The 141,189-nt window shown below is 43.9% G+C and overlaps 11 protein-coding genes across 16 annotated transcripts; 4 read left to right on the plus strand and 7 right to left on the minus strand.

The window, feature by feature from the left end:
- Positions 1–16,644: 16,644 nt before the first annotated feature.
- On the plus strand, positions 16,645–23,966 carry LOC131288816 (glucose-6-phosphate isomerase). Its single transcript, XM_058317993.1, has 5 exons — positions 16,645–16,742; positions 16,837–17,019; positions 17,991–18,813; positions 18,891–19,136; positions 22,910–23,966. The coding sequence occupies exons 2-5, from the start codon at positions 16,889–16,891 to the stop codon at positions 23,387–23,389; spliced, it is 1,680 nt and encodes a 559-aa protein (XP_058173976.1). The 5' UTR covers positions 16,645–16,742; positions 16,837–16,888; the 3' UTR covers positions 23,390–23,966.
- Positions 23,967–26,813: 2,847 nt separating this feature from the next.
- LOC131289305 (rho GDP-dissociation inhibitor 1) lies at positions 26,814–33,195 on the minus strand. Of its 5 annotated transcripts, none has more exons than XM_058318535.1 (6): positions 32,755–33,195; positions 32,389–32,666; positions 29,646–29,920; positions 29,454–29,563; positions 28,905–29,019; positions 26,814–28,221 (listed from the first exon to the last, which is right to left on the minus strand). In XM_058318535.1, the coding sequence occupies exons 3-6, from the start codon at positions 29,824–29,826 to the stop codon at positions 28,025–28,027; spliced, it is 603 nt and encodes a 200-aa protein (XP_058174518.1). In that variant the 5' UTR covers positions 29,827–29,920; positions 32,389–32,666; positions 32,755–33,195; the 3' UTR covers positions 26,814–28,024. The 5 variants fall into 5 exon arrangements, with proteins under 5 accessions (XP_058174518.1, XP_058174517.1, XP_058174516.1 ...); XM_058318534.1 differs by having other exon boundaries at positions 32,389–32,691; XM_058318533.1 differs by having other exon boundaries at positions 32,729–33,195.
- A 1,891-nt stretch (positions 33,196–35,086) lies between these two features.
- On the plus strand, positions 35,087–37,790 carry LOC131289571 (general transcription and DNA repair factor IIH helicase subunit XPB). Its single transcript, XM_058318857.1, has 3 exons — positions 35,087–35,520; positions 35,586–35,995; positions 36,061–37,790. The coding sequence occupies exons 1-3, from the start codon at positions 35,135–35,137 to the stop codon at positions 37,719–37,721; spliced, it is 2,457 nt and encodes an 818-aa protein (XP_058174840.1). The 5' UTR covers positions 35,087–35,134; the 3' UTR covers positions 37,722–37,790.
- A 106-nt stretch (positions 37,791–37,896) lies between these two features.
- LOC131285795 (chromosome transmission fidelity protein 8 homolog) lies at positions 37,897–38,429 on the plus strand. The gene is made up of 2 exons (XM_058314649.1): positions 37,897–38,023; positions 38,088–38,429. The coding sequence occupies exons 1-2, from the start codon at positions 37,973–37,975 to the stop codon at positions 38,427–38,429; spliced, it is 393 nt and encodes a 130-aa protein (XP_058170632.1). The 5' UTR covers positions 37,897–37,972.
- A 1,405-nt stretch (positions 38,430–39,834) lies between these two features.
- Positions 39,835–71,257, minus strand: LOC131288935 (diacylglycerol lipase-beta-like). Of its 2 annotated transcripts, none has more exons than XM_058318118.1 (12): positions 71,147–71,257; positions 69,664–70,371; positions 63,046–63,242; positions 47,799–47,896; positions 47,505–47,717; positions 46,453–46,565; positions 45,132–45,684; positions 44,926–45,049; positions 42,058–42,561; positions 41,521–41,679; positions 41,331–41,443; positions 39,835–41,262 (listed from the first exon to the last, which is right to left on the minus strand). In XM_058318118.1, the coding sequence occupies exons 4-12, from the start codon at positions 47,891–47,893 to the stop codon at positions 41,076–41,078; spliced, it is 2,061 nt and encodes a 686-aa protein (XP_058174101.1). In that variant the 5' UTR covers positions 47,894–47,896; positions 63,046–63,242; positions 69,664–70,371; positions 71,147–71,257; the 3' UTR covers positions 39,835–41,075. The 2 variants fall into 2 exon arrangements, with proteins under 2 accessions (XP_058174101.1, XP_058174100.1); XM_058318117.1 differs by having other exon boundaries at positions 69,664–70,496; positions 71,147–71,255.
- Positions 71,258–71,779: 522 nt separating this feature from the next.
- On the minus strand, positions 71,780–73,698 carry LOC131287158 (uncharacterized protein F21D5.5). The gene is made up of 3 exons (XM_058316182.1): positions 73,515–73,698; positions 72,023–73,454; positions 71,780–71,963 (listed from the first exon to the last, which is right to left on the minus strand). The coding sequence occupies exons 1-3, from the start codon at positions 73,651–73,653 to the stop codon at positions 71,840–71,842; spliced, it is 1,695 nt and encodes a 564-aa protein (XP_058172165.1). The 5' UTR covers positions 73,654–73,698; the 3' UTR covers positions 71,780–71,839.
- Positions 73,699–75,390: 1,692 nt separating this feature from the next.
- On the minus strand, positions 75,391–85,734 carry LOC131289407 (synaptojanin-1). The gene is made up of 7 exons (XM_058318656.1): positions 85,339–85,734; positions 81,318–81,600; positions 78,016–79,443; positions 77,744–77,926; positions 77,559–77,670; positions 75,793–77,356; positions 75,391–75,678 (listed from the first exon to the last, which is right to left on the minus strand). Exons 2-7 carry the CDS (start codon positions 81,442–81,444, stop codon positions 75,391–75,393), a joined length of 3,702 nt encoding a protein of 1,233 aa, XP_058174639.1. The 5' UTR covers positions 81,445–81,600; positions 85,339–85,734.
- Positions 85,735–88,744: 3,010 nt separating this feature from the next.
- Positions 88,745–91,828, minus strand: LOC131285796 (uncharacterized). The gene is made up of 2 exons (XM_058314650.1): positions 90,993–91,828; positions 88,745–89,879 (listed from the first exon to the last, which is right to left on the minus strand). Exons 1-2 carry the CDS (start codon positions 91,826–91,828, stop codon positions 88,745–88,747), a joined length of 1,971 nt encoding a protein of 656 aa, XP_058170633.1.
- A 1,516-nt stretch (positions 91,829–93,344) lies between these two features.
- On the plus strand, positions 93,345–94,068 carry LOC131287476 (protein aveugle). Its single transcript, XM_058316526.1, has 3 exons — positions 93,345–93,434; positions 93,509–93,622; positions 93,689–94,068. The coding sequence occupies exons 1-3, from the start codon at positions 93,399–93,401 to the stop codon at positions 93,869–93,871; spliced, it is 333 nt and encodes a 110-aa protein (XP_058172509.1). The 5' UTR covers positions 93,345–93,398; the 3' UTR covers positions 93,872–94,068.
- On the minus strand, positions 94,036–101,809 carry LOC131285797 (histone-lysine N-methyltransferase SETD1A-like). Its single transcript, XM_058314651.1, has 2 exons — positions 100,902–101,809; positions 94,036–95,538 (listed from the first exon to the last, which is right to left on the minus strand). Exons 1-2 carry the CDS (start codon positions 101,807–101,809, stop codon positions 94,197–94,199), a joined length of 2,250 nt encoding a protein of 749 aa, XP_058170634.1. The 3' UTR covers positions 94,036–94,196.
- Positions 101,810–109,553: 7,744 nt separating this feature from the next.
- LOC131288102 (calbindin-32) lies at positions 109,554–128,371 on the minus strand. Its single transcript, XM_058317212.1, has 13 exons — positions 128,230–128,371; positions 124,576–124,661; positions 124,136–124,144; positions 121,966–122,055; positions 119,613–119,699; positions 119,425–119,481; positions 117,952–118,035; positions 117,731–117,786; positions 117,038–117,083; positions 113,890–113,910; positions 109,915–109,971; positions 109,762–109,833; positions 109,554–109,697 (listed from the first exon to the last, which is right to left on the minus strand). Exons 1-13 carry the CDS (start codon positions 128,369–128,371, stop codon positions 109,554–109,556), a joined length of 951 nt encoding a protein of 316 aa, XP_058173195.1.
- Between the last annotated feature and the right edge of the window lie 12,818 nt (positions 128,372–141,189).

Below are 141,189 nucleotides of genomic sequence, written 5' to 3' on the forward strand. Positions count from 1 at the left end.
CAAAAACAAATTATTAGACTACTTAAAACAAAATTCCGAATTAGGTACCCTCGCAAAGTTGATTGCACAGCATATTTTCTCGAAAAAAAATGTAGATTTTCGCAACGATTCTGTTCAAACAAAATACCGATCTATCATAGAAAACAAGATTGCCACAAAGAAAAGTAAAGGCCCCGAATGTTACGAAGTATATGCAGAGTTTTTCAATGGAAATATGGAATTTAAAAGACTTTTTGAAGTCGAATATAAACTACAACTCATTTGGGATGATATAAAAGAGAAAGGCATTAAACTTGAAAAGGCTAAACCAACAGAGTCTCAGCGCAGAGAGGACGAGAACAATCCAAAACGAATATGCAATTCGGATTCAGCTGATCTCACAAAAAAGTTAGCCCAACATATTTACTTCGAGAAAGATATTGATTTTCAGATTCCTGTATTCCATAAATACCGATATGTCATAGAACAGTTTATTGCCACAGACAATAAAAATCCCAAAGGTGGTTACGTAGTCGATGCAAAAACTTTCGATAAAGTAGATTGTAACGATTTCAAAATGTTGTTTGATATAGAGTATCAAAAACTGCTTAACACTCTAAAGGTTTGGGAAGATGTTCAAAACAAAGGCATACGTCTCAAGAAAGAAAATAAAAAAAACAAAAGTGGCAAAAAAGAATTATCAATCCAAATAGAAGACGATCACATCGAATTACCAAAACAAATAGAAGATCGTCAAATCGAGAAGTTTTTTAAATCATTTATGATAGTATGCAATACTAAACACGAGGAAGACCAAGTCGTTGCCAGTATTCGTGAAAGCGAAGTGTTACCCGAAGACATAAAAGATCCACTCTCTTTGACGTTAACATTCAACAAACTTGGGATGTGGATATTGGAGAGGATGAAAGACAAACGCAAGAAGCCTATAGAAAGACAGGATATAGATGAATTGTTCAAGTATATTGAATTATTGTCTCAGTTCTCGCAATGGAAAGGCATGTCAAACTCTAATTGTAACAAATTGCTTAATTTGGGACTTCAATGCAAACAGGAAGTCTGGAAAGATTTTAAATTATACAAAAATCTCATTTCGATGCGTTCAAAAGTGGAAGATAATGAAAATGTGGAATTCAAAGTGGATGTTGATGAGTACAATTACCCCTCGTGGGTTGTACCTCAAATTATAAATTCGATCGATTCCAAACCGGATTTTTTATTGTTGAAAGACACAGAGTTTAAACCAAGGCAGAAACAAATAATGGAAGCCTTTGGTGCAATGGAAAGCCCACGTATTTTGGTGATTGAATGCAAAAGTTTGCCCAATATTAAAGAGTATATAGAAGGGCGGGTTGAGGACATGTCATTAAAAACAATCAAAAAGATTATACTTATCGGCAAAACTGATGAAGCAACAGAGATTGAAAGGGATCTTCTTGTCCGAGATCTGACGGACGAAAGCAAAAAACAAGTCATCGATCAAACCAAGCGTTTCTTTGGAACCGAAACATCAACCAGTGAGCTTTTCTATGATGAAGATAAACTTAATTTTGTTTTAGATGTCCTACAACTTCCCAGTAGGACAGGAAGAAAATGTAATAAGTTGAAGGAAAGTTATGAGAAAATTAAAAAAATATTCATTCACAGAAAATGGGAGCGATGTGATAAAAAGGAATTACGCGAAACTTGGAGTTCGAGTTTTTGGGATGCTAGAAAAGAAGGTACAACTCTTACGAAACTATTTGCTGACAGTGTAGCTGAGGATAAAATCAGTTACGAAACAGTTTTTGATCTTAAAAACTTGGACTACGAAAATATTTCCCCCTTTGAATGGCACAATGATTACAAACTTCCACCCGGCGTTGTCGGAAACACTCAGGACCAAGTACAGTCCAATTTATGTGATAATGATGATTATGATGATGATGATGATGATGATGATGATGATGATGATGATGATGATGATGATGATGATAAAGTTGATTGTAAAGTGCATGTAATTTTCAACGAAGCCGGATCTGGGAAATCATTCTACCTGACTTGGTTAGCTACGTATCTGCAGGATAGGAGTCCGTCTTGGTGGATTACTAAGTTTAATCTAAACGAATATTGCATGGTATTCGATCAATTGCAAAAACGGGATGAATGTGAAACTATGGATGAACTGAACTCGATCAGATTTCTTTTTCAGCTTTTCTACTTAGCTTGGTTTGTCGATAACATGTTTCAGATGGATTCAAATGAGAAATCCAACAATGCTCAGGCAATTGCGGAAGCACTTGATTTTTCGAACGGTTGTTTGAAGCTGGACAAAAACAAAACAAAAACCGTATCATCTGAGGAATTAATATTACTTCGAATATTTGAACATAAATTCAACAGTCAACAAATCGTTATTTTGATGGATGGGTTTGACGAAATCGCGCCACATTACAAGACGGTGGTGCTTAAATTATTATCCACGCTTAAAACCTTTGATGGAATATGCAAGGTGTACCTTTCTAGTCGTCCGTATGGTTTGAGAGACGAAGTAGAAACTGCTTTGGAAGATTGTGCATGCTACCGTTTAGTGGAATTCGGCCCAAAAGATATGTGGTTTTTTCCGTATCTATATCTTTTAAAGCACTTTGATGAACACAATTCAACAGACGATAAAAAAAAATTAATGACATTAGTTGTTGTTTTTTTTTTTTTAGCTAACATGCTGGGAGACCTTATTTCAATCCCTCTGTTTTTATCGATAGGAATGGACCTGTTGATGCCTATGGTGAAAAAGTATATAAATGTAGAAGAAGAAACAATTGCCAAACAAATCATAGAAGATTGTGAAAATATTTTTGAACCTCTCAGCATGGTGGAAAGTTTTGTTGAAAAGAAGCTTGACATCTTAAACATTGATAAAACCGGTTCAACTATTGCTAGTTCGAAAACGGTCATGGCAATCGATTATGCAAAACAAAAACTAAAAACGGTCATAGAAACCCACTCACTCTTGGCTTTGTACACAATTATTTCCGAAGATGATATAAAGGAATTATTGACGAATGAAACGCAAAACACTGCACTCCGTTACATGGAAAATGTTAAGAATGGTTCAGAAAAATTGGGTCTAATTGAAGGAGTTGTAAGCAACACACCGATCTTCAATCACCGGATATTTGCAGAATATTTTTCTGCCTTGTGGTTTTATAAGAATCAAAATGTTACCGGTGTTAAAGACTTCCTGAAACGTGAAATTTATGAAACCAATTGTGAAGTAGAAATAAGACAATTTTTAGACAGAATGATTTGTAGGAAAAGTTCACTTCATATGGCAATTCTTGATGGTTCAAAAAGTAAAATCGAGAGCATTGTAACTGAAAACCCAAACTCCATCACTGAAACTGACGATTGGGGAAGAACTCCGTTGCAATTGTCATTTCTACTTCCTTCATCTGAAAGCCGTAGACAAATTATTAAATTCTTATTGCATTGGTTTGATGAAAATAACGCGAATATACAAGACACATATTTTGAATGGTTTTTATTAGATTATGCATATCGCACTGAAAAACCAATGTTTCCATCTTTCGAGAATGACGATCCTGATTGGCACTGGATACTGACATTATTAAACAAAGGAGCTTCCATCGATACTCCTGAAATGTTATCTAGATTTTCTAAACAACAACGTCTCAATGCGGTCTACGAAGTGTTGATCTTTGAATTTTGTACAGACAGAATTTACACAGCTAAGTTTGAAATGTTTTTCACGAAATTAGTAAAGAATTTAGGATCAGAAAAAATACTTAATTTAAAGATATCGATGGATGCAATACGTGACATTAACAAAATGCAAAGTGATTCGAAGTTCTTTAAAAAACTGAAAGAAATAATAGGAAAAATGGAGGAAGACTTATTTAGTGATGTACCAATTTTAGAGTTTTGCGTCATGATTGATTCTGTAATCATTGAAAATTCAAGTGATTTGAAACTCAAACAAACTAATGAATGCCATTTCAAGTTAGCATTACAATTTCGTTCGATTAATGTTCTTCAGTATTTGATCACAGATCATCGACAGTATTTAAAATTGATAAAAGACAATTTTGAACGAGAGTTGTGGGAATTGCTTGCATACTTGCAAAATGATGAAAAGGAGTTCAAATCTCTTTTCCACGAATATTGCACGAGGCATAACATCATTTGCCGCGAAGACACTCCACGTCAATCTGAGAAATGGAAGAGAGGATTTTCATCGCAACACGATCTTATGAGAAAATTTCCTACAATGTTTGAAATAAGAGAAGATATCGGTATTGATAGTGGAACAGAGTTCTTGATTGCACGAGCATTGCACCTTGATAATGCATCCGCAGTCGAATATTTATTGTACAAAACAAAAACAAATCTAGACAATCGTTTTATTAGGAAAATTTACCCAAACTGTAAAATTAAATGGCGTTGCCTAAGGTCCTATCATTTTCTTCTCGATAACTGCATAGATCTTACTGGCACTGATGAAAAAGGTAGAAATTTGTTACAATTTGCGGTAGGTTGCGGTGATTTAAATTTGGTAAAATGTCTCATGGAACATTACAGTTTTCAACCGAATGAAATAAATACAAGGGAAAACAATTGGAACGCTTTCTTCTACTGCGCATCAAGTTGCGGAAGGGGTGATCAAAACGTACGGGATAATGATAACAACAAAAATATCTTCGTTCATATGCTGGAGAAAGATCCTATGGATTGTTTTAGTCAACTAGATGCGAAAGGACAGAGTGTTTTTTATTATGCAGCTAAGAACAACAACAAGATTTTTGATTACATCATTCAAAGGAGATTTGAGAAGCCATTGAAAGTTTTGAACTTAGGTCAGATTACTGATTTGATAAAATTACTAAAAGCATCAGGCTTCAATGCAAAGGAAATATTAAAACTTCTTCCAAACACACATTTATATGATGAGACGGGATGTACATTGATTTGTGACACTCTGAAATCAATCGAGGAACTTCAATACCACGATGAAAATGATAGGAATCTTTTACATATCGCCATAACGAAAGGTTGGTTTGTTTTGGGAAAATGTCTCATTGAACATTATGGTTTAGATGCGAAGGAAATCAATGAAAAAGAGGATAACTGGAACGCTTTCTTCTACTGCGTTGCCAACAATGAAAATGCTTCAAACAAACGGAAAATATTCACTTATTTGATGGAGAAAGACCCTTTCGACTGCTTCGGTCAACTGGATTCGGAGGGAAAGAGCGTCTTTTGGTATACGACGGTTAATAATGAAGTAATTGGTAAGGATATTTTCAAACGAGAGTGTAAATTGCAGGAACATCTTCCTGTTGAAGAGCGAATCCCTGTGTTGATGGACAAGTTGAAAAATTCTCGCCTCAATAGCTACGACAAGATTCTTAAATTTGTGCAAAATAATTTGGTTGATGAAAAGTCGGTAAAGATCATTTGCGATTACTTGAAAACAACTGCAGAACTGGACTACAGATCCGAAGAAACGGGCATGAATCTTCTGCATATCGCTTGCTGGATGGGTTGGTTAATTTTGGCGAAATGTCTCATTGAACATTATGGTTTCGATGCAAAGGAAATCAATGAAAAAGAAAAGAACTGGAACGCTTTCTTCTACTGCGTGTGCAGCAGGGAAAATGCTGCAAACAAACGGGAAATGTTCACTTATTTGATGGAGAAAGACCCTTTCGACTGCTTCCGTCAACTGGATTCGAATGGAAAGAGCGTCTTATGGTATGCAACGGTTATCAATAAAAAAATTGGTAAGGATATTTTCAAACGGGAGTGTACATTGCAGGAACATCTTCCTATCGAACAGCGAATCCCTGTGTTGATGGACAAATTAAAAGATTCTTACTGCATTTACGGTAATTGGTTTTTGTTTAGGCCAAATAATATGTTTGCTGCAAAGTTGGTAACGATCATGTTCAATTACTTTAAAACAACTGGAGAACTGCACTACAGAGACGAAGAAACGGGTAAGAATCTTCTGCATTTTGCTTGCTTGAAGGGTTGGTTGACTTTGGCGAAATGTCTCGTTGAAGATTATGGTTTTGATGCAAAGGAAATCAACGAAAAAAAAAAGAACTGGAACGCTTTCTTCTACTGCGTTGACAACAGTAAAAATGCTGCAAACAAACTGAAAATGTTCACTTATTTGATGGAGAAAGACCCTTTCGACTGCTTCGGTCAACTGGATTCGGAGGGAAAGAGCGTCTTTTGGTATGCGATTCGTTATAATGTTGAAATTGGTAAGGATATTTTCAAACGAGAGTGTAAATTGCAGGAACATCTTCCTATCGAAGAGCGAATCCCTGTGTTGATAGACAAGTTAAAAAATTCTGACCTCAATAGCGCCGGCATGATTTTTCCATTTGAGCAAAATCATTTGGTTGATGAAAAGTCGGTAAAGATCATATGCGATTACTTGAAAACAACTGGAGAACTGGACTACAGAGGCGAAGAAACGGGTCAGAATCTTCTGCATATCGCTTGTGAGGAGGGTTGGTTAACTTTGGCGAAATGTCTCATTGAACATTATGGTTTTGATGCGAAGGAAATCAATGAAAAAGAAAAAAACTGGAACGCTTTCTTCTACTGCGTGTGCAGCAATAAAAATGCTTCGAAAAAACTGGAAATATTCACTTATTTGATGGAGAAAAATCCTTTCGATTGCTTCGGTCAACTGGATTCGAAGGGAAAGAGCGTCTTTTGGTATGCGAGAGATAATAATGAAGAAATTAGTAAGATTTTTTTCAAACGAGAGTGTAAATTGCGGGAACATCTTCCTATCGAAGAGCGAATCCCTGTGTTGATGGACAAGTTAAAAAATTCTGACCTCAATAGCGCCGGCATGATTTTTCCATTTGAGCAAAATCATTTGGTTGATGAAAAGGCGGTAAAGATCATTTGCGATTACTTGAAAACAACTGGAGAACTGGACTACAGAGACGTCAAAACGGGTCAGAATCTTCTGTATATCGCTTGCTGTTTGGGTTGGTTAACTTTGTCGAAATGTCTCATTGAACATTATGGTTTTGATGCGAAGGAAATCAATGAAAAAGAAAACAACTGGAACGCTTTCTTCTACTGCGTGTGCAACAGTGAAAATGCTGCCAACAAACTAGAAATATTCACTTATTTGATGGAGAAAGATCCTTTCGATTGCTTCGGTCAACTGGATTCGCGGGGAATGAGCGTCTTTTGGTATGCGACGGCTAATAATGATGAAATTGCTGTTTATATTTTCAAACGAGAGTGTAAATTTCAGGAACATCTTCCCATCGTACAGCGAATCCCTGTTTTGATGGACAAGTTAAAAAATTCACGCCTCAATAGCTACGGTAAGATTCTTCACTTTGAGCAAAATAGTTTAGTTGATGAAAAGTCGGTAAAGATCATTTGCGATTACTTGAAAACAACTGGAGAACTGGACTACAGAGACGAAGAAACGGGTCAGAATCTTCTGCATATCGCTTGTGAGGAGGGTTGGTTAACTTTGGCGAAATGTCTCATTGAACATTATGGTTTTGATGCGAAGGAAATCAATGTAAAAGAAAACAACTGGAACGCTTTCTTCTACTGCGTGTGCAACAGTGAAAATGCTGCCAACAAACTAGAAATATTCACTTATTTGATGGAGAAAGATCCTTTCGATTGCTTCGGTCAACTGGATTCGCGGGGAATGAGCGTCTTTTGGTATGCGACGGCTAATAATGATGAAATTGCTGTTTATATTTTCAAACGAGAGTGTAAATTTCAGGAACATCTTCCCATCGTACAGCGAATCCCTGTTTTGATGGACAAGTTAAAAAATTCACGCCTCAATAGCTACGGTAAGATTCTTCACTTTGAGCAAAATAGTTTAGTTGATGAAAAGTCGGTAAAGATCATTTGCGATTACTTGAAAACAACTGGAGAACTGGACTACAGAGACGTCAAAACGGGTCAGAATCTTCTGCATATCGCTTGCATGGAGGGTTGGTTGACTTTGTCGAAATGTCTCATTGAACATTATGGTTTTGATGCGAAGGAAATCAATGAAAAAGAAAACAACTGGAACGCTTTCTTCTACTGCGTGTGCAACAGTAAAAATGCTGCCAACAAACTAGAAATATTCACTTATTTGATGGAGAAAGATCCTTTCGATTGCTTCGGTCAACTGGATTCGCGGGGAATGAGCGTCTTTTGGTATGCGACGGCTAATAATGATGAAATTGCTGTTTATATTTTCAAACGAGAGTGTAAATTTCAGGAACATCTTCCCATCGTACAGCGAATCCCTGTTTTGATGGACAAGTTAAAAAATTCTCGCCTCAATAGCTACGCCAAGATTCTTAAATTTGAGCAAAATCATTTGGTTGATGAAAAGTCGGTAAAGATCATTTGCGATTACTTGAAAACAACTGGAGAACTGGACTACAGAGACGTCAAAACGGGCAGTAATCTTCTGCATATCGCTTGCTGGGAAGGTTGGTTAACTTTGGCGAAATGTCTCATTGAAGATTATAGTTTTGATGCGAAAGAAATCAATGAAATAGAAAGCAACTGGAACGCTTTCTTCTACTCCGTGTGCAACAGTAAAAGTGCTGCCAACAAACTAGAAATATTTACTTATTTGATGGAGAAAGACCCTTTCGATTGCTTCGGTCAACTGGATTCGAAGGGAAGAAGCGTCTTTTGGTATGTGACGGATAATAATGATGAAATTGCTGTGGATATTTTCAAACGAGAGTGTAAATTTCAGGAACATCTTCCCATCGTACAGCGAATCCCTGTTTTGATGGACAAGTTAAAAAATTCTGACCTCAATAGCTACGACAGGATTCTTAAATTTGAGCAAAATCATTTAGTTGATGAAAAGTCGGTAAAGATCATTTGCGATTACTTGAAAACAACTGGTGAACTGAACTACAGAAACGTTTACTGGGGCTGGAATCTTCTGCATATCGCTTGCATGGAGGGTTGGTTAACTTTGGCGAAATGTCTCATTGAACATTATAGTTTTGATGCGAAGGAAATCAATGAAATAGAAAGCAACTGGAACGCTTTCTTCTATTGCGTGTGCAACAGTAAAAATGCTGCCAACAAACTAGAAATATTTACTTATTTGATGGAGAAAGACCCTTTCGATTGCTTCGGTCAATTGGATTCGGAGAGAAAGAGCGTCTTTTGGTATGCGACGGATAATATTGATGAAATTGCTGTGGATATTTTCAAACGAGAGTGTAAATTTCAGGAACATCTTCCTATCGAAGAGCGAATCCCTGTGTTGATGGACAAGTTAAAAGATGACCTCAATAGCTGCGGCAAGATTCGTAAATTTGAGCAAAATCATTTGGTTGATGAAAAGTCATTAAGGATCATTTGCGATTACTTGAAAACAACTAGAGAACTGAACCACCGAGACGAAGAAACGGGTAGGAATCTTCTGCATATCGCTTGCATGGAAGGTTGGTTAACTTTGGCGAAATGTCTCATTGAACATTATGGTTTCGATGCGAAGGAAATCAATGAAAAAGAATACAACTGGAACGCTTTCTTCTACTGCGTGTGCAACAGTGAAAATGCAGCAAACGAACTGGAAATATTCACTTATTTGATGGAGAAAGATCCTTTCGACTGCTTCGGTCAACTGGATTCGGAGGAAAAGAGCGTCTTTTGGTATGTGACGGCTTATAATGAAAAAATTGGTGAGGATATTTTCAAACGAGAGTGTAAATTGCAGGAACATCTTCCTATCGAAGAGCGAATCCCTGTGTTGATGGACAAGCTGAAAAATTCTCGCCTCAATAGCAACGGAAAGATTCTTCAATTTGAGCAAAATCATTTGGTTGATGAAAAGTCGGTAAAGATCATTTGCGATTACTTGAAAAAAACTGACGAACTGGACTACAGAGACGTTTACTGGGGCTGGAATCTTCTTCATATCGCTTGCAGAGAGGGTTGGTTAACTTTGGCGAAATGTCTCATTGAATATTATGGTTTCGATGCGAAGGAAATCAATGAAAAAAATAACAACTGGAACGCTTTCTTTTACAGCGTGTACAACAGTAAAAATGCTTCAAACAAACTGGAAATATTCACTTATTTGATGGAGAAAGATGCTTTCGACTGCTTCGGTCAACTGGATTCGAAGGGAAAGAGCGTCTTTTGGTATGCGACGGCTTATAATGAAAAAATTGGTGAGGATATTTTCAAACGAGAGTGTAAATTGCAGGAACATCTTCCTATCGAAGAGCGAATCCCTGTGTTGATGGCAAAGTTAAAAAATGGTAACCTCTATAGCTACGGCAAGATTCGTAAATTTGAGCAACATCATTTGGTTGATGAAAAGTCGGTAAAGATCATTTGCGATTTCTTGAAAACAACTGGAGAACTGAACTACAGAGAAAAAGAAACGGGTCAGAATCTTCTGCAAAGCGCTTGCAGAGAAGGTTGGTTAACTTTGGCGAAATGTCTCATTGAATATTATGATTTTGGTGCAAAGGAAATCAATGAAAAAGAAAACAATTGGAACGCTTTCTTCTATTGCGTGTGCAACAGTGAAAATGCTGCAAACAAACTGGAAATATTCACTTATTTGATGGAGAAAGATCCTTTCGACTGCTTCGGTCAACTGGATTCGAAGGGAAACAGCGTCTTTTGGTATGCGACGGATAATAATAAAGAAATTGGTGTGGATATTTTCAAACGAGAGTGTAAATTGCATGAACATCTTCCTACCGAAGAGCGAATCCCTGTGTTGATGGACAAGTTAAAAAATGGTTACCTCAATAGCTACGGCAAGATTCTTAAATTTGAGCAAAATCATTTGGTTGATGAAAAGTCGGTAAAGATCATTTGCGATTACTTGAAAACAACTGGAGAACTGCACTACAGAGACGTTTACTTGGACAGGAATCTTCTGCATATCGCTTGTGAGGAGGGTTGGTTAACTTTGGTGAAATGTCTCATTGAACATTATGGTTTTAATGCGAAGCAAATCAATGAAAACAATAACAACTGGAACGCTTTCTTTTACAGCGTGTACAACAGTAAAAATGCTTCAAACAAACTGGAAATATTCACTTATTTGATGGAGAAAAACCCTTTCGATTGCTTCGGTCAACTGGATTCGAAGGGAAAGAGCGTCTTTTGGTATGCGACGGTTAATAATGAAGAAATTGGTGTGGATATTTTCAAACGAGAGTATAAATTGCAGGAACATCTTCCTATCGAAGAGCGAATCCCTATGTTGATGGCAAAGTTAAAAAATGCTTACCTCAATAGCTACAGCAAGATTCTTAAATTTGAGCAAAATAATTTGTTTGATGAAAAGTCGGTTAAGATCATTTGCGATTACTTGAAAACAACTGGACAACTGGACTACAGAGACGAAAAATTGGGAAGGAATCTTCTGCATATCGCTTGCATGGAGGGTTGGTTAACTTTGGCGAAATGTCTCATTGAACATTATGCTTTTAATGTTAAGGAAATCAATCAAAAAGAAAAGAACTGGAACGCTTTCTTCTACTGCGTGTGCAACAGTGAAAATGCTGCAAACAAACTGGAAATATTCACTTATTTGATGGAGAAAGACCCTTTTGATTGCTTCGGTCAAGTGGATTCCGAAAATCATAATGTGTTTCATTATGGGTTGTTGAATAATGTTCACGTTGCAGAGTATATTATACGCAAGGAGTTGCCTGCAAATAATTCTGTTTCGGCTAAAGAATGGGCGTCGATGTTTTCAAAACGCTTGAGAGAATCAAACCTAACGAGGACGACTATTGATAGGTTTTTAACAGATTGGAGGCAATATTCTACTTTGGACGCAAAACATGAAATTTTTGTCGAAATTAAATCAAATTTGGGAATAATGGATTGACGCGGAATTAACAACAAGCCCAAACGATGTGAATTATCTTAACGAATTTGGTTCATCAATCTAGATAAATATATGCGGCCGCAAAGTTAGATGTTTTCAATTCAATCTTTTTGTTAGTTGTAAAATAGAAATCTTGTAAATTTGATAAAACATTAAGTAAAACGTCCGTGTTAAAAAAAACTAATCATAGTCAAAATTGTACAAAAGCAATGTTAATGTAAGGATAAGAAACTTGTTGGGCAATAAACTCGCATTTATGTACTACCTCCAGTAAACAACATGCATGATAGTAAATAAAATAAAAAAATATCCGAAAGGTGTGTAGATTTGTGGTGAGTTCTTTCGTTCACAGGAATTCGGTAAACCTCTTCAAGATTCAAAATGTGTACATCGAAATATCCATTTTTCTTATCCGTGCTAAGGACGGTAAAGTGTGGTTCTAGTTTATCAACCCTTCTATCGGTACCTTCGCTTTAGGTGGGCAGAGTAAGTATCATTGTAAAGTACTGGTCCAGTGTCTTATTTACCTATTTACCTTTTGAACGTATAGTTTTCTTTCTACTAGGAGTAATTAAATCAAAAGTTGTCAGCTTGATCACGTTAATCATCTATTAATTCGTATTAACTCGACGTGGTGGACCTTCTCGTAGTACTCCTTGGCGCTGTGATGGTGGCCGATCTCACGCCACGCGTTCTCCATCTGCTGGTCGGACGTGCCCGGTCCAATCCGATACATCTGGACCATGCGAAACCAATCACGAAACAGCGTTTGACGCAACCCAACGACGGAATTCCGTCCACCCACGTCCATGTACAACTTTTCCGCCTCATCGAACTCGCCGAAAAATAGGCCGATCTCGGCTCATGTTGGAGCGCTTCTAGCTGGATTGTCCTGAGGCGCTTAATCAGCTGAATGCCCGGATAGTTGCTGCATCGCACGAATACCGCTTCGGCCTTCTCTCGGTCCAGCTTCTCCAGCGATTCCATCGCCAGCAGTCTCCACAGCCGCGGGTGTGGGTTATCCTCATGAAACGTGCGCAAGCAAGTCCTCCACCCTTGATGATGTCGTCCAGCAGTTGAGGACTCACTTCCACAGGAGTTGAGTGCCATAGAGTCTTCTCTATGATGCCAACAGCAGCGGGTTGTCCTTCGTCCAGCAGACGATCGACACGTCCTTTCGTTCGATGTGGCCGCTCGATTGCTCCAGTTCGTTGCTTGTTGTGTCATCACAAAGAGCCAACATCGATCATGGCCGCTCGGGTCAAGAACCAGTTGATCGCCAGCTTGTAGCTGCGCGTCTAAAGAAAGTATCGGTTACGCAGCACCAGGCGAGGAAGAGTATACTCGTGGATGAGGCCACGGCTCTCCCGGCCGATCAAAAGCAAAATTTCCGTCAATGCCAGGCAACAGATTGGATCCTGGCTCGTGTCCACTTTGGAAGGGATTTCGTGGGCCGTTTTCGAGTAGAGAGCGTGTAGCACTTCCAGGGCGGGCGTATCGTCGATGTGGTACCTACGATCGCGTCTCGTCTTGAGGTTCGCGTGCAACGTTCAGGCCCTCTGGACATGAAGGGAAAGAACTAACAATGTTACTTCTTAGTTTTTCGGATTTCTCAATGTAAAAAGGTGTGTTACTTTTACGGTGCTCATTTGACAAATACAGTTTTGCTTTTATTCTGCGTTATTATTAATTTTACATCGTAATTACGAAGTGTTAAAGTTAATGCAAGAAGTTGTACAGACAGTAGGTATTTACAATGTTGAATGATTAATGTCTATCTTTTCTTTTATTGTTGTACCTCGATTTTGCTAATCAGCTAGCGTAAACGAAGCATTTCAGGATGAATTGGAAAACTATGTGATAAGAAGAACCGAAAAATGGAGAAACACCGGAGGTGATCAAATCACTAATGTGTTTGTTCGTTTTGAAAATGTCTTTCCTTAAGCTAACTTTTGGTCACTATCATATTCGGTTCTATTAGATCCAACGATTGGATGTTTTTGGTATTTCACTGAAGTAATGTTAGTTCTGACGCTCCTCGATTAAATTAAGCACACAGAAAAGAAACTCGATGTGTCTTACAATGCACCTTAAACAAGCCTGTTCGTGCCACACAGATGCCAATAAATTAGTAAACAATCAAGAATCTACAAGTTTGAAATGCTAGAATGTTACTACCAATCTGCATACACTAGTGGATGTCCTCATGATTCCCTAACAATGCAAACAGTAAATCATTCTTCTACCAGCAGAACTACAGCCATATTAAAACAAATACTTTCTTCGTTCCGTCTACTTCTTACGTCTCGACGGCGTGGGTTCGAATCGCAACCGAGACCGGACCCTCCCCTGTACGAGAGGACTGACTATCCACGTACAACAGGGAAACAAGTCTCGTAAGCCCTTAACGAGCAAGCATGACTAACAAGGTCGCTACGTCAAGAAGAAGAAGAAGAAGATCGGTGCAACGGCTGATAGGCGTAATTGAAACCAAATTAAAAAATACTGCTCAATATTTTCAACGAAGGTGCACTGACCTCGGCACTATTCAAAGCTTGATTTTAATCGATAATTAGCAGAAAAGGGCGATTAAACCAACCAACCAGCCGTTCTCAGTCAAAGTTTCTTTATTTTCAAAAACAAAATGAAATGAAGAAATACTGTCTGGGATTATCCTGAAACGACTAAGTAAGTGACCAGATGATGGATCGGCGTGCCTGATGGGACCCCAATCGTATGCTTGCTGAACATGAGCGACCGTTATTGCCGGTTTTAATCGTTACCAGAACCAATTTCCGTGCGACAATCACCACGTGGTTGTGGTCCGGCGTGGACGCAGAATGCTTCCGGTGGTACTGGTGGTGGTGGTGGGTGGTGCCCATTATTCGCATTTCGCAGCAACGCACCAACGAAAGACTGTGTTCCAAGTGCTTCTATGACCACGCTACGGCATAACTTGAGAAGGATTTATGCGTACGCAATTGAATTAATATACCCAAAACTGGATGTTCAGCTCCACGTTCCGTGAAATAAAATGTATCGGAAGACAGAGGAAAGCTGGAAAGAGTACAAGCAGCTCCAATCCGACATTATCGTACAGAACGTTGGCGCAATCACCGTTCGTGGCAAGCCATCATAGCACTCTCGTGTTGAAATCTAGAGCCTTCCAAAAGCCAATCAAAATGGCACCGAACAGAGTCGAATAAATTAACAACAGAAAGCAAATCACACCGGCTAGTCGGGGGTGGAAAAAAGTGTTTCACGCCATTTTACCATTTCGGCGGCAAATCGCGGACGTATAGTAATTAATAAAACTCTCTCCTAGACTTCCCATCATGGGGACTGGCGTTAGTCATAAGCGAACGGTCAACGAGCCGGCGAGAATCTTATGCTTATAAAGGATTAGTGGAGCTTTCTTCGAGCCATTACGGGCGTTGTGTGACTAAATTTCGCCCCTCTATCGCCCGACATGTCGGAGGGCTAGCGATTCTGGCGCAAATGGACGATCAAGTTCTGGTCGCGCCATATCTTTACCGTTGTTGGCACCGATAAGAAATCACGATTGTAAACATTCTTGCGCCTGACGGTGGTCAGACATGCAAGTTTAGCAATAAAAGAAAGCTTTTCAGTAATCACGCTCCAGACACGAACGTGCCATCTGCCAGGTTTAGTGGGTGAATATTTGACAATTTTCTAATTTTCCATTCTTTAAAATAGAAATGAAGACATTAGTGAGGGTTGGGATTGCAGACTTAAAAATGGAATACCAGGGAATAAAAAGAAAATCCAGCAAAAAAACACATCGAGAAAGTCATTTCTAAACTCTGTTTCTTAACCTCTTTCGCCCGGGCCTAAATCGGGCAGTATTCAGTGAGCATCTGCTCCTAAAACACGTTCTTATGTATTTGTAATTTTTTATTAATTTATTTGACACTAATCGATGCAATTGAACTAAATTTTTGCTTATTTTTGGAAAATTATTGCCGATCACAATCAAATCTGCAATTGCTTAATAACGCCCCACAAGACCATCGGAAATTTTTTTTTCTTCGATCCTGGACCAACAACAGTAAAAAAATGTAAAAAAAAAACAGTGTGACAATTTTTTGATCCATTTTCTCGTCTTGGCAGGACTGTGAAGGAGTTGTGCGGAGAGAAAAAAATTCAATTGAAAATCATTCAAAAAGTTTATGGTAGTGAAGTTTTTTGGTGCATTTCATTTTTTATCTCGTTCATCATACAAAAATTAGACTCTTTGAAAATGTTTTTTAAAAATAACTACTTAATTAGCACTAAAATAACTTTAATAAAGGATAATACTGTTTCCATCAAGACTACCACGTTGGTTGTTTTTTTTTTTCTAAACCGAAAAACAGCTGTGATTTTGAAACTGGTTTCAATTGACCATAGTTGGACGCTTAAAAGAAAGTATAAACAGGAGCCGGCAATTGTCGTTCTCTCTCCCTTCTTTATCGACGCCTCGCAGCCTTTTCACTCACACTCATGGGGGGTAAAGAGGTATCGATGTTTTTCATTTGACATTGAGTTTAGTTGCCGTTTTGCCACCCATCGGAATTCTAAGTCGAAGGTTTGCCTCGATTTTAATCCGATATCCTCGCGATCCAGTCCATTCCGTTCGTCAGCGGTCAGATTCGTGTAAGTGCTCCCCACAAGCATCGTCGTCGTCGTTGGAGCCTCCAGCTAAGCTCGCGTGTCCTTTGCCAATCGGCGGGTCAGTTCAACTTTGACCGCCGAGCCCTCAGCACAACTGGTGCGCGATAGCAGAGTTGTTTGCCCCTCGACTGTTGAATATATTTACCGACCATTTCAAGCGTTCCTTGTGCCGTAGTGCAAAGTAGTAACCGCGTCCAATACGTACGATACTAGTCACTGATTACCCAATCCTGCACCAACCGTGTAATTTCGTGTGCTGTTTTTGTGTCTTTTAGCATCGTCAACTCGCGTCGGTATTCTGTGAAGTAGAAAGTGAAAGTAGTCAAAATGTCGGGCAAAGTGCTCCTGTCGAAGGATCCCGTCTACCAGCAGATTAAGGAGTACTACAATGGCCACGGTTCGTCGATTAACATCAAGAAGCTGTTCGACGAGGACGACATTCGCTTCGATAAGTTCCAGTAAGTCCAAATCATTCAATCGGAGGTTTGATTTCGCGCGCCACCGTTTCGTTCGTCCACTGTTTGACCTCCACGATCTTTTTTAAATCACTAGAAGCAAAAAAAAAACTGTAGATTGTTGCAAACGCCAACAACAACACATGCGATGCAGGCAAAAGAAACAACAACATGTGTTGTATCCCCCCAGAGGACAACGAAAGACGTTTGATTGCAAAGAAGTACTCGATAGTTTTATTTTTTGCAAAAAAAAAACCAAATGGAAAAATGTGATGTAATAGAATAATGTTTCATAAGAAATTCTTGCCCATCGAGCACGCGTCATTAAATGATGCAACGGGTGTAAAATTTGCTAAGATATTTCTTGAACCCTTCTTTGGTAGTATTTTTAAAAATAAATAATGTTTTTCACCAGAGAACTGAGAACTGGGAACATTCCACTAACAGCACACACTGTTGTAGTGCATTTTCAATATTTTTTTATATACAGTAGATATCAATTTACATTTTATCAAGAACACGCACCTGATAGCTATCTGTACAAACATGATAAAAAATACGTGCTGCAGGTACTAAAAAAAATTAAGGGAACATTCAGTTAATGTTAGATAAAAATAGGTTTGCCGGATTTTTAAATATATTTCTTGTTCTCAAAGATCGAAAAAAAGCTGTAGCCAATATTTATTTTTAAACCCCGTTTTATTACTTTTTCTTACTATGCCACCTTGTAACTGTAAGCATCAGGCTGGTTATAAGAAGCATAAAAAAATGAAAGTGAAGGTATGCCGGTGTGAAGTTCAACTTTAGTGCGAGGTCAACGTTAAGATACGACCCACCAAGCGTGAACAAACACTTGCAGCATCACGCACGTGACATAACGATTTGGCGCGTCACGCGATTCGTTTGTGCGCGCTTCAAAGACACGTGTAACTGAATATGTGTTTAAAATGATTGCCTGTTGAATCATTGCACAGCTTGAAGCTGACGACCCCAGCCGACGGTGATATCCTGCTCGATTACTCCAAGAACCGTGTGACGGACGATGCCTGGAATCTGCTGCTCGAGCTGGCGGAGTCGCGGGATGTGGTGAAGATGCGCAACGACATGTTTGGCGGCGAGCGCATCAACGTGACGGAGAACCGGGCGGTGCTGCACGTGGCACTGCGTAACCGCTCGAACAAGCCGATCCTGGTCGACGGTAAGGACGTGATGCCGGAGGTGAACGCCGTGCTGGAGCACATGAAGGAGTTCACCGAGCAGATCCACAATGGCACGTGGCGCGGGTACACGAACAAGAAGATCAGCGATGTGGTCAATATCGGTATCGGTGGCTCCGATCTCGGTCCGCTAATGGTGAGCGAGGCACTGAAGCCGTACAACCAGGGCATCCGGTCGCACTTCGTCTCGAACGTGGACGGTACGCACATCGCGGAAACGCTCAAGAAGCTCGACCCGGAGACGACGCTCTTCATCATCGCGTCGAAAACGTTCACCACGCAGGAGACGATCACTAATGCGACCGCCGCCAAGCGCTGGTTCCTCGAGCGCTGCAGCGAGAAGGACCAGGTCGCGAAGCACTTCGTCGCCCTGTCCACCAACAAGGAGAAGGTGGCCGCGTTCGGTATCGACACCAAGAACATGTTCGAGTTCTGGGACTGGGTCGGTGGACGCTACTCGCTCTGGTCCGCCATCGGCCTCTCGATCTCGCTCGCCATCGGTTTCGATAACTTCGAGAAGCTGCTCGATGGAGCCCACTACATGGACAACCACTTCATGACGGCTCCGTTGAACGAAAATGTAAGAACAGGGAAGCAAAACTCCCACGACAAACGGAATAAAATGGTTTTCTTTGCTCTCCATTGACCTTTCCACAGGCTCCGGTCATTCTAGCGCTGATGGGTATCTGGTACTCGAACTTCTACGGCGCGGAAACGCATGCCCTTCTGCCGTACGACCAGTATCTGCACCGGTTCGCTGCCTACTTCCAGCAGGGTGATATGGAGAGTAACGGCAAGGGTGTCACGAAGTCGGGCGAGAAGGTGGACTTCGCTACCGGACCGATCGTCTGGGGCGAGCCCGGCACTAACGGCCAGCATGCATTCTATCAGCTGATCCATCAGGTAGGTTGTAGTGATAACGAGAGTAACGGTTCAGTAGCGTGAGTCAATTTAGGGTAGGTGAGCATTTTTACTGAGTCAAGTCATAAATGAGCAAAAATACATCATGTTGGTGATTTACATCAATTCACTCATTGCGAAGAATTGACTCACTCACTCACTCTAACTCAGTTTGCTCTTTACTAGTATGATTCACAAATGTTTCTGTTCTTGTGTTTTAAAAATCTAAAGTAGTGAAATGAATTTAATTGCATTTTCTAGATAAAAGCCACAATTTTGGACTTTTCAATTCGATTTGGTTGACGAAAAAATCGCATAGGATTGCACGATTTTGCACTTTTGCAGTGCACTGAAACCAGCCTACTGCTTGTTAGTGATGGTAGATTTACTGAAAAATCGAATTTGGTATCTTGTAATTCTCTGAAACGTGTGCCTTGAAGCAAAATTGATAAGGCACTCTTCATACAAGCAAACAGTGGATCGCTTAAGTACACTTTCAAGCCGTTGATAAAATCGAAGGTTCCGGGAACTACTATTAAAGTATATTCAAGACAAATAGTTAATCAAGATAATGCTATACTATTATCTTTATACTTATTTTAGGTTTGATACAAAACTTAAAATCAATAAAAGCGTCTACTTAAGGTCTTTGAAGCGGCGAGATTGATGATAATTCATGGCGATAATTCTTTGAAGATGCAAGATTTATGATACCTCATGACGTTCCAAGGAAAAAGGAGCAAATGCTTTACTATGAGCATTATAACGAACCTGGTTTCAACTGTTAGAAAACCGAAAAATGAACCAAAATCAGTAAAGTAAACCGAATCTTAAACTTGTATAACATTCAATTTCAAATTTTCCTGCTACAAGCAGTTTCAAAGTCCCAAGCAAAACCGTCATCTTGGCAAGTCACCTGAGAACAGGTTATAAATAGTGTAGAAATAACGCAAGTGTTCATAAAAGCTAAGAAAAAATTACCATAAATTACTGCGGAACGATTCAACATAAGTCCTGATAACATTTTTGATTGATTAATCACGTTGATTAAAGGCGAGTTAATTTCTCCTCAAACCATCGCTATCAAAACCACGTGGATTGCTTTAATAGGTTAATTGAAAGTAATACTTCCTTCAAATCATTTTTCCATCACCCACGGGCCCCCAATTTTCTTCGGAGTCATACGGTGTGACTTTTACATTTTTCACGTCCCTTTTCGACCGAAAGTAGCGCCGGAGAAAAAGAAAGCAAGAACAATGCGGCGTTCGTACTGCTGTTGAAAACGCAAATTGGCTCCGAAACCATTAACCCGTGGAGAATTGATGACCGGCCAACGAGGTCGGAAAACGCACGAACGCGATCTTTCCAACCGCCCGCGCCCCAATCAACAGATTGTCGGACGTTGCCTCCCCTTACCGCTGCTTTCTGGAAAACAACTCACTCGCGTACACTTTATAGTGCTAAATTTTTGGACCACAAAAGTCACCCCCAGGGGGTGGCACGTCATCCCTTCCCTCTTGACCACCTCCTGCCGCCGATGGTCGTAATTTATCGTTTCCTTCCTTCCGGCGGCCAAGCATGGGTGACCCTTCCGGTGGTCGGTTTCCTGCGGTCATTGTTTGCGTCGCGTGCTGATATGGCGGGCTCGAGGCTGCTCAATCAAGGTTCATCAGGTCAGGGGGCAATCAGGTTGAAATCAATATAGGACCCCGATAAGGAGCCAACACCTTGCAGAATCGTAGTAATAAAAAGGATCGCTGTTGTTCTTCGCCATCCGAGCGACACAAACGGTTCACACCGGCCCTCCGTTTGGAAAAATACACAACGGAAGTTTCCCACGGATAGGACATCGAAAGGGCACCGAAAGCGGGCACACCCTTGGACATAATTCTCCATTCTTTATGAAACGTTTGTTGGTTTATCGCCGGGTCATATCTATTTACTAATTTGAGTCCATTCCGGAGATGATGTGTTAATGAGCGACGAACGGAAATACCCGGACATTGGTTGCCCATTCCGAAATTGTACCGATTTTTTACTACGCAAAAGATTCTCTAGGGTAGTTCTGGAAATTACCGTGTTTTTGTGTGTCTACAACATCATGCTTGTATTAAATCATCCCATCACGACACAATTTTTGGAGCAACTGTTTTGAAATAATTGCCGTAGATAGTTAACAGATTAATTTACTCATTTTCTTGGATTTGAGAAAATATATTTTCCATGTTCTTGCTACTTCCTCGACCAATACTCTGTTCTCATCAACAAGCAGTTTGTAAACAGTTCGTTTCTACTTATGCAGAACTAAGAAAATACACAGTGGCCTGGCATGGAAAATAAGTTTAAATATGCTCGAATGTTAAACTTGCTGCAGAAATATGCCTCAAACAAGATGATCAAAATTTATATTAAAACGTGTACTCAAAATTATTGAAATCAAACATGGACATGGTTATACCTTGTGACATCAGAACAAGCGAGGGAAAATTGATGACAATTTTAAGTGGTATGTACCACTCAACCTTCTAAGGAGATTACGTTAACCGTTAGCATTAATAGTACTTTTTCCCTCGACTTTCACCTGCCTTTAATTCGGCCCAGTTTTCGAAAGATTTAAGACTGAACCTATGTCGGCGTCAGTAAGAATTTTGGTAACGCCACAAGGTCCAGGAGAAATACGTCGTCGCACATGTGTTAGCTATAAACACCAACGAACATGCCAACCAAGCATCACCGGCCCGCCGATTGACCTATTTACGGTTCTCCGGGGAGATAAAAGGGAATAATTCTTTCGAACAGGGAAGAAAAAATATACATTTTTTCCTGTTTTAACGCCAGTCGAACATTGGCCAACACAGACCAAATCTGGTGGTGAATTAACATGACCGTGAGTAAAACCCAACCAGTTCGGGGGGAAAGAAAAGCCCGCCCGTACTTTAACCTCATCGATTACACACCATCGAAGTGTGAAGTGGACTGAGGATTACAAAAGTCCGGTCCGACGACGCCAATCGCCTCGGCAAGGATTAGTGATTTGAATACGATTTTTACGGCACGACTTTATGCGTTCTATTACAAGGTTTATTAGTGGGTCCTTATTGTAGCTACATCGCCAAGATGTCGTTGGGCTTGAGGTGCTGGATACGGCGGCTGACCCTAATTGTAAGTCCGACATCTCCCTCGCCGCCGGCGCGTAATAGTTGTGCGTGTAGGCATGAGGGAGTTGAGTATGGAAATTGAAGGCGATCGATCGGCACTCGAACTGGTGCTTTGTGGCGTCCAAACACCCGAAAACGTAAAGCTCCATGGGCGAGCCGAGCGTGTCCAGAGATTTTCACGGTAGGCAGCAATATAAGAAGGTGAAATAGGTTCGCCTCGGTTGCGAAAGACGCAATGGGTCATTGGACCGACCAAAAATCACTGTTCTAACATAACCAAAGTCGAGTTGATTCCAAACGAATGCTCAATTTGGATTTGGTTTCATCAACTACATGAAGATACAATCTGTATCAGTAAAGGATCGATAACTTATTGAACGATTCACGCAATCCCTGAATTAGTCTGGTCTGGATCATAACTTGATAAGGTGTATTTTAAAGGACCCCGAGCAAAGGTGTATTGGCCGCAAAACGAAATACCGTGCGTGAGAATTTCTATGAACGCACCTTCATTTTTTTAAGTCTCAACTTACTTTTGATGAAAGAAGTTTGTCTTTCACGTTTCCGAAAAATATTAATTTCATCTCAATTCTTTTCCCTCCCACTCGCTGCTTACAGGGTACCCGATTGATTCCGTGCGACTTCATCGCTCCGGTCCAGACGCACAACCCGGTCGAGGATGGCGCGATGCACACGATCCTGCTCGCCAACTATCTGGCCCAAACGGAAGCGCTCATGATGGGCAAATCGGCCGAGCAGGCGCGTGCCGAGCTGGAAAAGGCCGGACTGGCCGGGAACGCGCTCGAGCAGCTGCTGCCGCACAAGGTGTTCACCGGCAACCGCCCAACCAACTCGATCCTGGTGAAGAAGGTGACACCGTTCGTGCTGGGCGCGCTCATCGCGATGTACGAGCACAAGATCTTCACGCAGGGCGTCATCTGGGACGTGAACTCGTTCGATCAGTGGGGCGTCGAGCTCGGTAAGCAGCTGGCGAAGGCGATCGAGGTCGATCTGGTCGATCCGAACAAGACCACCTCGCACGATTCCTCCACCAACGGGTTGATTAACTTCATCAAGATCCACAAGGACCAGCAGTAGATCCGGCGACGCCGGGCCGGGTAGGCACCTGGGAGCGTACTATTTATCATCAGTAACTTATTCAACAGGAGAAAATAACAAGAAAGGAAATCTAACATTCGTAGGCACTGCACCTCTTCCTCTTTCCATCTCGTCCGCCCCTCGTAGGAATGGCATACTCCATTTCCGGGGTGAACTTTTTCTACCACTTTCGGTAAGAATGTTGCCTTTCACCATTCACACCATCAACACCTTCGCCCTCGAGCTTCACCACCACGATCTTGGCACGTCTCTAGGCACGACTATGAAAAAAGGAAACAAGGAAGAACTAAGCTTACTCCACCAGGTTGTTCTTCTATTTCTGCCCCGGGAATCTCTCTTAGGTTTTGGCGAAACATGAAAAGTCGCTTGCACTTGTTGGAGGATAATGTATCGCGAGGGTAGACCGAGAAGGGGGCAAGTGCTGTAGCGCGCGTATGCGGTGCAATAATTAAATGCTAATATAATATACTAGCTTACTGATACTGTGGCACATTGAGCAACAAGCTAAACAGATTATTATGAGAATAAAATGTTAAAAAACAAAATAAAGTAAAGTAATTTGTGTAATGAATTATTATTATTCTTTCTGTTATCTATCCTAAATCTTTAAGTCGTAGAATACGGAACGTTCTTGATTTTGTATGTTTGCTACTAATTGACCTTTTTACGTTTATTATTGCTCTCCAAGGCTCCAAGGCTCCTCACTCCTACGGCTGACCCGGTGGCAAGGGAACCTCCACCCCAGGAAGTACCATTGTTTGTTCAGCACGAATGGCGTGGAACCGGGAGTATACATTACAGGAATATTTATGATCCCGTTCGGTCGCGATTGCTCTCTTAAGTAAATGGATTTGGGACATAAGGTCACTACGTCCCTCCGGCTCGACCCTGGAAGGACCCTCAGTTTTGAAAGAACAATCCGTGCAACGGTCAGCTACCAAAAAGCGTGTTCGAGCGAAACGGTATTTGATTTTCAGATAGCGAAACTGCGCTCACCAAACACAGCAGCGATTTGACAGTGACGAATAGTGTGCCGATGGAGTCAGTTTAAAGGTAGGCCTCTTTGTTTCCACGCCAATTTTGTGCTAGAACAAACGAAGAGTTCTGGTTGTGCAATGCACTAATTGAATCATTCTGTTAATCATCATCGAAAACCGCCATATGGCACTACTTCATGGAGATTAAAAAAAAGGACGAGCTATATAATTCATTAAAAAGAACTAAGTAAAATTTGTTTTATAGATATTAGATCAATTAAAATGGATTAAATTAATGGTTCTGTATGTTCAAAACACTACTCACTCGGAACAATGTAGTCATACTATTCTTACATACTTTTTAAAGTCGACCCCCTTATTGAACGCTTTATCTTTAAATTTTAGGATGCTAATTATCCTAGACCCGAGAACGTACAAAGAATTGATGTATTCTCGTCCCACACATAATGTGTTGTTGAGGCTTCGAATGAGATAACGAGCTGCGGATTAGTCCGCTTCAGGTATGCAATGTCCAAGCCACAGTGAAGGCCGTCACAAATGTGAAGACGTCGCAACGCTGGGAATAACTTGATGAATTTCGGTACGTTTACGAGCTATGGATGAAAGTAGTAACATGATAAAAAGTAATAACACAGGATGCTTGATCATTTAGTTGATAGTTTGTTTGCAGCTTACCGTTATAAGATTCCCTAGGCGAGAAAAGTTACGGTTGGAGATCTGACGCAAGCAATTGATGCCATTTTCGGTATAAAATTTTGCTTTATGCAACGTAAGAGTCCGTAAGCGCGCGACTCGATACAGCGTTATGATCCAATCCGGGTTGTGTGGTGCTGCGTCGAGATTCATTTGGTTTTTGGCGGTGGATTGGAGGAACAATTCCGGGATGAGTGGTAGTGACAGTTCGAGTTTTCCGAATAGTGTAGACTGGTTACGCACAATATATGCCCCGGCCTGTGGAAAGTGGTTCGGCAGATGCTGAAGATAGGACTGTATAAAAGTGTTAAAGTTATAGGGCCCAGAAAACCGGACGCTCAGCGAGTGTAACTGGTCGATATAATCTTGTAAAAAAAGCAGATGTTCTTCGGAACGCATTTCAAATCGCAGTTCACAAAGATTTGGCACACTGAAACGAACGTGTCCAATGTTGAAAACATCCAGATGCAGCATGCGCAGTCTGTCCATTTGTAGCTGTAATGGGGCACTGGTCCCATGCGCCGTCACATCGATTCTCGTTTCGTATAGGTAGAACGTTTCGACAGCATCGAGGTTGATCAACCGCTTCTCCAGTATGCCAACAAGTCTCGGATCCTCAATTCGATCAACGATAAGTCGGACGCACTTAGGAGCAGGAACCACAGCAAGCCATGCACGAAGGTGTTCCATTATATCATCGAGACATCTTTTATCGAAAGCACCCTTCAAACGAACCGCTACGTTGGAGTACTTCCGACGTAGCGAAGGTTTTGAATACAGCATCCGATTGTCCATAACCTCCAGGAACACCTTCCGGTCGATGAAACGTTCGGAGAATAACACCGAGTTCCATCGTCGGCAAACGGTCGTTAGTCTGCGACGTGATTTGAAATCTAAATGGTCGAAGATGTGCTCCATAATCTGTGGAGTTGATAATGTTGATAAATTTTTTTACAAATTGCTTTACCAGGACGAGAAAATAGTCTTACCTCATTAGGCAAATCATTGAAGTGCGCCATTCTCAGCCGTTGATCTGCTCCGAACCGAATTTCGATGTATAATGACAGCGTGTTCTCGAAAATAGAACGCCCTAGGATAGCACGCATTACTATGGTAACGAAATTAAACCCCGGCTAAATCGGTTGCTTCGTTCTTCAATCGCACTCAGTTTATGTCAAAGCCAAACGGAATATTCATTCCAAGTGAAACATAGACACTGCATTTAATACTACCTATTGTTGATAACCTTTTCACTATTTCTTTCCGATTTAATATTGTTCGATCGTTCGCACCAGCAAACTATCTTTCCAAGGGAAACTCCAGTGCAAAGCGAAACACCCAAACTCGTCTGTATGTGTTTTTCCACAAGCACCTGTGTTTTTTGGTTTTTATTTCATTCATATAGATGACGGCATGTCCACTCCCCCGACCACGACGGCCGGGTGGCAGCTGTGTGGGAGCAACAATCAATGCAAGCAAACGTACAACCGCAAATGTCCGCCCGACGGCTGATCATCTTCACATCACCTCGTCTTTCGTTCCTACCTTTCGATCGTTCGCTTCGAAGCATATGCATCATGGATAGTTTTTCGCGCGAAAAATGGCTTTTTACGTTCCGTGTGGAAACGGGAAGGCTAAAATAAACCGGGCCGGATTATACCAGCAACCCCCACACCCGTCTTTTTTAATACTATACTGGACACCGAGATGAATATGTTGAACCAAATTGCAGTGACTTTATATTTCTTTCCAACCTATTTCTGTTTGCTTAACCGTCGTTACATATCTTCGCATGTTTACTTTTTAAAATAAAAATTGAAACCAAATGTCTCACAAAATCCATCAGAGGGTAGAAAGAATTGCGAATGCTAATGTGAAAATACTATTTCGATGGCGCATACAAAAATTCCCGCCTTTATCCGTAAATCCGAATAATATACTGTTCCATGTGAGTTTGTAGTGATTTTTGTTTTTGATTCCTCGTACAATACAAATGACAACGCGTGGAACCTCGACGAGGTCCAGCTTATTATGGCGCCCGCTACAACTTAAATCAAAATGCGACCCAAATGGCAAATACTGTGCGGACGCGCAAGGCAACGATACGATCCTACAAATGCAAACCTGATTAATAAACCGCGTGTGTTTTTTGTTGGAGAAAAAAAAAACAAACACAAACATTTTATCGCATTGGGAAGAAAACAAAATACCATTTCGGCGTTTCTTATCCTTTGGTCCGCCAGTGGAACACTGATCTCGAACGTACCCTCCGTATTGCTCGCTCGAAGTAAGTTAGTCTCGTTTCTCGTTATGATCCTCCACCAGGCTTCTTCCTGTGTTTTGTGTGACCATTTAAAAGTATGCTCTTAGAAGGTGATTTGTGGCCACATTGCGACATTATTATCATTAGCTTAAAAATCATTAAGTTTCATCATCCTTTCCCACATTATCTTGCAATTTACAAACAACATTGCGGTTTTGTGTATGATCTCTCTTCGTGTGGTTTCTTGCAAATCTTGCGCTCCTCCAGTGTGTTTTTTTTCTTTATTACTCGCTAGTTGCAGCATCCATTTCGATATAACCTTATTTTCCAGTGTTGAGCTACATTTACGCACTTTAATATAACTTGTTTGTTTGTTCATTGAATCCTTTCCGGCTCTTAAATTGCCTTCCACTTTCTCGTTCTCTCTCTTTCTCTCCCTCTGTCATTCTATATAAAGCGAGCAGAAGAATATGTTTGTTTGTTGCCACCTTTCCCGCCGAACTATTCGCACACTTTTTCACTTCATTACGCGGGACCGTGCATGGGGCATTGGGCGTTGGAGGGGGCTTCAGGTTGCACCAAAACTCGGAGCCTTTCGCGGATTGAGGGGACAGAGGGCTGAGTTGGAAGGGAAGGAAGGGGGCGCAGTGGGATTGCATTTTACTGCCAGTCTTTTTTGATTTCGAAGCTCCAGTCCCACTTCAGGTGCTCGTTCTTGTCGTCGTCGGTGAAGAGGGACGCGACGGAGTAGGTGCCGCGGGCCATCATACCAGACGGTGCCTCCTCGAACGGGGTGGTGTAGCTCTGGATTTCCTTCTTGGGCGGGTAGGAGCCGACCATCTGCACCATTTTGTCCACTTGAAGAAGAAAAGATTAAATTTAGTATGCTGGTATTACGGGCTCCAAAAATTCTACTTTGCACAAGGAGAACGGGGCTGGCTAACGAGTGCAGGATGTTGCTGCTAATGTGAAACCAACAAAAAAAGGGTGCGCCAATTTTAGTAACTAAACGAACAACTATATTATATCTTAACATACATTCCAAGATAAATGATAAGCAATTAGTTAACGGAGCAATTATTTACATAACTATATTCCGTTAGATCTCCTGAACACAAGGGCTAAATATTTAATGCTTTATGTGAACCTGTTATGAAAAATTAACTTCGACTTGAACAGATTCAAAGAAATGGTTTATAGCAGCTACGCAATCGAACACGAACCAACAATAATTTAAATCTACTACGCAACCGCTTCGTTTTTCCTTACCATGTATGGCTACACCAAAGGGGTAAAACGAGCCACCGCCACCACAGCAAAGTTGGGAAAATATAACGCAAAATCAGTATCAAACTTATTATCACGAATCGTTCGATGAACAAGTAGCAATTAAAAATAAGGCAAATCAATTTCATTCGATTGAAACGTTTGTGAAGCAAAACCAGTATGTTTGCTTTTCGTTCCTTCAGACCGCAGCACTCGGAGTATGTATGTAAAGTTAAACAAATGCACATCGAAAATATGATTCACACAATCTTACCGGGAACTCCCATTCGGTAGGTCTTCTGCACGTACTTCAATCCGTGCACAATTTCACGTTGAACGATGAAATCAATGCGGAGCTTGTACTGGATGCCTTCCTTGATGACGAACACCTTCAACATAAAAAGAAAATTACGATAAATATTAACTTATTGATAAACCTATCGAGAAGTGTTTTGCTATTTGCTACTCTTAAATCACTCTGAACTATTACTTTCATCAAATTATTGTAGAAAAAACTGATGTATTGCAAAAACATAAACGAAACCCAATTTGCTTTCAAACGATTCATTCAACACTGTGCGAATCCAGGTTCTTATTCATCAAACCCCTATTTACTGCGACCCGGAATGCATGTTTTTTCTCAAGAATCTAGAATAAGAACCTACAGTATTACAAACTTTTTACAAGAAAATAGCAATGGCAATAAATATTGCTCGTAGCGGTATCAACTTTAAGTTACTAGAAGTTAGAAAAAGAAAAACCCTTCACAATTGTATACACAATTTTAAACAAACCCAGTTGTTTCATTTTGAGGAAAACTTACGTTCTTTTTAAGCTTCGATAAATCTCCGGTCAGATCGAGTTCCATCGGGTCGCGGCCGGCGACGAGGAGGGCTAGCTTTTTCACGATAACTTTTCGCGTATCGGATGCATCTGAAAAGAGGGCAGACGTATGACACACATGGGGCCTTGACACAGATAAGAAATGAAAGCTACCACCCCGTGCCGTACTTACCGAAAATGATCTTTTCGGCCTGCGCTTCGCCGAGCAGCGCCTCTTTGTACTTCCGCAAGCTTTCGTCCTCCGCATCAGCGGCCATAATTTCCTCGATCGTCTTCTGCGGCGGTGGCTGATAATTGGTGTCGTGTTCCTGCTCCTGCTCTACCTCGGCCGGGTTCACTTCCTTGTCCGACATTGTTTTTCTTTTTCGTTTGGTTGCTGTTCTGGGGGTTTAGGTGGGCGTTAGGTTAGGTTATTGATCCGGCGGGCACAGAACGTGACAGCTGATTCTGTGGAAAGGGGAACGAAACGAATCAAATAAATCGGTCTGTGGCTTCAAACGACTGGCAGAGCGGGAATCCATACTGGAATCGAATCGAGACCGAAAGGATCCGATTTGCGAAACTAAACACGTTCAAAACAAAGTCAGCACTGTTCCGAAAGCGGGCGGGCTGCCCATATACGAATGCTAATGTCGCGTCTGCTTCCCTGGAGGTAAAACAGTATTTGATTTAATGCATCATTTGATGCGGGTGATGCATTGCTACGTACGAACTCTCGGGACTGTGATTATGGAAAAAGTGTGTGGTTTAGAAGGAACAACATTCGACAAATTACACACTGTGCTTATCGCAGGGCGGAAGGTTTTTTTTTCGCGACGTCCCTTATCAATAGAACTGCGATAAACGCGGAGGAAATAACGAGCAACCCTTGCGCGACTAATGTACCACACACAACCACAATTTCTTCGCATCATCGACGGCTCTATTTTTGTTACGTTTGCTTCATTTGCTGGGTGAGCAATCCAGCGAACCATTTTTCGGGTAGGAAGATGATAAGGGCCTACTAGACTAGCGAGCGATGCGATACGTACAGGGCAAATACGAAAATGAAGATAATTTCGATATGGGCGATCATAGCAGTCTTAGCTTGCCGGAACATATTAATCCCAGGAAAGGTATGTTGTTGTCCAGCCAAACTAAATTCCACCGTAGAACGAAAAACTGACACATCCGACTGGGATCATATTAAAAGTAATCAATAAAATTGATCCGATTCGAGCGACACTTGGACACGATGGTGTGTTCCGTGATGGATGGATGGAACATGGTTGTCCGACGTAGTTTTATTTTCGTTTCCCTTTTGCGCTCAGCAAGCGGCGGGGGGATGCTGTTCAACGGGGTGGAAAGCATTACTCCCCGGACGGGTTGTGCTTCGTGGTGGATCATCTATTCCGACGCCCGGTGTTACTCTCTCGCGCGTCCTTGATGACGCATTCCTTCCCGCATCGCGCGTCGGGTTTGATATCTTCTCGTGTTCATCAAACATGATGAAGACATATTTTATTCAGTGGTGCGGTTTGCAGCGCAACGGGGTGGCGGCTCCATGTTTCGGTTCGTTTAACTGGAGCAATGCGTTCGAAAAGCGCCAGACAGCGGGCGGTAGTGCGAGAAGTTAACTAAAACAAAAAATACACGCCCGGCGTGGAACATATTAAAATGTTCGTACGATTAGTCATCTCACGCGTGCGTACGATCGGCGCGTGGACCTCTGTGAGGATGCGGGAAAAACGTGCACTTTTCATTGCACCCGTGTGTAGATTGATCTAAATGGGTTGCCTCTTACAGCAGTTTGACCACAGGTACGGCCTACAAAGGGTTTATTCAAATGCAGCTTCCTTGCATTCTAATTATTTCCATAGTTTCCTTTGTTTTGTCTTTCATCTGAGAGAAATTCCAATTGTTTTTCCAACTCGCCTTCCGCGGGGCAAATCATCTTTTCATCTGGGTTTTGTATGGAAGATTTTCCACGTAAAACTTCTTTCGCTGGAAGAGACTGTACAGAAACATCAGTGATGGTCAGCAGCGACTTTTTTTTCTTCAATCATTGCTTACGTTTTTTACGCTCTAGTTCGAGTAAATAAAAGGCAACCGGGAGCCGCCCGCGGAGAAATAAACATCCCTCGCAGACCTCCCCCATTTTCCAGGGTTCCTTTTTCCCGGTTCTTTTTTCCCACCGCCAACCGGCGGATCACGGAAGATGTGTTTCGGTTGTAAGAGTGTTGCGATGGCAACAAACATCCAAAAAGCCAACCTGGTGTAGTGGGCACAATGTTCGTGCCGTGCCGCACCGTTTTGGGGTGGAAAAACGGAAACTTCCACCCGAAATTCGCGCGGCTTAAAACGCAGAAGGTCAGCCGCCAGTCACCCGACGATGACCAACGTTGGGTCTCCTCGGCTGGTGTGGGAGTGCAACGTTGGTGGTGGTAGTGGCGATGGTGGAAGGCAAATCCAGGAGGGAAGTAAAGGAAACCCGAGCATGTACGAATCTAATTTTAGGATAATGATGATGACGGCTGCTTTTGGTCTGGTACCACTTTGTGGCCACACCGGTGGAAAGTGGTTAGGCCGTGTGGATGGGGCATAAAGCAACAAAAAGAACATACTCCTCGCCAAAGGTACACCACACCAGCCAGCACCCATGATACAGTGGACGAAGCAGGCGGTGGAAAATATGTTTCCAAGCTTATTTTCCCGAGCAATTTCGGGATGTTTGACTGACTCGGAACATCTGTGGTGGGGGTGGGGGAGTGGATGGCAATTGGCTTTGGAATGTTCCGCCATCAGCCGGGTTTCTTCGCGTCTACCATTTTTATCTAGCAATCGCTCTTCCTTCGGTAACGATATTTTCGAAAAGTTTCGTGACTGTGTATGTTCCTATCGGACGGTGGTATATTGTTGATTCATCACCTACCTACCTATCGCTTTTCCTCTTCCTAGCGCCTTCGATCTCCAGTTACTTCTTTTCCTTCCCGCACACAAGACAGTCTTAATCCCGGCGGCGCGATAAGAACGATCCGGAATATTCACAAATCAGCCGTTTTTTCGTTTCCTCGTTCCCTTCTCCTTCCGTGGGTTGATTAATTCCCGGCAACCGGTTTTACTTCCTCGTATTTTGGCCGAACTATATCCGCTAATAGGTTCCGCTCCGGTAGGCACTATCTTGACGAACACCGCGTGCCGTTTTCGATCCTAGCTGAAATTTGACACTGTGAATCACGCTTCTTTTCGTCGCCAAAAAAATATTGCACACTGCACCTCTAGGAGAGGCGAACAACACACACAGACAAAAGCGTGCACTCTCGATGCAGCGATAAAAGTGCACTTTTTATGTTGCCTTTTCTTTTCAATGACCGCGAGTACGGTGATAACACGAAACTAACTGGAACGGAGAATTATGACGCACCGGGAGGAAAACTCTTGCAAGTTCCTTCCCTTTCGCTAGTTCTACCACACCACGAACAAAAGAAAACAATCGATACAGCACGCCGCTACCGAACGCGTAAAACTGATTCCCCACGACGATGCGATGCCACAAAATGATGTGGTTTCTTCGGTCTCTGCACTGACAACGGCCGGCAGGCGTGGAAGACGACACACGAAAACAATCGGTTGGACAGAAAACGACTTGAACTTTGATGAAGGAAATTAAAATTGAACGATAAACAATCCGCGACAGTGTCCCGAAAACCGTACGACGATTTCGTGCGTGCGTGAAATATCAGCGAAAAATATGGACTGCTTTTGCAACCCAAGGCTCGGGCATTAGTAGGTTGTTGCAAAGCGCTTTTTTTGACAACTTTAACGGATGTCGTTGCATTAAGAACCTTTGTTGAAACGTAAAGTATTGTTTTTGCGTATTTTTGTTCAATTTTAAACATATTTTACGTAATTTAAACAACTGTGTGAATATAGAAGGGATAATAAACCGAGAAGATTTATGATTTTTAACCTTCAGGTCTACGACCAAAAATACCTACGTTAACATACGACCGCCTACCCGGGTAGGCCATACGTTTTGTATGGGGGTTTGCATTTTGCTGTGCTTCAAAGCTAATATCTTTTGTTCTAGATGCCGTAGTGAGTTGAAATTTTCAGTAATGATACTTAAGAATGTTTCCTAACAAATCCCATGCAAATTATAATATTAAAAATTCGATAAGTAAGTAATTTTTTCATTCAAATATATTTTATCCCATAGATCTACAATCGCCAACTCTGTAAACCATACATTTTCAATAAGTTATTGTGTTTGTTTATACTTCTTAAGTTTCTGGTGAAGTAACTTCTTGGTGCCTTCAACATTTTTGCTTATAAATTGAAGCTTCAAAGATGTAGAAATATTTTTCTATTAAATTTTACGTTTTGGAAATGTTCATGTTCCTCAGTAAATTCAGTGGCATATCTGGAGGAAATTCTTCATTATACATTGTTACATCTGATATTTAAGCCTTAACATTTTAAAACTTAGCTCATATACATAAATTTGATCGTTTTGTTTCAAACGATAACAGTTTCTTTTGTATTTAATTCAACCCGTTGCATCATAATTTTCTTGCAATTAAAAATTATTATTTTGTGTAGCAAATGATGAAAGTTCACCTAGAATGCTTTCGATGCCGCTGTGTGGTTCAAAATGTAGCATAATTTGCATATTTGTAGATCGTCTTTGAGTTTATCTCATTACTAATTGTTCGAGGAGTTCGAGGAGTAAAACAGTCTTTCATAGTGTGTCTTAGATAAATTTGGATTGTTTTCAATATAAATATAAAAAGAAAAACCCGAGGGGCACCTCCTTTCACCTGCTGGTGGTTTGTCTTGGTACAGAAAAATATAAACTCTCGTACAAAACGTATGACTTACCCGGGTAGGCGGTCGTAGATTTAAGGGGTATAAATTGAAATATGGTGTAAAAAAATACTTAGAATAAAAATAAAAAGTCGGTTTTCGGCAGAATGATAGAGAACATGTTGCTTGAGGCATTCCAGGAATTTTGAGTCGATATAACTGTTCAATTCGAAGTAATTGCAAAATAAAAGGGGAAAACTTACCCAGGTAGGCGGTTGTAGATCTGAAGGTTAATTAAACTGCAGGTGCAATCAATCACAAGATTTATAGATCTTGATAATCAACTGTCATCGGGCAAACGAAATCGTATTTTATAAAGAAACCATTTTATTCTAACGAAGTTTATGATTACCAGTAATATGAGGCACATGTTTTCAAACAATTTTTCAATCAAAATGTAAAAATTTAATGATAAAAAACATGATTATTGGTTCCTTTGCACGCTGGTACTGCCATCTGCTGGAAAATTAAAACAGAAACAAAAGGCGCCAAAACAGTGCAACACAAGATAACCAACAACCAGTTCGTGTTGTTCCTGGTGATTGTTTGTTTTCAGGGATCAAATCAGCACAAACATCTCCCAACAAGCTTCTGGAACATGCCAATATACGTGAGAAAGTAAGTAGAAACGGAAAATACGTTTGGGGATTGTTTAAAAAGTTATTTTCCCGAAGAAAGCGATCCACTGCGCCGGGTGGGGAGGGATTCTGTCAAAATGCTGCTGTCAAATCGGGTGTTTATTTGTTGACTAATTCGTTTCACAAGAGAAAGCGCAAGTGTACATACTTTGCCGAACAGAAATTGCATTAAAATACTATGGGTCCGCCGAAAAAGTCCTCCAAAAAGGACAAGAGCGGTTCCAGCTCGGGCGGGGCAAGTGGTTTCGTCGAAAACAAGTGGAACAAAAAGCGCCGGGCTGAGGATGAAGCGTACTCCGCGTTCGCCGACGATGACGACAGCAATCTCGGCGAGAGTGATTTTGTACCGGATGCGGCCACGAAGAACGCGGAAAAGAACGATGACGCCATTCAGGAGGACGAGTATGGGGCGAAAGATTACCGGTCACAGATGGAGCTGAAACCGGACAACGCTTCCCGACCGCTGTGGGTGGCCCCGAATGGGCACATTTTCCTCGAATCCTTTTCACCCGTCTACAAGCATGCACACGATTTTCTGATCGCCATCTCGGAACCGGTTTGTCGGTGAGAAAACGAGACGACCCAGGGGTCTATAGGCAGTAGGAATAATCTTTGCAACTAATTTGCAGGCCCGAACATATTCACGAGTACAAACTGACCGCCTACAGTTTGTACGCTGCCGTATCCGTCGGTTTGCAAACGCACGACATAGTGGAGTATCTGAAACGACTGAGCAAAACCACCATTCCGGAGGGCATCGTCGAGTTCATCCGACTTTGTACGCTCTCGTACGGTAAGGTGAAGCTGGTCCTCAAGCACAACAAGTACTTTGTGGAAAGCCCACATCCGGAGGTGCTACAGAAGCTGCTGAAAGATCCGGTCATTCAATCGTGCCGATTGCGTCGCACCGAAGAAGAAGGTGGCGATGGGTTTATAAAGCAAACGCTCGAGAAGGGAAAGGGAATAACTGCGTTCGGGCAGACAAAGTTACTTCCGGGTCAAACAACATTACCTCCTGGGACAACATCCACGGAGACAGGTTGGTAGGGGAGTTTCTTGGATAGTGAATTATTTATTTATTTATGTTCCCACTTCTCGCTCTAGATAAAACAACAGCCGAGGGTCAAGAAACGACCACCGAGGTCGTGGCAGTGCCGGAAGATATCACCAACTTTTACGACAAGATGGACAACGAGGAGGAGGAAGAGGAGGCCAACCTGAACACGGTATCGTTCGAGGTGAACCAGGAAAAGATCGAAGTACTGCAGAAGCGCTGCATCGAGATCGAGTTTCCGCTGCTGGCCGAGTACGACTTCCGGAATGATACGATCAATGCGGATATCAACATCGATCTGAAACCGGCGGCCGTTCTGCGCCCCTACCAGGAGAAGAGTCTGCGCAAGATGTTCGGCAACGGGCGGGCCCGGTCGGGCGTGATCGTGCTGCCGTGCGGTGCGGGAAAATCGCTCGTCGGCGTCACGGCGTGCTGTACGGTGCGCAAACGGGCCCTGGTGCTGTGCAACAGTGGCGTTTCGGTGGAGCAGTGGAAGCAGCAGTTTAAGATGTGGTCGACGGCGGACGATAGTATGATCTGTCGGTTCACGTCCGAGGCGAAGGATAAACCGATGGGCTGTGGTATTCTCGTGACGACCTACTCGATGATAACGCACACGCAGAAGCGCTCGTGGGAGGCGGAACAGACGATGCGCTGGCTGCAGGAGCAAGAGTGGGGCATCATGGTGCTGGACGAGGTGCACACGATCCCGGCAAAGATGTTCCGGCGTGTGCTAACGATCGTTCAGTCGCACTGCAAGCTGGGCCTCACGGCAACGTTGCTCCGTGAGGACGACAAAATTGCCGACTTAAATTTCCTCATCGGACCGAAGCTGTACGAAGCGAACTGGCTCGAGCTGCAGAAGCGCGGTTACATTGCGCGCGTCCAGTGCGCCGAGGTGTGGTGCCCGATGGCGCCCGAGTTCTACCGGGAGTATCTGATCGCAAAGACCTCGAAAAAGATGCTACTGTACGTGATGAACCCGGCCAAGTTCCGCGCCTGCCAGTATCTCATCCGCTACCACGAGAAGCGTGGCGACAAGACGATCGTGTTCAGCGACAACGTGTTCGCCCTGAAGCACTACGCGATCAAGATGAACAAACCGTACATCTACGGGCCGACGTCGCAGAACGAGCGTATCCAGATCCTGCAGAACTTCAAGTTCAATCCGAAGGTGAACACGATCTTCGTGTCGAAGGTGGCCGACACCAGCTTCGATCTGCCCGAAGCGAACGTGTTGATCCAGATCTCGTCGCACGGTGGCTCCCGGCGACAGGAGGCCCAGCGTTTGGGCCGTATCTTGCGCGCCAAGAAGGGCGCGATCGCCGAAGAGTACAATGCGTTCTTCTACACGCTCGTCTCGCAGGACACGCTCGAGATGGGCTACTCGCGCAAACGGCAGCGGTTCCTGGTGAACCAAGGCTACAGCTACAAGGTGATCACGCACCTGGCCGGCATGGACAGCGATCCGGATCTGTTCTACAAGACGCGCGAGGAGCAGGGCCAGTTGCTGCAGCAGGTTCTCTCCGCGTCGGATATGGACTGCGAGGACGAGCGGATGCCGGGCGATGGAAGTGGAGTGCCGAGGCCGGGCGGTTCCAAACGCACCGGCGGACTCAGTTCGATGGCCGGGGCGGATGATGCGATCTACTACGAGGCGCGGAAGAAGTCTGGCAACCAGCATCCGCTGTTCAAAAAGTTCCGTTGCTAGGATTCGGGGGTTCGATTGGTTTATTATTGTATTATGAATTCAATTGAATAAAATACATTTCTTAAAGTATACTCAAGTGTTTCGTTTATGATGTCTAGAAGAACTGTTTATAAAATTTGCCATATCTTCCAGCCATAAACAATTTCACAATTTTGTCTTCCTTTTTCAGTGCATCGCACGATGGCGGCAAGTTAGAAGAATGGTGTATCGTTGAGCTACAAGGAGACTTGGAGGTTCGAGGCGAGCGAATAATGGCCGGACAGTTCATCGGGGATCTACTGTACAACAAGTACGGCCAGCCGGTAAGTAGAACCCCTCTTTACACCTGCCACAAAATTAAACACTTGATACCTTTCCTCTCGCTAGATTCTCATCATCGGCCACCATATTCTGCAGGGCCGTTTGCAGAAGATCGACAAACCGCTGCTGGTGGTGGAAAAGCAGGACATCAGGGGCAGCGACGGTGACGACGAAACGATGCTGGACATCAGCCAGATGGTGACGACGACGCAAGGTGACGATGAGCACGAGCTGGACTCGACGGCCCATTCGGTGACTTCGAACCGTACCGTCCTTGATTCGACGGTGGCCATCGAGCACAAGGTGGTGCCGAAGGTGGAGTACCGGGTGCGCGCGGTGGTTCGGAACAAGGTACTTTTTAAGGCGCGCCCCAAACCCATCATCGCCAATGTGCCTAAAACGTTGTGACCTGTGCAGGTTTATGTTTAAGTATAATAAATTATTAATTTCTGGTTTACAACAAAAATTGTTTTTCTTTTGAAAACAAAATGGCGCAGAGAAAATTTTATCAATAAGTTTTTTTTTAAGTTGACTTAAAGTTGTAAAACTCACATATAATCTATGAACTACGTTAATTACATAATAACAGATTTACCCCACCAGGGGACCTTGCCTCACTTTTCCTACTAACATAGCATGGATCATTACAAACTGACCTTAAATTGCACTCAAATGACAAATTGGATAAGCACAATGGTCAGGGAAGCAATTAAAATGTGAAAATGGATCAAATGGATAACAAACACGTAATAAACAATGCGTACAGGTCGAGTGAAAAATGCAAATTCATCACTTTGTAAAGCCATCACCCAGGTATGGGTGGTGCAGTTTATCTTCCCGACAGCCGGCTGCCCGGTGCATCGAATTGTAAATTGCAGCGCGTAAAGATCGCAATGAAGTTGTGATTCACTTCCGACCCCTTTTTTGTTAGGTGCACATTAGTGTGGCGAAGCTTTTCCCGACTGTCGGCCGCGATGGACACATGGTGAGTAAAATCTGGCACTTTTTCACGTCGGCAGGAAATGGTACATTCGTCACCGTCGGCCGGTTGATGGATCGGAAGTGCTCATTGCTCCGATCGCCGTGGGTTGATTTCGATCGATCGGGTCGTATAAAACGGTCCTCTTTCGGTGGGATAGTAACAGAAGCGAACTTCCAACCGTAACAATACATCGAAAAGCTACAGCGAATTGTAAAGATGAACAAACTGCTCGCAACAACCTTCCTGGTGGCCATGCTTCTAGTGGTAAGAGGCCGTTCACGTTAAGTCTCTTCGAGTCTTAAAAAAAAATTTCTTTTCCGTTTCAGAGCATCACTTTGGCCGACCATCACAAGCCAGACGAGAAGCTTGTTCCGATCGACAACGTGGCTTCCGAGCTGAAGATGCCTGGACTGGAATCCATTCTGGACGGTCTACGTGTACGTCGTGCGGCCCAAGGACAGGGCAACGGAGGACGCCGTGGACAATCGGGCGATGGACAGGGGAACCAGCGGGGTGGGCAAAGCGGACAGAGTGGCGGTGGCCAGAGCGGACAGAATAGCGGTGGAAACTAGATTCTCCCCGGTTCCCCCCGATGGAGAGTTGTTTGATGGAGTATGAATCAGATCGGAAATAACACATTCTTACGCAGCATATGATTGGTGAAAAATGAGGAAATTTGTTCAAACATTATCAAGTGATTGATTACTTCTTTAACAAACAATTCCGCATCCGAAAACCTACATTCTCGCATGTTTCGTATGAAAAGTGAAATCGTACAACACCACTTAAAATAATCGGATACCTCTTTTCCAAATAAGCTACGGATGTACATATTGTAACAATATATTTATTTAAAAAAAAACACAGGACGGGCTCACCAGTAGTTATTACTATACATGTATAATATACCTAATATATCAACCGCGTCTGTTGGCCGCGTCCGCCAACCATTCGTTTCGAAATGTCCAAATCTATTTAGATAAACCTAAACAAAAACACAGCTCCGGGGGGGCGAGGGCGGGGTCCGAATGTGGAGAACGTAAACTTTACAAGTTAATAAATATCGCTTCGTTTTGTTCGCTGTTCATGCTTCGTTTTTTAATGATTTTTTGGAGACTTAAAGACAAAACCTACGCACATTTATTTTGTTTTTTTCTTTCTCCCATTCCCCGCCCCAAATCGTTCCTCTATGTTTCTGTATCACAACCGAATAAACTTGTCAGAAGGGGTTTCTTTTTGTCTCGTGTTTAGTGACTATTCTTCGTTTTTTGTTTCGAAAGCATCAGACGATTTAAAATCTTGTCTTTTAATAGTAATATTTTTTTTACTTTGTTCATCTTCATTTGGAGCGTTTCCTTACACACTATCGTTTCGTCATGTGTGAGGGAGGTTTGTCGGAATTTTCCACATTAAAATACCTGTCCACATTGTCGTACATCGTTCGTTCATCGCGTACCACGAGTGCGGGTGTTCCTTCCTCTACCCTATTGCTGTTATTTGCCGAAATCTTTCTAACCTACCGCACACGAGGGACACATAATGGACAATACACAATGGAATAGTTAATTTTCTTACACTAACTACGACGGGAGGGATGGAATGTTAATTTGGCCGCTCTGTATATTCTTGTGGAATGGGCTTTTTGTCATATCGCTCTTTCCGAAGCTACGGGACGAGGGAATGGAATAGTAATATCATCTTAGGTATAGAGTAGATTTTAAACAGGGGTTCGTTAGGTACTAACCTAGCGAAAACCAAGTAGGTGGACAGGATGGAATGATATCCGGTGGGAGAGAGAGAGATAGTGAGAAGGTTATGATATGATGCCGCGGTTTCGTGGGTTTTTCCTCAACTGTTTTCATCTCCCTTGCGCTACTTTTTACATCCCACAAAAAAACCCACCGGGCACGCGCGCTTGGCTTTAGGCAAGATACATTTCACATAAGGCACTGTTCACACCCGCTCCGGTACCCCAACGTGGGCGGGGGGGTTGGTGGTTGGGCAGGCGATCCGTGGCGATAGTTGTCTTTCGGGTTTGGTGGTGAAAGTTTTCCCCCCTTATTTTTGCATCACTAGATTTCCTGCAGCGACAGTATGGAACCGTTGTGCGTCTTCTGATCCTCCAGGATGGTTGTGAGCGTCTTGAAAACGTTGTCCGGCAGGTGGTCGAGCAGCATCCGGGGCATCACCTTTAGCTCGGTGAAGTCCTCGGCCGTTGCCCATCGCATCTCGTACGTTGGACCGCCACTGTTCGATTTCCTGTGAAATGGAAATTACGTCAGTTCTTTTCACCGATCTTTCACGCACCCATCCTCAAGGACACTCACTTTTCGAGCTCCGTTTTCTTCCGTCGCACGATGTGCAGGATTCGGCCGCCTGTGTAGAGGCGGGTTTTGGCAAAACGTCTCTGCGAAATTTCACTCGACAGCAGGGCACCCTCCTAGAAACGGAACAATGGAGGAAAAACGCTAATAAAACACACGTGTCTGCAGTATTTCAAAGCACAAGGGAACTTACCGCCGTGGCAACTGTCTGGATTGGCCGCTCGCTTGACAGGAGCGGGCTTTCGGAGGCCTTTTTCGCCGTGATTTCCGTCACGTCGTGCCAGGTTGTTTCGAGGTCGCGCGATGGTACCCCGAACAGGGCGTACCCGAAGCCGTTTAGCATAATGCGCCACTGGAAGAGAATGGAAACAGTAAGTAATCCAATTTTTCACAAAGGAATCAAATTATGATGTTTCAAAAGAGAGAAATTTTCAAAAGTAAAATGGATATTTTCCACATTCATTAAACACTAGAATCCAAAAGCGGTCAAATTGGTCTCCCTTGTAAAACTTCTTTTTCGTGTTTCTGAAATCTGCTGGATATTTTTTTAAACAACAACAAAAAGACTTAAAAGCAAAACCACATGGTTCTGATCAGTAAAAGACTACAGTTTTGTACACTTTATTTATTCCTTTTTCCACCAAAAGATAGTCGACAAACGGACGATCAGAAACATCTTCTAAAATAATGACGTTGTAGGCAACATAAACTCTCTCAGTAAAAATCTCACCTTCGGCAGCTTACACGCCCTGATCGTTTCGATCACACTCGTGCGTAGGTTTTCGATCGAGTCCACCCCGAGCCGCATCACGAAATCATCCCCAACGCCGATGGTGAAGGCGAAGCTCTCGGTACAACGTGCCGCCTCCCGACTCAACAGCCCGGCCGGCGTGGCGAACGCGTACACGCGCAGATCCGGAAACCGGGGCCGCAGTTTTGCCGCCAGCAGGATGGACACGCCCGCCCCGAGACTGTGGCCGGTGAGGACGAGCGTGTAGTCGGGGAAGGTGGCACAGATGCGCTCGAGGATGTTGCCCTCCCGCAGCCGCTTCAGCAGGCAGTCAACACCGGCGAGCATGCCGCGATGGGCGGACGAGTCCGGTGGTATGCCGGGTGCCTCGAACCGTTCCGCGTTTGCCACCAGATCGGTAAACACGTCGCGCATCGAGAGGCTGCCCCGGATCGCGATCACGATACTTTTGGTGCTGTGGTCCGCCAGGATGCAGAATGGTAACTGAAACAGGGTGTAAAACAAACAAAGCGAGTTAGACTCAACCAATTCAAGGGGAACACTTAAAGATTGTGGAATTTCTAATTAACGGCGTCGTAAAAATTGGTTCCGGATGCATATAAAATCCCTGCACTTTTCCCACTGGACAGCCCAGAGGTTACCTGGATGTTCAAACGGTCTCCCAATGAATCTCAACTGGTTGCTTCTCTGCTCTGGAGCTTTAACAGGATGCATATTGTCCCTAGCCACTGCCGATAGTGAGTATTGTACTATCTTTAAGCGAAAGTTCAAGTCCAACAGTGCCTTCTTATACAACGCCTAGGTGTCATAGTAGTTTCGAAACGGTACACAAACAACTCCTACACCTGCTTTGCCCGCCACACGAAAGATGGCCTCGAGTATCATCTAACCTACAACGTGTGCTATTCCGGTGTGGCCACCACCGTCACCACGACCGGTGGCATACAGTGTCTCTACTACGAGTGCTCGATTGCCAGCTACGAGCTGATGAGTGCCGACGGGAGGCTGCGATGCTTCCGCTACGGCTACGAACCACCGTCCGTCCATCAACCGCTGTTCGATCGGGTGGCAGCCTTTCACCGGGAGTGGCCAATCGCGCGACACAGCGAATTCGACCGGAAGAGAAGCACGCGGGTTAAGCGTGACTTCAGTTGGGTGTCGTTTTTGGAAAAGTTCTCCTTCATGGGCCGTCACCAGAGTACGGTGAACAATCAGAACGAGGCGTACTTCCACTACAACTTCTTGAACAACAAACCATCGGCAGGGGGAAGCTCTGCCGGAGCGGCTTCTTCGGGACCTCCCGCACCTCCTCCTGCCCCACCAGTTGCACCGTTACCAAGTGAACCATAGCCTTGTGTGCTTATTTAACTGATTAAGCTGCCTTCTTTGATTTAATTTTACTTAATATTTAATCCTGGGCTACAAAGTAAAATCCTTTTAAAACGCTTTATTGTTAAAAGAAGTCACTATTTGTATAGAGACAAGTTTCAAGAATTGAATGATAACAAATTTATGTAAATAAATTAAATTGTTTTCTTCTTTTTTAATTTCAATTTTAATGAATGTAAATTCTAGCAAAAACCCATTCATAGATTTTTCTAAAACATATTTTAAAAATACATTTCCTGGTTACACTACAGAAAATAAAATACTATAACAATTGTTTGCTCTAATTTCCTCAAGCGTCGAAACTGTGAAAGGGTTAATAACCATTTGATGGAACATTCCAAGAAATCAATTATCTAAGAGTCACGGCATGTCATGTTTTGATAGGAAACAAACGTGCCGTATTGGTTCCTGCCAAAAACGCGCGAGAAATAATCTATAATTATTACAATGCGACAGAGCACATTAGCCTCGAACTGTCACCTAAACAACATTAGTAATCTAAATGGGAAGACACCGGGCCGGGAACGGGCAATTTGCAAACCCACGGCCGGCGCCCGTCAGTCAATTCTGTCGCCCGAAACGTAGAACGCAATATTCTTCGTCGTTGCGTAGCGAGGCCGGGTGATAAGGAATAATATCGCCCGAAAAAATGGTGCACTCGTAACTGGCCCAAGTTCGGAACCGGTTCACCGTGTAGGCGGCGGTGGTGGCTTATCACAGCGAGAAAGTGAACTTGGATAGTTTCAAGCATACACCATATATTGGCAGACACGACAGAGGCCGATAGAAAGTGTATATAAAACCACCGACCGGCGGAGGTCGCGCCGAAGACTCGTGTGTCTCGTTGCGCGGGAAAGTTAAAGTTTTGCGTCAAAATGAAACCAGCCGTTGGATTGCTGCCAGTGTCGATCGTTCTGGCCGTGGTGGGTATGCTGGTTGTGTCGTGCCAACCGCTCCAGTGTGACGATCCGGATGCAAACGCGGAGGAAACGTACGGCAAGTTGCAGGTGATTCCACCTGCCGACGATGAAACCGTGGATGAAGGTGACATTTCCCAGTAGTAAAGAACAATGCTAGTCTTCTAAATCTTTCACTCAAACCCTCTTTTTTTTCTTGTAGCTCCCATCGCGCTGGCAGATGAACCGGTTAAACTGACTCCTTCCAAGACGCAGCACGACATAGTAAAGTCACGGAATTCGAAGTTTCTAGGCGTGGAAAGAAGCTCGGAGGAGCACTAACGTCGCACATCGCAGCGTTTTCTGTATCCAGAATGTTTCCTATTCCTTTCAAGAGTTCAGTACATCCGAATGGTTCGTTTTCCGAGCATCCGAACACTGTTATTGTGTTGTCCATTTTCTTTTGCCACAACCTTCCGAAAACATGTTCCCTTTTCCCCTGGCCGAACTGCTCTCGGTGGGGATTTCCACCAAACCTCCCAGCAACCGGTGTGTGGCATACCTCAAATACATGATTTTTGAACGACGCGTGCAGGACGTCCTCACTTCGCAGGCGGGACGTGTACCGTACGCCAGCCAGATGACACAGGCAGCAGTTGTCGTCGATGATAATCTGCGGCTTTCGTCTGCAACGAAGGTGGGGAGGGAAATTACGGTTAGAAAATGTTGCTTATTGAAGGTCGACACTTGGGTGGGTCACCCACTTACCGGAAGCAGGCACAGCACGTCATCTTCGGTACAAGCCGGTACGGGCCGGTGCAGCAGTTCAGGTAGCACACCATCGGCCACCCGTAGGCGGCCAGTGCGAACCGCAGAAAGTGTCGGGCGTTCTTGATCGTCATCCAGGCCGGGGAGGTGGCGAAAACGCGCGTTATGTCGGTCGAGTAGCGCGGCCCATCGTCGTTCAGCATCCGAATGCGACGCATCTCGCGCGTTTCGCGCTTCTGCCGGACCCGGAGCAACACGCAGCCGGCCACGATGTCCGACGGCACCAGGTCGGTGCCCCGGAACAGTGCGCTCAGCAGGCTGGCCACCTGAGTGAACGCTTCGTGGCCGAACTCGTCCCGCCGCAGGCAGCAGAACGCCCACCGGAACCGGCGGAACCACAGCTTCGACACCTTCCGGTGGATGGCGGACTCCGTCGGGCCGTTGTCGTTCGTGTCCCGGCCGTTCTTGTACTTGGCCGAGCCGAGCGGGTCGAACACGATCGCCAGCCCGAAGATTATCAGCGCAAACACTACCCAGTTGAATAGTACGATTGCTGCAAAACGGGAAAAAGATGGGAGGAAAAGCATTTCGTTTCAGTTTTCCAACTCACTAATGACGCACTTGTCGCCTAATGGACACGTGTCGGCCCCCGCTTAACACCGAGAAAGTCGGTTCCATTTGCCTTATACACAGACATTTTATTACTTTTCCCCACTGCAAACCACTTTGAACAACCGATAAAGTTTTGCTGACTCTGTTATTGCTCATTGCTCAACCCAGGTTGTGCTTCCGAGAAGCCTTCACAAATAAAACAAATCCCCTCGGTCCACGAAAAGCCCACGAATAAAACTAACATATCATTAGACGGTTTTAATGGACTACATCATTGCTAAACCGGAGCTGCCTGCCTTGTTGAGTTGAATTATGGTCAACGATTAAAGTGTGGAGTTGCGGTGAGGTGTAAACTAAAAGCTAGTAGCTCGAAGCGGGAGGGGATTTTCCATGCGACCAGGTTACGCCCGGTTGTAATGGAACATCATGATTCGCCGGAATTAAGTGTGCTCCGTTCACAACGCATGAATCACCGGATGTGTCTTGTGAGAGAAGGAGTCTTTAATGGAGGGAGAGATTGAAGTTTTACTTTCCACACCTTGTGGCCATATATTGTACAAGTGTTTTAAAATCTCCTAATTTACTTTGAAATTGATACAACCATCCCCACCCATAAAGCTAATCGACTTTCCCAAGTAATTTTGTGCGAATAATCTAAAGCAAACAGCAACCTGTCCATAATTACCGTTCCCTTTCAGCAGGAGCTTACCTTCGATCACAGTTCTCGATACTTTATCGTTGCTGCGGCACTGGAACGTCCCACAGAACGCCCACATCGTGCCGAGTACGTTCAGTCCCGTCTCCGGGAGGATTAAAAGTATTCTGTGAAGTGAAGCAAAGAAGTACCATGAAATTGCGTCATTAATCAATAATAAAAAACAAGTTCCATAGGAAATGTTTCAACAACCAGTTATTTCTAGATGAATCTTGAAGTGAATTTTAAAGTTTTGTTATGCACTAAAATTCTTGGAGATTAGCCATTAAAAGATTTACGCTTACAGTTTTAAAAAGGGAAATAAAAATTAGAAAATTACAATATTTTTGCGTATAATAACTACTTTGTATATCGTTACTCTGTTATTTACAATTTGTAAAATTCGCTTCAGTTCCAACGAAAATTTTATTTTATTCCGGTTTTAAATGTTTGCCGTAGCAAAAAATTGTTTGCTATTGTTTTATCCCTAGTGAGCAACAGCTAAATTAAATATTTTTTTACAAATATTATTTGTGGAAAAGAGTTCCATCTGATGGGCTTTAGAAATTGATATTTTTCGAAGGTGTTATACAAGCTAAGCTGTATACAAGGTGCTATACAATTTCGACATTCAAACCTTTCGTATAAATTGATTTACAATTTCTTTGGCGAGAATCAATCGTTTTGAAAACTGCCCAAACCTTTTCCGACTCTTGCTTGGATTAAACCTTATCATTTTTTATTTACAACAAAAATCTTCATCAGGCAAATAATCAATTATTTCCTCCCACAACGTGGAGAAGTTTTCCATTCCGTAAGGATTGCTCTAGTGTTTTCCAAACTATCCTGCACTGACGTCAGTTATCAATTAAAAGGACGAACTGGAACTGGATCGACCTTAGCAAAACTTTAATTACATTAAAATAATGTTAGCCTTAGGTGCAAACTTTATCTTCCGCCTTCCGGCGGAAGCCACCCACGGACGCTAGGTAACAGATCCCAACCTTAGTTGTCTATTTTAGACCGTCTATCCAGCCCGATCCGATCCGATTCTCGATAATACTCACTTTATCACCAGCAATGGCGCCACCAGGCGGCGCTTGTGCACCTCGGTGATGCTACCTTGGGCGCTGCGGTTGACTAAGAGGACGAGTAGTACTATATTTACACTAATTAACACTATGGTCCCGACGAGATAGATCCGCACCGGGAGCCCATCCTCACCGCACTCCTCGGTCACGTTCCAGTAGGTGGACGTTACGCATGATATCAGTCCGAGCCTGTTTCGCGGGGGAGGAAGAGAGAGAGATGAGGAGAAGTTGATGGACCCAACACCAACACGGCCGCACGTCACCACTTACCACACGATCCGGAAGCAGATCTCGAACACGCACGGAAACACAAGGTCGTCCGACGCGGCTAACCATTTCCGGCCAAACAGACGCAATGCCGGCATGACCTGGAGTGCGGGAGAGAAAAAGAGGAAATAGAGGAAAAAGAAAGTGAGAACAAATGTTGAAATCTCTGCCCGGTGGTTTGCTGGAATTGTTTTCATCATTCTCAAGCGGAAGGGAAAAGCGCACCGGAGCCGGGTTTGTGTTTGAACAGATGGAAACCCCACGGCCGATCCCCCTACACTTCCCAACCGTTCTAGATGCAGCTGTTGAGGGACTGACCTCGGCCCCCGGGGGGTGAGGTAAGGGGGAGAATGCAGTTTCGAAACCTCGACGCAACGCAATCGGCGTCGGAAGTACTAATTGATCACGCAGAAGCGCTCGGGGCTTTGCTCTGTTTAATCTGCCCACTTCCCCGGCGGATAAAGTACGGCCATAACTCCGTCCATCACCCAATCCGAACGGGGGTGCCCATTTTTCTCCCAAGCCCCGATGAATATTCATGCCGGACTTGGGAAATTTCGCTCGAGCATTGTTTGTGTTCTGGAAGTGGAAGCTCGCGCCGGGCGAAGAAAATGCGAGCTGGAAATATAAGACTCCCCGGCCCCCTAGGGGGAGGGGCAGCGGATGCGAAGATGTGTGCCGCTCTGCCGGGGTGTAATTGAATGCGTATCTGGTCGCATTCAGATCGGGTTTGGTGCTTCTAGAGTCCGACGACGCCAACGACGCCGTACACCATTTTTGACGAACTTCTCTCCACGAGCGATTCGCTCGGTTTTGCTTTAATTAAAAGCGTCTTCCACTTACCGGGGAGTGGAGGCAGTTTGTGCTGGGTTCGCTCTGTGGGTGTGTGTGTGGTTGCATAATTGGAATTTATGGCGTAACGTGCCCTCTCCCCCCGGCATATCTCTTTTCGAATTGGTTTGGTTTTTGTTTATGCCAGAAGGCCGGGGTAGTAGTGGGTGTTCACATAAGGAAATCAAACAACCGAACATGAACCGCAACAATAACAAACAGAAAATCCTCCCCATCATCGGATCGATCGTAGCGATGAGATAGACACTAATTAATCTAATCGTGCGCAAATATCAATGAAACCGCCATAGCTAAGGAGGAGGGAAGGAGTGTGGAAGGCGAGAATGGAAAAGGGTGAGGAAGGTCGCGGAAGTGTACTCTACCGAGGGCGTAGGTGGGTGGGTGGTTCTATCTCTGTGAACTTCAAAGCAAAGTCGATCTTAATCATCGAAGAAAATTGAAGAAAACCCTAGTTTTTTTTGGTTTTTTTTTTATAATTATGAGCTCTCCTCTAATCCTGTTTACGAAGAAAATTTTCTCTTAGTATTTCCCAGATTTTATTGTCAGAATCAAAAATCTAAATCAAAATCAGTTCGTTAATCAAATTGCAACTTATTTACATCCATCTCTTGATTGATCATTTTTAATATTATTTGGCAACTCTTCTAAATAATTCGCTGTCGTGCCTCGTTCAAGCTGAAGATAGGTTAGTTGCATTGTTTTTCTACTAACTATATTCATTTTCAAGGAGTTTGTAAGAGAAGATAAAATTATACTAATAGGAAACAGTTTTTCTTTTTTTCCCATTTTTGTAATGAAAATCCTAGATGCAAGATGGGTTTTGCACGTGAAAATAAGAAAATTAAAAGTTTAAGTTAATTTTCGATTAAACTTGGCATAGAAGAAGCAGAAAGTTTCGAGTATTATACGAATTTTATGAATCCAGTTCGAGCAGCAGTAAGAAAGGATATTAAATAATAAAGAGGAGTATTAAAATTGTGTCTCTCTCTTGTGTGAAAAATAAACTTCTTTACATTGACCGGCAATGGAAATAAAAACGAAGCTTTTCCCGGAAAGGTCGGGGGGAGGGGGAAAAGAAAGGGCTGCATTGTAAGTAGGATCAAGTTGTGCATTCCAAACAAGTAACACCGTTCGAAGCGGATTAGAAAACTGTCAGCTTGCGAAACGCATCGCCATACTGAGGCACTCTCCTGGAAGGACACGTTGACCCTTGGAGAAAATGGGAAAGGGGGTTTTGGGAGGAAGGAGGAAGATAAATCAAACCATGAACCAGCGAGTAGAGAGCAAAAGCAAGTGACACTTGGAGCATCGAGCGACCCTCTGGAGGGATAGCATGAATGAATGAACGAAGGAATGTGAAGAAGGGAAAGCATTTCGGGCCATAATTTACGCCCGCCTTCGCGCGCGAGGATGTTGTTCGTGTGTGTGTGTGTGTGTGGGTGGGTTGTCTCGGAGGCGGCAAGTGTCACGGTCAAAAGCTCCGGCGTCCAGCGCGTCACTACTTGACCGACCAACCGGGCGACGGTGGCCCTTGGGTCGGGGACACAACGCAGGGAGTGACACTGAAAGTCGCTGTACAAACGAACAAGACATTCCAAGTAAGAGAAAGAGATGGGGGACAACAGCATAAAGGGAGGGAGAGAGAGACAGCGAACCGGTTGAAAGGGCGTTGGTCAAAAAGGTCGTCGTCGTCGTCGTTGTTGTAAAGTAGGAATAAAAAAAAGGCCGTCGGATGGCAAACACTTGAGAGCGCCCGATTGATTGGAGGGTGAGGACGTTGGGTGTGGGTGTGGGAGGGTTGGTGAGGTGGTGGTGGAAATGCAAAATCAAAACGGCATGCTGCCGACGCCGGCGATACGGTTCACCTTAACCTTTGCATTGCGAGCCGCGTGGCCACTTCATCTCTTGCCGGGTCGGATTTTCGTTAACCCTTGGATGTAAAAGGGGCATATGAAAGTGAACGATCGAAGGTCGATTCCTCATAACTTAGGGAAGAAATGAGGAAGTGAGGAAAGCAAATAAGCGAAATAACCAATTTAATGCACATAATTTGTGCCGACAGCGGAAACATTCCAGCATCCACGCGAGGGTTAAGATGAAGTCAATTGTGTCGTCCCATTTATTGCTCTTTTCCATTTCCTCCCCGGCCACTTTTCACTCGAGCACTAAATCATACCACCTTCCGCCTTCCACCTTCCACCATTCCACCATCCTTTCCGGGCACGTGGGCAAGGATAGCCACCGCAGCATACACTAGCTGCTGGGCCACTTCTGCTGAAGCCGACGTTGATCGAACTGCTCGATTATTGCGCTGCCTGTCGCTGCGGATGCCAAGGACAAGGTGGATTACAATGGAGTGACCCGCGCGACCGGTACGAGAACGAACGGCTAGTTATTAATTTCGCGAGCACCAAGATTATTGGTCTCCTTTGGCCCTTTGACACCTCCGCTGAGCTTGCAGTTTTGATGCCTCGACCGTGGCCCCGCGTCAGCCTGGGGGCCAAGTGGCGACGACAATGTACCTTATTATTTTCCTCGAGATATCCAATTTCCCCCCCCCCCCCCCCCCCCCTGATCGAACGTTCGATAGGAGAGGTCGACGGGGGAACACGTGTCGAAGACGTTTTACTTAGCACGTGCAAGTTTTACGGCTACATTTTCGAGGCTTTCTTACAAACGGGAGCTAATTAGGTCCTAACTAGCAATTGTTTTTAGAAACAAAACGTTAATCAAATCTCGATCGAAGCACAAAAGTACAATACGAAAAGGTGGAAGCTTTACGTAACGCTTCAATGTCTTGATTTAATCCGTAAAAATGTTTTTATTGGTGAACAAAAATCAGTGCGTCCTATATACAATCGACGATATTCTACTAGTAAAAAACGCCTTTTATCAAAATACAAGCCTGCCTCCTATAAATACAACTCATTAAACTGATTTTCTTATTCCCTACTACTTTAAAATTCCACACAAAATGAAAACAACACTATGAAAAAGTGGAAAATAGCCTGTCGTGTAGCGAACTTATTGACGATCCATCCAATAGTCTGTGCGGCTGATATCGTCGCGGTTCATATCTTGATTACTTTTTGTATGGGTTTTTGACAATTCGACTCGAGAAATTCATCGTTTCTTCAGAAAGTCCTCAAATTTCCATTCCAAGAAGTAAGAGTTTTTAGTATGGAAGTCAATACTTTCTTGATAAAGATTTTTTAAAGAGATCTACACGAATGTGAAGTCTTGAAAAAATCTTTATCAAAGATACAGAATTAACTACAACATACCAATTGGTCATTCATGTTTGTAACCAAAGATGTAAACATTATTGCTTCAAACTACAAATGCGGTCGGAGAGGAAAGTCAATTTTCTTATGCCGATGGACTATTGCAGCATTCCTCCTTTTCATCGCATCAGTCTGTCTAGCCGCCGATCGTCAAAAGTCGTCCTTCAACGTCAATTAACGGCCGCAGACAGGACCTTCGCGAGTCCTTTTGCGTGGAGTGTGCAATTAAAAAGCCTACCCCAATAAAAAGGTTGTTGAGAGGGTTTTTTTCCTTTTGGAAAAGTACCCGAGCGTGGTGGGGTGGGGAGAGGAGATGCCCTCCAACCTGACACCCACCCTTCCTCCCTGTTGGCGCTGGGCGTGGATGAAAGAAAGATAATTATTACATTATATCGGCCGATCGGATCTGCAGCATGCCACAAGGTGCCCATAAATCATTCATTTGCATCGAGCGCACTCGATCACTCGACGAAGCCTGAACGGTCGGAATGGTCAAGTGGACGAGTGTATATTTCCATAAGTTGGTTTTTTAACCTTTTCTCCAAGCACCAACCACACTCCTTGTGGTTTAAATTGGAAGAAAAATCGTGGAAAGAAAACATTTCGGAGGGTAATGGAAGGTAATGGATGTTTTGGTTGCGTAATATGATCCACGCCCAGGCGGGACTGTAGTTTTAATGGCACGCCTAGGATGTCTCGGCAGGTACGCCCTGATAACATTTGTTTTAACAAGAAAAAAAAAGAAACAAAATATAACAAGAAACAAAAAAGGAGTAGAAAGTAATGATGCTTAATCAGTAAAGGAAAAAATGAAGTGGACAAAAATTCGACAAAAAACAAGAAAATGATTGTTCAAGTAGCATGTTCAACTATAAAAATGAGTAGATAATGTTTTCAAATCTGTACGAACATAAAAAAAATGTCATTAGGTTTAATTTCTACTGATGCAAAATAATGTTTTTATAACTCGTTGGCAGATCTCTAAAAACAAGAACAAAAGACTAAAAAGACATAATGTATGTTAAACAAAAAAAAATCGCTGGCATGTTTAACTATAAAAAGAGCAGATAATGTTTTCAAATCTGTATGAACAACAACAACAAAATGTAATAAAATTTAATTTCTACCGATGCAAAATAATGATTTTATATCTCGTTGGCAGATCTCTAAAAACAAGGTAAGAGACTAAAAAGGCATCATGTAAACAAGAAAATAAATCGCTGGCTAGCATCATCATGTAACATGTATTTATTTTTTCAACGATGTTATCACCATCACCACCATTGCCTTCTATACCTCATGTTTAGTAGTGCAAAAAAGATGAAAATCCATCCCTAATGCTTACAGGAAGCGACCCTCGGCGTTTGGATTAGAACGATTCCAACAAATTGCCCTGGCCGCATCTCGTACCAGGTCGTACCGTAATCTGCCAACGTTAACTACAAGCAGGTCAAAACATGAAGTGCCTCTCGGGGCGGAGAAAAAGTGGAATAATTAAAGCTTATCCTGTGCCTTTTATTCTCCCCTCCGGCCGGTCGGTTGCGGCCCACGAAGGTTTCGCCACTTTGCATTGACCCGGGTGACATGGCGATGCAATGCCTGCGTACCGAGAAAAGCCAAGGGCAAGCATGTGCGAAGATGTATGGTGGCGGGACGGACATTAGGCTCGTTGAAATTATCCAATTAAAATGCCAGCGGTTTACGGCGAGCTCGGGTTTTGGGTTGATGAAAAAATAAATAAATAAACAAAACGGAATCTGCTCAGGTGTTGCTCCATCCATGCAGACAGATCTTTCGCTCGGCGGAAGATAAGTCGAAGCAAAAAGCCCTCTCCGTTGCTTATCCGTCAATTCATCGACCGCCGGTTGTGATGGTAGACGTTGACGCCATTAATGAATCACGGATGCTGAAGTCGGAAAAGCACGCCCCTCCCAAACCTTCATTGGAAGAAAATGGAATAATCTGAACCGACAACCTTCCATCCAAATAAAATCTGGAAGGCTCGAGGAAGTGTTTTTGTTTGCAAATCTTTTTGCTACCATTTGAAACTAGGCTGGAGACGAAGCCGAATAAAGATAACGTTCGTCATCAGACTGACTATCGAACAGAGAAAGTCCAATAACATAGCACCAAAAAAGGATTGCCGTTTGATCTTGAAAAATAACTCTTTCGAATTTCAAATGAGTTAAATCGTATTTTCTATCCGTAAAATGCTTGCTCGCGGCTATTGAACGAAACTTCAATCGAAAACTGGGAAAAAGCACACGATTTAGCCCGCATAGAAAAAAAGTTTTTCTCGTCCCGAGACTTGGATTCGATAGAATTTGAGAAGGGCCATTCAACAAACCCCTCAGGAAGCGTCGGGATGCATCGCTTTTCTTCGAACGCAATTTCTAGCCCCTCGTAGGCGCTCGGCTCAAACTCGAAACCGTTTGCTTCTGGCGCGATCCAGAAGGAACGAAGTACGAAAAAAACCCCTCACCCGGATCCAGGCTATTCCAGGATTGGAATCACCTGCGCAACGATGAATATTCAATCGACGTCCGTGGCGAAGGGGTGACGAATGCTTGAACGAGCTGTATCGATGCCCTGCAATCGTGTAGGACGTACGGGGATCCGGGGAGCTAATGGTTAAGATAAGCTTTGCACAAAACCCACACCGCCCCCGGTGAATGTCCACCCACCCACCCGGAGCAAGCGAATGGAAAATTTCACTTGGCACGAGGCAAGAATTTCGGAAGCGGAGCGGAAGTTGGTCGGATTCCTCCCCAACGGGTCGAAGGAGAAATGGGTGTGCAGCAGTAAATCACGGCATGACGTACGGAAGACATTCAGAGCGAGCTTCGAAATGCTCGGCATACGTCGAAACGAGTCTACGATTAAATGGTAATGTGATCCTGTTGCGTTGGAGTTTTGCAACAGCACGAAAGCTGATACCGACGAATTAAACTTGAATGTTTGTTTTACGGAAAGAAACGTAAGGTTTTCCCCCCCAGGACTCATATTTAATTCAAAATAAGATGAGAAAAATACACCGACATGCCAAGTTAACAAAACAGGAATTGCAAGAGTAAAAAAAAAATTAAGTAAAGACAATTCCATATTACATATTTTAAGATAAAATAAGGAAAATGAATAATAAACAAATTTAGTAGATAAAAGAACAAAATAAAAGTCCAACGAACAGGTAAGAAAAGTCATATTAAGAACAAAATAACAGAGAGTTTAAACTAAAAGATGTTTGATCGTGGACTTAGGTCAAACATATAAAAGCAGTATGAATTGGAATTTAAAGAAAAAAAGAACAGACATGACATTCTCATAAATTTGAAAAAAGAATAAATAGAGACAAACAAAACTAGGTTAGCGCGGAATAAACGAAACTAAAGAGAACCAAACTGGAGACGAACGGCGACTTCTATCGTGAAGTGAACAACAAATATTTCATGCAGTCAACGGGAGAACTTGCCCTCGTCAGAATGGAGCCGCTGACGGAACCGTAAACAGGAAAGGAGCGTCAGGCGAGGGCGGGGGGGGGGGGGGCAAAAGTTTTGCATACGTGATTTCGACTTTTGGGCCATCTGTCCCGCCGCTATCCTCCCCGCACAACATTGTCTCGTTTGACGTCAATCGGCCAGAAACCGGAGGAAGAAGCCCGGAGTCACCGCTTTTCCGCGCGCGTACAAACACAGAGGGAAGCGTCTGGACATCGTGGGGTTTGGGAATCCCGGCCGGCGGTGCAAGGGCTGGTGTACCCAGGGTGAAACCTGTAAGTCATCATGCATTAGTTCCACCAGATTCGCATCTGCACATTATCCAACTACGTCGACCCCACCCTTCGTCCCACCGGTTCGGCTGGCACTGGTAGGAAGCGACCGTGCGACATGCACGGTAAACACTCCTCAGTCCGCTGGACGAGGTTTGTGGCTCCGGGCGTCACGATTTCTTGTCGACACTTTTTGCCATTTGTCGTTTAGCGGGTCTTACTCCCGGCGTGCTGAAGACGATAGACAATTTGTTTCAGCGCGCGATACCCCAAAGGTACCCCGCAGGAGACAAATGACTCTCTTTCACCTGTTCACCAGGATTGCTTGATTTTTTGTCCTCCTTGCTGCTGCTGCTGCTGCTGCTGGCTTACGGTGAAGACCAAATCGAGCGGGGGCCCTCTCGGAGGGGTCGGAAGGTAGGGCAGAGTTTTGGAGTGGTACCACAATATCGCGGCTTTAGGACGTATCGCGACGCAGAGAGAGAGATTGTACACCGCGTAAACGTGATTGCAAAAGACGTCAAACAAGTTACGAGAGCTCATTGGGTCAGGGCACACCACACACACACACAAAGACAAAATCTGCGCCCGGGGTCGAGGGGAAGGGAAACCTACTTTTTCCGAGGATACCGCACCGAGAGAGGCCGGACGATGGACAGGTTGGCGACAGGTACAGGTTGTACAAACGTTGCGAATTCTAGCGTTAAGCCAACGCTCTTCTAGGTTAGGTAAGGCAAGGGTTAGTCATCGATACGCCCGTCGGGTGATCTCCAGCGGTGGCCGGGCCCCACCGTACAATTCGGATCTGCTACCGTTTGGAGTTGCAACTCGTCTCATCCGAGGACGCCATCTGTAGCCGGACCACGTGAAGTGATCTTATGGTTCGATCGCACTCTCCTACTCTTGAGGTTAAATAAATGAACACCATGGCGGAAAGAGAGAAAGAAAAATAAAACAAGATGGTCGACAAGGTCAGGCGCAGGTTTTGTACTCGGTAGTTTGAGGAATCGAGAGGGAGAAGCGGTAGGTAAGGCGAGGGGCGATTACCGACCGACATCAATTGAAGACGGCGAAGACGCGCAGTACTTATGGAAGAGCACATAAGGATCTACGATCGCACAAGTGGTCGTCGTGTGATTCCAAGGTACAGTGCAGTGGGCCGATTCGCTGAAACTTCCAGCATGCGGCCAACTCTACGTCTCGGAGACTCCCCTCCTTTGACATCCGAGTTCTTGTGTGTTTCATTGCGGTCAAACTCCGCATTCATTCATTCGTTTGGCATTGATTTGTCTGTGTCTGAGGATCGGTCTGATCAAAGATGGATATGGTTCAGCAATGCACAACGATGTACAAGTTAGTACCCAACTACATCAAAAAAATATGGAACTTCTAGGACTACATTCAAACTACTACAAACATTACTTCAAGAGCTCTGTTTTATGGCCTCTTATTCGTGGACCTCACGATGAAGATTAGCTTGTTTTATTACGCAGGCTTGTAAGGTAAATTAAATTAATTAATTTAAGATCCACTCTTTTACGATCTGAACTCAATTTAATACCTAACCTGAAAAGGTTGGAAGATCGCACCAACTTGAGGCTTTAAATTTTATTTCGTCTGATTGGAGACGTGTCAGTATCAAACGGGTTCGCGCTAGAGTTCTCCGTTTGGGGCTGAAATCCCAAATCAGAATGGCAACTTCCAGCATAGTTTGATTGAATCCAATCAGGCCAAACAAAAACCAACCACGGCCAATGGCGTTCAGAAGGCTCTGCTCGAAGCCGCGCGACAGCGTACCAACGACAGCGCCAGAAGCAGAAGTGTCCATATTTACTTTGGCAAATATCGTTTCAACACCATCCGCCAATGCTCCACCATGCCCGGAATCCATCCCCCGCCCGATTGAACACTCTGGTCAAGGTCATGCCCGCAGTGACGCCTATCCGACCACGTCAGGGCTGCGCGGTGTTGTTAATTTTTCCGCTCATCTTTTCGTTTCACATTCTGGGTGGTGGTATATTTTTACAGCCGATTTTTACGGTTTATTTTCCCCATCCCTCCTCGAATGGAGTTATTTTCAGCCGACGGTCTATGGGCATCTCGGAGGCCTGGTCTCAGTTTGCGAACACTCGCAACATCAGCTGCACGCTGTCAAGTGTCATTATTTAGTCAAGTGCGGCAACGCGACATTCCCCCCCTGTCGAGGGGTGATTAGATGGCCACAAATTGGTCGTCACGCAATGGAGCACCAGATTTAGTACCGGTAGCATATAGCCAAACTACGGGATACCCCGGAAGAGAGCTAGAGCGCACCGTGACGTGTCGAGTTCACTGTCCGGGGTAATCCTCCCTATGGGAGTCGGAACAGTCCACACCACAGAACTCACCACCGGAAGAACGACCGCCACCGGTGTGGAGGCAGGTTTATCGATTGAAAATCAGAATACCACACACGCAGGGTTTAATATATTCGTTACGCGTTATAAAGCCAAGTTTTGCAAACCCTTGAAGTGGTATTGGTGCTGTCAAACGTCGGTTAATCATGCATTCAATCGACTTCGAACTTCCCTATCAATTAGGTTGGCACAACACGCGGTCTCTGCGGCGCTCCGATCACCACCATGGTACCAACGTCCATCAGTGAGGCGTTCGACGGTGAGGAGGAACAACAGTGGGGGGGTATGGGGTGCGAAAATGGATGATTTGATTTCCCTTTCCGTACGCCGCACGCAACCTGCCGTGCCCGCGCGAAACGTCATATGGGTTTCGTTCGTGTGGCTGCTTCCGGTAGAGCCAAGGGAGGATCAGAGACCTCGCCGGTTTGGAAACGGTCGAACCAAGGTCGACCGGAGTGGCAAAGAACTACTACACCGGCGTTTATTTAGTACCTTCTGAAGAGACGCCAACGATACTAATACTAAACCGTTAAACCTAACGTTAATACTAATTCCTTATCGTTCTGCCCTCAGACGCCTTTAAGGCTAGAAAGACAGCTCTTCAACTCAAAACTGACCTGTCGCACACGGTGTTCCGCTGACGACACATCGGACATTGGAAGCTCGTTCAACTAACGGCGTTAGTGGGTAGGTGTCGATGGGAATAGGGTAACAGAAATAGAACGCCACGCCACGCCGTTGCCTCCATTTTTATCGTTAGATACCACGAGGATGAGCTTTGCGGCGACTGTGACTTTTGTCGAGAAATCAATTCGACGGCGAGTGTGTCGTGTGTGTTAACGTTAACGGTAGCAGCTTGATACGCTCACGTACCGCGCATAACTCACAGTATGGTACAGAATAATTGGCCTCGTGATGCGAATTTAATTTGTAGCGGTTTCCTCCGCTCGCTTTGTGTAGTCCGGTCGATATTGTGACTTTATTAGCACGCCAGTTGTCAGCTTGAAATTGACACAAAGGGATCATCGTCACACCGCATCCAAAAAGATATAGGAAAATTAATTTTGTTATTTATTCAGACACAAAATGGACGCCTATTGGGGTAGCTAAACATATTCCGCTATATTCCATGTAATCGATGGAACCAAACTTGCCATATGCGTGATAATATTTGCACCATCGTTTAATTGTGGAATAATAATTTCAGAATTCGATAATGTACATACGGAATTCAATACCAGAATTTTAAGTATGTTCTTGAACGCATAAAAAAAAACAGTGCGGCCCATAGTCAAATGATATATTTTATAAGATGACGATTTGTGACATACCTCGGTCTGTACTCAGAACTGATTGCAGAAACAACTGACATTTTTGAGGAAAGGAATCTGGTCACCATATGAAGGTTAAGGTCTATTATAAACTTCATCCAGCTACAATACAACCCTCGATCAATCATTGATCCGCGTTTCGCAATGCTGTGTAGAAGCAACAAATGCCCTGTGGATAAATTTTTAGCATCGTTAAAGACTGTGAGAAACATCTCACAAGTCGAGAGAAAAACCAAATGGTACAAATTTGTCTAAATCTTTAAATCACTGAATGGTGCAAACATTATCACGCATACATTTCGAAAAAGGTGTTGTTTTTTAGTTACTTTGCTCAGACCTCTTTTCCTGAAAGATTTCTACGATTTGGCAAAACAAAAATGTTACTACGATTCGATGGGAACTCCGCATAAACGCTTGTAGCAAAACACGTAAAAACAAACTCTAAACAAACAAACAACGAGTAAAGTCGTTGCGTAGGGCATTCTTGAATTTCTCGAAATTTCTACACGAGCCGTCCATTTGTTGTTGCAGCTGTGTCAATCACGATTGAGTGGGATCTCTCTCTCTTAGCACGTACACGGGAAGGAAGCTAACAAATGGCACAGTTAGAGCTTCTCGAACATCTGCGGCCAAATCAAAGCCATTGACGTATTTTGCTCAGTCAGCTAAATTTGAAGCAGGAAAATAAACAAACAACAAAATTGACAAAACACATCGAAACAACCGCCAAGGCCATTCTTACAATTTGAAAATAAACTCCAAAATGGTTGAAGCAAATACTACATCTAATAATGTACCTAAGGTATTTGGGGGGCACGAGTTGCTATCGGCCACACATCGGCCACACACTGTACGTACACCGGGCAAATAGGAACTAGCGGAAACTGTGGGCTACTTGAACTTGTCACGCAATCGCCACCGACTCCGGGCACGGCCTTATCAAACGCACGTAATAACAATGCCAGCCACCGATAGAGCCGCGAATAGACTGAACTGACCCGGCCGGATAACGAGGCTCCACCGCCGGATAAAGCCTCCCGAAAGGGCTGAAGAACCTGGCGCAAAGATAAGATACCGATCGGGCGTGGGGAGAGGGGGGGGGGGGGGGGGCTCCGTAACACGGGCCCCTTCGTCTCTGAATGCCACTCTTCCAGCGTCCGACACACGAGGACGCTAATGGAATGAAATTGACGCCTTTGCCGGAGCTGAATTCCTTGAGTTCTGGGAACCGAATCGCACGCGGTCGAAGCGCATCCGGTCCGAGCGCCCTCCTTCTCCAGCCGGGAGACGGGAGCCCAATCAGTGAACCCTCAAAGGAGGAAATCGTAATGAAATCAATTGACATGGGAAATTGCAGTGTGCGTTCTGTCGATTACGGCGGCGATGGCAATTTAGGGCCGCCACAGCATGTGCACCGATGCATCCCGCACGATATCGGCACATCTCGCGACGACGGCAAGGGGTTTTCTGATGAAGCCATAAAACGCCACCAAATGGCCGTTCGCGGTATGGCGTAGACAATCAGGCAAAACTATAAACGTCACTGGCGCACACGCGGGCTAGAATGTGGCAATTTTATGACGGAACACACTTGCAAGCGTCGTTGGCCGAGTGACCGAGAACCGAGGAAAGGTTCGTGCCAGGAGAGTCCACATAAATTCGCTAGTTTTAATTAGCATTCGAACGTCAATTTGCATGCTAGAAAGTGGCAAACGTTGTTTCCTTCTGCAGATGACACTAACTTGTATGAAGATTTTTCCTCATACTTTGTTTTCATATTTTGCCTCAAAAGTTGGTTCAATACTTAGCAGAAATCTTCTATCAGACACATGTAAAGTATAGTATAGTAAAATGGAGGGTGATTGTTTTTCATTCATCTGAATATTCTTGTCATTGCATACTTCTATTCTGGTATTTTCTTCTCAATTAAGTTCTATGATAAACCAAACAATATTTCAAACCAAAATAAATAGAATCCTCACATTAGAAGAGAAATCTCAATTGATTTTTTTTTCATTTTCACTGAATAACCTTTCGGTAAACATGTTATCCTTTCGATCCCATCGGCCCAAATATAGACACACAAGACAGTTTTGATTCTAAAGATAACAAAAATTAAATATCTGACGAGTGAAATTACGACGCCTATCTTCCCCATGCTCGCTTAGCAACATGCAAATGTTTGAAAAAGAACTTTGTAGAAATACTCCTAGGAAAAAACTTGTTTCCCAATCAGGTTATGCTGAGACCTGACAGACAAAAATTCGCCAATCGGTATCGAATGTGGTGGATAGGCAAAAATCTTTACAACCACGCACACATATTGCTGGCCTCGAACTAAGGCCTTCCTACCGCTTCCTACTGAACCCTAGCTATCATCGAAAATTTCCGGTTTTTTTTTTCTCAACCAAGAGGAAGCGAAAGAAAGAATGGAATATGTTTGTATGACAGTGAAAAAAGCATATCCAAAACAGCAAAGGTTTTGGGTCGTTGAAATATGTTTTAGAATTTCTTAATCCAATCTCACTCCTCCCCAAGCAAACAGAAAACTTGTACAACGAGGCTTAACATCGCGCTTCCAGGTAAGTTCTCGAGACCTTAGTCACAAAACCGGGGATTTTGGAATCATTCAAGAGGGTTTGAGGGTGCCCTTACAGCGAATGTCAATGAAGAACCTGTTCTGATGGAGTAAAGTAATTTGATTTCCCATTATTCCTTCCCATTGTCCACGTCCACCTCCGGGTCGAGGGAGGTGTAGTTGACTAACACACTCGACCCGTAAATGATATGTTCGCTTCGAAACAGCCGAGTCGCACGAGAACCGTGGCTAATTTGCCTAATGGCACGTCTCAATGCGCCAGCGTTGGATGTTTTTTGGTGCAAAACAAATCCACCAGTTTTTACGTAAAACGCTACCACAGGGCGGCACAGCATAAACGATCGAGGGCAGAGGGCCCAACGCCACCAGCATAGCCTTCGCCCACAGCGGTAACGGCCGCCTGTCGCTAAAAATTAGTTCTAACTCTCACAAATTATCCGCAATGAGGCATGCCCATAAAAGACATCGGTGTGCAGTTTCCCTGCTTGGCCGTCGCGTGTCCTTCTCTTCGCGAGACCGATCGAATCGCGTGGATAAGACGCATAGTGTGTTGTCAGACCTCCGGAGCGGTAATGTGTTTATTGGTGCGCCACCACCTTTCGACCCTTCCAACCGGGCGACGCACGAGAGCAGGAAGTCGATAATGGTGGGTGAACTATGACTTATCGCTGGAAATGATAAGTTACGGTGCGCGGGGACGTGTAAACCTGTACTCGATATCCTAACCAGCCGACCAGTGGAATAATTATCCTCACGGCACCTCCATTGAACCAAACCCTCGTTGCCGCCGGGTGGTAGTGGAGATTATGGGTTATGGAGAAGGTTATTAATAATTCTACAGGCCTCCCAGTTAAAAGACAACCTATTTGTCGGCGTCCGATAATCAGTCTTCTTTGCTCAGAATTTAACCAACCCGCCAAGAGTACCACACAATCATCCGGAGTTCCTAGGATCGGCCATGTAGAACTCGCAGAAGAAAACCGTTTTCCTTGCGCGCTGTGGCCGGAAATTAGCAAACCTACCCTGCCGTTTATCGCTGGCAATAGACCAGACTCGTCAAAGGAATGCCACCGCTGCGTAGCACCGGAAGTCGCGTCGTGAAGTAGTATTTGAGCACGTCGAACAGCACATCGCACACATGGCGTTTGTTCGCTAACCGCCGCCGTCCTTCCGCACTGATCGTTCAACCGATCGATGGGAAACTGTCCTCATCGGAGTCCTGGGGGAGAAGAAAAGGGGGGGAAAGTTTAATAGGTTGAAAGGAATAAGTTTTTGGAGCATTTTACTCGAATCGGATTAAATAATACGCGGAGTAGGTCAGCATCAAAAGGTCTTTATCAGAAGGGCTGGGGTAGAATATATGACATTTTTTAGTACAATTAGTTTATTTAAAATAGATGAACTTAAAGAATATATGTCCTTAGTATTGTATATCATCAACGTGTTTGCACCTTGTGAATTTCATCTTGTGTTAATTTTAGTTTTCACATTTAAATTTTACAGATAGCACAAGACCAAACAAGCTGAGTTTGCTATTATTATGCTCTATCATATTCAACGACGATACCTTTTACAGTCTTCAATATTATTTTAATATTTTAAAGTGAAAGAAGATATGGCAGAGAGCCAAACAGTGAATAATTGGATTCAATTTGCTAAATGGACTACGATAAATGATAATTGCTAAATCATCAACTACTTTTTAAAACGAAAAACCAAATGTTTCGTACAAACTAAACAGATGAAGAAGGGCTGTTCTCTATAATATTTCAAAAAAATAATTCTACCGTAAGATAACGTATCCTTGAAATGCCATCAACTTATCGAATGTATTGAAAAAGACCATCCATAAATTAAAACCCTAGTGGAAAGAGCTGTCAGTGGGAAAACACGCGAGTGGCCGGAACGAAAACAAACACAAGCGCTGGAAAACGTCATATGTACGAAAATATATTCCATTCCATCGTGGCACATCCATTTTCCGCCATAAATAACCATTTCCCTTCGAGGAGAACAGCCACCATATTCAAATGATTCCTTCGCTACGCATTTACATCGATCGAAACACAATCAATATGTAGCTTTTCTTCACCACACCACTCCTCTGGCGGGGGAGGGGGCGGAAAGGGCATGGACCAACATGCGTCTCTTGGAGAAGAAGAAAAAAAAGCGAACGAAAGCAAAAAATGCATCAGCCGAAAAAGGGATTTGTATTTGTAGTGACGGCGTTCGGTAGCAATGAGCAAAAAACGCGAAAACCGGACCAACCCCGCCGCGTCTGGGGCCACCTCTCAATCGACATTCCAATTCACAAAACGCGAATGTCTCGGACATTTACCACCCCCCGAGAGCACCCCAGGGGTTTGGTTGGTAGTGGGCGAGGTGGGGGAGGCTTCGGAATTCATGTAGCAGTTTTCCATTTGCGATACACCAAAGCAAACGACGAACGTTTTTGCATTACAGTTTTTAGCTAAGTTTTGTGGGTGTTTTGTTTCTTGTTGGTTTTTCTTCACTTTTCTCGCCCAACAGCCAACAGTTCGCGGCTCATGGTGTGCGTGGTTGGACGCTGGCGAGTGTGATGTGGCCTTCTGTGGCATGTGCAGCGCACCGTGGACGAACGAAAAGCAGGGGAAAAACGAGTCCATCAACCTCCGTGCGGCGGCGACCGATGCATTTGGTTGGTGCATTTCTTTGCCGCAGGACAAGAAGGCAAGCGGGGTGTTGGCAGGGAGTGGGCAGCACGAATTAAGCCATTTGTTTCAAGGTTTGTTTGACAAACCCCTTTACTATTAGCTGATTTTCGTTGTCTATACTTATCGTTAACTAGGGCCTACAAAAACAAGCATGAGGCACTGGGCATTTTACAAACCTTAGTAGCTTAAAAACTCAGACAAAAACCCATTACATAAATGTTTATTCAATAACAATAATAAGTTTTAAGTTTTCATATCAAATAACACAACAAAATTAGTCATACAAGACAACCAAACGCAATATTATTTGTTGTTCATGTAACATTTACAAATCATGGTTGCGATGTTATGCGATTTTCTACCGGAGCAAAAACATAAATAAATAACATAAGTCAGTCACAAACAAAATGGTTACTCTATTTAACACAGCCTTCCCTTCCATTTTCCTTCGCTTGCCTCCCTCGCTAACAAAACGAAACGGATAATTCAAACGGTTTTCCAGCGGTGTAGACCTTGGCAACCTATCCGGGGACACAAACAAATATCGGTATCAACAAGTTTAAAAAGCCATCGAATCCCGGGCCCAGGTGTGCGAGGGCTCGACGGTTGAGCAACTCGCAAACGGATGTTGCAATGCAGTTTCTCGCTGGTACCTGCTGCTGCATCTGGTTGCATATCTTCCGTACCGTTGACAACCAGTTACCAAACCGCGAATAAAATAAAATAAACACCACCGACCACCAAATCCCTTCCCAATTCCGCCCCCAAAGGGTAATTGATTAGTGCGTGGTAGATCGTTTATGGCAGCTAAGGAGTTGTTTGTATGCTTAATGATTTGATTGGAAGGAATGTGTGTTTTTAATCCCATTTTAAAATAAAAAATAGATTATAATTTTCTGGCAAAAAGCACAGCAAATATCAAGTGGAAAACTTAACTGACAATTTTCACTTAGGTCACTTATCAATCCTACCGATCAGACTGTTCTCTGCCGTGGCATTCTCGACTAAGACATTCTATGATCGTTCGACGATCGAAAACCTTGTACGGCCACAACGACTGCCTACTAGTTCAATTCAGGCTATGGCCAGTAATACGATCCGTCTCCCTCTCGGTTGATCGTGCTCTCCTGCTTCCATTCCCTTCCTTCCGTAGGCTCTTCTGCTGGCTTCCTAACTAACGGCAGGCACCCACATGCTTCCCTTTCTCCTCCCTCCTAATACGTGGAGGGCCTAGATGTCGCTAGATTCCGATGCATTTCAACATACGACCGCCGAGCGACCGTGCATTGCGCAATGTGTGAGTTCTTGTGTGTGCGCAAAAATGAAAAACAAGTTTGTTGTCGTGGCAGGGGCTGCGGAGATGCCGAGCCCGGGCTGGGGGGGAAAGAGAGATGAGATGGGTGGCACATAAGATTTTTACCATTTATGCGACGCTGCACGACCAACCGATGCTACTCGGTTCGAGTGCGGGCCACGATGGCATACTCCAGCATAACTGCTTCCAATAAACGCACAAAATACACAATAACAATAATAAATTGCCTCAATGCACGAACCGGCAGACGAGCCATGACGATTGGGCAATGGAAAAAAAAACAAGAGGAGGCCCTCCGATGAGAAAAAGGAGAAGGAAAAAATAATATAATCATACCGCAGCATCATCAAATGCACATTCAGTTATCGGAGATGAAACCGCATGCAATCACGTTTGGTGAAAGGGTCTACTATCATTCAAACGAAAGATAAAACCCGATAGATAGACCTCAAACGGCATTTAGCAGATTGATGTTTAACTCCAACGCAGGTATTTTTAATTCTAACAAAGGTAAAATATATGTAACCAATTGCCTACAAATATTTTATCTTTGCAATGGTTCAAATAATAATCCAAAAGAGAGTTTACATAAGAATTAAGTTTGTACCATGCAACATAGTGGTGCAATTCCTTTCTAGAAAAAATAATCGTTTAGGTCGCAAAAAAACCCCAACCAATTGAGTTATTGCCGACCTCTGGCAAAATGGATAAAGGCAGATTAAAAATGGCCGGACACCGAAGTCGAAGCTCGGTCGAACCAGTTACGAACGACACAAGTAAGTCATGCTTCCTGACCCTGCACTACCCGATTTTTTTTTGCCACTTTTCATCAGTTGTTTCTTCCACCTCGGGTTATGTGGGCGTCCTTCGAGCAGGACACATAATAACTCTTTCCCCGACGTCATTCGCAAAGTATTGCATCCGTTTACGTTGCATCGGTCTTACGATCGGCCCCTCAGGGAGAGAGTGATTCATTCCGGTTTCCCATCTTTCCCCGGCTTGGAAAAAATCTCGTTTATTCATGCATCGTCATGCTAGTTATCTCAGAGGGTCACCGGTGGGCTATTTTGGCACCGAATTACAGCATAAAGCAACTATGCTCTTGTCGTGGACGTAGCCCTTCAGCTTATTACACGCTACACGCTATACAGCCCATTTCGGGCAAAGTACATTATCGATAATGATCCGCTATCGGCCTTATCGGCTGGAAGAAGATGGCGTAGCTGAAATTATCTCGGATAGGATGAGTGGGATCGAAGTGCGGGTAGATGTGCGTTTTTTTTTTTGAGACTCATTTTATGGATATTTGTTACGAGCCACGGGTCACGTGAAAAAAAGATCCATGTTGGTAAACGGTATATTTCATATCAACCTCAAAGAGCATGATAACAGAACGAAGTATCAGGCGAACGGGAAAAATTGATTCGACAACTACCAACACTGCCCATGGTAAAACTTGTTTCAAAAAGCAAACAAATCTCGTATCGAAATAGTAATTGGATGATAAAACAAACACAAATTAGCATCAGCGTCCCACGAGGGGCTAGCAAATCGTACATACAAAATCCTAACCGCGGACTGGCAGAACATTGGACGCAAACTGCCATAACACAACACCACCAAAGGCTTTGCACCTCCCGTTTGGATGTTTGTTTGGTGTTGGTATGGTGATTTGTCGCAAAGTTTTTAGATTCCACCTTTTTTTCGGTTTACAATTCAAGTGTACCAGAAGTGGTGGTGGAAGCGGCAAACCAACATTCAAACCGAGTACGTGATTTGTTCGAAGATGAAGATGATGTAATCGCAGCTCAAAGTCTACCGGATGATGATGATGATGTTCATGATCACGAAGATGACGATGATCTGTCCAACGCAAAGTTCGCTGGAAGCTGCCGGGAGCTGCGGGGTTACGGGTTACTTTGGATTCATCGGTCATTAGATTTACTGCGTGCAAAAACAAATCCGCGGGTTTGAAGTAAAAGTGTACGTTTTATCACGAGGAGCCGATTCCATAATGTATTTTTTTCTCCAGCTCGGCTGAGCTTGTAACAGATCGAAGCCTATAGATTGCTACAACGCTATCAGCAGTTAACACTCGGACACTCGGGCACATATTCTAGTTCGTAAATTATGAACAAAAAAATTCCATCAAATAGCAATTACACAACGCAATTAATGTAAGTGGATATCTGTGGGTTTGTTTTTTTTGTTGATTTTTCGTTTATTATCCATACTTTGGCTGATTAACTACTTGGATTGTATAGAAAGATCAATGTTATAACTAGCATTGAAATACATGGGAATCTTTTTCCCTTTACGTTTCACTACAAGCGCAGTCTATGACTCAGCAAAGATTGGAGTCGATCGCTTAGTGACAGTTTCTAAATTTGTCGATCCGGACAAAACGTCATCCCAAGGGCAAGGGTCGTCTAATGGAGCGATTTAGCGGAGGGAATTCCGTGTGATTGTTGTCGGAGGTTTCCGAGAAAAACAGGTTAAATGCCAAACATTTCATATGAACTCTATCTTTACTCATATATAGGAAACGACTTCTCGATCGACGATCATCATACAAGGAAGGCTAGAAGCAGCAGAAAAGCATTTGGCTTAAAGTGCAGGAGAGGTTATTTTATTTAGCAGCGTTGTGCGAAAGGCTGAGTTGGTGAATCTTAATATCGTGAATCTTAATGTTTCTACACCGTATGGACGCCCATTTCTGGTTGTTGGTGTAATAATTTGGCGAATAACTAAGGTGCAAATTATTGACGAAGGTTGGATTTTCAAAGGACAAGAAACAGGAAACGTCCTTGGCAACAGCAAAAAGTATAATGATATACTACATCGTTGTTTGAATTTATTTGCGCAAAAACAAATAACCGAACTGATTTGACTGAAGCTGACTACATGTGAGGATTTGTTTCACCAAACAAATTCTGTTTGGTCAGTCAGGTTCATCTTTGAGACGTTTTTAGTGTATGTATATCTTTTGCAGTACCTTCTAAGAAAGGTACGTACAATTCCTAAACTTTTCTAAGCAATTTAAGTAGCAAATGAAAGGAAACGCCATTCGATGGTGCACCGAACCAATAACCAACATTGCAGGTTTCATGTGCGTGCTATATGCTTGCCTCGATGCTTGCAGAAAAACTAGTTATGCTATGACGTACCGTTTCCCGGGGTTTATAGCCCGAGCATAAACGCTTATACAACTCCACACTGGCCTAATGCTGGTGGGCCACGCAGGGCAAAGAAGCGATATAAATGTTTACAATTGATCGCATGAAAGTTGGCGATGGCTGGCAGACCTACTCTGTAGATAATTTCTTCAAGTAAGAGTTATTGGATCGGAAAAAAGACTTCCGAAATTTTAAAAAAGAGGGAATGATAAAAAATTGAATAAAAAAACCTCTCAAATGCTTACTTTTAAATAAAAAAAAAAAAGTTATATTAGAACTAGAATTGAATTGAATAGGAAAAAATGGAAGAAAATCGTACATGCAATACAGGTGCATGATAGTGCACTGTTTGCCACATTTCTTTGGCATTGTAGAAAAAGATCAAAGCAATCATGTTTTGCAAATGACACACATTAGCTAAAATCATAGAAAAAGAAGATCATCAGTCCTTTTTACCTGCACAATTTTTATCTCAACAGCTCTTGCGTACCGTTGCACACACAGGAACACACACACCACCAGCGATCGGCACTTTTTCCATCTCCTTTGCTTTCACTTCATGTACCTCCACACCTTCCACCCTTCTTCCCCCACCGGTTTCTTACACTGGTTTAGCACTTTTTTCCTCCACAAACCACCCTTATTTTCCTTAAGGGGTTGCTTCCCTCCGTTTCGTTTACTTTTCACACATCCATCCAACCGTACCGTGCGCGTTTGGTTTGTTATTCACCTTCTTTCGTTCTCTTTCCCTTCACTGGCACTACTTTTCTTTTCTTTCCTTTCCTTTCCTTCCAAGGCGCCTTTACTTTTTCTTCATTCGTTTTCAACTTCTTCTTTTCTTCTCCACGTCGTTGCAGCAGGCACTCCGCTACCGGCAGCACTTCACTTTGCACTTCTATTGCTTACATTACACTACTTTTACTTCTCCGATTTTAGGTTGGCGTTTAGACGGCTCGGGCTTACATGTGCCCCCCTTTTGCGTTTCGCGCAAACTGTGCCTCCATGGTGGAGAAAACGCTCCGAGACGCTTTCCCGCTCCCTCTTTCTCTAACTCATACGCACACACACACACGGCTAGACACTGCCATTGGGCACCGCACGTCTTGACCACACACCTTGAGGAGGGAAAACTCGTTTTTCCTTCCCGCGCACGGCAACGATCGTCTAACAAATGTAGAAAATTCGTATTTGATGGTAATAACGCACACCACGGCACCGAGCAGGCGTAATCCGCGATCCGCGGGGAAATGAGAATAAGAAACGGCTCAGAAAAGGCTACTTCGATGGGGCTGCAAAGTATTTTTATCAACGAACGCAAAACGGGACAGGAAGAATCAGTCGAAAGATAGCAGAATAACGGTGCGTTGAAGGTATTTCAAGGAACGTTTTACTTTTCTTCGACCCAGTTTCCCTCCCGATTCCCGTTTCATACAGATACAGATTTGCGAAACGCAAGATTTGGTGCTAAAATATAATGTGAAGAATACAAGGAAAAAGCGAAATGATGCTTGCGAGCTGAATGAGCTAAAAAAAACTACTAATCCGCCTACGTGCAGCTCCAATTGCCAAACCGTTTTCAAATCTGAATCGCTCGTCTCAAGTACAATTTTCAAATGCCGGCCACGGTCTCAAGGGGTGACTCAAGTCATTGGCTTCCTGATTTGGTGCAAATTAAATCTTTGGCTGGGTTGCTTTTCTTCCTGCTTCTCTATGCTTCTTCGGACGCCCACTCCGTTGGGAAGGGAGAAAGTGGACGGAAACGGTAAACACACTTGCGTCACTGACGCGCACACGAACGAAGTCCTAACACCCTGATGCTACCAAACATCTTGCCAACCTCCAGCTGATCCTGGAGGAAAGCGCGTTTCCCGGAAATCGTAAGAAAAAAGTGACCGTTTAACCGGCGAAGACGAAACAGACACACCGAAACACAAATTACCTTCCGCGAGGGCTAATGGACGCTAAATGAAACACAAGAAGTGTGTGGAGGCTGCTGTTTCAGCCAAGCCCAGCAACGAAGTACAACCACGCGCGATGGACGCTGTTTTGCGACTGACTCTCAAAGTCGAGCGTACTCTTGCAACCAAACAACACTACTTCAAAACAAACCGCGCGGAGCTTAGCAGCAACACTTGGGGAAAAATGTTTAAAGCCAGGTCGTGTGATGTTTGTGTTGTATGTGTGACTGATCATTTAATTATAACTAATTAAAAATGAAAAAACTGTCCTAGCTGGGAATATTTTTTGGTTTTAACGATTATTTATCAAAATCTTCTATTTATATTCATATTACGCGCTTGTGCTTTTTGAGAGAGCTTCGCGACGGGCCCGTCTGAGAACTGAGAACGGTGAAGTTCGCTCTCTCTCTTGCTCAGTAAAAGCTCAAAATTCGAAAATTAAAATTACATTTACGTTACTTTAGCATTTCTATTTGGAATTTTAGAGCTTTAATGTTAGCAAATGATGGTTAATAACTTTATATAAATATAGTTGAATCACTTGAGCATACAAATTTTAATTTTACTTTATTAAATTATTTGAAATAAACCTATTTTATTACAACATCGGAGTGAATAACAGCGTAAAGTTAATGGAAACAGTCCTAAATCCAAGTTCCGATGCAGTTCAAACTTTATTTCTCCAACAGGTACATTCGGTACAGTTGCTCATCGGTTGAGGCTGTAAACTTCGGGACGAATTGCACTTTGACAATTTCCTTGTAACCTTCCTCAACCTTTGGCTCCTGGAACTTTGATCTTAAAAAGGAATGGTAGGTTAGTATAAAAATAGCAAATAAAAGGACTAATTTACTCACTTGTAGAAATTAAATACCATATCCGATACCGTAGAGTGGGACCGATCCGTCAGCTCTCGGAAGGCGTTATTGTGGCGCGCGTGCTTGTAGCTGACGTCCATCAGGAAACATCTCACCGGAATTTTGGCACGCAAGGCCACCTGCACATACCGCTTACGACTTTCCACGTCCGGGTTCATGTTATCGACGACCACACTTTTCCCGCGCTGGATGGCGGCATCCATTGCGGTGACGCACTTTTGCCACGAACCGAGCGTGTCCCGGTTGATAATCTCGTAGCCCTTCGAAGCCAGGTGCTGATGGACGAAGTGGGATTTACCGGAACCCGGGAAGCCAATCATGATGATCACTTCCTGCCCACCGCTTGTCAGCTTGGTGCCAGGCGGGGAGAGAAGCGATTGCTTCGATACGCCATCGCAGAATTCTTTCGGATCAAACTCTGGCTTCACCCAGTTGGTGTCCGGGACGTTCTGAAAGTGTAGCTCGGGCGTTAAGAATGGTATGCCCACGTTCAACGCCAGCAAACGGTCCGCGCTGGAGTGATCCTTCTTTCGTTTGATGGGCTTTTTCACCTCGGGCCGACCGGCGGCATCCCCGACGTAGAAGCTGCGTACCTTGTCCACGGATATGCCATCGTTCTTAGACTCGCACAATGTTTCCCACATGCCGGTGCGAGGTTTACGGTACTTGCCCGACCCGGTGGAAATGAAAACCTGCATCGGGACGCTCAGTTTGCGCACCAGGGCTTCAATTTTCTGTCGAAAATCTTCAATGCGCACCTTGCCCTTGCCGATTCCGGCCTGGTTGGTGAAGATAACCAGCTTGAAGCCGGCCTTGTGCAGAGACTTAAGCTTTCCCGGCACCTCCGGAAAGGCGATCTGCCAGTCGTCTATTGATTTGGGGAAAACGTTGCCCGATTTTGTTTTTATCAGCGTCCCATCCATATCGTACGCAGCGATCTTTTCCGACGATACCACGCCAGCGCTGGTGTAGACGTGCAGCATTTTACCGTCAACCGATTCCCATACGCTCTGCGTCGTTGGAGTTAAGGACACCTGCGGTTTGCGGTCGGTGCTTATCGTCGGTGTCGGATCTGGTGTTGGTTTTGCACGCTTCGCTGTAGCATTGCTCTCGGTGACGTCCTTCGGAGACACTTCATTCCGGGTTCTTTTGCTACCAGAAGTTTCTCTACTCTTGTGACCGTTTGTCAGGCTTGTATTACTATCTTTACGGACTTCTGGTTTTTTAGTTTCCGTTTCGTACTTCAATTCAAACGTGTACCGGTGCAACCCTGGCAAAAGTTCCATCACGTCACCAGGTTTCGCTTCGTAACCTACGTTCCGTTCCATCTCTACACCATTTAGTACGGAAGGGTTGAGGCCAAGAGATTTCACCAGCACGTATTGGCCCTCGATATTAGCTTTTAAACAAACTGGAAGATAAACATTTTTATTGAACGAACACTATGGTACCGGGCACACTTTCCCTTTACCTTGGTTCCGTGAACAGTTGGCGTCCTGGATCAACGTTTCGGGGCTCCGGCCAACCATGGTTTGTTCCGTTTTGATGCGAATCGGCGGATGCTGCCCGGACACTGGTACGAGCAAGAATTCTTTAGGTGTTTTGCTCATGTCGCCACTAAATAATGCCACTGCAAGCCGGCGAAAGTGCGTTCGTAATCTGAGAAGAGATATCATGTAATAACAAGTGTAAACAAAAACAAGCTCAGTTTGGCAGCTGTCTTTGGCGCGTCATTTTTTCGTGAAACAGCTGTTTCGAGCAGTAAGTGCTCGAATTTAACTAAATTTAAATTATTACACAAAAAGCCCGGTAAACCGAACACGTGGTCAATAGGTACACCATACAAATAGATCTAAATATATTTTCATACATTCTAAAATATGCTTTCTTATAGCTGTCGATAATGCAAGCAAAGCTAGGCAGACATACGGTTATTGTTACTTGTTACTTTCATCTTTATTCGTTCGTTTCATGATAATAGTTCATTTTGTATAACGTGATACATTATTATGCGTAGTTCAATCGTTCCTGCCCCTACTCACAGTATCGCTCAAAACGTTCAATCAGATAAATATGTTCGCTAAACTTCGCAAACCGATCAAGACATTCACACCACATGCACACACACGCACACAAGATACACATAATGAACAACATTCGATTTCCGTTAAATTTCGTGCCTTATCAGCGGCCCCCAGATACATACGCATATATATTGCAGCTAGCTCGCGATCGTTCTACTTGCTGTTGCATCCTTTGCTACCCCCTTTGAAACGTCCTTTAACGATTGCTTGTTTTGATACGGTATTGCTACGGTATGCCCCTACGGTGTTTGAACTGCAACCAGCTAATAATGTAGTAACTTGTTTGTTTTTCTTTTTATACGATATACTATATATCTCCTAATAATAAACACAGGCGGCATGAGTGAGCTCTGTGTAAGCGCATATATGGTCGGATAGTCGGAATAATCCGATTGACTGCTCCCTACAGCTTCTTATTCTTCTCCCGCTTCACGGCCAAATGGGGATGGGCAAGGGCCGGGTGGGTGGTTAAAGTGTTGTGTTCTACTAATTGATATCTTGCCCGGCCACTGCCATTTAACTAAGCATGCATATTGCCATCAAAATGAGTCAGTATTAAGCATCATCACATGTTTTGCAGCTGCATCAATTTTCGCTCTACATCCTTCAGCTATGCATCTATGCAGTAACTAACACAAATAATCACATCCCTATTTCCAAACCGTGGACGCAAGGATTTTTTTAATGCCACACTCCGGCAATATCGTGCGTGTCTTTAAAAGTTCAACTTCCAATTGCATAACAAACTAAACACTAATTCGTTTGCACGCTCGCGCGCTCCATGTCGATTGCGCAACGATTCGTAACAGCTATAGTAACTATGGTAAAGAATAGAATAATATTACTAAACGTACAAATAGTAGTAGTTGGTACTCCTAAACCAGAAAATGGAATCAGAACACTGGCAATAAGGATAGCAATCAACTCAAGAGTCTCTCCGTTAAAGTTAATGCAGTCATCAATATCATCGTTTTCGAACCAGGAAATAGGACAGTATTTTCCATCCGAAATCCGGAATGTCATTCGCACAGCAGCTGGAACTCAAAAGGAGAAGCGACACGACTATGGTATATCTGTTTGCTCTACGATGGCTGTTTCTCTGTTATATGCAGCTAAAACTGACTATGAGTTCTTCTTCAGTGTCACTCTCCTACCGGAGAAGGGTGAAGGAAGCTTCCTATTTTTTTCTCAATGATTAACATGGACAAGTAGATGGCTAAGGAATGAAGGTGGAGTGAGGAGGAGTTTCGATCCGCGGTCGCCTTAAGGATTGTTTGGTCGTGCCGGTAGTGGAGGTGGACCACCGCTTCGGTTCGGAATGGGTGGCGGTGCACCCCGGCGCATCGGAAGCGGAGGCGGGATACCCTTTGGTGGCCCGTTGCCCCCCGAGGAGGACAACGGAGAGCCGGCTCCGGAGCTGCCCGAAGTTCCCGGGGGTGACGATTTGTTCGTGGCCGGTTTGCTGTTACTATTGCTGACCACGTCCAGGTCGTACACGTCGCTGCGGGCCGGTGGTGGGGGTGGTGGACCACGCGGTTGCTCCGGAACGACCTGGGAAGGAAAAAATATTACATTTTTTTATTCTTTGTGTACAACAAATATAACTCACGGAAAAGGCCTTTGTATACCATGGCACTGAAATATTTTCAAATTCATTGTACTTACAAGATCGTCATTAATTTCTTCGTAGATTGCACCGGTGTCGATCGTAGACGAGTAGTTCGAGGCCGCCGAACCTCCTCCGCTGTGCAGCGGTGATCCGGAGGGGATTGGTGACGAGCAGGCGTATTCCTCCACGGGCGGGGTGGGCCGCTGGGGAGGTCCGGGAACGAGCGGCACGTTCGATACCTTTTGCTGCAGCAGTTGCTGCCCGAGACTGATGACGCCCGCCCTCGGATGGTGATGATGGTGGGGCTGATGCTTTGGTGATGCTTGCGGTGACTTTGGTAACGGTGGCCGGCTGGGCGGACCGGGACGTGTGGGTGCACCACCGGACGCGGTCGGTGGGCTTTTCGGGCGCGATGGGACTTCCGGGATGCCGAGACTGTTGTAGTCCCCGGTACCGGACAGGCTGCCCTCGCAGAAGCTGACCGTGTTCGGTGTGCAGAGCAGGATCTCCTTTTCCACCTGCTCGACCCAGTTCTCCGTCTTCAGGCGGAGCGAGAGCGGAACACCGCAAACCTGCACCGAGCGCTTCTGGGCTGCGACCAGCGCGGACTGGCCATCGCGGAACGTCACCCACATCGTGTCGCCGACGAAACGCACCAGCGTTACCTCGCCGATCTGCGTCAACTCCTGGATAAGCGCCGCCATTAGGTTCTCGTCGTAGATGCTACCCTCGTCCTCGTCGCCCGAGTCAGCCCCGTTGCCACTGGGATTGGTAGCCTGGATGAGGATGGTGCCGTCCGGTGGGCCCAGGTCGCGGATCACGTCACCGAACACGCTCGTACGGCGCTGTTGATCGATCTGGTGCACTTCGATGTCGATCAGCGCAATTACCGGCCGATGATCGCTCGTCTTCAGTTCCGCCCGACCGTAGTGGACCAGCCGGCCCGGGTTCCAGCCCGGGTGACGGTCCGCATCCGGGCTCTGCTTGCGCCGTCGCCAGAGCACACGATCGGTCCAGGCCGGAGCGCGAAACTTCTCGCTCGTATCGTAATCGTCACTGAACAGATCGTACTTGTACGTCGGCGGGAAGCTGATCTCACCCTCGAGGAACTCGTTGAACACCGAGCCGGCGTTCTGCTGGATGCGCAGCTGGTCGTACTGCAGTACGGCGGTTAGATCGTGCGGCGACTGCTTTAGTGCCTCCCGCAGCTCGTCCTTGTCCATGTCGATGCGATAGTTGAAGTCGCCGCACCAGAAAATGTAATCGTGCGACTTTAGTGACCGTCCCATCGGGAACGCGATCTTACGCGTGATCTCCGCGTAGTCCGCGTTCCGCTCGGCCACCTGCGATTGGCCCGCGGCAAAGTGCGCACACACGAAGCACACGGAGGTGCCGTGCAGGACGAAACGGATCGCGGCTGCCCCCTTGTTACCGGTCGCACCACCCAGTCCTGTCTTCACGCAGTCGATCGCCACGTCACGGATGTATTGGGCATGCTCGGGTCGAATGTAGATGTAGAGGCAAACGCCCACGAGCTGTTGGTACGTCAGCAAGACGTACTCCCGATCGCGGCTAACTACCTTCTGGAGCTCCTCTGCCCATGCTTTGGCGTTGTCCGAGCTATAATTGAAAGGCAGAAATTGGAGAACATTTTACATTTTGTTAGAAAAGAATACTTCAGCGAATAAAATCCAAAACATCCATCCATTAAAAGCACACTCCTATCACTGTATTCATGTGGTCTTATAGCAACTGAACGCGCAACCCCCTAAAACAGACATTCCAGATTATCCACCCAGTAGATATTGTTTACCCTACATACCTAGCAGCAACAATGTTGGATGCATTCAGGTCAACGATTTCCTGAAAGCCGATTGCAAATATGTCCACCGGGGGCTCATTGGTATCTTCCACCTGACTGAAATCAACCAGCGCTAGATGGGGGAACAGAGTTCATTTAAAGCGTTCAATGATTAAGAAATGAAAAATATCCCAAAGAGAACCTACATCGTGAACGCGCCAGACGATGGCAGTCGAGCAGCCAGTCCGAGAGTGACACGTCCTTGTACGCCACGCTGCGGAAGTGTTTCCCCCCGTTGACGTTGTACGTGCCGCACGCTACCCGGAAGGCGAGTGGATTGACGTACTCTTCGTAGCGTTTGCACATTTCCCTCAAAACGGGAGTCGGAGCTGGTGAAAGGAAACAAACGTCAAGCGAACAGGATTGAAGGTTAAAGGCGGGGTTTTCCTTGCAAGTCGTTGTCTAAGGTTTCACTCACCGTGCAGCATGTTTGAGGGAAGCAGTATCCGTGCACGATCGGCCAACTCCGAGCTGAGCGTTGAGCCGACCAGCAGCACGTCGATCGCTTCCTGCTTTGAATTGTCCAGCAGGTTGTTTTGAATGGTCCGAGCTGCCGAACGAGCGCCATCCATCAGCTTTGAGCCGCCCTGTATCGCTCCGGTTCCGGCGTAGATTTTGCTCACCTCGTTCCCATTGTTGATCCACATCTGACGGAAAACTTCCTCGAACCGAGAGCTCATCTGTTGCTTCTTGTCGGCGAGGGCCGCCATCAGCGAGATCTGTTCAGCCAACATTTCCAACCCGATGTACGTCTGCACGCAGTTGGTCCGATCGAGACAGTCGAGGCAGTTGGTGCGGAGGGTTCCACGCTGCTCGCGGTAGACCGCGTCACCGACCGCGTAGAATATACCCATATCACCACAGGTCGCATCGATCCGCTGCCGTAGCTTCGCCAGTGCGGACGTGTTTCCACTGCGACACTCTTGGTGGTAATCGAACACCAGATGAGGCACGTCGGAGTGCTCCGATTCGTGGTGGTGCCGCTGAAACTCGTTGCTCAACATCGCCTCACCTTCTTTGCTGCCGATCAGGCTCGTGCCGAGCAGGTTGATGATCGCCTGCTGCCCGTAGCGTGCCTTCATCGTGCGCATGTGCCGATCGAACGCAGCTCGGGACGCTTCGAAGCCGCGCGACAGCTTCACCTTGTGCGACCCAACCTGCACCCCCGGCTGCTCCCAGAACAACGGTACACTGCCGCGCGTCTGCACGTACGACGTGATCTCACTGTCGAGGTAGATGCATTGCTCCGTCTCGACAAAGTTCGCCACGCAGCCCTCGTCGTTCGAGCCGCGCACATTAAATCGCGTACCGGCTCGTTCGCAGCTCAACCGCGAGATGATGGCCGCCCGGGCCTGCTTACTGCCGGCGTACACCGTGCGAATTTCCACCGAGCCGCACATCGCCCGCAGCAGCCAAAAGTTACACTCAACGCCAAACCGCAGCAGGTGAATGAACAGCATCCGGTTCCAGAAGAACCGATTGTCGGTTTCCTGCGTCCTCCGGCGTCGCTGAGCCGAGAGCGTAATATCGAACCCAACCGACGGTGGCTGCTGCCCGCCACCCGGTGGTGCCGCGAACGAAAAATAGAACGTGCCCGAGTTCAGCACCTTCCGGATCTCGGACACCTTGTCCTCGCTCGTGGGTTGGTACTGGAGCGATACGAACTGCGTCTGCGTGATGCGAAATATTTCACTATCCAGGATCTTGCCCACCGAGAAGCACCCGGTCACCATCACCAGGTAGAGGAGGGAGGTGTCGCCCGCGTTTAGCTGCAGCACTCCGAGGCATCCGTACGCGTCCAACACCTTGGTGTACTGTTTCCGGACAATTTCCGTCTCTTGTGCCGCTGCGAAGGAAAATGGTAACAAGAGAAAAACATCGTTAATAAACGCATAGTGCAAATATACCGACAGTAGGAAATTGGGAAAAATTGGGTATTTTTTTCTAAAAATTTAAAAACTAACATTGTAATGACGTATTGGCCAGAGTAGAAGAAAAAGAACAATGTTTTTAATCAAAATTCTTTTTCTCAAAATATCCGTATAAGAACCAAATCCGTAACGTGCAAAGTAAGCAATCATTTATTTTACAAAACATATAATAAAAAAGATTACCCTTTTTAGACAAAATACAGAACCGATTTGTCCCAACTTAGAGAACAAACTTGTTAAAACTGCCCATTTACGAACACGCAAAGTGGATGCAAACAAAAACATTCTCGTTAAAAATATGTTACTCATCGGCATAATTAGGTCCGTGGGAGCCAGACATAAATCAGCAAAGTTACCAGTCGGAAACGATAATTAATGTCTAGGTTCTGAGGTACTCGAGCCTCCGGGACAGCGAACACCCGCGGCGGACCGGACTGTCCGTGGGTGGAACCGAATTTATTTGCCCCCGGCATTTGGGCGGTCTTATGAATGGAAGGTGATGAATCTAGGGGCGAGAAAACTTTGCAATCGTCTTCCCGAGGCCTTGGCGTTTGAGTTGGCTCTCGGTGCGCACCAGGTTGAAGTAGAAGTTTGGGACTATTTGGCAATCTTCGCACTGCAGGAACCTCAGGAACCGGTGGCACCGACACTTTTCGCCTCCCCCACCCATTAATCACTGTCGAAAATGTTTGGGCCATCGACCGAATGCCGCAATCGATACTTCAATCGCCCATCAATATTCTTCCGTCCGCCGCATACACCAAACGACAACAAGTGGGAGCTTTAACGTAGCATGGCGTAGGGTTTGTGGTCCACTAGCCTGGAGGATTATTTGATTATAATATTATTGACAAGTGACCTTTCCTTCTTTTCCCTAGTGTAACATTCCTAAATAATTTATATTAACATTATTTCCAGCACAGTTTCCATCGATTTTCACTATTCTATTCTATTAGATCGTCCGTGAACAAGAGATTTCAATCAATACCGATTGAAAATTACCCTGAAGGATTTAAATCCAATATACAGAAGTGGTTGTCAGGCAATTTATTATAGCCTACTTGGAAAAGCAAGTACCAAAGTAAGTGTTCTAGCTCTTCGAACAGTCCGTAAATGATGCAGCATTGAAAACATCGTTCATCGGGTCTATGGACGTCATTGGAAGACTAATCTCGAAAAGTCGGGGTCATTGAAAGACTAATCACGAAATGAGGTGAATGCGGACGCATTATCTATTATAAATAACGTGTTTGTTTGCCAATCCAAAGCTGTAAAATACTAAGACTGCAAGAAGAAAGGCTTTTCAGTGATAGTAAAAAGAAATTGATCGCTTAGCTTAATCGAGTAGTCTTCGTTGTGTGTTATTAAATCGCTTCATACTGATTTATTTTTACGACTATTTTTACGCCTAATCTTAATAAAGACGTGAATTTTCTCTACATACAAAAAGCTTCCACAATGGCAATAACAAATGTTTGAAATTCGGAACACGTTGCAATGCACATCGTCCGACTCGTTGCAATCGACCGTTTCGACATGGTTTTCCACCTGCCAGTGCCGGCCACCGAGGAAGGGTTAAGGACAGACCTCGGTTCAGCGCTATCAGTGCATCCACTGGACCGGAGCCACAAAGAGAAATCCCCAACGGAGCATGGAACTACGACCGAAGAGGGCTTTTCACTGGAAAAACATACTTCTGTTCCCATTCACTCCGGCATGGTGATGATGGTTAAATTTAGAAAATCTGTAAAGGATGGTGAGGCAGCACGCGAGGGAACGTCATACTTACAAAGGACGGCCACGGCTTGCGATTCGAAGAGCAGCGTCTCGGGTTTGTTGCGATGCTCCAGCAGGACACTGTGCGGCGAGGGCGGCTTGGACTTTTCCAGCACGCGAAATCCCTTTGACATGGCCATGTTGTTGATGGTTGTGTCGTGCTTGGCTTGTACTGTTTGATTTGTCGTTGCTTGCCTCCCCCGTTGGCGTGCCCTGGGATCACTTTCGCTTTCCGCCTACCGATCGGAACGGCAACGGCGGTTTGGTGTGGGAAGTTTATTGATTACACCGCTCGGCTGGAAGAAAATGGATTGGGAAAACCGAATTGAGAACCAAACAGATACAGATAGAAGAAACAAACAAATGGTTGTGGATTCGCGTCCATATTTGCACTATGGGATAGATGTATAAGAACATCTAAAACTCGAAATATCCTATGGCAATATCTTAACTCTTATTTTCTTCATATTTAGAGATGACCATAATAAAATATGATTAATAAAATAAACCCCTGTAAATGGAGCAGACAGTTTACATTTCCTTCCAAAGTTGACATAAATATTTTATATATTTTATATTCAACCGAAAGATGTGATCACATTTTTGTCCAATTCTTTTGTCCGAATGTGGCTCCACGGTGTAGGGAAAAACTCCCAAGAACTACGCTGTCCCAAACTCGCTCCGCTGAGAAACCAACTTTAGAATTCAAGAGCACTGATCTTGCCCGATGATCTTCAGATTATTGCGAATCTCCTCCATTCCTTCCGCCTCTGGTCAAACCTGCCTGACCCTGACCCTGCGTTCGCGATCGCGAGTGGGAAAGAAGGAATGTATTTTTCTTTGCGCTGAAAGCAAACCCTGAATCTCGGCTCGGTACAAATATTTCGCCCCCGTAAACGCCGGGTCGAGCAGAAACACCATCCTCCGGACCGTGGCGCGAGATGGGTGGAAGAGTGGTGGAGGGTTGCCGGCTCGGGTTGTATACTTCCGAGAATGTTCACTCTCATCTCGCCTTTTTTTTGTTATCCGCGTCCGCGTAGTCGCCTTTTTTTCAACGTACCCGGGTTACCTGTGGGATGCCGTTTGGTTTGGGGCCCTGGTGTGGTTGGAACCGGTTCCCGATTACGGGTAACCTACCTCTCCCGTTGTCTGCTGTGTGTGTGTTTTTATTCGTTCTCTCCCTTTCGTTCGGAAGGCTTCTACCAGCTTCCATCTAGCCACAACGCCATTCATTCGCGTCCATTGGACCGATCGCCTTTGGGCCACCAAACTCGAGCCCTTACTCCACCAGCCTTGCTCCATCGTGGGCTGTGTCTGTGGAGTGTCTTTGGTGTTTCCTCGGGAAAAGGTGCGCGACCTGAGGTCGGCGAGAGTGTTCGGTGGAACTTTCTCACGATTCGAAAATTTTCCCACGACAAATGTTAATTACAGATTATGCCTCTCTTCATTCTTCGCTTCGCTCGGCGTTCGTTACGATCGTTCTTTGCGTTCTGTTTCTGGCCGCGAGGCAGGACAAACGGGGGACGGTGGAAGGGACCCTACCGCTAGACCTGGTCCTGGTGGTGTGCTGGACCCGTATATACATACATATTATGTAGCATTCGGAAGATCAGCCGCGGGTTTGCCGGGTGAGATTTTTGTGTATGTTTTTTCTACCATCTTCTTGATTCAACCCTGGAAAATACTTTACCACGATTCTCAACCCCTAGGCGGCTAGAAGGTGGCGGTGCGAGGCTGGTGTGTTCACGGCTGTTTTCGGGCACCATGAACACAACAAACACATCACTTTCAAAACAGAAACCAAACCTGAACGGGAAAGGGAACGAAGCGGGAGGTGAGTGAATCGAATGGAGGAAGTCGTTGAATTCCACGGCCCAAGCCGGGCGAGAGCAACCTGAAGTCCTTTCCCATCCGTCTCGCCGAACATGATGATGAGCGTGTGAGCTTAAACCTCAGTCCTCCCTTCCCCCTAGGGATCTCTTTCGGCATCGACGAGTCTCGTGTCGTGTGCCCGGGCGGTCCCCCCGGGTGGAAAACCCAGCTGAATTTTTCGTGCACGAGGTGAATTTGCAGGAAGGTTGCGTAAATCCCACGCGGTCATCACGACGGGCGCAGTCGGTCAAGAATGTTTCCCATTTTCCCGTGCCGTTGGAAGGTTCGTCTTCGGCAGCTGGAAAAAGACTAATGATTCCTTGATTCCGCAGGATGGAGCAGGAATCTGGTGTTATTTATTGCCCGTGTCAGTAGTGTGGGATGATTTTCGGGTCGTGCGCTATCCGTGTGACTCCGCATGATCTGCGATTATATCAAATTCTCTCCCCCGATGGTTTCGATGACTGACTTTTCGAAACCGAGCGCCACATGGATGAAATGAATAAAAATAATCAAAACCAACACGATAAGCAATGCTCACGGTAAACTCTACTTACTATGGACATCCAACAAACTTAAGGAAAATACCAGGCTACACGTGCGATGGCTAAAATTTCAATAACCAGTGGCAGACCACTTCCTGGATCCATGGAATTTGTGGCTAAAGGTTCCAGCACTGTATCATGTCACGTGTCATCGGAGACGAGCATCTTGGATGACTATGAGCAAAGTTGTTTGTTTTGAGGGGATTTAAGATATCAGTAACCACAGCAACCGAGCGTGCTATTCGATATAACTGGAGCAATGATTTTCAACATGGTTAAGTAGACTTATTGGTATGGGCTGTTGAGAAAACAGTTTTATAAACTGATAATAGAAGAGTTATTGGTAGAAAGAAAAACAAACCATGAAAACGTGACTTTGCTTCTTTTTACCAAACATATTTTGCAAACAACGAGAATAAGACGACACGATTTACTTATTCTCTTTACTAGAATCGAGCTTCTGCGGTTGGGAAATTTTTTTTCTTTTAGCATACTGACAGGCCGTTCTTCAATATCGTTTGACACTTGACCTTTGATAAATTGGTGGCATTCCAACGGGGACGATGCTTCGAGGGTAATCTCACGTAATGCCCACCGCAGGGTGGCACATTTCAGGAAGATGGAAAAAGACTCCTAATGCATAGTAAATTAATTTATTTCACTTCACACGAAAACATCCGAAGGGCTTACCCTCCCTCGGGGGATTCCCGTCCAATACTGGTGAGAAATAATTAAATCAACCTGCAGCAGGCAACCCCCCAGCGGACATCTCAATCAGATTAGGGAAACAAGTGTTTTTTTCACTTCCGGATGCTCGCACATCAACCGGAACCAACGCATCCTCCTCCTCCCATCCTGCGAGTGGCCACAGGAAATCGAACACAACTAACAAGTACACAGGCACAGCACAACTTAATCATTCTCCTCCAACAAACGCCCCCGACTATTTCTTCTACACAACCTTTTTTTTCTGCTTCGAGGATGTTTTGTAATGGAAATCCCCTCTAATGATTGTGCTGGAATTTTCAAACCTCGCACATACACACGCAACAACACTACACACGTGCGTTGCATTTGCCAGGATAAATAAAGCTCCTTCTATTGTTGATTGAACAACACACATTCATACACACACAAAGGCACGTCTTATTCCAAACTAGTGCACAACTACTACCAACGGCTGCATTCCGATTAAAGGATTTTTTCCACTGTCAGGACACCACACTCACCCCCGACGACAATATCGTAGGCAGGGATTTTGTGACGTAAGCAGCCGAGAAAAGGAAAATAAAACTAATGCACACGAGTCCGCCCGGATAGTGTTATGTGCGGGGGCGATATCAAAATAAGATAAAACAAGTACCACTTTTATTCCTGCAAATGACACAGCCTGCTCTTGGTGCGCACGAGATTGCATTCCATATTGCAGCAAACTACACACACTTTCGCTTCTTCGAACGAACGACAGGGAAAACAAAACACTGGATTGTATTAATCGAAGTGGAATCTCACCAGCAGAAGAACGTGGACTTTCTTCCCTCCGTGGAGTGTGAGAAATTCTGCGCAACATAAACTCGCGAAAGTAAAACCTTTGCCTACACCTTGACGGTTGCTTACCCGGATCGTAACTTTTTTCCACCGTTTTTCCGTGTTCACATCGATCGACCGTACACCGCGGGCCGCATATTTGTCCGGTCCCTTTATGGTCGCCTGTACCACCACCACACCTCGACGACGAAGGCTATTTGGACTTGCCTTTTTCTTTTCACCGCTTATGGAAAGTGTGATTCCTCGACGCGAGGTAGCTTCCTTTCGGTTGCACAACAAACATGTCAAAACATGCGCCACGATAAGTTATCAATATGTTGCTTTAGAACACACACGCAGGACTGATTCACTGTTTGCTGTTGCCGATGCTTGGCTTTTTCCGAACACAGCAAAAACAATTTGCACCGGCGGAGGGCACCAAAACTCCACCTTTCGACCGCCGCTGCGCGAGACGACGTGGTTCGTTGGTTGTTTGGCGTTGAATGACTGAGTTTCAGGCTTTCCAGGTTGGATTTTGACAGTTCCGCTGGTCCTAAATATCCCAAGGGGATTTTTGAAATATTTCCGGCCCCTGGTCCGACCCGTTTTCGCGTCGAAAACGGGTCGGTCCAGGGCACGATGCGCAGTAAATTTCGACCCGATTTGACAGCGATGTTGACGGGCTGTCAGATTCAAATTTGATGGTGGGTTCAAATTCAAAATGGTGGGTTCGAAAAAAATTATCCATCTAGGTTCAAAAATAATATCCTCTCTAGGTCTGTTTTCCCTCCTCATTCCGTTATCTTTCCTCTTCCCTCTCCTAGCCACTACTTGTAATGCACACTTGATTCGATATTCTTTCTTGTTTTTTTACTGTCGCGGTCGTGGTTAACAGTGGTCGTGATTACATTGGTGGTAGCTGTTGAAGAGAAATTTTTATTGTTTGGTTAGTGAGGATTGAACACTTATCGTTATACATACCATACGATGCGCAGACCGGTTGATCTATCGGCGATGTTGGAAAGTGTCTTGTTGATTGTCTGTTTTATTTTACGTAACGATGGATACATTTTCTCAAAATTGCACTCGCTCGAAATAAGGTGGGTAGTATAAAATTATGAAACTAGAGGTTGGAGTTGAAAAATTCGACGAAGTTTGAGCAATTTAATAATGTGTTTGATTTTTCCATTGTGCTGTTTTTTTAGATTTTAGCACTTAATTGACGGTGACTGCAGCATGTTTTGGTCAGAAAACACCCGCCAATAAAGTGTTTAGTGTGGAAGTATTCATGCTACGACATCCACCGGGACAATCAATGAGAAACCCACCGAAACAAATGAAAACCGGCTCTGGACATTCCATCGTCACTGTGTACCTTTTCAAATTCCACCAGCATCGACAAATCACGGTAATTATTGAAATCACGTTACAAAGATATGACTTTTTATTTTTGCAATTTATAAGACAACTACTGTGTATCATTTATTTTTATCAGGAGCTTTCAAACGCAACCTTCACAACCATTACATATCATACCAGCATCTCAGCCATCGATTTCTGGCAAGTGAATCAGAGAACAACTCTTCTTTCATTAGTTGCATGAGTTTTGTCGTCTGCAAGGCTTGCTTTACATTGAGTTTGAGTCCCATTTTATCTTTCCCAGTGTTTCGTTTCGCCAGCCAGCAGTCGCTTCATGATGCTAAGATCGATAAGATGCAAACGATCCGCTACCACGACATCCTGGAGTATGTAAAAAAATTTAAATCTTAAAGAGGTGTCATCGTTCTTTGGTGTTCTGGATAGGCACCTTGCCTGAATCCTCCATCAGTTCATTGTGTTGCTTGTGTCCCAGAAAATACAATGGTGCGAGCAACGCTGCCTTATTGACCTACGACGGTACATTTCTGGCTACTGTTATAACGAGCATGTCCTACGACACCTGTGAAAATTAAATGAAAGAAAAATTAAATACATGTGAAATTGTCTGCCGATAAGTTTTGTAGTCAACCTGTTATGAATGCTCTTGCTGAAGTGTCTGCAATAATGGCCCTTAGATGTATCGACACATGTTTCCAGTTGATGTTTACTCCATATTCCACGAGGTTGTTCATCTCCGTGACCATGAGACGTAAAGATTCCTCAACGTTCGTCGGCTTCCTCCTACAATAGAAAATAGTTCTCGTCATCACTGGTACTTTCGGCATCTCACGGATATTACATAATATTAGGCAAAACTCCATGATGCTAATTTTATGCAATGGTAATCCATCCATTGATATATGTTGCCATGAATAAGTGTAGCATTACTAAAAAACAAAAAAATAAAAATTAGTTATTTACACCCACAATTATAATGCTTCAAAAATGCATCCGATATGGTACCAATACTGGCCGCCACTTATTTCCAATATCTCGATCGATGGCTTACGGTTGGTTCCCAATAATGTTCTTGCATTTTTAGGTAAGCTTACTGCCTTAGCTTTTTCATAAGGTCCAAGATCATATCCACGCTCCAGAGCGTTTCGTTGTTATCGATATTCGATTCGCCACACTTTCGCAAACATTTTAATTCGGGTTTCCGCCACATTTTCAAGAGATTTCTTGTACAAAATAGACACCAAGCTTTTACAACACACTGCACGACCGTTTGTTTCAAAATGTAAACAATTCCTCAACGGGCTGTTGCTCACACACACAAGTCTATGCTGTTGGCAACATAACGCGAGAGAAAAGGACGGAACGATAGAGCAGACAGCATTTGGATTGTGAGGGGTATGTCAAACGGTGGCGGAGTGGTTGCGGGGTAGCTCTCCCGTCGTGGAGGGGTTTTTTTGTATGGAACTTTCATGGGTTCGGGTCGAAACGTCAATTTGGCGCTCCTTGGGTAGTAATAATGGCTGTTTCAGCCAAAATGCTAATAACTTTGTATTGCTTCGACCTATTTTCACGGCAAGCCCCTCAAATGAAAGGTCTTTTTAAGACGCACAACTTTGTTGAAGGTAAATTTTACGGTAGTTTCTGGTTTTTGAGAAAACTAATTGTGTGGAAAAGAGACAGCACTCCACCGGGAACAAGGTTGATAAACTTGGATTATTAAAAAGCATAAATCTGCTAATTTGTTAATAGCTATTGATTCTTTCAACGGATTTTCATAATCGACCCCTTAAACGAAAGCTCTTTTCAGGAAAAATAACAATTTGAGTGTCTTTTCAGGGCAAAAATTAACTAGATCCTAGCTATTAACCCTATTGTACTGTCTACCTTGGTCAAATCGAATGCCGAAAATATTTCGAATAGCTGTGCTAACCGAACGCAAGGTGGCGCTAATATCGGCACGGGTAGATTTAAACGATTCGTTAATTAAGCGATGAATGTTGTTTAGCGAAAACAATATCTATGAAAATCTTTATAATTAATGGTACTCTCTTAGTACAGTTTTACATAAAATAAATAAGTATTATTTATTCACATTATTGATGCCATCGACTAACTTAACCTAACCTTCCTCGGAGTCACTGATCACCTCTGTTTTTACGCCTTCGTCGTCGATCACTGGCTGCAGCGCAGGGCGGCTAGATATTTCCTTCGGTTGATCTGCCAGCCCGTGCAGGGACGGTACATGACGAGCGTTAGATATCTGGATGTGCATCTTCTCGCTTGCCTTCTCATCAGCTGACTGATGTAGCTCAGCCGATGCCTCCACCAGGAGTGCGTTGAGCTCTCCGAGGGCATCCAGCAGTGAGTTGGCGACGGACTTTTCATTACCGAACCGTTCCTTTTCGGTCATCAGACGGGTTTTGCTGATACTCAGATTTTCACGCTGCAAGCCTACCAGCTGCCCTAGGAGCGCCTTAAAGCCGCCGAGTTTTGGAGGTCCACCTGCCGACGGTAGTGGTCTTGCGGTCGGTACGAGTTTCCCGATCGGTGTCGCTCCTATCACGGGTTTTGGGACTAGCTGCCGTGGCTGTATGGAAAGTGATCCCGGAAGTCCGGTTACTTTCTGCAAAGGAACCCCGGTGGAAGTGGTGTAGATTTGTTTCGTTTGCGGATTGATGAGCTGCTGCTTCGGTGCGGAACCGTCCTTCGGAAGTGTGTTGACCAGGAGCAGTTTCATCGGAGTCCCTGGTGTCCCGGGCGAGCTCCCCGTGGTCGACACGGTGGTGGCGCTGCTGACGGAAACAACGGGTTGCAAAGAGGTCGTCGGTTTGGTGGTGCTCGCAATCGAAACAGTCGGTTTGGTGTAGAGCTGAATCGGTTGCTTAAAGCCAAGATTGGAGGCTTGCGGCTTGAGTAGAAAGTTCGTGGGAACCAACGATATCTTGCTTGAAGGTGTAGTGGTCACCGCACTGGATCCTCCGGCCAGCGTGGTTATTCCCGTGGTGTTGGCAGTTGTAGATACTCCACTGCCTACGCTTGCCACCGACGTGAACTTCAGGTAGGACCCAGCGGGATAGTTCATGATCTTGATCGCTCGGGAAACGGGCGGTGCCGTAGTGGTAGTGACACTAGTAACGACAGTCGGTTGATTCTTGCTCACATTACCACTTGTTGAAGGGCCTCCGGTAGCGGGATGAGTTTTGCTCGGTTTGTGAACTCTCTTCGTACGTCGTCTTAGCCGGGTTGAACGATCGCTGCAATTAAAGCAAAACTCACATTTAGAACGAATCAGTCATAAACCACCTGTCGAAACATCCCAAACATCACAAACCCGAAGTTGCACGTGGCAACCGAAGCACGTGGTCGTTTGCGCCGACTCGCATATTCCACTGAAACGTGCGGGGTTGAAAAATGCATTTTCCCTCAGCTTGCCGGCAAAAACGTGTTCCTTCCTATTCTAAACGCAGTTAGGGGAAAATGCATCGGTCCCTTGCGTACGCGATACAATCGTATGCGCATGCGCCGTATCGAAAAGGGAACATGACGCTTTGCAATCTCGATGCTTCTTCCATCACAGTCGGCTTTGTCTCTTTAAACATGGAAAATTGAACCTCTGATGTGTTTCATTACAATGAAAAGTTTATGTTGTTTTTAAGGCACACATGTGCTGGCCTAATAAAACGTTGTAAGCTAGATAAGATATAAAATAACCTTTCATGAAAAAGGATCATGACTTCCATGCTTAAACTTGGATGACGTTTTCATTTAAGATTTGCATCTTAAGCAAACAGAACTACAGTTACTCCCGAACGTTACGGTTCAGCTTCAATTACAACGTTTAACCACAAATATGTAGGCCACCGTAGCTGGACTTTTCCAAAAACAACTTGTAGAAGAACATAAAACCGTAAGCAGTAAGCAGTGTAGAAGAACATAAAACCGTAAGCTTAAATAACCGTAAGCGAGATTTTTTCTTGATATTTTGCCTAAGCTAGACATAATCTTATAAAATATCATATTGGAAAATTACAAAAGTCTTCGTGTCTTCATAAAAATGTATTAGTTAATGTAGCAACTAGTCAAGTAGTCACTGGTACTTTCATATGCACATTAATGCAAAATGCCCTTGTAATTTACGAGTAATTGCTGTAAGGTCACGAAGACTTCTTGTGACTTCCAAGTATAATTTTGGTTTTGTTAATGTCACAAAATCCAGAAAACTACAATAAAAATCTTGTATGAAATCAGGGATAAAACATGAAAATTGACAGTGTAACTTCACTTTTGTGAGTAACTGTGAATACAAATAAGAGTTTCGACCTCTTTTCCGCTTTGACTTCCCCAAAATTCGCCAACATTTTACGTACCTTTCGTCAGCCTCATCCATGCCGGAACTTTCGTCATCCGTTTCGCTGCCACCGTCGTGCTCAAAGTCCGGATCGTTCGGATCGTCGGCGTCCTCCTCCGTCGGTTCGTCCTTCGGGATGAGCAGATTCGGTTCCTTCAGCTCGACCTGCTCCGCGTTCTTCAGCAACTCCTCCGGCCGCAGATCCTTATCGTCGTCGCTCACCAGCTCCAGCTTCACCTCGATCTGGTCGTCCGGGTCCTCGGACAGATCCCCCGGCCCGGCCGAACCGGCCGAATGGCGCCTACTGCGGCGCGTCACCAACCCACCGGAAGTGCTCGGTTCAACCGACTTCCGCGCACCGGCCGCGTTCGCCCCGCCGAACACGGGCCGCGTCAGAATCTCGTCCATCGCCTTGTAGTGCTTCCAGGACGGCTCGTTAATCGTGCCCTGCTCCAGATCCTTCTTGATGCGGTTGTAGAAGCACTTCAGGTTCTTGATCCGCGTGTTGATTTCCTCCGTCGACCGATTGTACCCGTACTCGCGCATCTTCTCCGCCAGCTTCGCTATGACCGGGTGCTTCTTGTGCGTGGTAATGAGCGTCCGCTGGACCTTCGGATCGCCCCACAGCGAAATGAGCAGCTTCGTCTCGTCGCACTCAAAGTTGGGGTTGCGGAAGTGCGTCTTCTTCAGCCCCCCGACCGACCCTATCAGCACCTTGTTCGTCGACACCCACATCTTCTGCCACTGTTGCCGCTGCTGGGAGGGATGGTGTGGCTTCTTCCTTTGGCCGTTCCTTTGCGCCAACAGGGTGTTTCGCAAACGCAAACGAATCGCGGTGGCTCGCGGTGGAGGCATTCAACTAACACAGATTCACCGTGACCGTGTTCCGGTTTCCCGCGTTACTGCTAGGCGAAAGGAGCGCAAGTTTGGAACTTCCTATCCTACACTCGATTCATCCTTATTTTCACTCACTTTTTGCTAAACTTTTAGCTCCTAGTTGGCGGTGTGGAAAATAACACAAACGCGAGTGACAACTGCGGAAAAATCGATATCGGCGAGTCTGTGCAATCCGTGCGTGTCCTGTTCGCGTTTACCACCCAAACCCTTGGTGCGTGTCGTTCTTTCCCGCAAGAGATCGACTTCCGGCAACGAGAGTATCACACAGGGAACACAAAAGATAGAAAGAGCGTAAATGAGCAGACTGGAGGGAGGAAAATTCGCCGAACGAAAACTCGCACGCTTTAAGGCGATGCGTCCAGCGTGGTTTACGTACTGCGACTGCCAAACGAGCCCAGCGAGCTCCGTGAAAAACGCCCTTGTGCCCATGCGTGTTCCACGGGACGTGTCGTTTTTCCTCCCGCAGAAACCGAGGGTGGCTCGACACCACCCCTTCTTGGGTTAGGGTTGTGTGCTTCGAGCTGGTAAACTCGGTGCGCAAGCCACGCATGCGTCGGCTACCCTCGCTAGCGTCCACGAGCGTCAGGTTGGACGGCACTTGTGCACATCCCGGTGGTGCACTGGGAGGTCGAGTTTTTCTGCCGCTCCGCTTTTCCTACCCTCACCCCATGGCACCAAGTTCCAGATGTTGCGTCACTCCAGGGGCGCGAGCCCACGAAACGCGGACAGGCGCACTGGCGCCGGGCTACGGCGATTGTGTTTGCGTGCTTGCGCGTGTATGTTATTGTCCCATATACCACAAGGAAGGTGAGTGAAAGGGATCGCTTGAGCCCAAAAAAGGACATTCGGATATGATGGTGTAAATGCAAGAGGGAAAATTTAGCTTCCTTTCTTGCTGGAGTGGTTTTTATCTCGCTGAAATACCGAAAAGTTTTAGAACCTACCTGATACAACTTAGAAGCCCCTTTCGACCGCTTAAGCTAACTCGATTGTTTTTCCCTCTACCAGCTCATGTTTTAAATGTTCTTTAATCGCATAGCCATGACAACCGTGCTTCAAACGATTGTACTTTTATCGATTTTGTTGTCTGTTCTGCGTTACCATGGCGGGGTAGGACTTACGTAAGAAAAAACTTAATTAACACTTTGCAATAGCGTTGAAAATGATGTAAAATAGGGAAAAAAACGTTTGGAAATCATTTATATAAGGATCGTTGGTTTTTAATCGCTTGATGGTAATACATTTTTTGGGCAGGTGTAACATTTTAAAATAACCTAAATAAATTTCTCAAACGAAGTCCTTAGCGTATCCTTAATGTTCCCAACAATGCGAATGGTAGAGAAGCAATCAAAGAGGAGAATCCTTTCGATCTGGTAAAAATTCCCTTTACTTTGTGCTGCCCTCTAGTGCCCAACTTGTGGAACTTGTAAGCACAACACAATCTGACAGCGTGCTTCATCAAAACAAACAAATTACTCCGGGATTGTTTATCGCTTTCAGTTTCTTTGCATCGAAAAATACATTAAAAATGGTCGAGGAAACGGTACCGGTGGCAAAAACAAAGGTTAGTACACACCTGGGAACACCGTGCGAGCACGAAGAATGTGTAGTAATATGGTTCCTTTCAATAATCGTCAGACTAAAATGGCACGACCGAAACCGGTGTACATGTGGACCGTAGCCGATACGCTGAAATGGTTGCGGCGGCACTGCAACGAACGGTGCGCCCAGTATCAGGATGTTTTCCAACGGGTAAGTTGCACTTCAGCTCGTCGTTTGGTGGTGGTTTCGCGTTGATTACATCGGGCAAATTTGCAGCATGAAATAACGGGACGCGCGCTGCTGCGGATAACGGATGATTCACTCTACCGGATGGGCATCCGAGATGAGAAGGACCGCGACGACATTCTGCGGGAGATTATCAAGCAGCGGCTAAAGACGGACATTATGGAGATACGTGATATGGAACTGATGAACAACGTGTACGAAAATTGTTACTAAAAATAGGTTCGCCGGAAACACATCTCCGCCACAGAGGGTTGTCAATCACTGGGCAGTGTCCCCGCGCGATAGTTTATTGGTGTCTTTACAAGCTTGGAATTCTTTTGAGGAATGGTTTTGTATAATGCTTAACACTTACACCATCATGGAGTGTGAATTTTTTATCTATAAAATTTAAAGAAGGAAAATTCCTCTTAACTAACAAAAGAATTAAATTGAAATAAATATGTTGTGTACAAATAAGCAATGTTTTAAGGAACCGGATACAACTCTACAGCTCCTATATGGCAAATGTACGAGAAATAATTCGTCGTTGACACTCCTTCTAACGTTCATCATTATCGCTAATCACTTCCGTTTTCAATGCCTCGTCCGGTGTGGATATCCTTAGTGGTGGGACTTGGGAATGCTGTGTCGAGTTGCGTGTCATCATGCGACGCTTCTTTGGTAACGGAATGTCCGACGATGGCGAGTTCTGCGACGAGTCAACGGTTTGATTTGTCGAAGGCACCGGCGAGGAGGATGATTCCGGCTCCTTTGGTGGTGACTTATCGGACTTATCTTTCTCCACCGTGTCGCTTTCCGAAGAATGTCGTTTTTTACTTGCCGGTACTGTTTCCAGCGGATCGGACGCTGGTATCGGAGAAGAGGACGCGCTTCCGTTGCTCTCAATAGGAGTGGTATCTTTAGCGGCCATGGATGAATGGTCGTCCTCTGGTTTGTGGTTGTCTTCCTCGGGCTTTTTCATGAGAGCTTGCGGTTCCGCGGGTGGCGCGGGATCATTTTTTGGCTTCAGATCCTTCCGCTGGTGCTGCAGCATGCCGGAGAAGAACGAACTCATATTGCGCACCATGCTGACGAACGATCCACCGAACTGCTTCTCAAACTCGAGCCGTTCCTTCTCCAGCGCCAGCCGCTCCTGATTGATGGTCAAATTTTCCCGCTGGATTGTGACGAGCTGCGTCAGTAGTGATTTGAACCCAGCCGACTGTCCCGTTTTACGAGTGCCGCTTGCGTTAGCCGCGTCCTTTGACGGGTCCGCCACCTTCGCATGAACATTCACCGCCGGAATGCTAACAATGGAAGATTTGCCAGGGAGTGCAAGTGGGATTTTAGCCGCATGATAGTTCGGTGCCGGTAACAGCTGCGGCATTGTTGGTACCTCCGAGGCTGGTGTAAGGATTTGCTTCGTGGTTCCATCCTTTGCAACCGTGTTGACAAGCAGCAGCTTCATTGGAGTGACACCGGTTGAGCCGGGTGTAGCAGTGACGACCCCGGTTTGTCCAGGCTTGCCGGCTGTTGTAACCTTCGTGACTCCGACCGTACCCATCATGGAGGTTGGTGCAAGGCTCACCGTCGGCTGGGTGTAAATCTGTATCGGAGTGGCCAGGTTCGTCGAGACGGTCGGTTGTTTCATCAGAAGGTTTGTCGGCACGACCGAGATCTTTCCGGCGGTCGGAGCGGCCGTGGTCGATGAGGCGGATGAGGTAGCCGTGATGGTCGTCCCGTTAGCGGAACTGATCTTTTCAATTACCAAACCGCACGAGTTGGCCGGCTTCGATGTTGTGGCAGCCGACGATATAGTGTAGGTTGGTTTAGCCGAAGATCCATGTGCTCCTTTCGATTGTGCTTTAAGCAACAGTTCATCTAGTCCATCATTAAACTCACTGAAAGAATTTGATAGCAGAGATTAAAGATAGGAAGTGTTTTTGTAAACGAAAGGTAAACATTATGTTAGAGTAGGCAACCCCTGCATCGTGGTGGGAAGTGTCACTTTGACACTCGAATGTCAGAAGTCCCTTTTCTCGTGTATCCTTTTTTAGTATTCAATAAAGTTGTGCGCTTGCTACGGAAAGGTCCACGTGTTTCCAAGTTGTAGGGTGCGTGAGGGTATTTTGGCCCACGTATGTAATTTTGGCCCACTTAGAAAGAAGATCAATTATTTCAATGATTTCAAATAAAAATGCCTCCTAACATTTTTTTTAGTGTTGAGGTCAATTTATTCTTGTTAAATACCAAATTTGGAGGCGATTGCATCAACATTTGTGGAGAAAATCGCTTAAAACTACGAAGCTGTCTCTTTTTCAAAAAACCATGTCGTAGGCGGATAGTTCGCCCACCTTGAGATATAAGCAACCACTGCGTAAAAAATTCTGAAGTAATGTTTTTCTAAAGCTTTGAGTGTTTTTAGGAATTATCAAAACGTTACTTGAATTTTTAGAGCACGAGAAATAATTTTAATTTCGATGCAAAAGTGGGCCAAAATAGATGCAAGGAAATCTGGTTTCGATTGGAACGAAATTTGTATGCATTTTGACACTGACAGCTGGTTGTCAGAAATTGTCTAAACGAAAATCCGGTGATCTTGGAAAATAGTGGAAATTAAAATATCGAATTAAACATTTTATCTTACTTATTTAACAAAAGTAAGAGTTAATAGCACAATCTAAATTATTATAAAGATGATTAAAACCATAAAACACATAAAAAAGGCATTTTTCAGGTGGGCCAAAACTGGTACACAGGTGGGCCAAAATAGAAGCAAAGCGGGCCAAAATAGCGACAAAAAGTGTGTTCAGAAATTGATAATTTTTCAGTGAAAACATAAAATAAACTAAAAAATATGAATTTTAATGCATGCTTAGATAGCTACTCTACATTATCATACCCAGTTTGTCATGATATGATCGGTACAATTAATGCAACGATTTATTTTGTGGTGACCCTTCCCTAAGTGGGCCAAAATGGGTACTTTTACCCTATATTCCGATTTACATCCGATTACCTTTTTAGGTTATGGGCCCAGGACACTTAGCATTGCTTATCAACACACTGCTTTAATCTTGTCCGAGCGATGGAGGATAAATCGGAAAAATTGTTTCTGCCTCTCTTTGACGGCAACAACTACTCCGCCTGGAAGTTCCGGATGACGATCCTGCTGGAGGAGCACGAACTTTTAGAATGTGTTTGCAACAACGCCAGCGAGATGGACGAGCTCAAGGAAAAGGCAGGAGACACGGCCGAAGTCAAGAGGAGGAAGGAGCTGGAACGGGAGAAGCGGGCAAAGATGGACAGAAAATGCAAGTCGCTGCTGGTGTCGCGGATTCATGACTCTCAGCTGGAATACATCCAAGATAAAAAGTCGCCGAAGGATGTGTGGGATGCGTTGCAAAAGGTTTTCGAACGTAAGAGCATCGCGAGTAGAATGCACCTTAAGCGGAAAATGCTCTCCCTGCGGTTCGATGGTGGAAGCCTTCAGCAACATTTCTTGGTGTTTGACAAGCTTGTGCGTGAATATCGAGCGACCGGTGCGGAATTGGATGAGCTTGACATTGTATGCCATCTTCTGTTGACGCTGGATTCGTCGTATTCAGCCGTAGTAACGGCGATCGAAACGATGCCGGAGGAGCAACTTTCCTTGGAATTCGTCAAATGCCGGTTGCTTGACGAGGAAACGAAGCGGAAAGGTGCAGTTTTGAGTGAGACGAGGAATGAAGCTGCTTTTTCTGGCTCTAGGTCGCGTTGGCAGCAGAAAGATAAGGTTAAGTGTTTTGGCTGCAAAATGGTGGGGCATAAAGTGTCGGAATGCCCGAACAAAAGAAAAGGAAACACTAATGCATCGAAAGCGCATGTAAGTGATGCGAGTGTGAGTTTTGTCGGAGTGAATGCAGAACAGGACAAAATGGAGTGGTATATAGATTCGGGCTGTTCTGATCACTTGGTGAACGATAAAACGTTTTTCGACGAAATGTGGCGGTTAGATGAACCTATAGAAATTGCAATAGCAAAGGATGGCGTGACAATTTGTGCGGAATACGCGGGCAACGTTAAAGTTTTGCGAGTCGTAAGTGGTAAGAAAATTGAATGCGTGGTACGTAATGTTTTATATGTACCGGATTTGCGTTGTAATCTTTTTTCGGTTATTCGTGTCGATGCTGCTGGAATGACAGTGGTGTACGAAAAAGGCAAAGTACAAATTCGTCGCGGTGCCGAAGTTGTCGCGTGTGGTTCACGGGTCGGAAAGCTGTATAAGCTTGATTTTTGCTGTGTACGGCGCGGAGAAAATTCTATGTTGACGTCGGGTCGAGTGTCAAAAGAACTTGAATTGTGGCATAAGCGGCTCGGACATTTGAACGTGCGCAGTATAAAGCAATTAATTGTCGATGAAATGGTTTCCGGACTGAAAGTGAAATGTTCAGATAAGAGTGTGGTAGTTTGCGAATCTTGTTTGGTCGGTAAACAAACACGGAATCCGTTTCCGTCGCGTAAAGAGAAACGATCGTCGCGCGTGTTAGAACTCATACATTCGGATGTATGCGGTCCGATTACCTCGATCGGTGTGAATGGCGCTAAATACTTCGTGTCTTTTGTGGATGATTGGAGCCATTTCTGTATGGTTTTCCTGATTCAGTCCAAGAATGAGGTATTTGATCGTTTCCGCGAATATGAGGCTATTGTTACGGCGAAGTTTGGACAACGGATCAGTCGCTTGCGCTGTGACAATGGCGGTGAATACCGAAGCAAGCAGTTCGACCAGTACCTAAAGCAGAAGGGTGTCGTGGTGGAATGGACGGTTCCGCATACGCCTCAGCAGAATGGGGTAAGCGAGAGGATGAACCGTACCTTAATAGACAAGGCCAGGACCATGCTGCAGGATTCCGGAATTGACAAGCGGTTTTGGGGGCAAGCTGTTCAGACAGCTGCATATCTCCTCAATCGTAGCCCTACGAACGCGATTGAAGGCAAGAAGACTCCATACGAACGTTGGGAAGGCAAGAAACCCGATTTGGCAAAGCTTCGTATTTTTGGATGTGGTGTTTACGTTCACATTCCGAAGGAACAACGTGGTAAGCTTGATGCCAAAGCATGGAAAGGGGTTTTAGTCGGCTACTCTGTGAATGGCTATCGAGTATGGAATCCGAAGCAGAGGGAAATAGTCCATGCACGCGATGTGGTGTTCCTGGAAGGATGTCATACTAGTACAGAAGGAGTTGAAGATGTGTCTCCGGATGATTTCTTCTCAACGACTGTAGCTGACGATGGTTCGGCGCATGAATCAGCTGATGCTGAGTTGGAAGACGAGGTGAGAGACACGGATCTTGACAACGAATCTGGTGAATATGAAACTGCTCCTAGCTTGAGTTCCGATGTGGGAATTGAAGCGATTGCTGATGATGAAACGTCGAAGCGGCAGCGTAAGCCTCCTGAGTGGCATAAGGATTATGCAATGGGATATGCAGCGTTTGCGTTAAATGCCACGAGTTATGTGGAAAATCTTCCAACCTCACTGGGTGAAGCTCGTCAGCGTGATGATTGGAGTGAATGGAAGGTTGCGGTAGACGAAGAAATGCAATCTTTATCCCGAAACAAGACCTGGGAGTTGGTAAAGCTACCGGAGGGTAGAACACCTATTACCTGTAAGTGGGTGTTTGCAGTGAAGCGCGGCATGGACGGTCAGCCTTGCCGTTATAAAGCCCGCTTGGTGGCTAGAGGATTTAGTCAGCGCTATGGTTTTGACTATAACGAAACTTATTCTCCAGTTGCTAGATTGGACACTCTCAGAACGGTCTTAGCATACGCGAATGAAAAGAAAATGATCGTGCATCAAATGGATGTGCGCACCGCATTTTTGAATGGCACGATAACGGAGGAGATTTTCATGACGCAGCCTGAAGGGTTCCAGAGCGATGGAAATCTTGTGTGCCGTTTGCGGAAGTCTCTGTACGGCCTGAAGCAGGCGTCAAAGGCATGGAACGATCGGTTTGATAGCTTCATTCATGATCGTCTGGGTTTTCAGCGAAGCCTAACTGATCAGTGCCTGTATACACGATCAACGAAGAATGATAAAGCAATTATCGTGCTATACGTAGATGATCTTGTGATCGTAGGATCGACGTTAGAGGCTGTAGAGCGTGTGAAAGAATGCCTTTCGAACGAATTTGAGATGAAAGACATAGGCGAAATTAAGTGTTTTCTTGGAATGAATATCAGCTACGACATGGAACAAGGCGTGATGCAGATTCATCAGCGAAATTATCTCCAGGATGTTTTGCGGCGATTCAAAATGGAGACGTGCAAACCTTGTTCGACACCAATCGAGAATCGGCTGAAACTGTTAAGAGGCACAGAGGAAAACCGTACGGTGCAACCATATCGCGAATTGGTGGGTTGTTTGATGTACGCAGCTCAAACAACAAGACCTGATCTGGCAGCAGCAGTGAACTTATTCAGCCAGTATCAGAGTTGTCCAACGGATGAGCATTGGACACATCTGAAGAGAATCCTTCGCTACATACAAGGTTCTCTAGATGTGGGCCTTGTTTACCGCAGAGGTAAAGGAACAGCGCTAGAGGTGTACTCGGATGCGGACTGGGCTGGTGACCCCAACGATAGACGGTCGGTAAGCGGAAGCGTTTTCAAAACGTTTGGGTCTACTGTGGCATGGATCACTCGGAAGCAGCAGAGTGTGGCGCTATCTTCGACGGAAGCTGAACTGACGGCTTTGTGTGTTGCGGTTTGCCATGGTGTTTGGATGTCGCGACTACTTTGTGACCTTGGGTGCAAGGTGAATTATCCGGTGACTTATTTCGAGGATAATCAGTCAACAATCAGCATCGTGGAAGACTCCAAGGGTCTTGGAAGGCTAAAACATGTTGACGTGAAGCTGTTCTTTCTGAAGGACTTGGTTAGAGACAAACGGATTGTCCTTGAATACATCCCTACAGCGGAGCAACAGGCGGACATGTTGACGAAAGGGTTGCCGACTTCTGAGTTTCGGCGAAACTGTTCAGCCATAGGTTTGGCAAAGTGCAGCGGTTGAGTGGGGGTGTTAGAGTAGGCAACCCCTGCATCGTGGTGGGAAGTGTCACTTTGACACTCGAATGTCAGAAGTCCCTTTTCTCGTGTATCCTTTTTTAGTATTCAATAAAGTTGTGCGCTTGCTACGGAAAGGTCCACGTGTTTCCAAGTTGTATATTCCGATTTACATCCGATTACCTTTTTACATTATGAAATGAAAGAGAATTCTTACTTTTCTACATCAAAATCACTGCCCTCGTCGTCATCCTCCTCATCATCATCATCGTCATCGTCGTCGTCATCATCCTCATCATCGGTTTGCTTTCCATTCTTTCCGTTTGAAGCTCCGGCATGGCGACCGTTAGCGTTCGTCTTTCTATTGGGCTTGCCAGACGTCCCACCGCCACTTCCGGCAATGTTGTCCTCCGGAAACTTGGCATCGATCGTGAGCAAATCTTCCGCCCGGATCTCGGTCGCTTCGTCGTCGTCGTCGCTCATCACTTCCAGCTTCACCGGAAACTGATCGAGTGGCATATCCTCATCTTCATCCTCTCCCTCGTCGCTCGTCATCGCTTTCCGTACCCTCGTGCCACCCGTTCGTTGATCCTGCCCATGCTGCTGCTGTTGCTGTCCCTGACTCTTCTGCTGTTGGATCAGGTGCACCCGGTGCGCATTGCCAAACACCGGCCGGCTGATGATTTCGTCCATTTCGGCGTAGTGGCGCCAGGTCGTCTGGTTGATGATACCGGCCGCCATGTCCTTCTTGATGCGGTTGTAGAAGCACTTCAGGTTCTTGATGCGCGTGTTGATTTCCTCCGTCGACCGGCTGTAGCCCTGCTCTCGCATCTTCCGCGCCAGCTCCGCGATGACCGGGTGCTTCTTGTGCGTGGTAATGAGCGTCTTCTGCACCTGCGGGTCGCCCCACAGCGAAATCAGCAGCTTCGTTTCGTCGTAGTCAAAGTTCGGATTGCGGCTGTTCGTTCGCCGGCCGCACAGGCTGCTGTTCAGTATCTTGTTCGTTGAGATCCAGGTTTCGCGCGAATTACCAGAATCGGTTCCTTCGCTCGGGGTGCGCTGCTTTGGGGCGATCCGGCAGGACCGTGCGCCTCCCTGGACCGGTGAGGCCGATGTAGTCGTCATGGTTACTGATTCACAAAAAGTTCACTTTGATTTTAACTGATTCACACTCGCCGCGAACAATATCGCAGGGGGCTATGTGATTACGTCAGACTATTGTTTCCGTGTCAACGTTCCACACCACGGACGCATACAGTTTAACTGATAGATTTTACGTGCGCCTTTTAATGTTGTGTGTATCTTTGATTCTGTGTGTAGTGCTTCGGGTATCAGTTGCGCATTCAGGCAAATCACTTTCATCACTCACAGGTTCACGGTATAAAAAAGATCCTCCTCACTTCACAGTGCACTAAGAAAAGGCTCTTCAACTTTAGCGTGATTTTTATGACGCAGCAACGCGACCCACGGTGTGCGTGTATGGGGACACTGGGTTTTTTTATGTTCTGCGCTCCGCTATTAGCACCTTTGGCACTTCATAAACAGGCGAAAGTGAGAGCGCCAGATGAGGATGCCGTCTCACTCCGACCACGCGTTAAGCGCCAGCACCCGAGCCGCTAAGGATGCTTTCAATGGAAACGCCACACTCTGACTGAACCGAACTGGTCCGAATGGTTCAGCTGCACTCCGACGGCCTCGCCAATTCCGCCGGCCTTCCCCCATCCTCACCTTTCAGCAATCCCATCCCATGATGATGGAAGAAAAGCGCATGCGTGCGCATTTCTCCCTCTCTTTCGCTTCCTTTCCACACGACGTGATGAATGGAAGCCTCGGGAGGGAAAACGGGAAAATGTGGTTCATTCGAGGGATTGCGTTTTCCGTTTCGCTCGTACCCGCCGGTTACTTAGCCGATACTCTTCCACCGTCCATGTCCTGGCCGATAGTCGTAGCCGGCTTGGTTTTTCTACTGTACGGTTCAAATGATGGGGCTTACATTTGGTAGAACAAAATTAAAGCACCTATCGAATGTTTCTTTCAATAATGTTGCGCATGGCAGCTCGATGGCTAGGTCAATGCAATTAGTTTCGTTTGGCTTGCTGCACCAAGCTTGGTTGGAGTTTCATTGGAAATGCATTTATAAAACTGAGACATGACACTTTTGTACGTTTAATTGTATTTCTAATCACTTTTAAACCATAAAATGGTTTTATAGTAAACTGCAATGACTGGTTGTTTTTAATCATTTTCGATAACGCACTGGACGATTTTCCAACACACGGAAATGCGTTGAACACATCGTTTGCAGAATGACACGTACGCATTAAATCGACGGTGCATGGAGAACTTCTGACCTTTCCCCTTGCCCGTCGGCTAAGCATAATCGAAGCAGTCTGCTGCCCTGCTGCAGGGTTTCATGTTGGGTTTCTACGGCGCAACCGACGAAGAGGGGTTGCTTAGCTGCTTGTGTGTGTGTTGTGCGTTTGCTACAGATGGAAGATAGGCTCCCGTCACAGACCGCGGAAAAGGACGAAAAGAGACGGTGGGGCAACATGTCAACCGCGCTGGGAGCATGCGGAAAAAAGGCGATCGATAAACGAGTTCAGCGGAGTGAGTGTTGCCCGGCTCTTTGTTTCACATTTGGCAGCTTGGGAGCGGTTTTCCATCCGGCGAACCTAGGCCTGCTGCGGATTGGTATGTGTTTGCGCCGGTTTATTTCTTTTTTCCCCCGAAGGATACTTTCGGCTAAGAGAAGAGAGTCGTCTTAGGTCTGCATCCCGTTATGTAGCGGTCCATTTCCTGCCCCGTGCTTTGAAAAAAACATTAAAAAACTTGTAAAGAACTTCGGGGTGTCATTTTCCATAACTTTCTGTTTTAGTAACAATGCAAAGTTACGTTACGTGCGAAATAAAATGCATGTGCTGGTTTGAATTGCAAAACGTATAAAAAACATGACACAGTTATGGTCTCAAAACCTGAGTCAATATATTACATCCATTATTTAAGGACTGTAGTTATTTTTCAAATCATATCAAACAAATTACACTTTGTTGAAAAAATGTTTCTTCTGTAAAAATCTTGCACTTATTTTTGACATTTTTTCGACATTGATCATAGCTTCAAGTTACTTATCAAACCATATGAGTTCACACTGGAAAACCAATGCCAACTTAAGCTAACTCTTCAAACTCAGCTACTCCGGTGGTTAAGCACGTTCATATACGACCTTGTCCAACCAGATTCCCATCATATTTCCCATTTCCCCCGGATCAAATCCAAGATTTCACAATAAACCGCGGCTTAGCATTCGTCCCATCTGTCCTCGGTTCGAGGCAAATTTCGAAATCATGCTCTCTAGCCTACTGCGTCGTTGGCAAAAATCAGGTTTATGGCTTCTGCGTTTCTACGACTCGATCGATTTGGGTTGAGCATGCAGGGCCCTGCTTAGCCCGGCTCACTTCCGGCCCGAGTGGTACGTGCTGAGCGTACGTATGACGAATTCAGCCAAAACCCCGTAGGGCTGGCGTTTCATGGCTTTGTGTTTTCCCCCTTCGGCTTTATATCGTGAACCTTACTTTACTTTACTCCTCGCTGTTGGTAGCAGTGTGTTTGTTTGTTCATGTTATCCAGAAGGATTGTGAATGTCATCGTCGAGTTTTGTATTTTACACCAACTTAATCGTGTTTTTTAACACAACTCATAGTAGGTTTACCTTAAACCGAATGGAAGGCACATTTTATGAATCTCTGTTTAATCATTGCCCCGTTTTTTCATATTCCATATGATCGATAATTTGACATTTTAGTTAGTAGTTGGTAATTCATAGAATGATGAAATATACATCCAAAATCTACCCCTTTGAGGCGGTCAACATGTGCAACCACCCCGGAACCACCCTTCTATGTCGGTTCGGAGAAGGGATTTTCTACATCCCCATGACGCAGCTGATGCGCAGAGTCGGCGTAAGGTGTTGTGCGCATATGTGTCGAGGAAAAATCGATAAACGGAGAAAAGAATGGCAATACTTATGCGTGCAGCACCCAATAATTTGGTCACTTTTCTTGTTTGATAGGTTTGAAAATAGTGGTGGATAAGCTGGCTGGTTGAATTTGCTGTCTATGATCAATAAGCCAATCTGTGGGAAAAGTACTTAATTATTATGAGAGATCTTCCTTTCGAAGCAACCCTTTTACCTGCGCTGAGAATACCAATGTGCCTTAAAAATAAAGGCGAAGTGAAGGCATCGAATTTTACTTTGATGAATGATTTAAAAGGTCTCAGATAAATTTTATTAGTTTTATTAGTTTTACAATTTTTCTAAACTTAACACACAACGACAGATTGACGCGAATATATCGCGGGGGGGTTTAGTTATTGATTAAAAATGTTTAATTATTTCCACAACCCCTAACGGATATCGAAGGGGTCGGAAACACAACTTGGCGGTACATTTTTGCTGTGCATCTTGAAAGCACTATCAAGTGCAAGTGCAGCCAAGGGGAGGTGCGACAGGGACTGAGGTTTTCCGGAGGAAGTATCCGAGCGAGAGAAATGCGTCACTTCAACCTTCTCAGCCAAGGCCTACTCGCGCGCTTCGGCGAACGCGAGAAGCTGAGAGTCGCGCACGCGCTTTCGTCCTTTTTTCCTACTACAGTGCATGTGTGTGAATGTGTGGGAAGGGCACAGGGGTTGAAAGCGACAATACGGCGTTTGCTGCATTTTTTTTATTGCCTACCACACGGCTCATCCTGGCGTGTGCACGTTCGCCTGTGGCTAAGTGTGGTACTTTTATTTTTAAGTTCTCTCGCCTGCTTATCAAAGCACGCGAAATCATGCGAAGCACCGCGTGGGTTTCTCTCTCGTGACTCGCTGTTTGTCCCCCTTTTTTGTCCGTGCGCGAGGTAAGGTTTAAATTGACACTTATGCAGTTATGCTCCAAAACATAGCGAGCGATTTAAACGACAATTTCAACCGTAAAACAATGATAAGCAAATCCTAAGAAAGACTCAGAGTTAATTTGGTACGCAATTGATTTATTACACAAATTCCACGTAGCTCGTTGCAACTGAGACCGCAGAAAAGCGCTGCTTCTTTGTTTTGCGCATGTCCTCCGACTCCGTAGACCCAATTTCATGTTCTGTGGAATGGAAAAAAAGAACATCTTGAACGGGAAAACAATCACATACAGCCGGCCCGGCAGACAATTGTTTTGGTCTACGTGTGTTTGTGGGCAATACGGCACGTGGCGGCAAGGATAGAAGTTTTTTTTTCCGCTTCGAATAAGTTCTGTGCATGTAGCATGAGGTAGGGCAAGGATTGTTTGGCTTAAGATTCGTTTCCTTTCCCTCGTCCGTCTCTTTCTCACTAATTTGGGCTGCCAGCTGGTTGACCTTTTAAATTCTTGATCGAGTGTTTGTGGTTCGATTTCACCAACTAAAAAGTTTGGAAAACAAAACATTCATAAGTTCCGATGTTTCTGTTTGAAGAAACTATTTTTATTATATTACTTTCTTTCGATCCTAAGTTTTTATAGTTTTCTTTCGAAGAAGTTTAATGCTTTACTTCATGCATCTTTTCGCGGCGGAGAAATAGATGTATTGCTTTGGTAAGGATAAAAGAGAATTTTATTCCTTTTCGTGAAGGCAACGCCATCTATGGAGCCACGGTGGATGCGCAAACTAAAGCTTTAAGAGAGTTTTTGAAAAAGCGCTTTCTAGTTTGAAGTTTTTGTAACAGTTGTAGTGGATATTGAATCCTTCTTTTTAAATTCCGATTCACTCCGCTTACAGGAAGATCAGCCTTTGTGTGTATATCGTTCGTACTTTTTATATTGGCTTCGGTTGATAATCAATGACATTTTCTAAACATTTACCATGCTAAAAAAAATGAACGCAGGGTTAGTTAGTTTGTTTTTAATATTGTTTCAAATGTTTATTATATTTAACAGTAATATCGCACTTGCACGAGTGCAGTAAAAATCTGCTGCTGGAGTCTATTAACAAAAAGGCATTTTCTACATTCTTCTTTGTTTGTCCGTTTGTTTTTTAACCGTTCTTCGTGTATAAGAAGTTCGAGTGTTGTGTATCGTGTGTTGAGATGTTGTTGTAGTCGGTGTTGTCTAAAGCAAAGCTTTACACAGGACGTTAGATAGACACTAGTTAAAGGTTGGTTGCCGCTTAGCATATGAGCATATTTAGTTTTGAGTATTTTTTTCTCGCCGGAAAAAACTTATAAGGAGCAAGTATTTTTCTGCTGACTTGCCAGAGTTGATAAGAGTTTGATCGGTTTGCAAAAGAGAGTTGGTTTCCTGATTTTTTGTGTTGGTTTTTCTGAATTGCGGTTCTATAATTATGGCCGGATATAACAACCGCTTATGCTAGCGGGGCGTTTTCAAAGATTTGCTATAACTTCCACTTTTTTTGAGTAGACACAAACCAGTTTTAAATATTCATTTCGATACTTTGGGTTTCCTTTAAAGTTAGAACAGCAAGCAGGAGTGAGAAACAGAGAAAGAAAGTGAGTTTCTTTTGAAGATATTCTTATGCGAATGATTGAGAAGTATTTTGTTTTTGAAAACATCTAATTATAGAGAGTGTTAGTATTTGAACAGTTTCAATTGTTGGGTTTTGCTCGAGCGTTTTTTATCGCATTCGTTGTTATATAGTTTCTTCTTCCATCTTTCCCACCAGTGTTTTACAACTGGAAACATGCACGATAAAGGATGACCCTTTCATTAAGTGTTTAAGTTTAGTGGGATAAACAGTTTGTCCATGTAACAAGTAACAGATGTACGTAGCCGGCACAAAGATAACATCAGGCTCTAACATTCGATTCGATTCGATTGGGAATTTTCAAAGGAGAAAGTTGGGAGGACGAGCTGGGTTTGGAACGCTTTTCAGGGGGTTGGAAGGCATGTTTCTCTCTTATACTTATCAAACATCAACAAGCGGCCTTCTTTAGCCTTTGACTGCACGCGTTTTAAGTAAAGCTATAAGAAGTAAGAGGCAAATAAAATTATTCCTTTTCCAGCTATCGTTTTCTTTAGTTATTCTTTGCTTTGTGGTAATTCATAAACGATCTCATTTTGAAATTTCTAAGTTTTTTTTTGTATCGAAGAGAGTCGTTTTGGCACAGCAAACATTTATTTTCTTTTCTTTGCTTCACTTTCTCCCTGGCGTGTTGGAACAACATCAAACAACAACGACCATTTTGTACCACGATTTTAAATCAAACCGTCGCTTGACGAGGGTTAACTGACACCAGCTAATGTATCGAAGTGGTAACAAAACGCTAAGCTGAGCAAAATGCTACGCCTCAGTGCTCCTTAAACTGACCTAACCGCCACCAATGCCGGCTTTTCGAAACCTTCGATATTTTGTTCACATTTACGCTGCCAACTCAATGTTATCCTTACTTGCTTTTCTTTCTTTTCATTTAGGCCACCAAAATCCTATCATTTTGTCTCTTTGTTTTACGTACATCATGAGTTAAACATTAAAGCTCCCTCGTAGCCCATTTATCTCTTATCCTTTGAAATCTCTTCTTCTTTAATTGTTAGTTTTGTTTGATTCCGTTCTATTTAAATGCAATTTATACTTTTCCTTTGCAGATGCAATCCAGCCTGAGTACAATATTCTCTATTTCCTATTGTTCTTGTTCTGTTTCTAGCTATTCAATCTTCCGATGTGTAACACTGTTTGCTTAATCGATTTACTTTTTGAGCAGAATATTATCTTTCCGTTTTGAGTTTGCGTTGTTATGAAACGTGTTTACGGAAGTATTTTCAGCATTCCTTGCTTCACAAAAGTATGCTGACCAGTGTTTCCTGAAACGTGCCGTTATCCTTAAAGCAGGGAAACCTTTTTAACATACATTTCGATATGGCATTGCGTCGCCGCCCTTTCTTCAACAGTCACACATCAAGCACATTCGATCTTTGACGAAGAAATAGTGAAAGTTCACAGTGCATAAGAAGTTGAAGAGAGGAATAGAACGTTGGGGAATTTCAGAAAGCACATATGCAATGGTTATAGTATTTTGTGTGTTTCGTGTTTAATAGATAGCAGTAGGATATGCTTTTCAAAGAGTTTCAAAGAGGTGTAACGCGCACGAAGCATAAGATTAATTTACCTTTCCCACCGCTGCCACTCCTAGCCTATCCGGTCTTCTCGTCGACTTGTCTCCTACTTCAGACGGAATTCGGTTACAGTCTATGCGATTTTTTGGTTTTTATTTTCCGTTAACGAGTCCGCAATTTTGCGCAACATTCGCATGTGTTGTGTGGTTGTGTGTTGTAGAGTGGTACGTTTAACGGCGTCGTTAAACGTTATAAGCGTTTCGTTTTTATTTCGTTTTGGGAATGCGCCTTTCCTTCCTTGTCGAGCGCGATTTGGTGTCTAGTTGGTGTTGTTTTTGTTTATCTCTTTTAGCTGACTCCTGTCTATGCTCGTGGTTCTTGTGTTTCGTGTATGTGTCTGTGTGAAGTGTTGCGTTAAAATTGTTTAATTATTATTAGTTGTTAGTTTTCAAACGCTCCTCCGCCTGCCGACTTCGCGGGATGTGAGTCTAAAGTTTAGCATTTTTCTATCGAAGCGAATCACTAAAGAAGCATTTGGTTTTACCCTCCCTCGTGCCGCCATTTGCCGCCCTTTGCTTGCTCGCTAAGTTGGTGCGCGTCGCTTCTAAGGAAAAGCTTCTAGTCTTTCTTGTGAATCTTTCGCCGAAACTTTCGATACAGATCCCGGATGCCGTCCTGCACGCTCGCAATGGGCGGAAAGAGGTCCTTGGTGATCGGGTCCTGGCTGCTGCTACCGCTACTGCTACAGGGCTGGCTGCTACTAGTAGGCTCGATGCAGACCGCCGACGCCATTAATTACTGGTCGTCATCCGGCGGCAGCTTGGCGAGCGCCAGCAGGATCATCGTGAGCTCCTTGCGCGAGATCTTGCCGTCCTTGTCGTACCCGACGCCGCGCAGGATCGTCTCCTCGAACTCGATCAGGTCCTGGGCGTCGTAGTCCTGCGAGGGCAAGTAAAACATGTGGTTTAGGCGTAATGAAATAAACATTCTACAAGCGACGAACCTTTTTCACGAGCTCCAGCAGATCCTTCAGGAAACCTCTCAGTTCTTCGTTCTCGATCGAACCATTATTGTCCTGAAAATACCAAACACAAGAGAAAACATTAGATCAAGCTTTTGAATGCCGCTTTCCTCAATCTCTCTGCAACTATCTTACTCTGTCGTAGAGTGAGAAGACCTTTTCGATGTCCTCTTTCGTTAGTTTGGCGGCACCCTAAATGGGACGGAGAGAAATAAATAGCATATTATATAGAAAACAACGAGGTTTTTAAAGTCCTTGAAAGTACAAAGATAGTATACGGTTGAAGGAATCTCTCCAACGAACAACTGGTAGTACCTGTAGATAACACAATCAATAGTAACCAGCCAAGTAACAAGTAAATCCTACCGATAACATAATACCAACGTACCAACATCCAAACGTAGAGACAATCATATGAAACAGAGCTGTTTTTTTGTTTTCTTTTTTAATACAGAATATAATTCAGGCAAAGGCTTCCAAAAGGAAAGAGAAAATAAAGTTTCTTTCGATCGTCAAAACCTTCATACGCGATCATATCCGACAAATTATAAGCCTACTTAAATTGGATATAATAACTAGTAAAAACACCAATTACATTAGTAAATACGGTAACATAATTTTAGCCTATCGTAGAACGAGTGAACAAATATTGCAAACAAAAGCTCATTTAAAAGCTTAGTATACAAATATGGGCAGGCTTAAGAAATCTTCTTAGTGTCCGTCTGGTCTCGCGCAAAAGATCTCTCGAGCCTCTAGGAATTAACTCAGAAATCATAGGAAGAAAGAAGCAAAAAAAAAACTTCTTCGATACTGATGGTAGTAAAATAATCATCCTAATGGTGATACTTATGTCCCGCTGAGCTTTTCTATTGGTGAAAAAACATCTTCAAGGGACACTTCTGGTACGGTGCTTGTATCAAAGAAGGTTCCACATGCCGTCGTGCAGCAAAGCCGCTTTTATTTGACCTCACGGACAACGTCGAGGCTCTAGTTTGGAGGCTTTTTTCCCCATGAATGCGGCAGAAATCGCCTTATGCTTCGGTGCATAATCGTTTCTACAAGACAACGCTAGGGACGGCGGTTTGTTTCGGAACACATTACGAAAGCAGAGCATTTTTTCCACAAAAGGAGATTTAAAAAAGATCTCGTAACTTTTCTCACATAAGCTCGGGGTGGTTTGCTATGAAAAAAGAGTGTTTATTCGTACGGCATTGTGTACATTTTTCTTGTTTTGTTCCAACTTAGTAGCCAGTGGAAAGGTCGCCACGAAAGGAGCGCGTTGTAAAGTTCGTGGGTTTTCCGTGAGTCTTTTGTTGCGTGAACCTTAAGCTTGGGGGAGAATACTGAAAAGTGCAGTTTTAAATGTCATAGTTTTGTTTGTTTAAAGGAGGTCAACGAGCATTTTCTGTTGTTCTGTACTCGTCTTTAGGTGTTATGAAAACGTGATGGTTTTATTTAGAAAAGAGGGATCTTTACGTAACGTTACGTAATAAATAACGTGGCTAGAAAAAATCATTGATGATCATTCTTTTATTTTAGGCAACCTTTTTCAAGTTTGACACTGAGTAAAACCAGAGTATGGTAATGGTTTAGTTACAGTTGGCAATAAAACTAAATCCAAATTCATGTTTTCATCCCTAATAACTTGATAAAAAATATGTAATTTGTTTCCAACTCAATCCGAACTTTTACATTATTTATTTAAATTGAAAAGAAATTGTAAATTCCTCCTAATCAATTCTTGGAAAGCACTTGCGGAAAGATGTAACTGTCCAGATTTGATATTGAACTACTTGGCCAAGTTGGAGTGCGCTGTCATTTGATGCAATTTCACCTGTCAACATATCGACGCAGCGAATGAAATTCAAGTACGCCCAAATGTTTTCACGAGTGCCTGACGATAGTTTGACATTTGGGGAAGCTTTTCCGCTTCAGAAAATAGCGAATGGTGGATCCGTTCGTCTGGCAAGCCAGAATAGATGTGCCGGCACTTATTGGTTTTAAGATTCCATTCCCCATCGTCGGGTACGGAGAAGCAGCAGCTTCTTCCATCACTTCAGTGTACCCAGAGGAAGTAGAACGTCGTATTCGTTCATGCAGCTTCTGCAAGTGTCGCATTCCGCTTCCGCCCGTCTGGAAACATTATGTTACCGGTGTGTAACATGCGACAAGTACGTGACAGATGCGGAAGGACAATCCTCGATTCGTAGCCAGCAACGGTGGGCTCAATAATAATCGATTGCGGGACGTCCACGTTCTCGTACGAGACTTGTATGCCTTTGTCAATTGCAACGGAGCGTCCATCGATCGGATAATATTATAGCCCAACGGTTCGGAGCGAAACCCGAACAGCCAATTATCTGGTACGGAAATGGAAACGAATGCCGGGATCGGTTTCCTCGAGGGCGGGAAAATAATATTGCCAACCCAATGTTCAACGACTGGCTCGTGTGTGTAATCAATCATCGGGAGATTATGATATGCTAATGAAATGTAAATTATGTTATTCGGTTCGGAAAGGATGTCTATTTTATGATCCTTATTTTCGAATCTGTTATTCGTACGTAATGTTTTATATTCCAATCGATCAATGTGTTCTGTGTAGTTCTTGATAATTTTTGTATGAACTGTTGCCAATTATTGGTTTTATTTTTCTTTTATGGTATTAATTCTTGTCTGTAGAAACAAATTACCTTAAAAAAATGTACATGGTGAAAGTATCACAGAGCAAACTCAGATTTAAGTTAAAACTAAGGTTGTTCTATATTCATCTAAATCTATATACAAAGTGCAATCTAAATTGATTGTACTAAACTACCTTTAAACTCATGCAATTTAAGCCAAACTCCTCAACCCATGATCATGCACTTTAACTCATGCCTTTTTATAAACGTCGTCGCTCGTTTTTAGCGCAGAAACTGTTGCGACAAGAAACCAACTCGTTGAATGTATAATGTGGGTTCATCAGGGCGCATGTGGGAGCCATTTTATGGGATTATTTCAGACGAAAAAAAAAGACACCATAAAAACTCCTAATCGTGTGGTATTCCCAGAGGTATGTCAAGTTGTTTATTGTCGCACCAGCATCCTGCTCTACAAGCCCTTCCCGAGAAGATGTGTCTGGAAAAGAGTGGCCTTCGTGTGTATGTGTGTTTTATTTGTGGGTGGGGAAATGAGGGAAACCAAGGAAACAATAAGACCCACCATTTGCCGGGCGGCAGCTGTTTGCAATGGCTTGAATAACAACATTAAATGTAAGAGCATCGGCGAACGGAAAATGTACTTCTGCCGTGAGAATGGAGCGTTTTAAACACGAAAAGAAACGAAACACGGGAAACGACTCGAAAAAATAAAACTAAAAAATGAAACATACACTCCAACAAGAGTTTGCAATCTGCAACGGTTGGATTTTTGTGTGGAACCGCAACCGGGTGTCGTTTTTGTGGTCCACATTATTGGATGTTTCCGTCACCGATTGTCCTCGGTTTCTCCGTCGCCGGAAAAACCACACAAAAGACCGCACAGGTAGAAACCACGGTGCATGAGGTGGAAAGAGTTGGTTTTTCGTACCGAAAACCGAAATTGATAAAAGAAGAAAAAAAAAGCATCCGGAACTAGCTCCGCATTGCACGTAAATACTCAATTGTTAATAAAAAGCCAATTTGCTGGCGAAACAGCACAGGTGAAGTAGCAATTTTCCAGAATAGCTCGGATTTTCCCGCACCATCCAGCAAAGGACACTCGAGTGGAGGAGGAAATCGGGAACAATCCAATGCGAGCGATGCAACGGGAAAAAAACTGTGCGCCAGCAGATTTAAACGACGCTCAAATGGTTCTCAAAAACAAAAAGCGATAAGAAAATAAAACGATAAAACGATAGTACTGCAGCGCTAAAAGCACCATTCGCCTGCATTGGGAAATTGGAAAACCCACTAACAACTTCGCTACGATACGAGAGAGCGGAAAGAGAGGGATCAAAATGTATACTATAATAAATCTAATAAAGGAAAACTAGTACGGAGGAAAAAAAAACAGACACACAAAAACACACAATAGGGAATGAGCGAAGTGTTTGTAGACGTTGGTGGCAGTGGGGAGGGGGATACTCACTTCTTCATCTATTTTCCCTTCCTAGGGTTTCATTCAGGTGTAGTTTTTTTTTTATGTTGGGATATTTGTATAGGAAGGGTGTATTTTTCCATTGCGGACGTTTGTTGTTTTGTTGTATTTGCGTTTTCGTTTTTGTGGTTATCGGTTTTCGGTTGTTGGTTGTTTCATTCGGGTGTTTGGGTTTGATTAGACGTTGACAGTTTTACAAGCGAAAAATTTCCCACAGTGTTTCATGATTTATTTGATATGAATTGAAGTTTTTATTCACATTCAGTTTCATCATTGATTTAGCATTTGTTATTGTTTTATTGTTTTTTATCATTAAGCATTAGTTGCAAATCACCCATCGGTATCGTGCCGTTTGCGTGGTGGTAGCATTGTAGGTTTGTACAGCGAGTGGAGTTTTAATTTTATAGCACCGTTTAGTTTATTATCATTTTTACGTTACATTTTCAACAGGCAATAGACAGAGAGGATGTGCATAGAAAAAGAAATATAGGAAGATAGTTAGCGTGGTTAGCTTATATAAAAAAGGGGCGATCATTGTGTGCAAGCTCGTCAAAATTTAAGTGTTATATTTTAAAATAAAAATGGCTTTTCGTTATGTTTATTGTATAAATTTTCATGATTTACTCATTGGTTCATGGAAACGAAGAAATAAATATTCAAACTTTGTTGATATGGAAATTATGGCACAAATTTTAATACAGGAGGAAAGTGGTGATCATTATTGCATTCCTCGAATGTTGCAGTTTCATTATCCGCGTGAAAGCAAGCGAGCTACGAGTGGCGTGTGCGAAGTGACGAGACACGGTGAAACATTGCCAAACGGAAAGTGATGAAAATGAAATTAAACCGTTTTAATAACCAGCAAGCCGATTACGATAATGCTTTTTGTTGTGCTCTCCAGCGAGGCGGAATATCCCGCACGACGTGCAGCTTTGGCTGCGTTGCGAGCAGAGAGATTAATTTTATAACATTCGAAAGCCCCTCTTCCGCCTTTCAGTTTTGGCTCAGTTGCTTGGAAAAATAGTGGAATTGAGGCGCTTCGTCCAATGTTCCTGTTGCTAGTGGAGGGAAAATTGCTAGCGAAGGATTTTTCCTGTCTCCAAAAACAAAAAAAGACAAAAGATGCCTACTCCGATGCGCGCAGCTTGGACGACGAGCAAACCAAAGAGCAGAGACACGAGATCAAAGCAATCCAGAAGAAGCAATAAAAGAAGGATCTCTGAGGGGTTGCCGGTGGGGAACGATTGTGGCCACACAGGAGCTTGGGGAGGAACTTTTCTCCGAATTTGCGCCAACCAACCGTCAGCAATTTTTGCGGCTTGTGCGTTCAACAGAACCTGTGTGTCCTCGTAACGCAAGGAGTTCGTGTGGTTTTGGCTCCGGTTTCTAGTTGTTGCGGAATGGTGTTCGGCATTTTTGTTTGTTGCAAAGGAGTAGGAAAATGCGAATGGAAACTGTGGGTACGGTGGAAAATCGAAACAAAGTTGGAGCACAGCGAACTTCGAGGAATCGAGGCTCATATTTTATTTGGTTTCAACTAGCGACGAGGGGCGGAAGGCTTGGAAAGAGGGACAAGAAGCGCCGATGAAACCTTCATTCAAGTTTTCCTTGTTGTTCAGCTGTTGTGCCGCTTTCTGCCGTTCAACTCTTGAAGGCTTCGTCTAAATTTATAGATTGTATTACATATTTTTGTCTGTTAGTTTTGTTTTAAATAATATTTTACCATTCAATTGTTTATCTACACCCTTTGTTTCAATTTTGACTCATAATTTTAGTCCTCTATTTATTATGATCTAATTAAGATTTTCAAACGACAATTGATAGATTCATTTGTTCTAATAATTTGTTCGTGGTAAAGAAACGTTTTGCTCGAAAACAAGCCCTACTTGAAACTGATTTTGATTTCTTTATACCGTGTTAGTTTTTATACGTTTCAGAGACAAATTTATTATATTATTTAGACTAGTTTAGAGTGCAAATCAAAATTGTTTAAAGTCAACATATTAGATATCATTCGTTTCATATGTTGCGCATTCAAGGGTTTGAAAAGGCATCAACAGACCGAACAGCATAGACATTTTCCGAAGCTACCCAACGCTTCGGTAGCGTGTTTCATTTCTGCTCCGGCGCGGGCGGTTTTTCCGTAGTGACACCACGGCGAGGGCAGTTCGCAGAAATTAGCCTAATACGTAGCCCCGTATTTGCGTTGTGACAGCGGGAAAAATGATACAGTCGGCGCACAAAAGGCAAAAAAAAGGCGCTCAGTAAAAAAAACAAGGACGATCAACAACAACCGACGGTATGAAACTTTCCCGTCACGTCTGGAAGTTGCCGCACCATTTTGGGTTTCTCAAGGTTTTTCCTTTTCGGTCCAGCGTCGTCCGGACTTCGGTTCGTTTCTTGGCCGGCGGCAGAATCGAAAGTCGACTGACTGTGAAACTTTTGACGGATGGGCCGACGTTTAAACATTCATTTTTCCTACCCGGCACCCGGGACTGCGGACCGGAAACTTTCCACGCTGCGCCCAAGTAAATTAGGAGCATAAATCAGTGATGCGGCATAAATTATCACTAATTTGAAATAGAAAATGTTTGCGAGGACAAAAATGAAGTCGTGCTTGCAAAAGTGCTTGGTCGTTTCCGTAAATGTAAAACTATTGCGGACATTAGTCTTTGTCTGCCGCCGGGGAACCGGAAGGGGTTCTGGGTGATCTTATATTTGTTTGTGAGTGTGGGTTTCTATTTTCATACCGCTTTTTCCGTAGTTTTTCGATGTATTTTTGGGTAGGGTAGAATATTTCAAACTATTTGTTTAGATACTAGCTAGCGGGGTCTTCTGGTGAATTTAATGCCTAAAAGGATTCAAAAGTGGTCACTCCTTTTTGTCACACGCTATTCGGCAAACCAGCAAACAAACAATGATTTATGGAAATGTCGTGATGTTGCAGATGAAAAATTTATATTTCACCGTCCTTTAGGTCGAACGTTCGATGCGCTTTGCGTGAGGCATGATTATTTTGTTTTGAATAATCCAATAAACTTCCCAAAATGTAAAATAAAACATACTGCAACACGATGTTGTAGCAAAACATGATAAATTCCGACCGCACCGGGTGGAAATTGTTTCGTTTGACACCTACCTTAAACACCTGCCGGCAGAGGAAGTTTTCCTTCACTGGGAGCAGTCTGGTCGGGGCGGGTAGAAGAGAAGACGGAAAAGAAAAATATGAAAAACGAAAAACAAAACCAGCTTTAATTAAAACAACATTCGAACAGCTCAAAACTTTGGCCGGCGGTGGGCTTTTGAGCCGAACAAACACCCGCACAGCCGATGTTGAGGTGGAAAAAGAAACCCGACGTCAACACGGCGCGGCACGTGCCGAAGTGAAGTGAAACTTCTTTCGATGATTTCCATTATTATTGTTATTTTTGCGCCCGTCCTGCGTGGAAAGCGGTTCGGTACAAAGCAACGCATTTTAACACGCGAAAAATGCGCACCAGGGAGGGTTTGGGTTTTCGCTTGTTATCGCCACGCGAGCAAACACTTTCAAAGGTGGAGTGAGTGTGAAAAGCGTGGCTCATCAAAACCGTGATTCCACTTAAAACTTTTACGTAAAGTTTCCTCTTCAATTATGAGGCAGATTTTATTTGAATTATTTTTCCAGTGTTTGAGATGAAAAAACAAACGAACCCAAATAACTTCCTCGCAAGTGACTTATGACTTAATGCGGGTTCGTCGCTTGTTTTATTTGTAATGACAACTATCTGTGTGGGAATCTTAAACACTTTTCTTGTACAATAAATGCTTTTCTCCAACCCCCCGCGCAACTTACTTTGCCATCTCGGAGAGCTGCAGTCTGCCGTCTTTGTTTGCATCGAACACTCGCAGCTGGAAAAGGGGAAAGAAATGGAAGCGCATTGATCAATATTGTCGAACCGTTTAACCTCTTGCCGTGCCGTGGCCTGTCACGCAGACGGCCGAAAGCAGTGAGCCGAGAAAGAAAAACCAAGGTAAACCAAGCCCTCAAAACTCCCTGCTTCGAGGAAAACTCACCATTGTATCGGTGTATTCGATCAATTTGTCCTCCGACACGTCGTTTATCTTCTTCGCTTCCTTCAGCAGGTCCCGCAGGAAGTTCTGCACCATGGGAGGGCGTGTACGAAAGGGGTGAGAAAAAGGAGCGGAGTTTGGGACGTGTTAGTGAAAAGATTATGCTGATTGATGTGGCTACGGGTGGTCGTTGCCGCCGAACGATGGTGGCGGCTTCGTCGTTTGGTTGGTTGTCGGGTTTGGCCCGAAAGAAACCCCCGAGCGGAGGATGCAATGGGCGACTGCCGGTTGCTTGTGGTGTAACTAATTAAGACAGGGTTAAGAGCCACTTTAAACGATGGCATAGTCGTGGGCGCTCACCAAGTGAGGAGTCTTAGTGTGCAGAGCCGCTGTAAATTATGTTTCCAGCTATTTGTCGTTGAGGAGGTTGAGAAAAGTTTTGGTAGTAGACGGGGGTGGGGTGAGATACTCGTCTTCGGCGGGGAGCGTGGTGGGACGTTAAATAACCACTTTATTATCTAAATTAACTCCATCCATCCCGGGGTGAAGTGTGTTTGGTTGGTGTGATTTTGACGAAAGATAGTCTCCAAATTCAATTTTCTATTATTGTGAAGCGATTAGGGTCTATTTGTCTGTTTTGGACTAGAGAAGGGTAGACTAGTTCCTCTTCAACAATGATTATTTACGTTCTTTATCTGCAGAAATTAACTTAACGAAAACGGTAACTGCCGCGTTAAGTTTTCCTAACGATATTCTTACTTTTAATCCTCGTTCTACCAATTTACTTTGAATTTGTCCCATTTGGAAAACATCCTTGTGGTTTATTGTGAATTAATTATGGTTTATTTGTCTGTTGTGGACTGTAGAATTTGTTTTTTATAACATGATGTTCTTTTCTTATAATATGTTAAGAACATCAGAATCGACAGTTGTTTTTATGTGTTTTTACCTATCAATATTTTATTTTCTAGTTCTACTTATTTACTTTGAATGTATTTCGTTTGTAAAACGTTCCTGTGTTTGAATGTGAACGAGAAAAAGCTGTCTCATTTATTTTACCTAACTATATTTTTCTTTTGATTTCTCGTTCTACAGATTTACTTTGAATTTATTCTTGTGCTTCATTGTGAAATAATTATACTATAATCTATTTTTTCTCTTTAGTATAGAGAAGGATAAAATGGTTTTTTAAAGAACTTAGTTTTAATTTACTACTTTGAAATTGAATTTATTCAATTTCTTCATGTTCGAGAGTTTTTGGTTGTAAACTTAGCTTAATTAGTTTGATGGTACAGTTCGAAGTCTAAACGACTTACATTCGTTTTATGATTTTAATGACTTTATTGGTAAGAAATGACGATGACTTAATAATAGTTCATCTGCTACACTACTTTAGATTAAATTACACCGAAACGATTTACTAATGGGGTTTAAAAAGCATCTTGCTCAATAAATCAATTAGTGCAGTGCACTCACCTTCAGCTCGTCCGCCTCGATGTAGCCACTGTTGTCGGAGTCGTACTCGCGCCAAATCTGCCGGAACCGGAAGGGAGGAGAAATCAATTAAAGCAAGTTTAATTGCCACTACCGCATCAACAGACAAACACACACACACACACACACACACACATAGGGTCATGGATTGCGGTGTCAACGAAACGTACCTTCATAAATTCCACACTCGACTCGAGTGGATTATCGAACCGGAAGAGCAGCAAAAAGTTTTCCTCCATCGGCAACAGTTGCGCGAGCTACGCAAGGCGGTGGGGGGAAGGAATGGAAGTGGATAGTGAAAATTCGCACGATAAACATTGGAAAAACTGCTGCCGCTGATAATATATATGGCGTCATAAAATTATCGCCGCTCGCACTTCGTGGAAAGATAAAACGATTAACTTTTTGTCACGCGGAGTTCACGTTTAAGGGCGGGGTGGACAACTGGTGGGAAAATCATTTAAAATTCAATCTTCCCGTCGCTGTTTGGCGGACTTTGTGACAGCCTGGTGGCAGCTGGCATGGCGTGGCCCAGGAAATTATGAACCGACGACAATTGGCGCGACGGACGGAAACGCTGAAAGCTGTCGCCTATTGATGCTGCCGACACGATGGGAAGATAATTATGGCAGCAATTAGTTTAATAACTTTCCACTCAATTCTCGGCACAATTCAAACATCACAACGAGGCCCGGAGGGGGGCGGAGTGATTTTTCCCACAAAACCAGCAGTCCGAAGACACCTCATTCGACATTCAATTGGAAGGAAAAATGGAGTAAGGAAACGATATGGCGACGTAAAGCTTGAGCGGGCAGGAAACTGTCGTCCATTGTCGCCCCGTTAATGATGGGCCAGTTTTGTGGGTGTATAAGCCTGCGTGAGGACCTCTTGAACATCAGCTTTCCCGCTGGGGCTCGAAGGAAAAATGAAACGGAATGGAAAACAAAAACGAAGCAGCAGGGAAAACCCGGCGGATGAATGAAAGCTTTTACGATCTTTTCCTTCCAAAAAGGACGCAGAAAAACGGGGGGCCAACGAGGGGTGCGTTGTCTGGCGAGCTATAAATAGACACTGAGCCGCATTTTTCCCCAGCAGCCACCCGAACATATTTTCCTCTTGTTTTTTTCGCTCTCTCTCGGAACTTTCACGTACGATGAATGGCGCGCAATGCGCTGCGTCATGGTGGGAAAACTTATCCTCCGACCAAACTCCGGCGGCACGTGGGCAGCTTTTGCGGGCACTGTGTTCCAAACGCAGCCGGGAAAGGGGGAGGTGGATTTATGGTAAAATGATTTTGAATACATTACAACGGAGACTCGCCGCCTCGCGTCAAGCGTTGCATGGTTGGTGGAAAATTTTTGAACTATCCCCGGGACGTGCGTTGCCTGCCGAACGGGAGCTTATGGGAATAAAATCCTATCCTGTTGGATGGATGCTGCTCCGAGCCTCATAAGCGCGCCCACCGATGGAGGGCAGCTGCATCCGGGGTTTTTACTTTGGGGGCAATTTGCCAAATGGCGATTTGCGGCTCGTTGGAGCTCCGTCCGCTCCCGGGCTTTTCCTCGCTTTCACGCGGAAGAACAGCTGAACGTGCAAACAGTTTAGAGCGTTGAGCGATGCAGTTTTCCAACGAAGAAGCTCTTAGAGTTTGTTGATGTGAGGCAGAGGTTCTCAACTAGTTTTTTCATCAACAATCTTTCATAATCCAGGATGCCGATTGGTTGGATTTATTTGAATTTTTTCTATTACAATTATAAAGAAATTACCTAACAGCGTGGAAGTAATAATAAACAAATATCACGACATACTAAAAGAAAATGGTTGAAAAACACTGGTATCCCAATGTAACATCATCAAATGATGGAAAAAGTTGTCGGAAAGCGGCCAAAAAACGAAGATCCATTGCATATTGCACAGAAAAACTGTTTAGGGTGAAACGGAAATATTTCAAACAAATCCAAAAATCAAATGTGAATCTGTCTTGGTGAGACAAAGAATTGCAGTACGATTGGATCTTTCCCAAAAAAAAAATCCAGTTCTTCGAATTGCAAGAATGTGTATGTTAGAAATGGAATGGCGCAGTTGGAATTAAAATTTTTAGTTTTCACAACCACTTAGCTCTCAAGAAATTCTGTTGTTTTGAATTGTATTTTCTCACTTCACGTTGCTTCTCAAACCATTAAATCAATCAATTAAGGTTTATTTTTCAACATTTATTTTATGCCAGTCCCATTTATCGTACGAATGTATTAATCGAGGAACTTTTGCTGTACTTGATGTAAACTTGGCACATAAAAGTCACCTAGAAGAGGATAAATTGTTTAGTGACGAACACCTGTGAGCTCACTCCAGCTAAACGATGGAATTTATTGTAATGTTTTTGGAACATGTAGAGTGAAAGAGGCTTACTTAATCAAATTGAACTGCCTCTATTGTAATGCTCTGGACTTATTTAAATATAAAAAGAACACATCTGGAAAGCAATTGATTCGATGGTCAACACACACACACACACACACTTACCTCCCGAATGTCGATCTTGCCATCCTGATTATCGTCGTACGCCTCCATGAAGCACGACTTCAGCTCGACCAGCATCTCATCGGTGAGCGACTGTGCTCGTTGGTGGTCGTTTATTTTCGCCGGCGGCAGGATGAAAGATATGGAAAATTCACATTTAATACAACACCGCACCGAGAGCCCTTGGCTTGACTAGAAGCAAACGAAAAAAAAATCACCACACCGAAGCACGCTACTGGTTTTTGTTTCCTCGCTAGTCGATCTAGAATCTTTATGATTTTGGAAAAGGAAATTAAATTCGCTAACGTTTTTTTTGTTGCAGAAAGATGCTTCTTTCGCAACGGTTCAAACTTCGGGTGCACGGATGCCAAAGAATGAGGGCAAGGGACGGGCCAACGCATAGAGAGGTGTTACGGAAGCAAGGAAGCAAAACGGTGCGATAGATTGTGCGCACGGAAGTGTATCGGGGTGAAGTAGGGAAGATAAAACTATACAGTTAGTTGTTGTTGAGGCATAATTAAATATAAATAACACACTTGATAACTAAGATAATAACTAAAACTTTTGAGAATAAACTGAAATATTTGAAAGGGTATCAGACAGTTTTCTTACATCAAACTTTAAAATATACTTTTATGTGCTTTTTTTAAAAAAAGTAGCTAATAAGATAAGTTTCAAAGCGTCGTTTCCAAACTATTTAAACCAATGCTAAGCTTTTCAACAAAATGATATAACTAACAGAATTGCTAGGATCAAAATTGAGAAAATTAATAGCACATTTCCCATTTTTAAAACCAACTAAATGTCTCAAAATGGATGTTTTCAACGACACAACCGTTAGCACGCATCGTCGATGAAAATAAAAACCGACGAAAACAACGCTCATTTCCAATCTGCTTCACCTGAGTTAACAAAGCCATAAAATGGACCCAAGAGTGGGCCTCCATCATCAAAAAAAAGTTGGGAAAAATCCACTCGAACCAATCATTTTCCACCGACAACGACAACTTGCAACGGAGGAAACCGGAAAGACCCATTTTGGCTCGGGAAAAACGGACGGACGTGGCAAGGACACCGAGGAAGAAACCCGTGGCCAGCCCCCCTCCCCCGGCCGGTGTGCTGCGTGATGAAAAATTAATCAAAACGCTATGCGAGTCTGTTGCTCTAGGAAAACCAATATCGATTGAAAATTGTGGCCCAAAGAATGTAGCGAAAAGATGGTTTGTGTGCGAGGGGGAGGAAAACGGAACAAAAAAAAAAACCCGAATCAATTTCATCGCGGCATATTTCAGCACGGGCGGTTTCCCCCCCCCCCCCCCCCACAAAGTCTGCGTTTTTCACGCAACAATTCGGCGAGGACGCGGGTTCTCCAAAAAACAAATCAAGCTTCCAAGAGTGCTATAAGCGAAGTGGTTGTCCCTCATTTTCGTTCGTTCGCCGTAACGATCGACTGCGGGTATCATTCTTACGCAGGATAACGGAGGTTCGAGGTGAGTGTCCTGTTTTATGGGTCGCAATCAAGCCGGGTAAAGGTTGTTTGCTGAGAAGGTGAAACTATTAACAATTTTGGACCGAAATTCCGCCAACCTCGGCTCCCGACAAAAGCCTGTCAAGCAATCAATCTCAAGAAGTTCCGGACCATAAGCGAGGCAGATAGAGAGAGAGGAGGGGAAGGGGAAGGTTAGAGTGATGCGGTTTCGGGGGCCCAAATTTGGTTCCGTTCCGTTGACCTTGTGCTTTCGGTGTTCGGAGCCCCGGAAAAAAGGGTTTTAGTTTTTCATTCCTAGCGCTAGATCGAACAAACAGAGCCGGACTGGGAAAGTTTAAATTGGAAATATTCTACTGCTTGGTGAAAAAACGGGTGCTCATTGCAGGGATTAAAAACTAGAGCGGTGCGCTAATGAAGGTTGATTGAGTTGGCAAAGTTTACGGGAATTATTACGAAAAATTATGATGCGTGATTGTTTTGAAAGCGAATGCACGGAGCCTCGTCTGTTTGGCAGTTTGTTTGTTTTCGACGGCTATTGCTTGAAGTGAGCATCACTGTGCTGTATGTTTATGCGATCAGGTGTTAGCGTGGGAGTTTTACCTCGCCCCGAGCTAATACAAATCGTAAACACACGCACACACGCAGAAACACGCACACACACGGGTGGGGTTACTACATACTAACCGCTTTTTGCTGAAGGGAACCGAAATAAAGAAAACGTAACTCGAAAGGAAACGAGAGACCGAAACGAAAGAAATAAAAAAAAGAGGGAAAAGAAATCAGTCAGTGAATTCATTCGTTCGTTGGTTTTTTTATTGCTTGCCGAACGCGCGAACGGCGTTCATTTGGAGAAAGATGATTTTCCCCGAAAAGGGAACGATCGAGAGACGAAACGGGAATAAACCGACCAACGGGTGTCCCGGCTGTTTAACGCACACATTAACACAAACATACACACTCACACACTCGGACACACCCAAACGCACGGAAGTTCGGACACTAACAAACCAAACGGGTAAGCAACACGCCGGGACAAATGGATCGACACGGAGAGGATGAGAAAACGATTCCTATCCTGGATGAGGAAGGGGTTGCGGGTGGTCAGGGAAGGTGAGTGATCTTACCTCCGGGCTTATGTCGGTGGCGTTTGCGCTGGAGACGAACTCCTTCAAGAAACCGTCCAGTTCGGTTCCTTCGATGTAACCGTTTCCTGTGGGATGATAATAAAACATCATTAAAAAGAGTAAAACAAAGAGTAAAAAAGAAAGTAGAAATTAGAAAACAAATGTTGGCATCTTACGAAAAGTTGGTTATCATCCAAAAAAAAAATCACATTTGATGAGTAAAACTAAAATTTAGGGAAAGTAGACACCTTGGTTATATCAAACTAGAATTTCCCAAACGTATAAATATCTCGATGGAGGCGCCTGGTTGTTTTCACTCTACTTTCAATGTTGGTCGATTACAGCGGTACAAGATTATAATGGACATTTGGGACAAGTTTTCTCATTATAATCTATGTAGCCTAGCTTGAAACAAACGCACAACACAATGAAACGTGTCTAAGCTATAAATGCTTTTAATGCAAACGAGCCGTAAATGGATGCTGATTGCCCTCCGTAACATAAAACAAACCAGTGTCAACACGCGCCGATGACAAGTCACCATAAAAAAAAAAAACCTACGAGCAATCTTTAGCGCTTCCCCGGCGAAACGATAACGAATGGAGGGCCGTTAACCATTTCGTCACGCGTTTTAGTTTCGACGAAAGGACGTGCCGTTTCTCATCGTTTCGCGACTTCATTTTCGAACGTTGGCTTCCGGATGGGTCGCATTAAGTGGTATGTATTAATCAAAGCGGCTCCAGAAGCCCACGACCGGTTTGGTTCCGATGAGTGGAGAATTTTAATTATCCCATAAATCATCAAATTCGCGCGCGCACCCGGGGCCAACGTCAAACGCGAGTTCCCGAATGGAGCTCACGTACTGTTTGAACAGAAATAATTACCGTTCAATGTCAAAGTGAGTTGTGGGTCGGTGGCAGAAACACCGGGCACAAGGTCTTTGTTCGCCATTTGTGTAGCAGATGTACTTCTTGGCTCGAAATGGCATCGGAAAATTTGGTCTTGTATTTTCAAAACGTTCCCTATCGTACTTTATCGGTTCGTTTTTCGTAATTGGTTTATTTTGAGCACATTATTCAAATGGTCCGAGCAAATAAATTTAAACCTGTTCAAATGTGAGAATCATTTGGCAAATGGTGCATTGTTGTGAAACTAGATGGAACCAATGCACAATCGAAAAACATTCCAGAAGTTTTGGGGAACAACGGCATGCCAAAGTTCTTTAGAAATCGAGTCTCAAAAAAAAAAGAGAGGTAAACAAAACTTTCGCCAAGTCGATTATGAAATGGCTCGATTCATAAACAGCCCCGAAAACGAGCAGATTATATGGAAAACTTTTCCCCTTTGCCAAGTGAACCGTGTACTTTTGACAATTGAACACAAAACCGGTCTTGCGGCAGGGCGAAAAAGAAAACAACCCAACCGAATGACGGCAGTCGGGAAGAAATGACAGCATTAGCCAATAAATTTGACTAGTTACGCCGAGCCGAGAAGCATCCGCGGCGCCAACGATACCTTTTCTTTTTTCTTTTTATCTTGCGCGCTATCTTTATTATTTCTACTCGTACAAGAGAAGCTGCCTGTCTCTTATGAGTCATAAAAGCTCCACCGAAATTGAGGTGGGAGGACAGTTTTATTGGAACCATTTCGGACTGCCGGAAGCTGGCAAATAAACGTGAGAAAAAATTTGGGGGGCGGGGAAAGAACAAGTGAAAAACAAAACACACAAGACGTTTGGACGAAATTGTTCGAATCGAAGGTTCGTTTTGAAGGGCGGGAGCTATAAAAATGAACAAAACGGCTGAAGGGCAAAGTACGGAGCATAAAAGCGAGCCAAAGTCACAGCCGGTAACGAACTTTTTATTCTCACTACGCGCGGAGGTGCGCGTTTTTCCTAGTTTGTGCTCCGTTGTTGTTTGTGCCTTTTTCTACACGTTCCAATAAATCGTTCCAACTAACGTGAGGCAGGCGCGGGCAATTTCAAAGATGAGTCGCCCCATTCCCTCCAGAACGCCGTAAAGATTCTGGCGCGTAACAGGGAAAGCGAACGAGATCAACACTTCAACGAGATGGGCGGGAAAGTAAGAAACGGCAGAAGGTAAAGCATCATAAAGCAAACACACGCCACGACGGGGTGAGTCATCGTATTTTCGGCGTGAGTAGTGTTTTTCTCCCCATTTTGGGATCGATATGATACACTGATTCGATTGCAATCGTCACGGAAGCGGAAGGCAGCAAGTGATGCTCAAGACATGACATAAGATACGAGTTACGAAAGCAATGAAATTAAATAGAATGAAAATATCTCTTTCTTGTTTGCGTTGAGCTGCAATCTCCTTACGAGGAACACTTTGTTTTGACTCATATAAAAAGAGTTTATTTACAAAAAGTTACGTATTAAACCTCTGCCAAATTGGCAATTTGAGAACTGTACATATCGAGAACTCTACAAACTAAACAGTTTCCTGATTTCCAAAATGTTAAATTGAGTAAGAAACTACTCTTTTAAGACTTTCATAAAGTGCCTAAACAATAGTGATGTGCGCTCTGAGTGAGAATGAGTGAAAGATTCGAATCTTAATATTGAATGAACGATTTAAATCCTAACAGATAGTTTTTGTGACTCCCTGTGATTTGAATCCTTAACTGGGATTCGAATCCCAAAATAATGAACGAGTTGGTAAAAGAGTCGCTAGTCGCCATAGAGATTCGAATCCCAAGTTGTGATTCGAATCCCTAGTTGTGATTCGAATCCCAAGTTGCGATTCGAATCCCAGTTTGGGATCACTACATGGGCGACTAGCGACTCTTTTACCAACTCGTTCATTCTTTTGGGTTTCGAATCCCATATAGCGATTCCCAAACTGGGATTCGAATCACAACTTGGGATTCGAAACACAACTTGGGATTCGAATCACAACTTGGGATTCGAAACACAACTTGGGATTCGAATCACAACTTGGGATTCGAATCTCTATGGCGACTAGTGACTCTTTTACCCACTCGTTCATTCTTTTGGGATTCGAATCCCAGTTAAGGTTTCAAATCACCTCGAAGGTTAATAAATCATTTTACACGTTTTAAATCACAAAAGAGTGACTTAAAGATTCGAATCATCGTTATGATTATTCACTCTGATTCAAATCTCTAAAAAGAGTTGTTATTCTCGTCACTACTAAACAATACCAAACGTAATAAATAAAAAAACAATCTTAACGTTAGAAAATCACAAAAACTAGAAAAGTTTTTAGTAAGAATGAAACAACATTAAAAAAAAACCTGGTATTGATTTGTTTGCAACTTTAGAAAACCACAGAAAAAAACAAATAAATAAGCACGAAACTATACTTACAAAAACTAAACTAAAATGTTGAAATGATATTAAAACTGTTGCATAAACAACATCTATCGATTTCGAAGAAATAAAAGCTTTTCTAAACATGAATAAAAAGGCAAACTTTTCCTATTCTTTGTTAGAGTCACATTGTTTTATACGTCCTGTTACGACGGGAAAAGATATCTCCTAAGTGAAGTGAGCGAGTATGTATATCGGCATCCGCTAACCCTTGCCTAATGAATTGTTATTTATTTTCGTAAACAACCGCTTTTTAGACAACCTTTTTCCCTACAAAAACCGTCCCAAATTCGACTCACCATCTCGATCGTAGTGACTCCAGACGTCCATGAACTGATTGGCGGACAGCTTCTTCAGCTCGCGCGACTCCGGATCCCGGTACTGGCGCATGAAGTTCTGTGCCTTCTCCAGATGGACCTTATTCGTCGGTGACTGCTCCATGATGGCCGACGCTGCTGATGACGATGGCGAGCGTCCTCTACTCTGTTCCGTGCACGGAAGAAACCGTTCTGCTCGGCTGAAGTGAGTCGATGATCTGGAGTGAAAGAAAAAGGGTAGGAAAATGAAAAGTTTTTGAAAAAGATAAGGCAGAATGAATTGCCGACCGTCTTAGTTGGGCTATACCCTACCAGACAGCAGCTGTCAGGTTTGTGGTGGTGAAGATAAAAGAAAAAATATGCCCAAAACACTACCAGACATAACTCAGAACAGATTGACCGACTCCAATCCAATGGCGTCGACCCCAGTATCAGGGCTCTTATCGAGCGTAAGGCGTTCTAGTGTGTGCGGACACGGATCGATGCGCCCCCTTCATATGGCGCACTTGGGCCTGCTTCAACTCGGCATTAGTAGTCCCAAAGTGGTGCAAAACTCAACAGCCTCAAGAGATCTGCCAAAAGGGAAAGCCTCTAAACCGCTTTATTCTCTGTCGCACTCTGCGAAGTAAACAAGAACATCGCACGAATATATCCCCGCCAGATATTGATTCTTTCCAGCAGTTTCCGGTGGGAAGTACAAGAGGTGCTTGTAAACGTCCCCCCAAGTGTAGCGTGTGTGTGTATGTGTGTGTCTTACAACCCACCAACAGCGTTCCACGGATGTTGCTTCTGAACAAACATACTCCTGTCCAGACACGACGTTTTTATCCTTGACGTCGTTCCAGAACAGTCCAAGGTTTCACGCGCGCGTTGTGGAGAAAGCCGCACGCAAACCACTCAGCACTTGTTGCCGAAGAAAGCCTTCTTTCCGGATTGTTTTTCAAAACGTTCCTCCGCGGTTGACCCGTAGGCGACGGAGCGTGTCAGCGGCGGTGTTTTGCAGCTTCTTCGATGTTGTAATTCGATTTCCGATGTTATCGCACCGGTTGCTTAGATGTTCGGATCGAACTTTGGCTGTGCGAAGCAATATATAAATTACATTAGAGCTGTTTATGTTTTCTGTTTGGGAGGCTCACCGCTTGAGTCTATTTTTTTCACGAACAACATCATTACCAAAGAAAAGAAAAAAAGCTGGTCGATGTACTGCTCTTCGGAGGGATTTCTTTCAGTCAACACTAAAACCCAAAAGAAGGCGAATGCCCAGCTCAAAACTACCAACTTAATACATTCTTCAAACATTCGAACGAACAAACATTTTTTCGTTCAACTCCGAATGTTTGTGCGGAGCATGCGAAAACTCACCAAAACTTTGGCCTCGCAAACAACGAACTCCGTACCAGTTTTGGGGGCGTGTAGCTGACGTGTTAGGTGTTAGTGCTTTTTTTGCCGCACCTTCAATTTCCGGCGTGGTATGTTTTACTGCGTAATTCAATCTAGCGAATGGTCCATTTGGCAGAAATCGTGATCTTAACCAAACAGCGACGTCTTCGTGTTGATTTTGCGCGAAGGCGTCGGATTTACAATCGCCTTCAATCCATTACACTTTTTATACAGCGGCTTTTATCCAGGCTCTGGGGGTTTTGCTTGTATCTTCAGTAACAGTTTTATTATTTTTCTCGGGTGTTTTGACAACGTACAAGCATCAATCAATGGCACGTAATGGATTTTATTGTCGATTTAGCGATGAAAAACGATGGTGTAGAATATCTATATATCTTCCTGACATCATAGGCTTGGTTGAGACTATTTTGGTTGATTTTTATCAAGTCATTGCATGCTCGACGGGGTGCATAAAATATTCACACGTGTGCTAATCCGTTTGGAGACACGGACAAACCCACCCGGACTCCGCAACTCCGGACGACGAGTGCCCTAAGCCACAGCATGGCACCAAGTAAATCAGATTATTTAATTGATGGGACCACTTAAGGTGATGGAGAAACTTGTTCCACCCAAAGGCGGACACAAATACACACACATACACCGCACGGTGTAATTAGGTGCACCTGGAGGGAAAAGCCGAATCGTTTGGTCTGGAGGGTTCTTGGAAACGGGTCGAGTGGGAGTTGATTTTGTGGCCTGCCCGAAAGGAGAATGTATGTCAAACATATTGCACCGGTTCTCCGGTAGTGCCTCAGTCCAGTTGTGTCCAGCATCAGAAGCACTCCTTGCCAAGAGCAGGGCAATCACAGCAAAACACGCTGGGACACCCTAACACTTTTCAATAAAACTTGCTCGACATGAGGTTTGTACGACATGAAGTTGTGGATGTAAACATTTTTGTCGAGGTCGTACGCCTTATATCCGAAGGTGGACCGTAGAAAAATGTCTCTTGGTTTTGTGTTCCCGAATAAATTGCTGCCAGATTGATTTCCATTCGGATACTATTTATTTGTTTCGTTAAACTACCTCATTTTTCCAAGTCAACGTAATTTCTACGCCTGAAGGTATGCAATCCACATTACATACGAACCGTTTGAATATTTTTAGGTTTTCTCTAAGCAAACCTGATGAATTAAAGTTGCTCCTGCTTTCCATTACTAATAATTTCAAGAAACTTGATTCTATAAAATTAACCCCATGGTCTATAAGGTTAAATATATACCACAGGATACGTGCAAAACCAATCAATTATGGTTTGCGGAAGCTTAACGGCAATCAAAGTAGTCCTTTCCAAAGTTTCCTCAATCGTCTCACAATCCATCAGAAAGTTTGTTGTACAGCATTTAACACGGAATAAATGCCAGAATATCGCTTGCCAACCCACGGCGTAAGTGTATATAGGATAATTCGTAACGGAAAAGCGATACAATCATTCAAACGACCACGAACCTAGTTATATCACGCCTTACCGGGGGAACGGAGTTTCGTATATGCACACACCGAACATGCCGCCCCGAAAAACGCCATTTCGAGGCCAATCAACGTGCGCTCGGTAATTGAAACCTGAGGGCGAACTCGCAAGACGTCGCTCCATGCAACGTCCTGTGGGCGAGAACGGTACCAGGTGAAACTTATCTCGTGCCACAGTTCGCTACACATGACCACCTCGTCACCTGTGCTTGTGGTTCACCTACCCGTTAAGTGCACTCCAAGTAAGTAAAAGAGTGGAGAAACTTTTCTAATTACAGCCGGGCCAGCAAGGAAAAGAAAAACACAAACCAGACGGCGACGTTTCTTGAAGGAAGAAAACCCCCGAAGTTGGTGGTGGGTGGTTGGTGTGAAAAAGGCTCCGGTTAAGTTGCATGATTTAGTACTAGTGTCGGTGGTTATGCTTTCGGGGAGTATGTGCTGTTCTGCAGCTTAAATGGCTCAAGCACAAGATAAACTTTATTAAAAGGAGAGTATTAATTTTATTCCAACAGCGAACCCGTTTCGAGTTTGGATAAAATTAAATTTAAGAATTAAAAACATTTACATTCTAATTAATACACTGTATCATTAAAGTATAAATCCACAAGATTTTCCCATACCGATAATCGTTGGGATATTCACTAAACATGCCACTTTAACACAAGCATGAAGTGAGCACTAAAAGTGTCCTGGCGTTGAATTGAGTTCTCGTTGGCAATTATTTCATGATCGGAATGATAACGAAGTTGGTTAAAACAGGTTCCGGAGGCAGTTCTGGTGGAAGAAATTGCGTGCCTCGATCCTCTAACCGCAAGTCACCGGACGCATCCGAGGTGAAAAGGTGTGAGCTTCGAGCTGTGGTTAGATAAAACCTCACCGGAACACGATGAGCATAAGCGATTCGGTCGGACACAAGGAACGCTGGCGTAGACAGTCCACAGTTGAATGTCGGTGACCGTGTCGTTGTGTCGGGGCCAAAGGTTGCCGGACGGGGCAAAAGGTAAAAGGGGTGGTGGGACCCGGTCAGGGATTCGATCGTTCGACCATCGAAATGAACTCTGAATAGGAACACCACGGACGGTTTCCGGTCGGATGTTGGGAAAAATAGTTAGCTATTGAGCTTGAGTCTGCTCTCGAAGACGGTATCTGTTCTGTTTTCTCTATTTTCCCTCCTCCCCCCAACGGTGCAATACCAACGCCCGAGAAGCCGAGGAAAGCTTGCGGGATTTGGCAGGATTGTAACGAATCTGTAATCCCTGGATATTTCCTTCGTTCGCCACCGACCATCGGATACCCTTTCGGCAGGAAGCGTCCATTGAAGCCGGGCTTTGATTCGCTTTGGTTTTCTATTCATATTGACTTCGTGCGCTTTTGAACGGATCTTCCGGGCGAAAGGGGGTTTGCTCTATCGATAAGCATTCTGCAGCTGACGCATCAATGACGACCGACCGCTGCGTCAAGATTTCGGGGAAAAAAGAATATCCTCTACAGGGTTCCGAGATCAACCGTGTTTTTGCCCAGCTCTTTTGTGAGCACATGAGTTTAAATTTACTTCTTTTGTGAGCGAACAAAACACGTGGGATTAAGTTGTACGGGGTTGGAAAACATTATCAAAGGGAAACGTTTTAGTTTAGATTTTAGTTTAGTGTAGTTTAGATAGGGAGGAATAAGTATATAGCATAATTAAAGTGTAAAGTAAAAGTATCAAAAATAAGTAAACTGATTCACAAAAGTATTACTAGGTTGGATGCTTGCGAAATATATTCAAATAAACAATATTCTATTCTAATAAAATGTTTAAAGAGCAAGTATCAAATATAATTAAAGTGATTAGCAGAAAGTATCAAAAATAAGTAGACTGATTCACAAAAGTGATTGAAGTGATTAAAAGAAAGTATCAAAATAAGTAAACTGATTCACAAAAGTATTACTAGGGTTGATACTTACGAAGTATATTCAAATAAACAGTATTCTATTCCAATAAAATGTTTAAGGAGCAAGTATCAAATATAATAAAAAGGAATGAAGTAGCATAAAAAACTTTCACAAACTATCGCTAATAAATTCGAACTAAAAGCGAGCAAATATTTTTACAGCTTTAATTTCATACGACCCTTAATTTGCGAGAGTCACTAATAAAAGGAAATTAGATTTAGTTTTCGAAATGAATGCAGCTAAATTTTCACAGGAGTTTGGGAGAATGAAAAACGTCGATCTGAAAATTACGTATTCATGGTAATACTTTTTTTTTACCGTTGGCAACTCTTAGGGGCCATAAAGTACGCCACTTGGACCGGATGCTAATGAAAATCAATTCCACGAATGGTCCGCACATTTCCTCATATTCCTTCCTTTTCATCCTCTCTCTCCCTCGGTTTGACCACGGCTTCGTTACCCGATGACGTCGTTATGCAGCTAAGCTTGCAGATGCAGCTCAGTTGAAGGGTGGGTGAGTTGATTTAGATGTTTCCTTTCCCTGCGTTCCCGGCTCGGTCCAATTTCCCGGGAATTCCTCCCATGGCGAGGCCCGATAGTTTGTTGGTTTTCAATTTATGTTCCCGTGCCGACCGAAAGCAGCCGGAGAAGTCCTTCCGTGGACGTTGTATGAAGTCCGATTGCACCACACTTGCGTACGTGGCGTGAAAGAAATGCGCTTTTTCCCTCTCGCTCGCTTTATCTCGCTGCCCAACTCTTTACGGGTTTAACGGTCCTCTAGCGGAGCGCAATCGGGCACGTTTGAGTGTGAGTATATTGATTCCAATCTGCATTTGTGGCACAAGGGAACACATCCTGGCGCAGGCATGATTTGCGCAAACATAATTCTTCTTTTTTTCTCTGCAGCAAACGGCCCCGAAAACTTTCATGGAAAAATCCAAACAAGCGCCACAAAGAGGAAAAAAACGCCCATTTTTGCGTGAAAAGATTTGAACGAAAATGAAAAGGCGAACGAAACGAATCGCAAGAATGTACATTCCCGTTCAAATAAACAAATCACCCAATACTGCACCGTTCGGTTGATCGTGATCGCGTGCGGGTGGGAAAAAGTGTAGATGAGAAGTTGTCGAGTCCTGGAAACAGCGCAACATGGACCGGGACTTTTTCGAACTACCAGCAAGACGGCGTGTTATTGGGAAAAGAGACTGAACCGTTCGAATAGTGTTGAGCAATGGCGCACCGAATGCCGCCATTCAAATGAACATTGAACCTAATTCAATACAACATCCGGTATGCTTGATGCTTTATGCGTCTTTTTTCGTTGGCCATCGTTTGGGTTTTTGTGGGTTTCATTCTCTGTTCGTTAGCATCAAATTCCATGAAGCTTCTCTCAAATGCAGATTATGGAAATTCATTGGTTCTTTTCACTTTGCAAACCCGGGAAAATGCCATGAATACAGTCCAAGCAAGATTTTGTACCAATCTTGTTCATCAAGATTCATTTTTTTACAACTGTGAATGCTAAGTTTTTCCTCTAACGCAACCATAACATAAGAAGAAGTGCATCCTTTTTTGCTTCTGAAACAACTTTTTTGGTCATAACACATCAACTTTTTTTCACTCAGATAACCTTATTTGCCTCAGACCTATTATCTTTTGCTTCGTATTTATTAAATTGTGTATGTCTGGAGTTTAAAAATGCTAGTTTATGATTTACGGATCGTTTTAAACCAGCTTAAGGGTTCAGAAGGCGTTTGAAAACTAACCTTAATTGTTTGTAAATAAGCGTTATTGATTCGGAGGTTAAATTAATACGATTGGAGAAGGTAACAAACCGTAAAGTCGAGGTTTATATTCAATTGAACAAATTATTTTTAAATTAATTGTACCCGTCCAGAAAAATGACTCAAATTTTAAATTTAATACTGCTTTGAAATTTAGTTTTTAAACCCCAATATATTAGTTAAAATGAGTCAATAGACAATCCTAAGCATCTGAGAAAAACAGACCACTGTGGGAGGGCTTCAACATGGCACTGCAATTTGTGGCTTTCACCCCCACTCCCGCCGATAAAGTATGTCCACGTAGCACTGGAAAATCCTTGGCGTGATGCCATTGAGCCTGTCAAATGCCGGACTCTGCAGAACTCCCCCTCTGCAACGGACTCTACTATCATGATTGCATCCCGACGGACTTCACTTGCCTGTCAGTGTGCTTTCTGACCCACACACACACATGCACAATGAAACCCATCCCTTACCGGTTGGAAGAAATCCGAGTCCGTTTCTGAGCCCGGTGAAAACCGAACGGCAATGTTACGTTCTATTGTTGATGCAGATTGTCACACACCAACACGAGTGTCCGCATGGACAGATAAAGGGTTTCTAAGGCAGACATTCTCGTCCAGCCGGAATGTGGTATGATTTGTCGGTCCTGGGTGGAACTGGCTGCAACATAAATGCATGCTGCACCAGGGATCTGTCCCTCGGGAGGAGTTTTGATTTGAACAGTGGCATGATCTGTTTATCGTTTCCAAGCACCACTCCGTTCACTATCTCATGCACTTGAATAGGTTCTAGAAGCCTTAGATATGGGGCATTTTCCAGGGGTTTTTGTGTGCAGCATCAAGTTGTTTATTTAAAGCTTATCAAAGGATTATTTTGAAATAACAACAGAATTATAGTCCGAAAATACCATCGAGTCTCGTCATAAACAGCTTTGTGAAGTTTGTTAGGTCAACAAATGTTATGTTCCCAAACACAACAGAGCTTAGCAGAAGAGTCCAAGAATAGTTTTCATTCACTTGCAAACATTGCATAACGTTGCAGTTGGAATGTAAATTTGATTTCCCAGATTAAAAGCATAAACCATCCCGCGGGCAGTACGAAGGAAACCCGAGTAGGACCGAGAAACCCATTGCGCACCGGATGCAGTTTCCACTCCAATCACTGCTACTGGAATGCAATTTCATCATTTCGTTTGGAGAAGTGTTTTTCTGCTTTACATGCAACAACGTTTGCGTTTGTTCATATTTTCTTCCGAAGCATTTGGAAAATGTGTGGCTTGAGGGGAAAGTTGCATTTTTCTCCCATAAGTTTGGTTTTTCATTTTTAAATTATTTCGAATGTTTTAATCCTATTAGCTCGAGGCAGTAGAACACATATCAGTACAAGTAACATGATGGGAATGGATGTCGAGCAAGTAGATTATTGATTCAAATCGATAATCGGCCGTTGGTTGACTTCCATGACGCTTTCCTTCCGCGAATCATGTTATATTAAACGAGGGAAAAATGTTTCACCACCATAGGGAACGAAATAAGTGCTACAAATTGTGCTGTATTGCGGTTCGATCTTCTCCCGCACCGTTTCCGACGATGATTGAAGGGATTACTTCACCGGAACAGGACGCGTCGGCGTATCCAAGAATGACAATATTAGGCGAACGACTGCGATCGGCGAGGGTGAAAAAAAAAGTCCCACCGTTCTTCAAATAAGCCAGCTCGGGAAAACCCGGTTCCGATCGAAATTCGATAGCCTTGGCGCCGTGGACGTGGGAAGCAACCAATTCCCGACCGGTGAATCCGATTCCGAGAGCGGTCGCTGTTCCCCCGGGGGCAGGACAATCGTTTCCCGGGTCCGAAAACTGCGCCGGAACGTGCGGTGAGTGTTTTGTGCTTCGTTTTCTGCGGCGCTCTTGGAAAAAAAAGGATGGCGGTGTAATTTGAGAGAAATTGGAATCGCCTCAAGGAAGCTCAAGTGGTTGGGTCACTTTCCACGGAATGTGGTGCGTGGTAAACGGTGGGGCAGGCAGGGAGGGCAATGGAGTTGGTGGGTGGGAAAATGTTTCGTTCGCTCACGACGTCAAGCGTCCACAGTAGAAAGCTATTTTTAGATACGAGGGAAATGTGTCGAAAGGGGAAAGTTTTCCCAAGGCGCTGTACAATAAGAACGAACAAATTCACATGCACACACACACACAAAAACGCGTGGGAAAGAATGATCATAAATAGATAAATATGGAGGCCGTTATCGATTGTTCAAAAGTGTCTGGAATGGTTCGGATACGATTGCTTTCGATTAGTTTCGGGTTGGAAAAAGGGAAAAGGAAAACCAACCCCGTTGTGTGCGTGTGTGGCGGTGTGCAAACGGTGGCCAATTTACTTTTATAGTAGCAATGAAAAGATTATCCAATGGAAAAACTGGGCAGCCTCGGCTTGCTCGGGAAAGGAAAACGAGAAGGGACAATTTCAATGAATTTTAAATTTGCCCAACCCCGGGCGGCGAGAGAATTTCCACGAATGGTTAAAAAATGCAACAGCAGGCACGTATTGGTGAAGGAAAATTTTGTTTCCTCTTTTAACTATTCTTAGCCAGACTGACCAACCCTCTCGATGTTGGAGCGAAACGAAGGGATGGAATATCGGAGTCGTGAGTAGTCTTTCGACCAGGAGAGGGGGGATTATTTATGAGAAAATCCCAGTGGTGATACAATAAATGTAAATAGAAATCGAAAAACAGATTATTATAATTTTATAGCACCCGGTTGATTGAAACGCTTTGACGGTTTACGGAAAATTCTTTTACACATTACAATTCTTTATAAAAGAGGTAAAAGAGTAAATGAGGCCCCGGGCTAGATTCTCCTCTTCCTACTGGTTCACATTAAGCGCCTGAAGCTATGCAAAGCGCGACACATGCATTCTTTTCGAATATTTGATCGCTAACGGTTCGGTTAAAAGAACATAACGGTTTAAACTAATCACGTAGTGGTGGTTGAATGCGGGTTAATATACTTTTTCATGTTAAGTTACTAGTAAGTAAACTACACCACTCATGATGGACAGCATGAAACAATGAGTTTAGCCGCAGAAATGATTGGAAACGGCGGCGCGCCCGCAGCGAGCGCAGCGAGCGGACTGCGCTAGGTCTACCGAAAAAGAGAGTTTGTTATAGTTTTGAGAAATAAGGGGGGCCCATGGGCCCCCCTCATACCGCACCCCTAGGTTGATTGCGTAGCCGAAATTAACGATACAAACTACGTTTCAAATACTCGTAGGTTGAATTTAACGAATTAATGTATCACCAATTGCATACATTCAGTTTAAACGTCAACAAGAGGTGTAGCCACGATCGAAAACATGGCGGCCGGGGCCTCATTTACTCTTTTACCATAAAAGATTCTTCTTTAAATATAATCAGCTGCGTAAGATGGAGTACATTTTCTTATTTTGTTTCGTTTTCTTTTCTTATGGTTTGGTTTTTTTGTGAAAGATTGATTTTCTATAAACGGTCAACAAAAATCAGAATCAGAAAGGATGCAATTTTCTAACATTATATGCGCCGTAATGTATGCAAATGTAACTACATTAAAATCTCCAATTTTTGGTAAGATGATTTTTAATGATTTGTGTAAACTAAAAGTTTCCGGAAAATGTTATCAATGCTGCTGATTAACACATAGTTCTTGTCAAGTAACGTTCAAGAAATGCTGATGTTCTTTTCAAGTAAAAATTTCCATTTCTCAAAGCTAGCGTATTAGCATTTTCATACCAAGATGGTGAGTGGTCGTTATAAAAAGGAATATATCCTTATGGTTTAGCTAAGGTTGCATGCATCTGGTGCATCAAATAAAACAAAGGAGCCCTCTCCAAAAAAAAAAAACTCTCCAGAATCGGTAAGATTTCTTTCAACAGAAGTTTTCATCTTTGGCATTTTAATGATCCTTCAACACAAAAAATCGCTCGCGAAAGCTCTTTTGAAACATTCTAGTTCAGAAGCTACACAAGACGAAAAACTAATAAAGAACGAAAATAATCTCCAAAGACACTTGTGCAGTTGGATATAAGAAAAAAACATACACTTTCAAGCGTTCGGGAATGCCACAACATCTTGTAGATTGACGCATTATCAAGGATTCCAGAGACCCTTGGTTTGAAATATTCACTGCAGCATTCCGAACGTCAAGCGGCACCGGGTCGTTAGCAAAAAAGCAAACGCAAAAAGAGATTGTGGAATATAATAAATTCAGTTTTTTCTCGGCTTTTCTTCTCACTCGCTCTCGCGCACTTCGATGTCGTGTCTTTTCCATGAGACGGTTTCCTTGTTTTTCACCTCCAATTTTTGCTACATTTGAATCGAAGAAGCAAACGTTGGCCTAACGCCATGCCTTTGGTTGTTTTTTTTTCTCTTCTCGTTTCTCTTCCTGTGACGGAAAAACAATCGTTTTGTGCCGGGGTTCGCTGTAAGCCTCCGGGTCGCCGGCATCGATGGGGCGAGGGGATTATGCTGGCTAAGCGTAAATTTAGGAGCAAATAAATCGCTCTAATCGTTCCGTCCTCCACTCAATGGCAGACACTCAACGCCGGCCCGGATGCTCCTACCCAATGACCACCTTTTTGGGGGGGCGGAAAACATTCTTCAGATCATCTTTACGTCCGCAAAGGAACGCAATTTCACGTTCCCCCGGGAGTTGGGGGAGGCTTTTTTAAGGTGCAAGTTTATTTCTATCACTTTCGTAGCAATTTTACCTTCCCGAAAAGATCTCCTAAGGAACTCGCCAAGGTTGATTGTCTCAGTCTATATTTTTAGGAACTGAGTAAACAAACACCACCAAAGCAAAAAGGGTGGGGTAAGTCCGTACTATTTCGAGAGTTTGACGTCCCAAAAAGACATTCGCACGAACAGACAACTCTCCTCAGACGCGTGCTCTTGAAGGACCTTGCCACATTAAACATCGGCCAACATTGGAATGCGCATAAAAGCGACGAATAGGAAGCGGCCGGTTGGGGTTTTGCGAATTGATTAAATTTTCAGGTACCCTGCGTGACAGTTTCGTACACGAACCGCCGCGAACTTGCACTTTCACCGACCCGCAACCATTTTTGCTTCGCGGTTTGCACGGATGGGATTTGTGGGTGGTTCTTCGAACGCTTTTCGGTTGCCGCATCCGAGTTTCCCCGCCGAAATGGTCCTCAGCGAGGCGTTCGCCCTTGCCGTTGAAGGTGGAAGTTTATGTGCCGTCGTCCATTTCGTGCTCTCGGCTTAAGTCGGTTTAATGCCGCTTATTTTATTTTTCTCTTTTTTTTCCCCGAGCAGAATATCAACGAGCACCGAATCAAACGGATTACGGGCCTGCTAGAGGGGGTGCGAGGGGGCGCGTTTTTGGCGCTTTTTTGGACGCACGGAAATTACTTTCAGTCACATCACATCCATCGGCTCGGAATGGGAGCTAGTAAAATGTTGCCGAACGCGAATCGCGAGCTTATGAGCGTCACTAGAGGGACTATGTCGTTTTGCACAAATAGCGCTCCGTGCGGTGCATATGGCTATCAATGAATGAACGCTACTTAAACTCAATCACAAAACTGTGCATGCTCTCGGTAAACGGTTTTGTTTGGCACGGAATCTTATTAAAAGTTGGGTGGAAATATCAAAATCCATCGGAGGTGGCGCTTGTGAACTAGATTGGATTTACTTTCGTTGCTTAAATTGTTCAAATGAATTGAATGGTACTATAATAAACACAATTAAATAATAAAAAGTTCAAGTGTTTATAACTTTGCCGAACCATAAATCAAGTAAAATAACAGAATAATAAATACTTGTACCACACAACGTAAATTTACTTCGCTTCATTTATTTTATCATTAGAAAAACAATCCTAATTAATGTTTTTAAGAACAACTTAATAATATTTTTGGAAGAAGGTTTAAATATAATTATTTTTTATATGTTTTTTTATACCCTACGGAGTTTATGCTTTTGAAGAATCAAATGTGAATGTTTATTAACATTGTTTTACGTTTTTGCAAAAGCGGGACATATTTTTCCCATCTTCAAAACTCGTTACTGTTTGTTCAACTATTATGAAAACGATACTTTTGAAACAAAACATCAAGGAAAACATTATGTCAAAGGTGGCAATGGCTTTCTGAACGAATAAACTAAAAAGAACTATCAAAATTAATTGCTCAAAAACCAAACCATTCGTGCGTTCAACCAACAACAACAACTTAATATTTGGGAAGTTTATTAGACTTGATGAATTTATTATGTTTTTATAGAAATGGCTAAGATCTTTTTTTTAGAACTT

The sequence above is a fragment of the Anopheles ziemanni genome, chromosome 3, assembly GCF_943734765.1.
Source record: "Anopheles ziemanni chromosome 3, idAnoZiCoDA_A2_x.2, whole genome shotgun sequence".
Lineage (NCBI taxonomy): Eukaryota > Metazoa > Arthropoda > Insecta > Diptera > Culicidae > Anopheles > Anopheles ziemanni.

Bases quoted from the DNA above. Each gene is read 5' to 3' on its own strand.
- LOC131288816 (XM_058317993.1), top strand. From the start codon at position 16,889: ATGTCGGGCAAAGTGCTCCTGTCGAAGGATCCCGTCTACCAGCAGATT. The intron at 17,020-17,990 runs GTAAGTCCAAAT...ATCATTGCACAG, and splicing joins ATTCGCTTCGATAAGTTCCA to CTTGAAGCTGACGACCCCAG. The intron at 18,814-18,890 runs GTAAGAACAGGG...ACCTTTCCACAG, and splicing joins CGGCTCCGTTGAACGAAAAT to GCTCCGGTCATTCTAGCGCT.
- LOC131289305 (XM_058318535.1), bottom strand. From the start codon at position 29,826: ATGTCGGACAAGGAAGTGAACCCGGCCGAGGTAGAGCAGGAGCAGGAA. The intron at 29,564-29,645 runs GTAAGTACGGCA...CCCTCTTTTCAG, and splicing joins GGCCGAAAAGATCATTTTCG to ATGCATCCGATACGCGAAAA. The intron at 29,020-29,453 runs GTAAGTTTTCCT...TTTATGTTGAAG, and splicing joins TATCGAAGCTTAAAAAGAAC to GTGTTCGTCATCAAGGAAGG.
- LOC131289571 (XM_058318857.1), top strand. From the start codon at position 35,135: ATGGGTCCGCCGAAAAAGTCCTCCAAAAAGGACAAGAGCGGTTCCAGC. The intron at 35,521-35,585 runs GTGAGAAAACGA...ACTAATTTGCAG, and splicing joins ATCTCGGAACCGGTTTGTCG to GCCCGAACATATTCACGAGT. The intron at 35,996-36,060 runs GTTGGTAGGGGA...TTCTCGCTCTAG, and splicing joins GACAACATCCACGGAGACAG to ATAAAACAACAGCCGAGGGT.
- LOC131285795 (XM_058314649.1), top strand. From the start codon at position 37,973: ATGGCCGGACAGTTCATCGGGGATCTACTGTACAACAAGTACGGCCAG. The intron at 38,024-38,087 runs GTAAGTAGAACC...TCCTCTCGCTAG, and splicing joins ACAACAAGTACGGCCAGCCG to ATTCTCATCATCGGCCACCA.
- LOC131288935 (XM_058318118.1), bottom strand. From the start codon at position 47,893: ATGCCGGCATTGCGTCTGTTTGGCCGGAAATGGTTAGCCGCGTCGGAC. The intron at 42,562-44,925 runs GTATGCCACACA...ACCCTGTTTCAG, and splicing joins TCAAAAATCATGTATTTGAG to TTACCATTCTGCATCCTGGC. The intron at 41,263-41,330 runs GTGAGTGTCCTT...TCCATTTCACAG, and splicing joins AAGAAAACGGAGCTCGAAAA to GAAATCGAACAGTGGCGGTC.
- LOC131287158 (XM_058316182.1), bottom strand. From the start codon at position 73,653: ATGAGCAAAACACCTAAAGAATTCTTGCTCGTACCAGTGTCCGGGCAG. The intron at 73,455-73,514 runs GTAAAGGGAAAG...TTTATCTTCCAG, and splicing joins CAACTGTTCACGGAACCAAG to TTTGTTTAAAAGCTAATATC. The intron at 71,964-72,022 runs GTGAGTAAATTA...TTCCTTTTTAAG, and splicing joins ATGGTATTTAATTTCTACAA to ATCAAAGTTCCAGGAGCCAA.
- LOC131289407 (XM_058318656.1), bottom strand. From the start codon at position 81,444: ATGGCCATGTCAAAGGGATTTCGCGTGCTGGAAAAGTCCAAGCCGCCC. The intron at 77,671-77,743 runs GTAGGTTCTCTT...TCCCCCATCTAG, and splicing joins TCGTCTGGCGCGTTCACGAT to CGCTGGTTGATTTCAGTCAG. The intron at 77,357-77,558 runs GTATGTAGGGTA...TTTCAATTATAG, and splicing joins TCCAACATTGTTGCTGCTAG to CTCGGACAACGCCAAAGCAT.
- LOC131285796 (XM_058314650.1), bottom strand. From the start codon at position 91,828: ATGCCTCCACCGCGAGCCACCGCGATTCGTTTGCGTTTGCGAAACACC. The intron at 89,880-90,992 runs GTACGTAAAATG...CTTTAATTGCAG, and splicing joins ATGGATGAGGCTGACGAAAG to CGATCGTTCAACCCGGCTAA.
- LOC131287476 (XM_058316526.1), top strand. From the start codon at position 93,399: ATGGTCGAGGAAACGGTACCGGTGGCAAAAACAAAG. The intron at 93,435-93,508 runs GTTAGTACACAC...AATAATCGTCAG, and splicing joins TACCGGTGGCAAAAACAAAG to ACTAAAATGGCACGACCGAA. The intron at 93,623-93,688 runs GTAAGTTGCACT...GCAAATTTGCAG, and splicing joins ATCAGGATGTTTTCCAACGG to CATGAAATAACGGGACGCGC.
- LOC131285797 (XM_058314651.1), bottom strand. From the start codon at position 101,809: ATGACGACTACATCGGCCTCACCGGTCCAGGGAGGCGCACGGTCCTGC. The intron at 95,539-100,901 runs GTAAGAATTCTC...AAATTCTTTCAG, and splicing joins AGTGATTTTGATGTAGAAAA to TGAGTTTAATGATGGACTAG.
- LOC131288102 (XM_058317212.1), bottom strand. From the start codon at position 128,371: ATGGAGCAGTCACCGACGAATAAGGTCCATCTGGAGAAGGCACAGAAC. The intron at 118,036-119,424 runs GTGAGTGCACTG...CCCATGGTGCAG, and splicing joins TCGAGGCGGACGAGCTGAAG to AACTTCCTGCGGGACCTGCT. The intron at 109,698-109,761 runs GTTCGTCGCTTG...TTGCCCTCGCAG, and splicing joins TGCTGGAGCTCGTGAAAAAG to GACTACGACGCCCAGGACCT.